Source organism: Molothrus aeneus, chromosome 1, assembly GCF_037042795.1.
Source record: "Molothrus aeneus isolate 106 chromosome 1, BPBGC_Maene_1.0, whole genome shotgun sequence".
Lineage (NCBI taxonomy): Eukaryota > Metazoa > Chordata > Aves > Passeriformes > Icteridae > Molothrus > Molothrus aeneus.
Genome location: NC_089646.1, coordinates 21646766 through 21790944, shown reverse-complemented (window position 1 = coordinate 21790944; position 144179 = coordinate 21646766). Strand labels below are relative to the sequence as shown.

General features: G+C 40.5%; 4 protein-coding genes across 4 annotated transcripts in view; 1 reads left to right on the top strand and 3 right to left on the bottom strand.

Moving 5' to 3' along the window:
* ACBD7 (acyl-CoA binding domain containing 7) overlaps positions 1-7772 on the bottom strand; it is an 8356-nt gene extending 584 nt beyond the window's left edge. The window contains exons 1-2 of the mRNA XM_066552886.1: positions 7636-7772; positions 1-66 (exon numbers count right to left, since the gene is read on the bottom strand). The exon at positions 1-66 is cut by the window's left edge and continues 52 nt beyond it. Of these exons, the coding sequence (XP_066408983.1) occupies positions 1-66; positions 7636-7647 (78 nt within the window). The 5' untranslated portion in view covers positions 7648-7772. The remainder of the gene's footprint in view (positions 67-7635) is intronic.
* Positions 7773-9713: 1941 nt separating this feature from the next.
* Positions 9714-12559, top strand: RPP38 (ribonuclease P/MRP subunit p38). Its single transcript, XM_066552825.1, has 2 exons — positions 9714-9819; positions 11523-12559. The coding sequence occupies exon 2, from the start codon at positions 11550-11552 to the stop codon at positions 12396-12398; it is 849 nt and encodes a 282-aa protein (XP_066408922.1). The 5' UTR covers positions 9714-9819; positions 11523-11549; the 3' UTR covers positions 12399-12559.
* On the bottom strand, positions 12400-47849 carry NMT2 (N-myristoyltransferase 2). Its single transcript, XM_066552816.1, has 12 exons — positions 47616-47849; positions 39076-39211; positions 33964-34108; positions 29861-29979; positions 29673-29764; positions 29450-29566; positions 28724-28894; positions 27444-27552; positions 23865-24035; positions 21512-21679; positions 17115-17252; positions 12400-16916 (listed from the first exon to the last, which is right to left on the bottom strand). Exons 1-12 carry the CDS (start codon positions 47723-47725, stop codon positions 16896-16898), a joined length of 1497 nt encoding a protein of 498 aa, XP_066408913.1. The 5' UTR covers positions 47726-47849; the 3' UTR covers positions 12400-16895.
* A 9109-nt stretch (positions 47850-56958) lies between these two features.
* FAM171A1 (family with sequence similarity 171 member A1) lies at positions 56959-143817 on the bottom strand. Its single transcript, XM_066552802.1, has 8 exons — positions 143593-143817; positions 93915-94142; positions 87648-87740; positions 82521-82679; positions 77586-77762; positions 64306-64422; positions 61681-61795; positions 56959-61043 (listed from the first exon to the last, which is right to left on the bottom strand). The coding sequence occupies exons 1-8, from the start codon at positions 143684-143686 to the stop codon at positions 59339-59341; spliced, it is 2688 nt and encodes an 895-aa protein (XP_066408899.1). The 5' UTR covers positions 143687-143817; the 3' UTR covers positions 56959-59338.
* Positions 143818-144179: the final 362 nt, after the last annotated feature.

Sequence of the window (144179 nt, the reverse complement as noted above, 5' to 3'; positions counted from 1 at the left end):
CAGTTCTTCATCAGTTGGTCTTGTTTTTAATTTTTTTACATCTTCTGCAGCACCATCAAAGTCAGCCTGATGAAAGAACAGAAAGGGTTCTCCTCTCAAGGGGTGTTCTTAAAACATGAGTTATATGACACACAGTAGTATCATTAGATATTCTCAATGACTCACTTGAGTTTAGAAATCAGACAAGGCTTCTTCCCATGAAAGAAGCTTCATAAATGTGTACGTTGTTAGAAAGGGATATAGGGTTGTATGGTTGATAGGGGCAGCCTCCACAATTTATGTGGTGTATATGTCTTTTACAGTCACACTGCAGGTATGAAGCCATTCACTGAACTTTACATCCCACAGTAATCTCTGAATTGTTTTGACCCTGCCTACACTGTGTTGGCTCAATTGGTGGAGCTCAAATCCCCTCTGAGTGGTACTGCCCAATTCACCCTCCATTTCCTCTGCTCTGCTGATAGGGAAATAGGTGATCAACAGCTGGCACAGAGGTACCTCATGGAGATGAGCTACTGCAGGACCACCTTCCACAGCCATCTCTGAAATACAGGAGAGCACCAGAGTAAAGTGTAAATTTACTCCTTTCATCACTGTGAATCACACACATCAACCTCAGGCTGTAGCCATTCTCGCTATAAAGCAGGTCTCAGGCTAAGGTTTGGAGTTCTGTTTCATGCCCAGAACATTTCAGAGAGAGACAGATTTTGTATAGTGACTACAGACCCATCAGGATACCACACTACTCGATTGAAGACTGATACAAGCACTTTAATATGCTATATGCTGGTTTCAACAATTATTTTAGCTTTTGAGTTGGATCTGCTTTTACAGAAGCATTTACAGAAGCACAGTATATCCTGCACAAATACTTAAAATGTACAAAACCAGGGTATTGGTTTTGTATGGCCTGGTTTTTGGTAGTTGGGGCTGGGGGGCCCTACAAGGGTGGCTTCCGTGAGAAACTGCCAGAAGCTTCCAACATGTCCAGCGGAGCCAATTCCTGATGGCTCCAAAGATGGATGTGCTGCTGGGAAAGGTCAGGTCGATGAGAAATGGTGGTAACACCTCTGTGCTAACAGATTTAAGGAAGAAAATAAACAAGGAGTGGTTGCACATTTGTAACTACGGCCAGAGAAGAGCAGAGCGAGACCGTGAGAGGAGCAGCCCTGCAGACACCGAGGGCAGCGCAGGAGGGGCAGGAGCTGCTCCAGGCGCCGGGGCCGAGATTCCCCTCAGGCCGTGGGGCAGGCAGGGGGCAGCAGCTGTGCCCCTGCAGCCCATGGAAGCCATGGGGATGCAGGGATCCACCACAGCCCCTGCAGGAGCCCCAGCCCGGAGCACGTGGATGCCTGGGAGGAGGCTGTGATCCTGTGGGAGACTCCTGGAGAGGGGCCTGCTCCCAGGCTGGAGCAGCCTGTCCTTGAAGGACTGCACCCCGTGGAGGAGTGACCCACACTGCAGCAGCCTGGGGAGGGCTGTTCCCCATGGGATGGACCCACACTGCAGCAGCCTGGGGAGGGCTGTTCCCCATGGGATGGACTGTTCCCCATGGGATGGACTCACACTGCAGCAGCCTGGGGAGGGCTGTTCCCCATGGGATGGGCTGTTCCCCATGGGATGGACTCACACTGCAGCAGCCTGGGGAGGGCTGTTCCCCATGGGATGGACTCACACTGCAGCAGTCACAGGGAGCTGCTGCTCGTGAGATGAGCTCACATTGGAGAGGTTCACAGAGAACTGTCTCCTGTGCCACCCCACGGTGCAGCAGGGGAAGCCATGGATCATGAACTGACCACAAAGCCCATTCCCTGTCCCCTTGCACTGCTGGGGTAGGGGGTAGAGCTGAGAAGGGAGGAAGGTGTTTATAAGGGCTTATTTCCCTTCTCATGATCCTGCTCTGATTTTGTTAGAAATAAATTCACTTTATGTCTCTAAGTTGAGCCTGTTTTGCCCTCAATGGTATTTGATGAGCAATCTCTCTCCTGGTTCTTATCTCAACTCACAAACCATTTGTTAAAACATTTTCTCTCCTCTGTCCAGCTGCAGGAGAGTGACTGAGTGGCTTTGGTGGGTACTGGCATTTAGCCAGCATCAAGATACTACTTCAGCTTAAAAGTTTGTGTAAAAGTCAGCAATGATTTCAGCATGAGTATTGTGGCTCTGTTTACATCACTGAGATCCTGGCATTACCTCAGAAGTCTGCATTGTGCTTCTTTATACCACCTTTCCCTTTAGTTACAGAAAAGATTTGATTTTTTTTTAAAGAAAACCTAATGCATGTTTATCTCCTTAACTGATGCCTTTCTCCTGGGCAAGTGACTGTTCTGGGTGGGTCAGGTGATGGAAATAAGCAAATATGAATGAGAGCTAGGTTCACCACTGCATTCTGTATTTAAACAGAGAGAAACTACAAGAGAAAGGTTATTTCTTTTTTTAAATTTAAGAAGGAAAAATGAGTAGTAATTTAATTAGAGAGTGATGTTCAAGCATCTTTCCTCACAGAAAGGCCCCTCCCTGGAATCATGAAACTACATATTCACTGACCTAAGGACATGCCAGCTGGTGGCTGCAGGAGGCAGGAGCAGCAGGCAAAACAGGGTAAGGACAGGTAGCACTGCAGCTTCCTGCACAGAAACTTGGCCACTCTACCACCAAGTGAGTCACCTCTGCCTCCTGAGATGGAATTCACTTTTTATTTTGGTCTGGAAATTTAGTTCGGCTAATGAGATTTGCCAGACACAAACTTTTGAGGAATTTCTGATTTTTTGCAAATTTTGAATTGCTGTATGAAACTCACAAAGGGAAAGCACAAGCCTTCTAAGAACAGAAGTGCTCGCCACAGGAGGATGTACATCTGGAACAGCAGTGTTGCAACAAGGAACAGCAGGCAGAGAGGTGCATTTAAAAGGAATTTTTTAAAAAAAATCATGATGTGTGATTTAAAAGGCATTCTAGCTCCCTGCAAAACAGCAATTAAATCTTGACTATTCTTTAAACTGCAGCTGTAAATTCACAGGACATTAGATGGAAAGGATTCATGCTGACAATACACATCTCTAGGTCTGTGAGTTCATAGCACCCTCGAAGTGAAATGAAAAGACCAAACTCCTGCAGCAATGCAGATGCTTTTTAACAAATAATCTTTCAACTCAGTGAGAACCTTAATGTTTGCATAAATGACAAGCAGAAGTGTCTGGGAGATTCCCACCAAGGCCTCCCAGAACCAAATGCCCAGTAGTGGAGGGAAAAGTACAGAGAAGAATTGGTGTGCTAAAATTGAAAATTACTGTTTTAAGTTTGAGAAATGCTGCTGTTCTATTTTGAATATAACAATTCTTCTGAGAATTAGGCAGATTCCAATTGTCATTTGTCTTCTTAAAGATCTGACACTTGGTCATTCAATAAAGTATATGATCTGGCAGTTTCTGCACTAAATTCTAGATTAAATTAATTCCAACTTATATTTTTAAAGCTAGAACTTTATATACTGAAACATGTAATTACTTATGTAGTTTGTTCCTGTTTTAATAAAAATAATTCTCAATGTTACTAAAATGCAACTATACCATAGAACCACAGAAAAACATGAAGATTTAAGTCCAGCCTTTTGTGTCTGATTTCTTTTAAGAACACTGTAGATTAATTTTTTTAACCAACCAAACATTTGAGAGTGCTGCAAAACAAATACAGGATTTTTCTAGAATAAAAAAACCAAAAGGCTCAGAATACATTCATATGTTATGTATATATGTTATTTGTAATTTAGATAAACCAAAATTGTGTGCTCTAGACTACATATCAAAGCTGAATCAATAATGTTGAAATGGCTTCACAGTATCCCTTCTCAGGTTTTTTTTTCAGTAATATTAATATTTGCTTTCATGAAAGTCTTGAAATTTTAATTTTTCTTCTTATGCTGTATTGTCTCTTGGTCTCCTTCTGCACAGCAACTGTACCTGGATTTGCTATGATCACCTGACATACTTCAACAAGTTCAGATGTTAAGCTCAGTTTTAATTTTTCACCAAAAGTTGCTGAGGCCATAGTAAGTAATTAAATAACACAATTCTTCCTTTCAGCAGCAAACCCAGAATGGTGAACCCATGTGTTTGGGGCCAGGAAGTCACACCAGCACAGGCAGAGAATTTGGGGTTTGGGGCAGAAGCACCTTGCCCTGTGTCTTAGGCACAGCATGAGTGCCTCCAGCCTGGGAGCAGGGAGGGAACAGACACACTGCCAGAAACAGGAGTCTGAACTCACAGCCCCTGTGAGACTCTCATGGGGCTTTATTTGACAGTCGGGTGCCTTATCCTTCCATGAACACAGGCCTGTTCCACTTTGTGCTCACCTCGGGGAAGAGGCAGGGACGTGGGGATGGCAGAGGAGCTCACATGCTCTGAATTGACATCCCAGCCTGCCCCGGGGTCACTGCAGCCGTGCCACGCTGCTGTGCAGTGCTCCAGGCACTGCAGCATCAGCATGAGGGCGTTTTGGACTGGGGTAGCAAGGCAGGTCTAATGACACAAAAACTCCTATGCACTAACAACAGTGTTTGTAGTAGATGTACAGTATTTATAATGGAGAAGCATTTAACGAGGGGAAACAAAATTAGCAATGCAAACTACCACCAAGGAATTAAAAATAGTGGTTCAAAGAAACTGGAACTGTACATATTTGATGCTCCTCAAAGCAAAGCATTTAAAGTCACACTATTGGTACAGATGTATAAAAGGGATGGACATTCACTTACGAAAATAAATGTGATGACCTACTGCTCAAGGGTTTTTTATAGTTACAATTTTATTAAAATAAATATTTCATTATTAATCCAAATATCAGAAATGTGACATTCTTGACTATAACTATGACTGACTCCTCCATCACAGACATCTCTTAGTATTATCCAAATTTGCACAGAGGTGCAAACAATAGTAGGACTCTGTTAATTGTAAGATTTAAAATTCGTATCAATAATAAACCATAACTAGGTTGCCACATTGTTTAAAGTTTAAATAAGTTACAACTTCATGTGAGTTTGTGCCAGCACTGATGTACAAGGACCATTCAGATCTGTGGAAATCTTTCACAAGTCTGGAATTGTTTTCTGATCTAAACTTCTGTCCTGGTTTTGTCTGGGGTATAGTTAATTTTCTCTCTAGTACCCGTGCAGTGCAGTGTTTTGGATGCAGGATGAGAATAATGTTGGTAACACTGGTGTTTTGGTTGTTGCTGAGTAGTGCTTGCCCTGAGCCAAGGACTTTTCAGTATCTCATGCCCTGAACACAAGGAGCTGCACAAGAATCTGGGGAAAGGTGGGAACACCTCTGGGACAGCTGACCAAACTGGCCAAAGGGATATTCCACACCACAGAACATCCATGCCCAGGGCAGAAACTGGGAGGAACTGGCCAAGAGTTGGCCACTGATTGCTGCTCAGGGATGGGCTCAGCCTTGGTCAGTGGGTAGTGAGCCATTGTATTGTGCATCACGTGCTTCTCCAGGGTTTAACTGCACATGCACTCTCTCTCTCTCTTTTTCTCTCTCTCTCTCAATACTATTATCACAGTATTATATTTTACTCATTTTAAAAATCATTAAACTATTCTTATCTCAGCCCATGAGTTTTTGCTTCCTCCCCCTTCTCCTCACTGCCAATTCTCCTCCCCATCCCACTGTAGGTGAAGCAGGTAAGCAAGTGACTGCATGGTACTTATTTGCTGGGTAGTGTTAAACCATGACAACATCACAGTAAGAATGAACCAGAAGCCCTGTTCAATTGTACAAGACAAAAGTTAAGGAAACCATTAAGTTAACCACCTTATTTTCCAATAATTTTATTCTATTTGCATCTAGAGGCGAGTATCACAAGATAGTTTAAAGATTTGTAAAGGCATATCTTACAGAGCAAGAAAGGTGCAGAAATGAAATTAAATACTAAATCTTTTGTTCTTTATCCTCCTCTTGCCAATCATTCTGCACAGACTGTTGCTTAGGATTTGCCTGCTTACACAACATGCTTATGAGCAGCCAGCCTGTAAAAATATAATTTTCTCTTAATCATGTGCCGATAAAATTCCCTTTAACTCCTCAAATAAAAAGCATAAAAATATGTACAGACATAAACATATACATGTGCCTTAAAGATAAAAGCACAAATTATCAGACCATTATCAGACACTGTCTTTTTGTGAAGAAAAAAGCTTGAATGAATTCTTCATTTACAGCAGAATATTTTACCACTTTGCAAAACTTAAAAATATTTTACAGCCTCCCTAAAGAGAACATTATTTTATTCATTTGTCCTCATTCCCATAGAGCTAGAATCAGTAAATTTATGGATATGATTGGTAACTGTCAACCAAACCAATGTGGACAGACAAGCTCTATAATGTCTAATGCAGAATGCATATGGCATCTTAAAATTTCAACCACTGATTTTTATGTTTAAGTGTAACTGTATGCAGCTATGGAACAGCATATCATACTGCCTTCAGCTCTTTCTTATCATAATTTATGGCTCATTGCTTAAATCATCAGGCTAATAAATTCACTTGCTAGACTGAGTTCAAGGCAGAATAAAACAAGCTGATTTTTCAGCAATTATTAATTATGCAAAGGTAGTGTTTTGTTTGGGATTTGGCAGTTTTGACCCACCTAAGAAAGAGATTTCTTCTTAGCTGTAACACAGCACAATGAAACCTCTGTGCTATTCAGCATAATTGCAGCTCAGAAGAAAATTGCTAAGCTGCTGGCAATGCACTCCCTGCATCTAGGTCAGAGCATTGTGCTGCTCACTCTGTGCAAAATGCACACTAACTAAGCTGAGGCAGACATAATGAGACAGGGATAGAAGAGCTTGCAAATCTTGAAAGTGAAAGGGATAATAGGAAAGCCTAAAGAAGAAAATCAGCTTAATCTATCAGGACATGGCCAAGACAAGGGAAGTATTCATAGTTTCCCACAAAGGTAGGAGGCTAAAAGCCAGCAATGAAGATAATTTCCTCAACAGCTATTTAAAGCTGCAATCAGAGAGTACATAAAAAGAAGCTCTTGTCTAGCTAGAAGGTAAGTAGAAGCTCTCCTACCAAAACACAAACCTATCAAAATGTAGCACTCCAAAGATGCACGCACCCTAAAAAATCCGCACAACTTATTTAAAAATTATTTACGCTTCCCAAATGCACATATAGCACTGTCTCAGTGTTAAAAGTTTCCCTCCTCCTTTAACAGCTCCAAGCAACCAGCTAGATCCTAAAAACATAAGTATGTACCTGCCTTTCCATGTCTAACTCAGTCCTAGCAAACTCAGATGCACGCCTGAAGAAACATAATTCATGCATACTCTGAAAAGGTAAAATTACATGACCCATGAAAAAAAAGAAAATCCAAAATATTACATGACCCATGAAACAGTTCAAATTAACCAGCTTGCTTCTCATCCTCCACTTGTGAAAAGTAATGCACTATTTAACCTCCAAGGGCTCAGGCAGATTTCCCTTCCCACAAGGTAACCTTGATTCTGCAATAAAAATCTTTACGCGGAAGAAATACCACAGTCTCCATCACGGCATCACACAGACGCACAGCGCATCCCTGTGCTCGCCTCTGTCTCCCCAGATGCAGAATTGCGTACCTGAAGAGTCATGATGCTGCGGGGATGCGCAGGGAACGGCCTCGCTCCTTCTCCTCGTGGCGGGGACGCGGCGCTTCTGCCAGTCGGCTGCGGCGGCGCTGGGACGGTGCCGTGAGCTCAGCCCGGCAGCACACGGGGGGGACTCGCTGCCGCCGCGCCCCTCGGCCCCCGCCGCGACAACCAGCGCGACCGGGAAGGGGCGGTGGGCAGGGAGCGCTAAGCCCCCGTGGGTTCCGCTGAAAGCCTGAGCTCCAGCCACAACACTGAGGATTAGGCTGCCAGGCTGAGAGCAGAGAGATTCCCAAGCCGTTTGTTTGACAAAGGAATTTCTTGAGTGATTTGAAGTGCAACCAGTCCAGTTACTGGAAATGTTCCTTCTGCCGCAGTGCCTGCCCATGTCCATGTCCAGCCAACCTGGGACCTCGCACCCTTCAGCTGCAGCTCTGAAAAACACGAGGGTCATCTCAAGGATGCCTCACACAAGTGGCTACACACACAAAATACACTGTGAATGCTGATTTTCAATTTGGTCTACTAAGTATAGAATAAAATATTAAATCAATTGATAAACTACCCTACAAGTGTAACCACTGAAGAAAAAAAAAATCCATCTGTCTTGTATCAATGAATTATTTATATTCATGCCCCTATATACTTATGTATGTGAAAAATGCGTATTCTATGATTGGCTTTTCACAAATGTTAAAGTGAATATTATATGTGTTGTGTTAGAAAGTAACGCTGTATTAATTTCCTTAAGTACTGTGTTAAATATAGTTTTAGGTTATAAAAAATGTTAAAATAGAAACGATGCTATGTAGGATACTTTTTCTAAAGAAAAGACTTGCAGTGACATAGCAGCCACAGGACACCTAAATCTTTCAGAGAAGAAGAATTTATTGCCCTCTTATCAGAAGAAACGAACTTCTTCCCGCCTCGAAGCCACTGTCAGGATTCAGAGGAAGAAGTTGACGATGACCAGACAGAATCCTGTATTTGAATGGAATTTATGCATCATGTATGAAGTGTATGAATATGCAACAGGCTATTGCTTTTAAGGGTTAATCCTTTGTTAACGAGGGTCCTTTTTCGGGCTCGTGCTGCCCAGAAAAAGGTACCCGGATGTCCGTAACTCTTTGGTTCTATTGTCTCATATTGTCCTAATTCAAATTGTCCAAATTATTATTACTCTAATTGTATTACTATTTTTATAACCATTTTATTACTATTAAACTTTTAAAATTAAAAAAACCAAAAACAAGTGATTGGCGTTTTTCACATGTACATAATTTTCTAAGCATAGTTTGATCTATGGTAGGTACTTCTGCATTTTTTAACCCACTAACTTCCATAAAACCATGCCAAAAAAGTAATTTGAGGGGAAACAAGTCCAGGTTAAATTAAATCAGGAATTAACAAGGAAATAATCCAAGTAAATGTAAGCAAATAGGAGATGAAAATAAAAACTTGAAACATTTCTGTAGTACCGGTGCCCTAGCAAAGAAGCTCTGCTCTTTCAGGGCCAAGAAGCTGGGCTTAACCATGCTGCGCACTGCGGTGAATGTGGAAAATGGACGCACTTGTGATGATCTGTCAAAGGCTGAGGGCAGATCGCAGGAAACACTGAATGGAACCAGTCCTCACCTGTCACCTTGGTCACAGCACACCATGTCCGTGCACGGCACGGCGCACACTGCACCGCAGCGAGGGACTCCCCTGTGGCTGTGAAGCCCCCATGAAGCACCTGGTGACGCGGCCCTGACTGCGCTAGCTGACATGGGACTAAGCAGGTCTGCCATCGCCTATGCGCCGGTTTTGGGGAGCGCTCGAGCCCTGGGAGCGCCAGCAGTGAGCCTAAGGCGAGAGGCGCCAAGGGCAGGCCCTGGGCACCAGCGCTTTATGGCTGCTGTGCACTAACGCTACGGCCGCTGGGCCATGCGGCCCTGAGCGCAGCGCGGGCACCGCCCGCCCGCCCGCCGAGAGCCGCCACAGCGGGAGCCGCCCGAGCGCGGCCCACGCTCCCCCACTCGGCCCGCTCCGGACACCGCCCCGCCGCAGAGAGACTCCCCCGCCGCGGCCGGGGGCGGAGCGGGACCGGGGGCGGAGCGGGGCCGGGCCAGACCGGGGGCGGAGCGGGATCGGGCCGCGTCCCGCGGCGTGTTCCTGGAGCGCGGGAAGGCCGAGGTAAGGCCGGCTTTGCGCCGGCGGGCGCGGGGCAGCTGCGGTCTGGGGGGCCCCGCGGTCGGGCAGCCGGAGGCCGCTCCGCTCCGCTCCCCGGGCCCGGGCCGGCCCGCAGTGCTTGGCGGCTGAGGGGCGGCGGCCCGGGGAGAGGGTGCTGCGGTGTCGGCGGAGCCCCCGCCCCACAGGGAGCCGGCGCTGTGCGGGGCCGTGCTTAGCCCGCGTTTCGCTGTTGCCGGAAGCTGGCGGAGCCCCCGGAGCGCCCTGCGGCGGAAGCGCCGCGGAGGTTCCTGGCGGAGCGGACGGCGTCTCTGCGATCTCCCTTCCGCCGGAAGTGAGGGGGTCGCGACCGCGGTGCGAGGTGGAGGAGCTGTGTTCGTTTGTTCGCTCGTTGCTCTGTTTCCTTACTCCTGCACGCTTGTTTTCTTCAGGAATGCCCATTTTGAAAAGAAAAATGTAATCTCTGAACTGTGGACTCGTTCCTTTTTTTTTTTTCCTTGTACGTGTCTGTTGCTGATTTTGCTTGCCAAAGGTTATCAGAGCATCCCTAATTGAAAGCTTTTAAAAGTGATAACCCAGAGCTCATTTTTTTTTAATCACAAGCTTTAATTTCAACTGAGTCACACGTAAGGATTCTTATGGTCATTTCCATTTTTTAGTTGTGTTCACTTTTTGGTTGTTGCTACTGTGATGGTAAGCAAAAGGAATAACTGCACGAATGATAGCTCCATGAAGGACTAATAGGTGAAGTCGGCACATCTTTATCCTTACATCCCAGATGCAATCATTCTGGATGTTTGGGAGCTGAGGGGAATGCCAACCCTGTCCTCCCCACCCGGTTTCTCCAGTTTCCACCGCTGGAGGCAGATAACTGGAATAGATGGACCATCACTAAGGTGGCCCAGGGCATTTCATAGATTATTCTGAGAGTACTCAAGAGTGCCCCGGTGGTTTTTTTTTGTATTTTGGAATTGGGGGCTTTGCAATTTACCAGGGAATGCCCTCAGGCTTGACCTCATGTCTTCACTGCTACTCTGGACTAGATCAATCAGAGCAAGAACAATTACACTTTCTCTGCTCCTGTTCAGTTTCTCTCACCCCTGAAGGCATTGTCCAGGTGACACAAAAGACCCCTTCTGAACTTCTGGAGGCGTGTAGGGGATTGCTTTCCTTCCCTGAAAGCATAAACTGTTAGAGTCCAAAAGTTTTTATCATACGTTCCAAATACAGGGAACACAAAGGCATGAACTGAAGATTGAAAAAACAGATTTATAGAATTCCTAAATAAATTCAGGAACTTCGCGATTTTTTGCTTTTTTTTCCCCTCCCATGTCACAGAGAGGCAATGCAGCTGTGCAAGAGTGAAAATGGAGTGGTCCTTCAACCTGTGATTCTGGGGATAGGTTGTTGCTTGGTTGGGCTTGTGTTTGTTTGGTTTTTTTACATCTGTAATACGTCCAGCTGCTTTTGTTCAGCTTTAAAAGGATCTGTTGTCACTGCTGTTGCCATACCATCCTGTCCAGCTTTTTTTATTTATTAAAAAAAAACCCAGCTCCACACCTGCCCTGTGGAAGATGTGTGAGGTTGATAGATGCCAGTATCACTGACATGCAATGTTTCTCTTCTGCATTCCCAGAAGAAGCTTCTGGTAACAATGTCCACAGCAGACAGTACAGTATTTGAAGTAATGTTTTGCTCTTTCTTCCTAGGGTGACAAAACACAGAACCACCTCAGCATGTCTGTAATTCAGCAAGGAACGGCAACACTTCGGAAAGCAAAGAAAACCACTGTAAAAACGTGTCTAGATAACCCCTTTGTTTTCCAATGGAAAACCATAGATGGAGAAGATATGCATTTTATACTGGAGACCTTAGAAGAAAGGATTAAACATATTGGACTTAAAAAGATTGAGAGTGCAAGAAAGAAAAAACGTTCCCTCACAAAAAAACAAACGGAAAGAAAGTGTGATGCCGGCACCAATGATTTCCCTAAAGAGGAAGCAGAAAGCCACCAACAAAAACCAGGATGGACTGACATAAGTATCAGAAGACAGCTTGCTATTGGAGTTAACGAAGTTACAAAAGCATTGGAAAAAAATGAACTTCTCCTCTTGCTGGTGTGCAAGTCTGCCAAACCCGCAATGATCACGTCGCACCTGGTGGAGCTGAGCGCGAGCCGCGCCACGCCGGCAGGGCAGGTGCCGCGCCTCAGCGAGACCCTCGCGCCCCTCCTCGGCCTGACGTCCATCCTGGCACTCGGCTTCAAAAAGCACTCTGACACCTTCACCGAAGCTATAGCAGCAATAATCCCAAAGATCCCGGCCTTGGAAGTGCCGTGGTTTCAGTACAGAACTGAAGAATCCATGGCTTATGCTGAGACAGATTCTTCAGGAAGTCTGGAACCCGAAGAGCTTGCAGAGGTGCTAGGGGATAAGCTCACGAGTCAGAAGCGGAAGCAGACAGAAAGCAACCGGCCCGATCTCTCACATGTAATTTTGCAGCCTTTGAAAATCAAGAAACTTGTCCCAAATCCCAATAAGATAAAGAAACCACCTCGCAAAAAGAAAAAGGCTTTTTCAGCATAACTGAGTTTGGTTCTTTCTATTAAACAGATTTTTAAATGCAGGATGGAGTACAGTTCTAACAGTTTGTTTAGGCTTTACAGTGTAAAGGTCTTGAATACAAGGTGAACTTCATGTTGCATTGGGTGAGGTACTTTCTGCTTTAATAAAAAATACTGCTCAGACTTGAGTGTTAGTCTTTACTGGGGGTAGGTATTTTCATTTGCAGCTGGAGATCAGAGTTAAAGCCGGTAATGAACATGCCAAAGTAATTTTAAGACATAATTTATACTTCTTTGGAATGAATACAAAGCATTAAATCAACTTTGTCTTTTTACACAGATGAACATGCTTTAAGCAAAAGAGATTTAAGTATAATTACTCAAACAAATAAATACCAAAATTGAAAGTTTATTTAAACAAAGGTCCATGCCAGTATAAGTCTTTTAAAGCTGGGTTCAAGTAAATAGCACAGGCAGACTTCCCTTTTGAACTCTTATTATAGTTTGTTCTGCTGAACAACTTGTTTTTGGTCACAAATGTATGCAGACTTGGGTTCCACCTGATTTCCTGGTGCATGGTATGCTGAAGGAAAAGCTATTTCCAAATACAAATCCAAATTACTACTGCTGCGGTATTAAAAAAAATACTTCCATATGCAAACATTAACACATATCCTCTGAGAAAATGTAAACCTAAACTCCATTAGATCTCTAAATGAAATCTAACATTATTTCCCAGGAAATTGACATAAGCCATATACTGTTTTATATAAAGTAGATGAGAACTGTAACTGCTACAAGACTGAAAATGTAATTTCTGAGTTTCCTTTAATTTACAGTGGACTATGAACAATTTTCTAATGAGGGTGGTAGGAAGGAAGGGAAATAGCACTGCAATTCAGGCAATGAACAGCCTAGGAATTTACTTGTAGAAGAAAGCATAAAATACCTCAACTGAGTAACTTTTTTGTTCCTTAAAAGGTAAAATTTACATTATTTTTCAGAGATTTGTTAATCCAGACTTCCATTGCCATCCAATAGCTCATCTGTATTTTGAATTTATTTAGAGATTGCTTTAGTTCATGATAACAACTATGAAGGCAGGCAGTAGCAATGAGCAGTGATTGTGTAGTCATGATGCTCCTTGAAGTTTAAACACGGCATTTAAATGCTACAATTTTTGTCCGTGTCTGAGGGTTCAAGAAGAGGTGAGATTTCTTTGCCTTGCTTCACAGTCCTTTATACAAGTCCCTTTTTCTGGATTTCTGAGTGCATAAAACTTGAAGGCATGCTAGCACTAGTGTATTTCATTCCCAGGCTGGCTAACCATAGCATAAGAGTTGTAGCATTTAGACAGAGCATAAGGATTAGCTTTGGTAAACAACATAAAAACAGCAATCATCTTTCAAGCACTTCACTGCCTGCCCAGGTCTATCTCTGTTTTCAGGGATTTGGGTTCCCTCTGCAGATAGGAAGTTACTTTGGGAAAGAAATAACAGATGTTTAAAAAGCCAGGTGGGAAAGGTGGTAGAGCAAGCTTTACATTTGCCAAGCCTTTGCAAACACCTAATGGTTCTGAGGAGTCTTACCTTCATAGCAGGACTAATGCACACAGGTTCAACCTTGGAAACAAGGGAAAGGTCTCTCCTATTGAGCTCCTGACAGTGGCCCCACACAGATCACACAGATATTCACCTTTTGTTTAGTACCTGCCTAGGAAGTCAAAGTAAGTTGCTACAATTTTTACCTCCGGAGTCATGATGTGGGTGCAGGCTGGGACACCTTCAAGATTCAAGTCCTCTTGATGCTGTGATACCTCAGCTAAACACCACAAGTGAAGAGCACTCAGCAGGGACAGAAGAGGCCTAACACACACAAGTCCATGAAGAGAACTCTTCAAGAGCTGCCCCAACACTCAGGCTTAGATGCCTGTTTCCCTCATGCTCTGGCTGATAAATTTTCTCTCTCAGCTACAGTGCTGCACAGCTTCTACAGGAGCATGTCTCTGCCCTCCAGCCCCCTAGTGAACATGCAGAGGAAGCCAGACAAGTTTATCCCCTGGATTCAGAAGCAAATGACACTATTTTACTAGAAGAGAGCCCAAGACAGGCCATGCTCCTTCCTTCATGTGCCATAATCTGAAGATTTAGGCAGAAGCCAGGCTGCAGGAAACCCACATTCATGTCTGTCTTCTACCTGGACATACTTGGTCCTATCATGGCCTCAGTTTACAAAGGACAATACTTGGGAGGATCTGCCTTCTGATTTCAGAGGAGAAATGAAATCATCTGCCTAACATTTCTTCCACTCACAATTTTTTGAGGGGAAGGAAGGCAGAAGACATGAACATATCCTTCACCTGGGCTGTGATCACCTGGGCTGTCTCAGCAAGGAATATCTTTGCTACGAGGACAGAGCTATGCCCTGCTGTCCCACCTCACCTCAGGCAGCCCTGAGTGAGGACTGCGGAGGCTCTGCCTTTAAGAGCTGAAGCAGAACACACTGAGCTCCTTGGTGAACCTCATCCCAGAGTGCTCCATGAAAATGCCTGCCAAGGAGGCACCATCTTGTCTTCTAGGAGTTAAAAACTTAAGTCTTTGATGGGGTCAAGATAAAATCCTTCTTGTTACTTCAGGTATCACTACCATCAATTACATTTTCAGGCACTTAATTCTGCTCAGGCCTCACACAGAGTCCAGGCTGTCTCTGCACCACCTGCTTTACTGCTACTAGGAGGGAGGTATCAGGAGTGGCCAGAGATGTAAAGCCCAACTGCACTGTGAGATTTCCTGTGAAGTCCTTTTAAATTCATGAGGTCCTGAGCTGGTGCACAGCCAGGGGTCAAACAAACCACGTTCAGTCCCTTCCTTTGTTTGAAGGAGGTCGAATGCTTTAATCAGCTATAATGCATAAGGGAAAGTATTTATCACTGTTTCTAGGGCAGAATCCTCTCACCACAATTCAACAAGAAAAAGAAACCAAACCACAAACCATTCACACAGTGGAAAAGGAGCGGGAAGAAAGAAAAACCCCACTGCTACAAGGTAGTGGGTAGGGCTAACAGTTATGAAGAACAGACAAATTTATCTTCATGTACAGAATTAAACTTTCAGCAAAATCTGCTGTCAGAATTACAGGCATGTTTAAAAGGAAAGTTAGACATTTGCATTTCATGAGATATTCAAGTCACATTCAAAAGATGCTCACAGCACAGAGGCTTCACTATACCACAATTTGGCACTTTCAGCTAGAACAGTTTCTTAACACAGATTTTCTCAGTGCTCACGCTTCTGCAGCATCCATGAGCTGAAAGAACTGCTATCATCTCTAGCTATGACGCTATGCTGGAATGCATATAAAGTGCTTCAGAAGCCACTCCCATTGCCGAGCATTCATGAGGAAATTAAAACAGTTCCACCCAACAACAAAGATCAGCCCTTCTACATTTCAGGAAGTGCAATACAGAGACTTCCAAGGACTGAGGGCAGAGCATTTCTCTTCTGCTTACCAGCCACGTATATAGCAAAACTTCTTGTTCCAAAGTCAGGATAAAAACACTACCAGGAACAATTTATGAATACATATTTACACAAGGTACTTTTCATTAGAATTACAGACTTCATAGGAAATCAGAGTAGACAAAGGAATATGTGCAATTTCGCAGAAGCGTTGAAAACATTCAAACTATAAATATCCTGATAGCACTACTAAAATTCTTAGTTTTACACACAGGCTGATGTTATTCTACTGAGGAAAAACTAAGGTATTGTGCCACAACTGTAAATTAAGTACAGTAATGTATTATCATTCTGGCAACATAGATAACACCTGCACTGAACAGTGCGATACTGTTAAATCAATCCACTGATCTATTGAAGATCAAAGTACAAATCTGTATTTTTTATTGATTTGGCAGCGTCGCTTATGGAGAAACAAATGCACTAGTTAAACCAGTACACTGTCATTCTGCTCCAGTTACAAAAACATCCAGGACTTTCATAGAGCTACAAAGGTATCATACTTCATGATTTTCCCCCAAATGATGATATCCATGTTAAGTAAATAAGCAAAGATACTCCAGTTTGTATCCTTCATTCTATTACACTGACATACATACATCACCACTTAATAAATAGAAATGCAGCAGTTCATCCACATAATAGCAAATATTTTTGTACCCTAATCCACCACTGAAGTTCAGTTTATACAAAACAGTCTTTTCTACAGAGTGGAAAAAAATACCTTCTTCTCATCCAGGTGCAAGCTAAGCTTTGAAACTTAAATGAATGTGCTTTTTATTCTTTTCATGGACAATAGAAGAGTTTCATGAACCGTCTGATCTGTCTGAAAATGCATAAATTTGGTCACATGTGGATGTCTTCATTGATCAGATTTAATGGACTATTTCAGTATCACTGACGTTGTGCTTTTACTCCTCTTGAACAAGACCATTTCAAGAGTTATGGAGATCAAATTAACTCAAAGGATGACCTCAAGAGTTCTAGAAACATAAGCGTTCTCATTGTAATACAAGACCAACCTAAAGGAAGAAGAAAAATATGGTATTTTAGTTCAAGTATGGCAGTAAATCTAAACATCAGCAGTCTTCTGCATTTCAATTATGGATCATAAACAGGGCCAATTACAGTATTTTTAAAACTTCTGCCCATTGTTGGCCAGTGTAAACTCATGTACCATTACATCTAATGGAATTCAGGAACTCATTTTTCTGCCTTACCTTTTCAGATTCCATGCCTGGACATCTCCAGTTGTACAAGTAATACTGCAAATTTCCATCTCCAATCCCAAACTTGAGTTTTTCCAGGAATGTTTTGTTTTCCATTAAGTCTAGTGCATTGAACACATCAAATCCTTTCTGGCAACAGCAAAACATTTTTAAAATTTTACTTTTGAAATTTTCAAGTGACACACAAATGATACTTTACAGAGTGGCATACGGTATCCAAGAGACTTAGGCTAATTAAAAGGAAAAAATACAATGGAATAAATCTTGTCTTTTAATTAGGTACACACATTTGTGTACCTAATTAAGATAGTGTACCATAAGATGACATTTTCTCAATAAAAACTAAAGTATAATGCACAAGTACTTGAAGATTAGCTCCAAAAGGGTATAAATTTTAAAGCCATTTTCGAGGCCTAATGCCTAAAGAGTTTTCCATTATTTTACCCTTAGAGACACGCATTTTTTACAGTCACATACAGTGTTTTGACACATATGGCCTATTCTAGCTGAAGCTGCATAATACAGTTACTGTGGTTTTCAGCAATTTATCATTCTGTTAATGATAAACATACCTTTGTGATTTAGTCCTTTTCTGAAATGCCATTCTCTTTAGAACTCAAATCTTTCATGTGATTCTCCCTCCCTTACTTGTGCACTCTCTACCAAATCCTCATTCATAAACCTCCCAAATTCACCACAAAGAGACATTTTTTGTCTCAGAAGAGCCACATGGCCAAATCAGTCTCAAAGAGTTTTTCCTCCATTAACACATACTCAAATCCTTTCTCCTCACTGGGAACTCTTAACAAGCAGCCTAAAGCCCAGGCCTGGTAAGCCATTGCAGCAATAATCATCACATATGGAGAGCTGAATTTGCTTGGGGGTGTGGATATAAAATCCATTTATTTTCAATTTATTTGCAATTAACTACAAGGGAGTCTGACCTAAGCTCCTGGAGTCTTAACAGCACAAAGGTACAGCACCAGCAGGACATGACACACTTTTAAGACAGAAGGTACAAAACAATAATGCTCAATTACTTAAGCACAAGAAGATGGGGTAAGGAACATTCTTTACTCAGTAAAAAAAAATAGATTTTTTTTTTCTTTTAAATGAGCATCCCATATTAGGAAAAAGGGGGTTTGAAGAAAAAGAGCACTTAAACTCTTCATCAGGACTATTTAAAAGAAAGTTACAAAGCACAGACAGTGAGTTTAATAAGGCTTCCTGCTACCTTACACAAAGATCATTCTGTGTGCAGATGACACCATGCTAAGTTAAATGTGCTGTGAAAAACATGCAGAAATAAGACAATGAGGTGACAGTATTTGACATTTGGCATTGAAATTAAATTTTGAAATATTCCAAGTAAGTAAGTAACAGTAACAGCAATCTCAGAAGGCAGGAAAGGAAGTGGGGGAGGATAGAGACACACTCTAGATACAAGCACATTAAGGTCTGCAATTAAACACTCCAAATTCAAACAAAACTCTACAGATGTAGTTTTAATTCAGTATCTAAATATCAGCAGATTAGTTTCAGCTTAGGATCTTCTGAGAGGGATGAAAAGGTTTCTGTTCCAAGGTGCTTTCTCTGCAGCTCTGACAGATCACTTAACCAGACTCAGAAGAGAATTTCTTCCCTGTGTTCTAGATCTAGAAACTTTGTGTCAGCTTCAACAATAAAATATGCAGGGCTTTAGAGGGGTTATCCTGATGCAAAATCTCACTGTCTCTCCATGCAGAATGCATAGAACCTAAGTTAACAACTCCAAATTTTGGGTTTTACTTTGAAGGTCAGGTGTTTTGTCCTGTAACAGCCAAACTAATTCTAAATTAATTTTATATAGTGTGATTTGAAGATAAAAATAAACATTAGCTGGCATGCAAAACCTTAAATCAATTTGCTGAGCTGAATTTGTATCTCCAAAACCCATGCTTGGAGTTAAAGTACAGAAAGGAGTCTGTGGTGGAGACTGTCCCCAGACAAGAGCCAAACACCCACACAGCCTTTGCTTTACTGCTCTCCCACAGGATGGGGAGAAAATAGAAGGAAGGTAAGATGTCTTGTGAATTGAAATAATGACAGTTTAACAGAGAAGGCAAAAGCTGAAGACACAAGGGAAGCAAAAAGAATACATTCACTACTTCCCACTGCCAGACAGATGTCAAACCACTTCCTGGGAAGCAAGATCTCAGCATGCATAATGATTGTTAGGGAACATAAATGCTATCATTGGAAGCATCCTCCCTTCCTCCTCCTTTCCTTCAGCCTTTATTGTGGAGCAGAACATCTCTTTGGTCAGTTGGGGTCACCTGTCCTGTGACAGGTGTGTCCATGTCCCCTCCCAACTTCTTGTCCACCCTCAGCCTCCTCACTGCAGGGGAAAGAGAAAGTCTTAAGGCTGTGCAAGCACTGCTCAGCAACAACCAAAACCCTGGTGTGTGATCAGCCCTGCTTCAGTGACAAAGTGCAGCACCATATGGGCTGCAAGGAGCAAAGTTAACTCCATCCTGGCCAGACTCACCATGTTTGTAAACAAAGGCTGTGAATAGGATGCATTATCATCTCTCCTCTGCTGCCTTACTCTCCTCATGTAAAACTCAACTGCCAGATCTGCAACTATAATTAGGCATCTAATGATGCATTACAGGCCCAGCAGGTACTTAAGAAATCCACAGGTGTCTAAATCCCAGTACTGCAAGGGATATAGGATGATCTGCTCAAAAGGTAAGAGCTGCATTTCACATTGAGAGAGAAATGTATGCAGGGGAAGGTGCAAAGCCTTGGGGTCACACCATGGAACTGCCTCCTCACCTGTCCCACCATGGACTAGAGAATGGCCAGACACACAGCCTAGAGAGTGGCCAGACACACAGCCTAAAGAATGGCCAGACACACAGCCTGGAGAGTGGACATACACACAGCCTAGAGAATGGCCAGACACACAGCCTAGAGAATGGCCAGACACACAGCCTAGAGAATGGCCAGACACACAGCCTGGAGAGTAGACATACACACAGCCTAAAGAATGGCCAGACACACAGCCTGGAGAATGGACAGACACACAGCCTAAAGAATGGCCAGACACACAGCCTAGAGAATGGCCAGACACACAGCCTAGAGAATGGACAGACACACAGATCCCTGTGCCACACTTCTAACCCAGACCAACCTTTTTCCACCTTGACTTTTAAGAGTAATTACCAGTATTTTTAGTCACTCCTGAAAATAATACTGGCTTCTCAAAGTCTGTCTCTGAACTTCCTTTTGGATCATTCTAGAGCCTGAACAACAATATTTCCCATAACCATCCAGAAATTTTTCCCTGACATATAGTTACTGAACTGCTTCTAGGTTAACAAGCCTCAGCAAGCAGTTCCCATCACAGATGGCAGCTCAGCTGCTGTGCTGCTTGAACATGGCTGGGACAGACAGGCTGAAGATTGTGTGGCTGCTTTGATGCAGCCTGAAGTCTGAATACAGACAGTCTCTGCAGACCATCACTGGCTTCATCCAGAACCAGCACAGAAACCTCTGTGGCAGGTGCAGGCAGCTTGGAGCACTCCCAGGAGGCTCTAACACCACCAGCAGTGCAGGAGGGAGGAGCAGAAAACATTCCTGTGCCTGCAGCCTCCTGGGAATGGTGGCAGAGTGGGTGCTATGGACCACAGGAAGCCTGTGCAGTGCTTTGAACCACCCAGGGCAAACAGGTCTGTGCAAATTCAGAGTGCTGGCCATGTGCCATTGGTGTTAGCACTGTACTCCCATGAAACCACAGTCACTAAGAGCTGAGAGATAGCTTTTCATTAGACAGTACTAAACTCTCAAAATTCTTCTGTTTAAGAAGAAATTTATAGTCTTTTCCCTTCCATTCAACCAAGCATCTATCAGTATAATTCCATACCTAAGTGTATGCTTAAAAGCTACACCATGACATCATCTACAGAGCTTTACATGGAGCAATGACAACATGACAAAGCTCACATAAATAAATTTCTAAATTTTTTAGGAACAAAAAATAATCTAAAAAAGCAAAATGTATTTGGTAGCGCATATTAATTTATCTCCAAGGGAAATTATTTTAGTGATACTTTTCATTCCTCTGATACTTAGTAACTATGGTCATCAGCGTGCTCTTGGGTGTATCCACAGTTCAAGCTACTGAAAATACTTTATGCATTTGTCATTCCCCAGCATCACTCAGAGTAAAAAGGAAAAACAAGCATACTGCTTTATATTTTGATATATATATTGTATATGTCTCATCAACTGCACTCTGTGCTGTAAATGCACTGGCATGGATAAATTACTCCAGTTCTTACCTTGCCACTATTCCTAGGAATACTTTTGTGAATGAAGCAGAAAAAACCCAACCTACAACTTACCAATTTAGCTATAATGAGTGCATCATTCATTAAGTCCAACAGGGGAGTCTCTGTATGAATATTGTAAAAGGAATAGGCAGCTTTGAGGCTTTTATGAACAGGATGATGCATCACTGTTGAAGGTAATGTGTAGAAACTGAGGAAGTCTGTTAAAATACCATTTGAACCCTATAGGGAACCAAAACAAAAAAGTCCATTAATAAGTAATCAGTTGCTGGTTAGGCTGATGTGACAGTTCTACTGAAAGCAAAAAATGCAGCAAGGTTTGAGTACTGTAAGTACTATGGCATAGCAGCTAGTCTTAGCTAAGAGGAAACAAACATTTAGATTTTTCTAGTCTATTACACCACTAACATTCTGACAAACAATTGTCAAAACAGTCGTTTTCTATGGGCAAAGCTAACAAAGCACACTTCCACTGAAAGTATCAAAGTTTTTTTCTGACTGAACTAATTTTTAATAAAATATTCTTAAAATATTATGGATATTTTAAAAACCTGATGACATTCACATCAAAGAATATTTTTCTCATCTTTCTAAAAACAGAGAAAAAATCTACTGTGCTGGTATACAAAGCATATTAATAAAAACTCCCCAGAGTATCCCCAAGAAAATAAGGTAAAGGAGATACACAAATACTTCTTGCTTGTTTGCTTTACTTTTGAATGACTAGTAATCACTAATTAGAGTTTAATGAAGGACCTCAGATGGCTCCTTAAATTAATAGTACTTCTACAGTAAAATGTAAAACAATTGAACCTACCACATGCAAAAAAGCTTTTGTCTTAGAGCAGGTACAGATTCTGTAGTAGAGTAATACTAACTACAAGGAACAGAAAAGTTATTGAGTCACTCACTAAATTCAGTAAGGATGACAAAAATATTAACTCATAAATTATACAGAGTATTTTAAGGTCTTAGATCTGCACTTTACAAAGATGACTTAAAAGTCTGATAGTAGCTTCTCTGGGTCTTAAAAAGATTTTAAGCACTAACAAACCTACATTTTGTATAGTAAAAAAATAGTTCAAGAGACAGCATAAATCAAGTAAGTGAAGACTGTGCTGTTTAGTTAATGTGGCACTGTTAATGTCACATTCATGTTAATCCTAGTGCTTGTGAACTCTCCTGTAGGCTTCAATTCACAAAGCAAGCCAAAAACCAACTCAGGGAGCAGGGCAGAGGGCAGGGAGAAGAGGGAGTGGACAAAGAAGGTAGGACTATAAATTGGACCATGGAAAAGTCCAGTGAGCACTAGACTCACTACAAAGCAGAAAGCTAAATTTGGATAATAAAAACTGATGAGCAGGACCACTCATCTCCAGCAGCTCTAAGTTCCCTAATTCAGCTGAGGCTCCTGCACAAATTCAGTTTACCATGTGGGAACACTGAGCTTCACAACCTAGGGCTTTTCTGAGAAGAATGCTTAGGGATCTTAGTCCTGATCATTTGAAAATAACATTATCACTTTAAGCAAAGTAATACACTGTCTAAATATGCTGTATACAACTGATTTTATATGGACTCAAAGAGAAGGGTGTATCTTTCCACTAGCTTTACTGCACCTATTCCAAACATGTCTGGGAGATTTACAATTCACATGCACTCCTATTCCTGCACTCCTTATTTTGAGAGAAGCATTATGACCAACTCTCTGGAGGGTGGGGGTGCTAGATGTGTATGTATGTATCTATATATATATATATATATTCATATATACACTAATTCATACACATTTGTACACACATTCTTTTACTGGAAAAAAACACACTTTACCAGTGTGTAAAAAAAAAAGCAAACCATCAAAAAAACATAATTCCCCCAGCACGTGCCTCTAAAATTAGTTTTTTTTTAAACAGAATTTTGTAATGGTGTATGGCAGAAACGTGTACACCTGGGAGAATGATAGCCAATCCAAACCAAATCCTTATCTCAGTCATGGCATACTTTTTCCTTTTTTTCTAGAAAAGGAGGTTTGAAGACCACTGCTTAGTATCATGTCATACCTCTGCAAAAAAGAATCAGGAAATGCAGGTGGAAAAGTTGATCTCAAAATATGCAGGGTTCTTGTCAAGATAGTGATGTTTTGATATTTCAGAATTCTTCTTTAAGATATTCTATTATAAGAGCACTGCAGTTTATCACAGGCAAACATTTTCTTATTAAGAGAATGTAATACAAAGAACAAAGCTTGTAGTTGTGGTATCAAATTCTACCTATAACACACATATTTCATACTGCCTGCACTTCAAAAACTTGATGCTGATATGAGCTACTGTCTGGCACTCTGGGTGCAGAGTGCTCTGAACTACTGAGGGACACTCACATTAATATATGTTAGTGCATATTTTACCTCTACCACGTAAGTGTCAATAATATGATCCCGAGGCAGGAACCAGTGGGCCACCTCTTCTTCATCCATCACAGGAGCAAGATTAAACTGTTTCAAGTAAGTATTGATTAATTCTTGTACTGCTTTAGTATCTTTTTGTTCCATTGGTCTCAAACCTGAAGTCTTTGTGGCCTTAGTGAAAAAAAGAAAAATAAATGTTAGGATGTTAAAAGGAAAACTGCACACACAGCAAAGGCTGAAAGTAGGTTGCAGAGTCACTGCACTTGCTATAATGCATTCATTATTAGCCTACTTTATCCCAGCCACCTAATTCATTATGCTATTTTACACACAGCTTTCAATCAGAATTCCCTCTCTTCTAATTATTGGGACAGTCTGGGGCACTTCAATCTTTTAATTTCATTATTGAAACAGCTTCATTTCTCCAGAGAAAGACATACCATCACCAACTGCCTACACTTTGTGCAGTTTGTATTTTTATATTTTTTTTTAGGTTAATCTATTTCTTATCTTCTTCTAAACTACATGGGGCCCAGACACTGAAACAAAACAAAGAAACTTACATATCAGAAGTTATCTCAAGACAAGACCACATGCAATTCAAGCTTTTGGAAATTACAGTTAAAATCAATGTCAGCTGATTAAGTTTAATTATAAATTATTTAACAAAAGAGATTCTACCTATTTTTAGCACTTGTAAACTTCCTTGCTAACAACCTCCTACACAGGCACAACTGCTATTCTGGTAACAAGAAAGCTTCTCATAACTTACAGCTGTCTGAAATTATATTTTAACAAATATTTTTCTGACTTTAAACATCAAAAAAGGAAAGAATTACTTTCTAGTATTATGCAATTATTGTTTAAACAAGCAAAAGTGATTAAAGTTTTCCTCCCATCTTTTGCCAGCCTTCCTGGATAATTCCTTTTGGGGAGGCTAATGCTTGCTCTCTTCAGTGCTCATTTATCCTGCCTCCTCTGTCTGAGCTACATACTTGGGCACGTACCACATTAATCACAGCAAAGTAAAAGGCAAGAGCAGCCAGGTAGAGACTTGATTACTGGAAGCCTGCAATGAGTGTAGCTGATTATGCTTTGCCCAAAAGGCATTATTCTGGGGGAGATGTTTATTCCTGCACTCTGGGAGTCAGCAGCCAGATGAGAAATCAAGGCACATTTTGCCACAGCTCTGGCCTATGTATTACATTTCAGTCCTCCTGCTTTTCTAGGCAGCCTGGGACTATATTTTGACTCCACGACAGCACATCAGCTGTATTTTTAAATGCTCTCAATCCAGAAGGGTGTACACTTGACACATACAGGAAGGATGGAGGAAAAGCAGCTGAGGTGGAAGATCTTTTTCCCCCCAGTAATGCTCAGAATCACCACCAGTAAGTGACTGTTTGCAATCCCAGAGGTGAGGGGAAGTGTACAGAACTGTGCTAAAATTTGTTTCTCTGGGCACGTAATCATCCATCAGGATCTCAGCATCAGGATCTCAGCTGGTCAGGAAAAGACAACAGAGACAAACATACTCCTGTCCTGACTCTAAATACTGACAAATTTTACTTCTTCCAGAAAAGTCCTTGCTCAAGAGATCAAATACTTAGGAAAAAAACACTTTTTTTTTTTGTATCTATAGGTACATGCACAGCCTTTAGGGAGGGTGATATTTATTAATTACAGTATTTATTACACCTGAAAACATTTTAATTCAGGCTGTTCAAGTGATTAGGAATGATTAATTCTCTTAAAGGGAGATGAGCTCCTAGTGGCAATGATATTCCAAGGACATTAAGAAAAGAGGTTAAAATGCAAGAAACAGTGTTTGGTGCTGAAGGACAGGATAGCACAGACTGAATGGACAAATTTGTTTGACAGTAGTGTTTATAACTGCCTGAAACTGAGGAGAAAAACCCTCAACAGCACTTAATCCCTTTCTCAGGAAAAAAAAAGCCTCCAAATAAGCCCAAAACACAAGACCTAAAGAGAAAACATCAGAACAAAGATTAAATCTTTATTTTCCACTGAGAAGCTCCCAATCCAAACTAAAAATAACAAATTCTGAGGTGTATGAACTCCTACATCACTTAGTTTTAAAAGTTGATTTTGAGAACACCTATCTTCTGTTTGCACCTCTATGTACACTGTATGTTTGCCTTAGCTATATTTTATAGATGAGATAATGATATATTACTTACTTTCCAAAATTCACTTCTCTGTCAAAACTTGGTTTTATGATAAAGGAAAATGATCAGGATACAACTGCTATTTCTAATGATTCTCTGTAGTTACACCTTTGGAGCTATGAGTAAGATCCTTATGTTTTAATCACTTCCTCAGTTGTATCCATAAGCAATGTTACTAGAGCTGCCACCAAAACCTACACTTGAAATTGTAAATTACACTCCTCAGCCTGTTAAAAATGCCTTCAAGATTTGATGGAAGCTATATTTAGCTGCCCAAGATTAAAACCCAATTAATTTGGTTCTGAGTGCTGCCCTGCACACAAGGGAGAAGCTGCGGGTGCAGCGCAGGTGGCGCCAGGCGGAGCAGGAAACGAGGCTCTCCCATAGCAGCGGGAGCACGGATCAAGGCATGGCACGTGCTTTATTCCAAGGGCTGCCCAGCCTCCTGCTCAGATCCCTGAGCAAGTCAAATATAGCAACAGACACAATTCTCCAAAATCAGATCAATCAGTATAAGTACTGTGAGTGAGGAAAAAAGGTGTTGTTTTTAACTAAAAGAGAGGGTTTGTTTAAGTAAGGAGAGGTTTATTGATAAGGTACAGGTAAGGGATACTCTGCAATCTCTTCAAAAAAGGTGGCTTTTACAAGCAAATAAATTGTTTTCAGCCATACAGCTCAGACTAAATTCTACAGGCTATTAATTACAGCAATGAGATTTTTAACAGTACATAGCATTCACAGTGACTTGCCCTGTCATGGAAATGCACCCTAAGGCTTTTTGCAAGTTTAACTATTAGCTGAAAACGTAAGGAAAAAAAAACATTTACTAACCTAGCTATGCCAGAATGCTTGCTTTTTACTAGACCATGCAAACTAACAGTGCACAACATTCTGAAGTGGCTTTTACTGAGCCTGCTCAATGCAAAACACTCTCTGACAGTCCAGAAAAAAATGTGAATTAGAGTGGAATCAACAATACACTTGTATCAGCCAAGTTGCTGATGGACTTCTCTGAGAATGTTAAGACATGAACTGCTGATTTTCTGTTCCAGTAATCTCTTATCAGATTAAACATACCAAGAATAGTCTTATGCATCTTCAACTCAATCCCACATGTTTGTGAAGTCAAGCTTTCTGGGTTTTTTTTTTTCCTTTGTTTAAGGATTTTAGGTTAAAATTTGTATTTTCTCCATAGAGATCCAGATTTCCAGCAATAGTCTCTTCTGTTTACTATAGCCCTTAAGGTCCTTTTCATCAATCAGAGATTATTTTTTTAATGTCCTGCATGCACTGCCTTTACACAGAAAAGCCTGTGCTGTCAGAGACAGATGGAAGGTTATTTTGGGCCTCACAATAACTGTGGGGATTCTCTAGAAGTCATACTGCTTACATCAGGAAGTCTGTAGAGCTTCATTGTTCTTTGTAGAGTCATGTTTCTACTCAAATGTGAAAATTTCACCTCCACCAATTTTCTGGGATTTAATGATCGATGCCAATACCTGGAAATACAACCAAATCACAAATTTAAATAGTATTTAAAGTGTCAGTGTCACTTGCATCCATTGCCCTGCTTTCTTGCTTCCTCCTTTTCAACGCTCCAAATTTGTTTCTAAGCAAGCCTGTACTATATCTATAAGAAGGATGATTAACAAAAAAAAAAAAAAAAAAAAAAAATTTAAGGAAAAGCTATATCCACATCATAGGTTTTAAAACAAGCCTGCTATCACAGTATTTTCAATCTAAGCAAATGCTTTTTGATACAGAATAAATAAGTACAGGGCTAAACATTTTAGCATTTGTCACAGCCCTGAAATCTCTCCATGCATACATAGCAACATTTATTTTCTTGTGCAGACAGGGCCCTCTGCTCATGTCTGAGCATTTTTTTGAAGGAGCTCCCCCTTTCCTGGGAGGTCACTGTGCAACAGAGCATCTCTGGTTATTCTAACACAGCAAAGCTTTTGATTTCCCACCCTCATCATTCCTTACAGAAACATAGAGGATCTTTGGTGTTGATAGGTACAAAACAATTTCAAATCAAAAGATACTCTGTCCTCAAGAAGTCTAAACAGCTGGGCTAAAAGTGCAGGAACTGAACTTTTCCAAGTCGAAATAAAATCCATTCCAAGCAAATGAAATTATATTTGACTGTAACTCTTCCCACATGGTAGTGTTCCTGTATTTATCAAGTGCCAATAAAGTCCTCCTTTGTCCAGGAAAGATGAAAGTATTTCAAAAAAGCAAATCATACAATTACCAGAAATGCTCTGCCATCTCTGGCAAGCAACCAGGTTAACAGGGAAGTGTCCCAGTAAAGACACAGACCACTTGAAAAACACAGGTATACAATGTTGTCATTGCTAGCAGGGCTGCCACCAGAAAGTCAACAGAAACATCTGTTAGTCTATTTAAAGTATGCTAAACAAACCACAAATTAAATTTTAGTCTGAGAAGCTGTTTTATCCGGGGCACTGGGAGGGAAGGGGGGATAAAAAACCCCAACACCAAAAAAAACCAACAGTGACAAACACTCAGGCCTTCAGGTTAGTCAAGGCCACAACATTTAATAGCTTTGAATTTTATGCTTTTATGGTTTTAGACAATTATGTTAAATTTTCCTAAAGTTACTGTTATAGGAGCCAATAATATTAAGAACATCACCTAGGTTACCTGCAAGTGGCCACAGGTTTGGGAAGTACCACCCCAGCAGTGTAAACAGCCTGAAAAATTCCTTCCAAGTTTACTCTTCTGGTTATTTCTCTAATCAATACAGGTGCCACCCGTTTAGACCTCAGTTTCTTATGGACACACAGAAAATTGATTTCTACCATTTTCTTCACACTAAAAAGACATTAAGTAATGGAAAAGTTAAAGAGAGTTACACACTGCATGTTTTCATTTTTATAATTACAATTTTCCATACCATGACAGAAGAATTTGAAGTTAAATAAACTTGTCTGTGACAAAGTACATCTGCAACGAACACTAATCTGTGCCTATGTGACTGCAGTGACAAACTGCAATATGCAACCTATCTCTAAGAGGTTTGCAATACTCCTTTACCAGAGCTCTATCAAGACTTAACTGATTGCTTTACTTTAAGATGCAGTATAGCACCCAAGCAATGCTATGTGGAGTCACAATGCTTTATGGTTGTCAGTGTACAAAGACTTGGCCAAGAAGCCCATCTGATCAACTAGAAATGCTTTTCAGCAGGGTCAGAAAACTGTATGGCATTTATCTGTATCATCCATCACTAAGAAAAGTCCTTAAATAAACATTGGTGCTCTTCACCTTGTTCTCTCTTTTTAAGTTCTCTATAGCAATGGATACCAGTTCAAGGTTTGTTTTGTGGCATTATTCTTTAACAAATACAAAAGTACTGGTGCATTTTACCTGTCATAAATACGAATATTTGCAGGGATGGCACTTATGAATCCTACCAGCTTTTTGTTTGAAGACACTCTAACCCCACAGTGCCACTGCGGTAACCAGCCCGGAGGACGCAATGCCCTAGAATTGATGACAGAAATAATTACAAATTACTGCCTAAGAAGATGTAATAAAAACACCCTTCACTGCACTCCAGCCAGAACAAAATGTGGAACTTGCTACTCACCACAGAAGAAATTCAGGTGAATAATCAAACCTAAACATATTATCATCATCTTCTACGTAATTCTCATTTAATAGTGTGTATAACTCCTTCAGCTGAAAACATACACAAAAAAATCCAAAGACTTATCCACATATGAATCAGAAAAAACTTGAATTATTTTAGATACATATAAAAATTGTTCTACTTACAACTTCAGCATTGCTAAGATCCAATGTGTCCCACATAAAACCTTGTGGCAAAGAATATGGCTCTAGGCGGACGTTGTCCTTATCTGGTTCAATTGCACCATGTGAAGTTATGACTTCATCTTTTGAGGGAGGAGGAGGGAAAAAAAAAACAAACCAAAAAACTGTTACATTGCTAGCTTTCCTGATAGTTCTGTAACTACATTTAATTCACATCATGTATTTCCTCATAATTATGTAAATGGAACAAGAAGCTTTTTAAAAATGCTGAAAAAATTAGTATTATTAGTTTACACTACTTCTCATTCTCATAGACCACATTCAGACTAATGACTGTCTCATCATAATATTTAGAGAAATGCACAGAACCACTCCATCTCAACTGATACCCTGCATTTCATAACACAAGAGACAATAACTTATCAGCACAGCATTTAGCCAGCCATGAGCTCCACAGCCTCATCATGAGAACATGTACTCACAGCTAGCAAGCTATGGCTCAGATCCTGTTTACTGCTGACTTGAACAGACCTGAACTCAACAGGATTACTCAGGAGCAGTGACATAGCAAAGTGAGGGCATTGCAGAGATACTGCTGGTATGTGAAATGTATTCCTAAAATCCTACTTGAAGGCATGCTTTCTTCTCCTCCCTTACTTTACAGCACCAGTCTTCAGCTAATAAACTGCAGCTGTTCCTCTTCTAAGGATCAGCACCTACTAAATCAGAGAAATTGGAAAAGACCTGTAAGATCAGTCCAATCACTGACCTTACACTGCCAAGCCCACCACTAAACCATGTTCCTAGCCATCATATTTACATATCTTTTAATACCTCCAGGATGGGGACCCTACTACCTCCCGAGGGAGCCTCTTCCAATTCTCAGCCATCCTTCAGTGAACAGATTTTTCCTAACATCCCATCTAAATCTCCTCTGGCACAGCTCCCCTTGTCCTAGCACTCGTTAGCTGTGAGAATAGGCTGACCCCCAGATGGCCACAACCTTATTTCAGGTAGCTGTAGAGTGATAAGGCCTCCCCTGAGCCTCCTTTTCTCCAGGCTAAACAACCCCAGCTCCTTCAGCCATTCCTCATCAGACTTGTGTTCCAGACCCTTCACCAGGTTTGTAGTCCCCCCCTGGACTCAGTCCAGCACCTCATTGTCTTTCTTGTAGCATTGTCCTTTAAGTCAGATTACGCTGTCAGGCTTTGGACCTCCTGATTTTCTCCCTGCATAACCTCAGCATCCTTGCAGTCCCTTTGGTAGTGCATCTCTCCATCCATCCTTGGGCCTGCTCTATGATCTCAGGAGTTCCCAGTAAGCCTTGACCAAACCAGCTGGGCAGTGAAATGTCCCTTGACTGTTAACAGGAGCTCCTGCACAGTAAAGGTGGGAGTGACACTGACTGTATCACGATCATCATTTGCCTGAACAAGGTGGGGAACAAGGGATAATCAGTTATTTCCTAATAATCAGCTATTCCCTGACAGCCTTGAAACACCATTTACCTGAACTGTAGCCCAAGTGAAATGGTACCATTGTTACTGGATGGGATTTTTTGGCTTTTTGTTTTCAAAAAGCAGTTACCAACGTGGGTTACCACCACGAGGGAAACTTACTGATGATTAAAGCCAATTATTTGGCAATCCTATGAAGAGTGGTCCTAAGTGAGGCCCTTTACAGTGCCCTGGACCACAGTGGGCTGCACCAGCTCCTCCCTCTGAGAGGGATGTCTTTTATGCTCTGAAGACTTGCTGAGCACGAGGCCTACACTGACACCCTCCACTCCTCAAAGCTCAACCCCTGCCTGCTGAGAAATGCAAGGGACTCAATGTATGTCACTGGGCTCAAGGGGAATTTTTAACAGGCACCTTTGAACACAGTAGCACGTAAACAACTCTGTGCCTGTGTGCAATGTGAGTTGCGTATAGTAGGAATGCTGTTATCTAGAATCTAGATTTAAGAATCTATAATTAAGTCACTTTTATAATTGTAGTAAATCCTATGTACGTTGAAGTCCTGATGAGAACAATGGCTAGTGATTGTGAGACTTCTGCCAGATGTTTAAAGAATATTTCATTTGCCTCTTAATCCTGGCTGGGAGGTCTAGAACTGACTCACAACATGGTATCTGCCCTGTTGGCCTTCCCTCTGATTCTTACCTGTACACACTCAACCTCATTGTCAGCCATCATCAAACTAGACAGTCAATTTTCCCTTGAGTATGAATTCTTCCATATGATGCACAATCCTGACTAATATTTATGGCCTGCCATTCAGTTTTGAAGGTCATAATTATTAGCATTTTTAAGCAAACTCTGAAAAGTACCAACAGCCCAAATATTACTGTCACTAAATGGCAGGTTTGGCATAACTAAAGGACCTATTGCTAATATTTTAAACCTGAAGCCCAAAGGATTCTGAAGTGAGTTTAATGCAAAGATCTCTACAACATTTTCTTGAATTGTTAAATTATTTTTTCCACCTAAACACATAAAGCATACCAACTAGTGATGACTTCCCAATCCATTAATTCAGCATATAAAGAAAAGTCTAAAAAATCTGTAGGATTAAGAAGAAATTCATAGAGACTGTTGGACGAAACCTCACTGACCAAATTCAATGAAGCATATATCTACTGAACACCACTAACAAATCATTTTCTGAGCCACTGTATAGGCCATTTTAGACTGGCAATTGACAGACTCTCCCCTCTAAGTGCTGTAAGATACATTGCTTAGCCTGAACTGAACTCCTGGCACTACTGCACAGACACTGAACTAGCTCTGGAAAACCTTGATTATGGCTAGAGCCTTTTTTGATTTACCCTTTAACTTATTTTGGCTAGGGTCTTTCTCCACTTAGGCTGGATTGCTGGTGATGATTACTACCATTACTTTATGCAGGTATTTGGATAGAGTTTGTACAGAGAAAAGCCATGGCAGGTCAATTCAATTCAATTCAATCCAATCCAGAGGAAAATACTGTATCCAGGGACTCTACTCAGGACTTCTCTATGCAAGAAAAGTCAGGAAGAAATGAGATTGCTGCAGGTTAAGCTATAGCCATGGATTAATGTGAAAAGCTGCCTGTGGACGAGAGTGAGCAGAGTGCTCCTGTGCTTCAGACTCTACCTTATTTCTGCTTATTCTATACCAGTCTCCAGTGCAATGGAGAGAAACCTGCAGGACAGAGCAGCACCAGCTACTGGTTTTACCTGTAGGGACCCCAAGGTATGTTCACACTGAAAAGCTGTAATTGCTTCTCTTGAAGATAATGAAAGCAGAAAAAGAAGGTTCAGAAAGCAACACAGAAAACACAAGACAGTCAGCAACTACTTCCTCCATCAATGAGAGGATTTACCAACTGCGTTATCAGAGATCAGATCAATATAAAAATAATTTGTCAAATTCATTATAAATTTAAAGACAAGGAGAGATCACCTCATCATCTCACTTGGAATCAAGAACAGAGAACAGAATCTGAGAAAGCTTATCTTCAAGGTAGTGTACATTGTGGAGGGGAACATGAACACACAGCAGAGAAAGAGTTTGTGTATCAGACAAGCACCACTGTCTACTTAAAGCTGTATGAAAACAGTGCAACCTATGGCAGGAGAGTCATTACTTCTATGATAGCAAATCCATTTATTGAAAAAAAAGTAGGGAAATCCAAATAAATAAATAAAACAAATACTACTAATAAAAAATTTAATGTTTACTCTTTGTCACCACTTAAGAGTTCTTACTTCTCCTAAAGTGAAAAAGAGTTCTATGTTCTATTGTTCAATATTTCAGACCTAAAATACACAAAAGAATGCTATTTCAATAGTGTTTCCCATTTTTACAGAGGACATCAGAATGAGACTTATTACCACTGTATCTTCATATTATCTGTAGGGAAGACAACCACTTCCCTGGAAAACATCAAGAACTCCACATAAACTAAATATCAAGAATTGCACATAAGCACACACAAAAGACTAAGGATCCCTACCACACAGAGTCCAACTTCATACCCCTTTTAGAGAACACGTCACAGAGCTAGCACAACATTTCTTTAATGATCATAAGACAGCTCTTTCACACAGATCCAGTTAAACTTACTAAGTTTGGGTACAGGTTGTGTATCCCAAAACTGGTATTTACGTTTGGCAGCCTCATCAATATTCTTTGCTGGGCCTTGGCATGCAGAGAGCAGCTCCATTGCTCTCTGGATGTCTTGAAGCTTCTGCATTGGAATGGCTGGGTTCTGCACAAATAGATAAACAGAACAAGAAGCTTATTGAGTACATTTACTTCATGAATAGCTGTACAAACATATTAATTTCTTTTACTGTTACCTATTCTCACAGGCACTCTTCTCATCATGGTTAGTTTAGGTACAATGTTTGTAGACAGGAGGGTGGAAAAAAGTTAGGTGGGCAACAGGTAAACAAAACAGTTGTCAGCAGTACTTGCATTTAACCAAGAAACATCAACATTTTTAACACAAATACAGCAGCATTAAGACAGGATACTGTATCACAATAAAAAATGCCTCTTATAGTCCCTGTTCCCCTGGTAAAACACAGTAAAATACCAAAAAAGGGTCAGTTTAGGTATTTAACAATAAAGGTACCATTGGTACACATGGAGTTTTTTGATCACTCTGAGTATATGTAACAGGAATAAGAATTTTTCCTGCAAAGGACAGTACAGCGGAATAATGGTAACAGGCCTCTAAATCTAAAGGGATTTTTCCCTCTCTCTTTTTAAATCTCTTTGTTTTGTTATCTTCCTAGTGGTAAGTCCTGTTCTGAGGCATACCAACAGCATGCTTGTGCTCAGGTTTCCCCAGACTGCAGTGCAATAATGCATCTGAAAGAAGTCTCAAATGTACTGGAAAATTGTAAGCAATTCTGCACTGAGATTTCAAGCCAGACTGTTCGGTTTTGGTTTTGTTTTTTTTTTTTTTTAACTGAATGGCAAAGGACTACTATTTCCATATTTCACTTTCTTTCTAGGATTCATACATTGAAAAACCACCATAGAATAAATGTAATAATGAAGGTAAAGCTTAATTTGGATGATCAGCCTCTGGTATCCTCAATCACAAAAAGAGCAAAACTTTGTGCCTGGAGCTCAAGCAGCCCATCATTTACTATTTATAATAAACACTTTTATTATCTAAATTAATGAAACAAAATACCTAATGTTTAAGTATTGCAAATTTCACCTTAAACACCTGTCAGCTGAGTAATTATGTGAATTAAACATGTGAATTAACATGTTTATACACTTTAGAACAACACTGTTGCAGCCTAAAAAGCCTACCTTTTTTCTGGATTAGATAACAGAGGCATAAGTTACTAATGCCACTAGATAAATTCTGAAATCTCATCAGTACATCATGAAATCATACATAAATGCTGACACATGGTAATTTATTCTGTATATTTATTTAAAGTCTATAATATCTCTTCTACATTAAAAAAGCAGAAAATCTAAAAAAAAAAGTTCGTAAGAAAGATCTTGCTAACATAGCAATAAGTAAGAAATTAATGTTCAGGTACTAAATAGACCATGGGTAGGGATATCAGGAGGAATTCCTTTCACTTCAAAACACTCAGAGATTGGCCTGACTAAGAAGTTTACTTTTAACACTTTTTGTTTTCCTTCAATAGAAAGCAAGGAAAACCTACACAGAACTTCACATTTTAATAGAAAAACAAAAACCAGCTCTTTTGTTTAATTTCAGTTTAGGGCAAATATCTCTTCACAGCACAAGACAGCCCTGTTGTACAACAGGGCTGAGGTAGGAAATGGTGGTTTTGCCTCAGTTTTGTTGATGACCTCAGGCCTTGGATGTCCCTGTGCACTGCAGCAGTCTGAGAGAAAGCTGGGGACTGTTGAGCAAACTAATCATGCATAGGTCCCTGAAAACAGACCAAATGCATGTAAGGATGCTAAGGGAGCTGGCTGATGTTAGTGCAACTAACATCTATTAAGTTTAAAATAGGAATTGGTGGAAGTTTCCTATAAATGGATAAAGGGGAATGTCATACCCATTTCCAAGAATGCAAGGGGGAGGACTCAGGGGTCAACACTGTTTAATGATCCGGACTTGACAAAGAGTACTTTCTCTGCAAGTGCACAGATGATACCTAGAAGAAGAATTTCTAGAATTGTTGATATGCTGAACCACAGAGCAGCTATTCAAAGCTACTGACAAGCTGGAAAAAGAAACTTAATCAAGTTTGACAAAGGCAAATACAAAGTCCTCCAGCTGGGATAGAAAAAACCCATGCAAAGGCAGAGGCCAGCATGGACTGGCTAAGAAGCAGCTTGCAGAAAAGAATTTGGAGGTTCAGGTGAGCAGAGACTGGACATGAGCCAGCAGATTGCTGGCCAGCAAAGGACAGCTGCATACTAGGTAGTACCAGCAAGACTGGCCAGGAAGTCTTCCCCTTCATCTGGCATCCCTGAGGTCACATCTTACAGTCTGGGGTTCTCCATTACAAGGAGAAGGAGAACATTGACAGACTGTTACGAGTTCTCTGGAGGGCACCAAGATAAATGGGGGCTGAGGCACATCACACGCAAGGAGAAGAGGATGAGAGACCTTGGTTTGTACAGCCTTAAAAATAGAAAGTTGAGGGAGTAGGAGAAATCTTATTCCTGCCTAATGGGAGGGTATAAAGAAAGCTGAGCCAAATCTTTTCAGAGGAACAGAGTGATAGGACAAGAAACAAAGGAGACAAATTGCAAACCAGCAAAATCCATTTAGATATAAGGAATAACTTTTTTTTTTTTAACTGAAAACTGTAGTCAAACACTGGAATAAGTTACCTACAAAGATTGTGAAGTCTCCATCCTTGGACACCAAGCAACCTGATATAGGCCTGAGCAACCTGATCTAGCTGGACTTGCTCTAAGCAGCAGGTTGGTCAAATTTCCTTCAGATGTCCCTTCCAATCTATTGTTCTGTGACTAGGCTGTGTAGGCCACCAGTGGCTACAATAATGACTGATGAGACTGCAGATATGGCAAGGTTTCTTTGTGTCAGTGTGGACAGCCTACATCACTGGAACTTGTAATAGGGAGAGATGGAAGTCTTGTGAGATGGGCAGTGAAGTCTCCTCAAAGTCACTGTAAGCATACAATGCTAACAATCCTCTACTGCTATAATTGCACTCACACCAGAGTTCAAAAGTCTCCTATCACTACCATCACATTTGAGGAAGACAGAAGCCAAGGAGACTCACTGTTCTGCTTTACTCATCTCCACACTGACAGATCTGTTCACAAACTCACATGACCTCCAAATACTTTTTCAAAATCCTTTTCAATGAGCCCCACTGAGTTCTGCCTGATGATCTTGCATATAGTCTCTTAGAGGTAAGGTCAGCAATGTCATTCTCCTCTAAAATATATTCTTTTCAACCAAGAGCAAGCAAACACTAGAAGCCTGTTTTCTGTATTAAATTTCATACAGCACATGAATAAAAAATTTAAGTATTACTTGAGTAGCAGACAAAATAAATATACTTTTCCACACAGATCCAGATCAGCAGTCTAAGATGCTTTCAAAAAATCTGTAACAGAATAGTTGTCTAAGACAGACCTGCAACACAGCAGAGAAGGCAAAATAACCCCCCAGGCAATGTTGATGCATTTGTAACTAGAGAAAAGTGAAAGCCATAAAAGAAGAGTAAAGTGGTTTAGCTGCCTAGAGCTTGAAAGAAAATCTTATATAAGACCTTTTTCTTTATGCCAATAAAATAGAAACTTTTCTGAGATTACTAATGAACCAATTAAACTTGTGTCAGTAAAATAATCATGAACAGTGCCACTCTAAGCACACAACTTGGAACAAGAGTAGCCTTCCACATTTGCACCACCCATCACATCAGAGAAATGGTGGGCAACACTGCAAGGTGCAGGAGTAAAATCTTGCACACAAATGCAAAAAACTATGAAGTAGATTTCTTTTAATGCAATTAGAGGCAACACATGGAACAATAACCTTGGTCAGCAGAAAATCAACGAACTCATAGGATACTATAGCAATTAACTATGCCTTTATGTTAACACAAAAATTTACCTCATGTCAGTTGTAAGAGAGTGAGTTACTTGTGCATCCTTTGCCAACAGCCTTCCTGTATTAGCAGTTCATGCCATGTGTTACAGAAAGGCAGTATCAAAACATGTGGCAAAGTACTTAAGATCTCTCTACACATTATAAAGTGTCCCCTGTGCCAAATGTGCCCATGCAAAGCAATCAGGGTAACATGGAAAAGATCTAAAGGGACAACACAAAAATCTATCACTATCCTAATGAGCCAGAACACAATCTTTTTCCCCTAAAATTAGTTGGTAGCCCCAATGTACTTGCCAAATCTTATAGGACAAAGATTCCTGTTGGTACAATTGTCCACAATAATCAGATAAAGCAAATATAACTACCTCAATATGCTCAACAGTACATAAACTTTCTTAGTTTTACAAACTTTAGTTCTTGCACTCAGATTTCTCTTGGGATAAAAGCTGTATGCTAAAAAGGCACCACACCATGTTATTCACTGCTCATTCAGAACACGATAGACAAAAGCACACACAGACAATGCTATTTTATCAGAAAATCCACAAGGACTGTACATTCCCACAAGCAATTTTGCATTCTTAATTATAGTGGAGGCCTTTCTGAAAGCAAAATGTTTCTTCAGCCTTTATCTCCATGTTTAAGATTACTGCATTTAATGTACAAATACATGCTGCTTGCTTGCCCTAAAGAGACTCTGGTTAGCACAGCAGCCCCACCTTCCCTCCTGCTGCTGCTGCTGAGAGAGCTTCATGCTGCACAAGTGACCAAAACTGCACTAAGCCAAGTCGGATGGTGGCTAAAAACTAAAGGCAATTCATCAAATGCAAAATCTATTTATTTTTATACATCACAGATGATGATTCTATGCAATGAGGCTGTCACTAGCCCAAGCTCTAACTGCTCAAAGAGAAAGACAAAACTCCTCTGCCTTTCTCACAGTACACCACCGTGGTGGTGATGGCACCTCTGAAAACACCAGGTCTTGGCTTGCTTCTCTCTGTTCAGGACAGGAACCATTTGCTTAATTTTCACACACTAAGACAGAACTACCAACTCACTTCAACAACAAGTGACATGCAAATTAAAATTAAATTAGAAAGCACGCACAAATTAAAACAGAACCAGGCTCTCACTTTTGAAGGTTGTTGAATTTTAATTTCCTGGGAGTCAGATGCAGAATCTGATTTGGTGCCTCCAGAATTTGGTTTCTCCTTTTTTCTCTTCTGCTTCTTTTTCTTCTTCTTCGCTCCCAAATCCCCTCCAGGACTTCTGCCAGAGATGCAAAGAATGTGCAATAAGAAAAATCAATACCACTGAGCCTTAAATTTAAAAAAAGTTAAATATGGAAAAGCCAGCATTTTGATATGAAAAATCTAACAGTGCTTTGAATGTAAAGAAAAGGCAGCAGAAAAAAAGCAAGGAAGTGGGGAACTGAGAGAGTTGATGAAAAACTTCCTGCAAGTGCTGTCTCATTTGTTTTATACTCTGACACTAGCACATCCAGGCATTTTGACATACTCATGTTAAATTGTGACACTACATAGAAACCAGTGCTCTTCTCCAGACTATTATCCAGCACAAAAACAAAAAGACCAAATTCAACAGTTCAGAGGAACACAAGAAAGTATGGGAACCGAGGAAATTAACCTCCTTGGAAACTCAGTAACTATTAGTGTCCCAACACTTTTTCTCCTTCATGCTCAACCATAAGACACATCTGAATTTGAGAAGAATCCAGATGAAACATTCTGTTTTCTGGAAATTTTGTTCCTAACTTAAGCTGCAATGAAAGTCTTGCTGAAATCCCAGTAAGAGACAATATAAAACTAACCAAATATTTGTGCTTTAAAACAATAAGCACAATGGGGTCAACTTAGTTAAAAAGCCTCAGCAACAAAGTAAAAATTGCACTTGAGGATTCTGATATATTTTGACTATTGATAACTTAAGTTATTCTTAAAGGAGATTTTTATTTAAAAGATAATCAAGATATAGAATCAAGATTAGATCAGAATTTGCAAAGTGTGGGATGTGTTAGCAACTCTCAGACAGAACAAAAATACGGAGGCAATGAGTCAATTAACACTAAACTGTCTTCAAGAGGCTAATCTCTCAGTAAAACCATATGCACATAATGGAACTGAAGACAGATATCAGAGTTTGGGGGCCTTGGGTTTTTTTCACTGGAAAAGAAAAAAAGTCAATGCAACAAACAAATGTTTCTTTTAATCCTGGAGGGGGAAAAACCCCATGTATCATACTGACAAACAAAAAGAAAGAAAACTCAGAAGAACATAACTGAAGTTATAAGGATCAACATATTTGCAAGGGATATATTATTTGCTGTAACATGCTCACTTTCAAGATTATGATGACAAGTCTTAGCATCTATACCTTGCCTGAGCTGGTATTGTCGAGTAAACACCCTCCCTCCAGTTGGGAGGCCCAAAGCCTGCAATTAACCAAACAATGCAACTAAGCAAAGACTGATTTTTGTGAGATCCTTACTGTACTTTAGAATAGTCTGAAGTGCAAGATCAATCTCAAGAAGTTCATAACATTCAAGCTTACACTGAGTTATGCTCCCAATGAAAGTGTTGTAAATGCCACAGCCTCTAGAACAGGACCAAGCTGCTACTCAATGGACAACAGTAGAGCAGACCAAATACACTGGAGACATAAGAGAGTTTGAAGCACTTACTAGAAGGCTGCAGAAACAAAAGATGGACTTGTGTAAGTGACTCAGGGAGAACATCTTTTGTTGCAGAATAAGCATACTGCCGGATCACCTACGTGATCCACAATGAATCACAATTTCATTGAATCACAGCACTAAGGCTGGAAAACTCCTTTAAGATCATTGAGCCCAGCATTAACCCAAGTCCACCACTAAACTACATCACTCAGTGCCACATCTACACGTTTTCAATACCCCCAAGGATGCTGACTCTGCCACTTCCCTGGGGAGCCTTTACCAATACTCAACAATCCCTTTAGTGAAGAGATTTTTCATCACATCCAGTCTAAATCTCCCCTGATATAAGTTGAGGCCATCTTCTCTCGTCCTGTCATTTGTTACCTGGGAGAAGAGGCTGACCCTCACTTGGCTAAAACCTCCTTTCAGGGAGTTGTAGAGAGAAGTAAGATCCCCCCTGAACCTCCTTTTCTCCAGGCTAAACAACCCCACTTCCCTCAGCCACTCCTCACAGGACTTATTATTCAGCCCCTTCACCAGCTTTGGTGCCCTTCTCTGGATATGCTCCAGCTCCAGTTTTGAGGCTAGGGAAGGGCTCAAAACAGATTTAAGGTGTGGCTTCACCAGTCCAAGTACAAGGGTACGATCACTGTCCTGGTCCTGCTGGCCACACTCTGTCTGACACAAGCCAGGATGCCATTAGCTTCCTTGGCCACCTGGGCAGCACAGTATCATTTAAAAGAATAAAATGTAAATCTATCTGAAGGCCTATATACCAAGCTGATATTTTGTACAGAATTTAAACACAGAACGGAGCCAAAAGACTAGCAAGTAGTTATAAATACAAAGCAGTAAAACCTCAACATGTGTTTGAGGACTTCACCACCTCTATCTGGCAAAACTGAGATAAAAATACCAGGGGAAGTGATTTCACCTTTGCTGGGATTCATTTAAGGAAGTCTTTTTTTTACTTTCTGCAACTGTCCACAAACTTGTCTTTCCGTGTAGCACCTCACATACAGCAAACAAATGATGCCTCTGTGTCTCTGAGCTGGCTCCCAAGGGTTTGTGTGCTGAACACCAGGCTATTTGGAGTTTCAGCAAACACTGCTCTTAACAGACACCTTGAGCAGGCACTGAGCCCCAAACTGCACCAGTGCAACTCACTTCTCTTCTTGTCTTTCAGGATGATCCAGTGTCACATACACCACAGGGGAATTTTGCTCACTAGGATTACCTGAGAGTCAATGTTTTATTTAGTTTGGTGAAATAATGAACAATTGAGCTAAAAAAAAAAGTTTGGCAGCTCTGGAGAAAAATCAGCTTTGCCAAGCTTTACTAATGTTATCCCCAGTCAAAACGTACTTTTGCCAGGACAATCATAGTTTGTACTTTGACCAATTCAAGACCTTTTTCATTTGGAAATGTATAGTCTTCAGCAGAGAAAGAAGGAAGACAGAAGTAAACTATGTAAAATATATGTGGCATTTAAAAATACACTACTAGTTTTTAAATTTTTTTAATGTTCCAAAATCCCAGTCCTTGGTTTCTGACCTTCAGGTTTAAATCTTTCACACTGTTGCAAAACAAATACTGGTATCTTTGTCTGACAGGTTATCCAGGGATCATTCTGAGCAGTTATTTATGCAGTCTCCTGCTTGGGTCAGTTTATTTTTTACTGTTACAGTCCACACAGTGTAAAAAGAGGATTTAAATAGAGTTCTACTCATCCTACTATTTAGGCACGCCTGCAACCCAGATATTTGGCAGCAGGCAGCACACAGAAACTTCTACTCAGTAAACAGGTTTGTCCAACACAAGTTACAACCAGAGATACCAATGAAATCAGGGCAGAAGCAGAACAAAAACATCTCAGGATTTGTTGTCCTTCTCATGCTCTGCCTTGAAAAGAACAGAAAGGCTCTAAAACTGGGAGTGAGAATGGCTGGGAAGGGAGGAACTTGGTTGCTCAACTTGTAGCAATTATGCTGGACTTGACAGCACAAAGGATACGCAAAGGTAACAAGATTGAAACCAAGGGCTCCTATTAAAAGCTTTTTTCTGACATTCTTGTTTGTTTGCTGACTAAGATCTGAATTCTGCTCTGTCTGGTCAGATACATCTATATGACCACACATTGAATTATATCTCACACGTAGAGGCTGGGAGGAAAAAAGTTTCCCATTTTTATGAAAGTTGACCTTCAAGCATGAAATCTCTTTTTCCAAACTACTCTGCACCTGTAAAATGACACAACTCTGAGCTCAGGTCCTATGTGGGAAGCAGAAAACCAATACAGAGCTCAGGGTGCTGCCATGACAAGTTGGCAGGTCAGGAAACACGACCTTTTCACACATCAGATCAACACATCTGCCCCAGTGCAGCCGGCACACAGACCACAACATATTATACAAAGAAAACCATTCAATGTTAGACTTCTGGAAGATTTTGACTATCTCAGTCTAGTGGAGACACACTTATAGCAGGAGAACTTTAATGACAGGAGGGCAAGTCTGTACACTGAGGTTCAGCTATATGTAAGTACAGGCACAGTCTAAGATATTTTTAACTGCACCCACAATAACAATTTTGTCAGTCTGATGAATAAGAAAAAGGTGAGGCCAGCATAAAAGGGACATGCAAATCAAAATTCAGTTGAGCAGGAGAAGGGTCAAAAGACCTCATTCTCCCCCAAAATGACTTCACCTTGCCCCAGAAACAGGCTGTGGATAGGACTGCGAGATAGTCATTTAGGCCTACAGATTTATGATTTTGTCTGCAAGTCACAAATGCAAGCCCATGATCCCACCCACATACCTTTCCACTTATGTACACACATCTGGTGTTTTGCATAGATGTGGGAAAAAATACTTTTGCTTCTCCCTGCATGTGGTGGTGTTTTGGTTGGATTGGGTTTTTTTAAACTGAAAAATAGGAATACTTATTGCATTTGGGAAGAAGTGTGGCAAGGGTGGAGGAACTTACTTTAGGAGGCTCAGAGCAAATTAATAGAAAAGCTGAGACAGAAAAATCCAGAGGAGCATGACAATTATCCTGTTCAGGTGGTCAAAATGTTTTGGTTCCCTTAGTTTGAGATTATCTTTCTCACTGACTAATTGTCACCATTATTTTAATTTCCTTTTTGAACACTAAATTCTGCTTTAGCAGAAACAGACTTTTGTAATGTCAACATCTGTTTTATGTTACACGGAATGGTAATTTTAAGTTAGCAATTTCTCAAATTTAAAACCAAACATGTACTTCAGATGTTTATTTTTAAACTGCAAAGGCCTGTGTGGGGTTCTTCCCTTCACAGTACTTCTCTCTCTGTAAGTGAGGTTGCAAAGCTGCATTTCTGAAGATGTTACACAGATCTTTTTGATCACAAAAATCAGGTCTCATGTATATGGGTAAGACTTCAGAAAATTTTGAAGCAGTATTATTTATACTAGGGCTGTCATTGGTTCATAAAGATGGAGGTTTAGGTGCAAAGGGCTTTCTCATTGCTGTAAAAAACCACCACTCCAAGACAATATAGCAAGGTCTTGACCAGAAGGGCCTATGCCCTTCAAATTCCACTTACTAACAAACTGTCAGTACAAAGAACCTCTCTGCACGAAGATTTCATTTGTATACATTTCAATACTTGAGAATGCAAGGTTTTTAGCATGAAAACCTAGCAGCAATACTTTAAACCCTAACCCAAGAGTATTCCTCAGATCTGCATGTTTCCTCTGCCTCACCCTCCAAGTCTGTAATCTGTACTCCGAGCCGTAAAACCCACCTGCTAAAACCAAGCACTGCTTCCACAACCCTAAAAATATTTGCTTCTTTTTTAAATCTAGAAGTAGTATTCATTATAAAGTTGGCCTTTTTTAACAATAATTACAGGGGTATACTACTAAAACATTCAAAGCAAATAATTTGTGAGTGCTGGGGGAGTTGTTTAAAGGTCATACCTTTTTCTCATGTGTTTACTAAATGTTTTATGCCCAAGGCCTTTCTGGCAGTGAACATAAGGAGCTATTTAGAATGCGAGAGACCTTATAAGGCTGGACTTAGCAGGGTGGATCCAGGTGCAACATTTTTTTCTACATACACAATAACAAAGATATTTTGTAAATCACACTTTATTACAACACAGAACAAATACAGCATAATGCGTCTAGCAGGAGCAAACTACAGAACAGGAAAACAGCAATGAGTCACACAACATACATAATCCTGCCTCTAAAAAACAGGAGCAGAATCAGAGGACAAAGACATTTTCACAGTTAAGAGCTACAAAATGGTTATTTTCTGCTGCACTCATTCAGTGCTCAAGCACAAAAAAATCCTGCAAATTTAAAACAAAACAAAACAAAAAAGTCATATGTATCTAAAAATCACGCTTTCCTGTGGGGAATATTCTAAGGACTTGTTTTCAAATGTCAAGAAACATCTTGAAAATAACTTAATTTACATGGCAATCCAGTAGAGACTGACACACAATATTCTGCCTCTTTCTAAAAAAGTGCAGGTTAAAATAGAATGAGATTAAATACTGATCAGCACTAATGGAGACCACACAGAATTTAGCAAGTCAGTTGACACAGTCATAGTCTCAAGTAGTTGGACTGCTCATAAATTGCTTAAGCATATAAAACCTAATCTAAAAGCTTGAAGCAAGCTTTAAAGTTACCTCAAGAATTAATACACAATGACAGGGAGAAAACAGAGAATAATTAATTAGGCTCCTATTACTATAGGTTAATCTCTCAGATCAAGAGTAGATCTTGCATGCTCCACTGTGAGATTTTTCCTTTCATCTGCTGGAATTTGTTTGAGTATTTCAGCCTCCAGACAAAGAGCAGCAAACAAGATTTTTCAAAGATTACAGGAAAATAAAGTAATTCAAGAGTCAATATGAGACTTCATGCAGCAGATACTAATACTTAAGAGGCTTTTTCTACTGGAATGATCTACCACTCATTTAACTAAACTTACTAAAAAACACTCATTAAAATACACCTGGGATATTCAACAGACAGGTTTTGGGTAGAAGACGATGCAGGCTGCAGCTGGTGTCCCTTAGAGAGCAGTGAGACACGTGTTGGAGTAGAGCAGCAAGCTGTGACTCAGAGCACACCGAAGTGCAATTCTTTGTTCCCTGGTTGCTCCTTACACACTGCACTCGCTGTCACAGCAGCCCCAGCACAGCCACGCACAGAGGGCAGCTACAGCCCGGGCAGGCACACAGACAGACAGACAGGAGAGGAAACTGAAGTAGGAATACAATCCAAATGAATTCTGGAGAGGCATTACCTGAATCAAACCTGAATCTGGCTATCATTACATGAATCACTACCTGAATCATTACGTGGCTAATCATTACCTGAATAATTACCTGGCTATTAAACAATCCCAACTAGGATGCCAGGTCGGTTCCTATGAAGAACAATAAATAACAACTCTCTGCTCTTAGTACTTTAGTTTCACGTATTTGGGAATCACCAACTGTGACATACTTACTGAAGCAAATGTAACAAAAGCCCCAAAATAACAAACCACTATTTTGTCCCTTTTAATATCCCAGATTTATATTACTGTAATTATTTCTAACGTGATTATTTTAGTGTGTGTGCCATTATCTCAATGACAGAGCATCAAAGTTTTCCCCTTCCTGCCTTCTAGACAAGTCAGCCTTTCAAAGTCCCTTAGATTTTTCTTGCCACATTCAAGAGTGTTGTCAACCAAATCCCAGAAGCAGAAGACAGCAAACAGCGTACATCCTCAAACATCAGTCACCTACAGAAAAGCTCTCAAGCAGATCAATCACAAATTCACGAGGAAGATATTTGTGTAGCACTGTATAGATTAACCTAGTTCTATTTTAGGTTACTCCAGCCACTCCAGGCTGCGACAACAAAGCGCCTTCTCTGCAATCACGTTTTTAACCCCTCAAAAAAGAGAAAAAAATAAAATTAAATGAAGCCGACTTTTGAAACATATTCCTCCCACTCCCCCGCCCCAAAAGCATTCAGAGCAAGGTAGAACCTTGGCACCTCGTGCCTGAACGCAGTCATACTGCAGGCAGCCCAGCACCGGTCGGGTGGCAGGGGCCGCAGCGATGCTGGCTGCCTCTCCCATCAGCTCCCCAGGCAACTGAAACACCGCCTGATCCTCAGCGTGGGAAGATCTGAGACGCGAGATTAGTGGAGAAGGAACTACAACCAGACAACAGCGTCTGCCCCGGCTACTGCCGTGCTAAAACACGCGCTCTGCTCTCCACAGCGTGTGGATCTGGAGGTAACATCTCCGGGAGGACAATGGCTGAGGAGGAGTGTCGGCAGGACAGGCTGACACGGACGATGCCCGGAGCGGAGCGCGGCCGCAGGGAGCGGGCGGTGGCTGTGGGTGCGGATGGGCGCGGGACGGCCCGCGGAAGCCGCTCAGCCGGAACCACCGGGAGGACACGGGGGCATCTCCCCGCTGCAGGGGACTTCCTGACGGCCAGAAATACGCAGAAACGCCCCCAAGCCCTAAAAGCGCCAACAACAAGGCAGGATTTACCCTCGCTTATACGGCGCGATTTTAAGGCCGGTGTCCGGCGGGTAAGTGCCAGCCCCGCCGCCCCCTCACCTCGGGCCGGGCCGGGCCGGGCCCGGGCTCCCGCCTCTCCCCTTGCGGGCAGAAGGGCGCGGGGCTCCGGGCCGGGCGGCAGGGCCGTTCCACGCCCGCATGCTGCGGCGGGAGGCGGCCCGGGCTGGGGCCGCTCGGCAGCCCGGCGCAGGCGCCGCGGATGAGCCGGGCCGGGCCAGGCCGGGCCGCGCAGGCCGCCCGCCAGCGGGCAGGAGCGCCCAGCACACCCGCGCCGCCGAGGGACCGCGCCGGGCATCAGGGGAGCCCGGCCCGGGCACCTCCAGCCCGGCCTCTGCCGCGGTGGAGGACACGGAGCTGCCTCCCCGAGCCACGCGCGCTCCCCAAGCGCGCCCCTACCCCTTGGCGTGCTCGGTCTCCTCCTCATTGTCGCCGTCTATGCCGCAGGTGTCCTGGTCATCCAGCTCCAGGCTCTGCTGGCTGGCCGCGGACTCGCTGTCCTCCGCCATCACGGGGGAAGGAGGGAGGGAAGGGGCGGGGGAGCCTGTGAAAGAACCGGGGCGCACGGGCAGACGCGGTCCGGAGCAGCTCCCTCTAGCTGCGGTCCTTCCCCGCGCCAAAACCGGGGAACGAGGAGGCGGCGGCCGCCGGGGCTGCCCGGCCGCTCCCGCCACCCCGCGGGGACCGGGGCGGGGCCGGGCGGAGAGCGCTCCATGCCCGGCCCGGCCCTGCCCGGCCCAGCCCGGTGCACTGGGGCGGTGCGCTCCGGGGCCCGGCCCTACATGGGCCCCGTCATGCCGACCTCCGCGCTGCTTCGCCGGCCCTCTGCGGCCTGGGGATCCCGTCCGTGGGCGCTGCCCCCAGAGCCGCGGGAGAGCCGAGCGCGGCGCCGGCGGGTCCGTCCCCGGAGCCCCTCGGGCTGGGCCTGCAGCCGCCGGGCCTGGGCAGCTCCAACACGCGTCCTGCCGGCTTGCCGCGTTTCCTTCTCACGCCATAAACAGTCGGACGCCCAAGTTGTTTTCATAGGTCTCCTTAGAGCTTTAGTAGTGACTCTTGGTGTGCTACTAGACATAGACAAAATACCCAGCTGCTTGTCGCAACAAATTGGAAGAAAGGAAGAGAGAAAAGCAAATGTATTACTTCAGATCTAGCTGTGCCTTGCTGCTCCCACTAATGTCAGCCACCAAAGAACAGGGCAGTGTCTAGGGCACCCACCACACCACCATAAATCTCAGCTTTCTGGCTCCTTCCCCATTCTACCTTCCAGGTTCTGTCTCTCCCCAGTTCTCCATAAGAGAGGCAGTCATGGGTCTGTCATGGCTACACAAAATTAACCTGGTCTACAATTCAGAGATGCTTTTGAGCCACCTCAGATGCATGTATGAGCATAGGTCCAGATGCACAAATGGACTTTGCCAGTCCTGTGTTTGACTTTTTCCTAGCTGGCTCCAAGAGGAAACTCCAGGACTCAAAATGAAGTTCTATGAACAAAAATTGCTGCTGGTGGAGGCTGCTGAGGCCACTAGGGCAATCCCAGCACTGTGGCTGGAGGGCACTCGCAGCACTTGCTCTTTTCCCAAAGCCTTTAGTATTTCTACAAGCTCCATGCTAGAAAACCTGGAATTGAATGGTAATGATTTATACCCAGGAAAGCAAATAAAGAGCAACTTGTCTTAAGTATTTGAACTGTCACGATTTTTAGGGTCATATCAAGCTTTCTGAATGAGATCTAGAATTTCTGAGTGCTTGGTTTGACAGTGCTGCCAAACACCACATTAAAACATAAGAATAGGGTGCATCAGTTGTAATTTCCCCTTATCTTTGCACCCGTGAAAGCAATTTAATGTGAGGAAGCTATTGCTTCTGCACTATTTAAGGTTTGATCTGGATTACTTTTTACCCTTTTTGATTTGAGGTGGCATCATATTTTGCTGTGTCATGTATTGCAGGTGATATGTCAAGTAAAAGATCTTGCTGCCCAAACAGAAGAAAGCTAAATGTCCTTCCATCTGAGCACTAGCCTGGGGCCACCCTTCGTCCCACTGCACTTGGTCCTTTACAACTTGTGAGTTGCCACAAGAACTTGCGATTCAAATGCATGAAATGGAATCTGTAATTTACACTTGGCCAAGTATGACCTCCCAGTGTCAAGCCCATTGCTGTAGTTTAGAGGGAAATGTTTCTATCATGTCACTCCACTTTGAAATGATCTTTAGGAGTAAACCTTCATTCAGTTGTAATGCATAGGAAAGAAAGGAAATCTCAAAACAAAGGCACAATACCCAATAGTTTTCAATAACAAAAAGTAAAGTTTTCCTGTAGCCTGGAGAGAAGTTAATCCAGTGATTATGAATTATTTTTCCCCCTCATAATAACGTGTAAGAGGAAGTGAAGATCAGTAGGTCAATGACTAAAGAGCTGTATTGAATCACTGTGTTGGAGCAGCTGTAGATTTCACTGTCTTCTTTCCTTTATCGCAATTTTCCTCACTTCATTGAGATGAATGGAGTACAGGAGGCCTGGATCCTGACTCTTCCTGCATTTCCTATTGTCACTTAAAGAGGCAGTATGAATTTCTCCCAGCAAGCTGCCCTGCTAGGCATTCTCCCTGGAAGGGGGACTGGAGCTGCAGAATGGCTGCTATTCTGCACTTTGTAGCATGTGTGAAGTGAAGAATAACCTTAAGCATAGTGCAGTTGATATCCTGAGATTATTATCCAGGTTTGACCATTGCAAGGTCAAAGCACAGCACTGGATTGTGCTTTGCATTTCATAAAAATGTAAATTTTGCTTTTACAAGTAAAATGTAAAAGAGAATGAGAAGTTCACCAAAAGTGAGAGTCAAGCACCTGTTCTGCACTGTGGATTTTTGAGGTAGCTTTGCATTTCTGAAATTATGAGACATATTCCCAGAGCATTTAAATTCACTCTGCAGACACTGTTCAGCAGTTACACTACTTGATAGATGCTGGCTATCACATGTATAGTTGTCTTCTGAAAATAGAGCAGCAAGGTGAAAAAATGTATCTTCGAATTTCATGACCCCAGATGGTCAGCTACAGAGAGTTACTGAGTATGAAACATCAGGACAGCAAGCAGCAAGCGTGGCACCTGCAGTGCCCGAAAAGGCTCCCTGTGGGCATCTGTACTTCCAACATCTCTGCTGTTCCATGTGGGTATATCCAGGAAGCCCCCAAAATGCTGCACACCAGTACTGCAGACACAACACACAGACTCACACCAGTCTAAGCAGACCACCAAAAACCATCAGAAATGTTTAAACTTAAGCAGGTAAAGAGCTGGTGTTTGTAAAATGCAAACTTACTGGTTTTAATTGATTAAAAAGACCTCTTCCTAGATGTACAGGGAAGATAAAAGGAAAAGCCTTTTATTTTATGAAGATTGAAAAGAAGAAAGCACAGTCATTTTGCACAAAAGCTGAAAAATTATTAACAAAGGAAAATAGACTTCCTTTGCAGGAGATACACTTCACTTAATACTAAATGGCATATCATGAAATCAATTAAAATATTTGCAGCATCTCATGAAGTCTTCATCAGTTGGGTATTTTCATAGGTCTCCTTAGAGCTTTAGTAGTGACTCTTGGTGTGCTACTAGACATAGACAAAATACCCAGCTATGGCAACAAATTGGAAGTAACTAAGAGAGAAAAGCAAATAAATTACTTCAGATCTAGCTGTGCCTTGCTGCTCCCACTAATGTCAGCCACCAAAGAACAGGGCAGTGTCTAGGGCACCCACCACACCACCATAAATCTCAGCTTTCTGGCTCCTTCCCCATTCTACCTTCCAGGTTCTGTCTCTCCCCAGTTCTCCATAAGAGAGGCAGTCATGGGTCTGTCATGGCTACACAAAATTAACCTGGTCTACAATTCAGAGATGCTTTTGAGCCACCTCAGATGCATGTATGAGCATAGGTCCAGATGCACAAATGGACTTTGCCAATGCTGTGTTTAACTTTTTCCTAGCTGACTCCCAGAGGAAACTCCAGGACTCAAAATGAAATCCTACAAGCACTCAAATACTTTGGGCATCTTGGTGGCCAACACAAGTTCACAAGAACTCCAGGCTACTGAGGGAGGAGCCATCTCTGCTTGGCAGTAAGAAATAACAGGGAATGGGAAGCCTTAATTCCCAGTACAGGGACTGGATGAACCATCAGGTGAGACTGTGCAGTACGTGGGCAGGGTTGTACCACGCTTCTCCTTGCTCTTCTGTGACTGAATAAAGCCAGCCAGGCACAGATATTGTTTCCCTCAAGCAGCCAGGCATAACCCAGACTTGTTTACCTCCCTAGCAACACATTAATTACATCCCAGTGAGCTGGTGATATATAATCCAGCATTCAGGCTATTGGCATCATCTGATTAGTCTATGTGTTTTGATTATTAAACACTGCAGAAGAAAAGTATCTAAAATTTTCATGCAGTCATAGGACTGTTCCTACCTTTACACACAACATTGAAATATTCATGGCATTTATAATTTTAAATGGATTTGGATTGCAAGTAGCAACTTGGTGTAAACATTTTTAATCTTGTAAATTGGAAGCAAAATGGATCCAATTTGAAAATTAGCTAGTATTTTAGTGTTTCCCCTATTTTTGTAATTAACATTAAAAAAAGTTATTGAGCAAACAAATATATTTAGACTTTGTTTCGTTCAAGTGTCTACTACTACTACTTCACATTGTTTTTTTCTAATTGGCTGCTCTTTATGGTGAAAACTCGAATACTGTCTTCCTCAATTCTGAATGAGAGGCAAGTGTAAAAGAATAAGATTGAAAATAAACAGAAGAAATGCACCAAAACACTCTGCATAGTTGTTACAGTTAACAACAGCAGAAGTAGAAATGGTTAGAGAAGGAAATGAGCTTGTGATCCCACATGTTGCACACCTGTATCCATGTGAGATCACACCTCTGATCTTTATGGTTTGTCTCACCCACTGTAACTCTTTCCAGCCCCCCTGCTTACCCTGCTTGGGGAGCTGCAGACCTGCCTGTTCTCACAGCCCCCTTGCTGATGGCCTGGATTGGCTGCAGTGGTCAGTGGGGACAAGCATTCTCTCAAAGCATCCCATTCTTTCTGCTGCACTCTCCTTCAGCTTTTTAAAATTCCATTTTCAAATGCAGCTCATACCTTACCTCTTCTATTTTACAGCTTACCTTTGCACAAGTTCTTCGTGCTGGTGTCTGCATTGGCAAGGGCTGTGGGCTGAGCAGCACTGAAGAGGGTTAGTGAAAACATATTGGAACATTAAAAAATGTGTATGATAAATATAAACCTTTGTGCTTAAAGGTATGAGTGATAAGGACAGAAAGTCTCTTATTTTTGCTAGTAGAGATTTCAGGTCTCCATCTGGTTTTGATGATTGTTGGAAGCAGGATACAAGACTTACATCAAACACAGGTTCAAACTGGTTCCAGCACTGCTCAGTTCCTCAGATCCTAGGCTCTGTAGATCCAAAAAGTAAAAAAAACCCTAATAATAAGAGTGACAATTAAATAATTATTACAAATATTATTTTGCCTTTTTATGTCTGTTTTTATTCTGAAACCCTTCTCAAACTATGTATGTGAATGAGAATTAGTGGTGACAGATTTTTTGATAAAGACAGTGTTGACACAGGTACTGCAGGAGCTCTGACTGATACTCAGCAATTACTTCTGCCCATCCAATCTCCAAATCAATCCAATTTACTCCCATCAGCTCTGCAATCAGTTCTCCCACTAGCCTTTTACACTTCTCCCTATCAATGTGCCTGCTGTTTCCTTCTCTTTGCAGGGAGGCTGCAGGTACAGCCAAGATGCTTTATTTCCCTTATTCTGAATGGAGAGATAGATACATTATTATTCTTTATCTCTTGGCCATTTCAATAGTTTTCCCAAAATGTATGTTTTTAGAGTTTTCTTTTTGTCTGTTTCAGATAGTTCTTTACCCACAAACAAGAAAGAACTTTTTCCTGTGACAGATGTGCCTTGTGGGTGGTTAGAAACAGATTAACAGCATGGTTCAGGATGCCACACCTATAGCATGGAGAATTACACTGAATTAAGAAATGTCTCATAGAATAGTGTCTTCCCTATGAAGACCACAGAAAATCAGACTCTATTATAACTCTTAAATTTCTATGCTGAGTTTTTTTAGATTTTATGGTAAGATTTTACCCTTCAGAATTTTACAACTTTGTGCAAAAGAAAAGACTGTCAAGTGTGCAACAACTGCATATTAACTTACTTAAAATATAGATACTAGACAAGCTTTAATTACAAAATTTATACATCAGGTCTAGGCTAGAAGGCAAGTGTGAATAAATCTCTTGGAAGTTGGAGGTACAGCAGAAACTCAGCATCAGCATGGTTTTGACCCTGCAGTGTCAGACCACAAGGACAATTAAGTTAATTAATCCAAGCCTTTATGGGCTCTTATGCCGGTTCTTCCAGTCAGGCTGGGCAAGCAACCCTCACCTGGCCATTGCTTGATGTTGAAATGCTGCAACTGGTATTTAAGCCAGCTTTTATACCAAGTGCACTTATATACATAGGAAGTGCACTTATATACATACATGTGAACGTGTGTCCATGCACGTGTGCGTGCACACACACACTTACCTAAGTGTACTTTCAAGGATTTCAAGGAATGAAAGACCAATCCAGCTCTCAAGACAAATACACTTCTCATTGGCTATGATGTTTTGCTTCTCTCATTTTTATTTGATTATTTAATGCAGGATTGCAGAGTGTTAAATACTCATTAGAGCAAATAGCATAGGCACAAAGAAAGCTTGCCCTCACCAACGCCTAAAAGTAGCTTCACTGACAAGTCTAATCTTAGGGTGTCACATTTTATGTCCCATTGATGTGTGGCCTCACAGCATGGCACAAAACTGAAAGCAGAATCAGGGAGTTGGATTTATAGAAGGGGCATTCCATAAAGAGAGAGGAGACAAAAGCCAAGGTCCTTCTCTCATCTCCAAGCTTTTACAACTTCCTACAACCACTAAATCAACAAAACCCTTTTAAAAACAGTGCTTGTAACAGGACCCACTTTAAATAAGTTCTTTCAGTTTTGATGCCCAACCTCTCTTGCAGCAGGACCAGCGGTTCCTTTGAAAGTGGGATTTCTCATCTCACAGCATTATTTTAAGCACCATTTCATCCCTTTATAATATAAAACTGTCAGGAGCATTCCTCTGTTTGGCTTATTGAGGAGTCTGTCTTTCTAGTCATGTGAACACAAAGTCCTTCTCTACAGAATTACAAAAATAACCTGTAAACAAGTAATTCATTTGTACCTCCCTGTTGTCATCACATTTTCCTTCCCCATGCCTGTAAGTTTCTAAGGCAGAATAGCTATTTAATGATCAAACAAACTAACTGGCACTGTTCATTCCTAGAAGAAAAGCACATCAATAAAACAAGAAATACTTCAGTTAAGTGGTAAGAGGTGCCACGGTTTGCAAAGTAATTACCTATGGATACCAGAGGATTACAGCTGAAAAGAACTAGATACCCCTTCTGTTATTACTGACAAATAGAAGACAGTACCTGGTCTCAATTTATCAGCTGGAATTACATGAGTGAATGTAATAAAAAATACTACTCTCTTCTGAAAATTGCACTAGACAGCTGCCTATTTGTTCACCTGAAGCTCCAATTCCAAAATAGAACATATGATGAAAATATAGTGTATGTATGTATCTATCATGGCATATGATATAGCATAATATTATATATATTATAAATAATGTGTGAGTGCATATACATATATACACACACACATAACAATAGTAAGGTTAGCATTATGAAGCATTAGTGTTGAACCTGCCAGTTTTTCTGTCTGTTAGCAGAGGAACAGGAAAGAATAATTTAGTTGCTCCTATTTTCCTCAACTTTGGAAACAGTAGTTAAATTTGTTTTTATTTTATTTTGTTCTAAACCCAAGGTGCTATTCACCACGCAGAATACAGAGCCATCAGTGATGATGAATTTTGATTTGAATGGAGATGTCATAAGCTGGGTACTCCCCCAGCAAAGGGTTTGGGCAAGGTCTCTCAGCTGACAGGGATCTCTGCACTTGGACTGACAGCAGGTCCAGGAAATTACTGATGACCCTGTGCCAGCTGCCTACTGGTGTTACTGAAGTTGTTAACTGTGCTTTTATTGAAATGACAAACTGCTTCACACACAGCTCTTCTGGAGAAGCAGTTCGCCACCAGGTGGCAGATACCACAACTTGAATTTCAAATGCTGGAGAGACCAAACGGCAGCACTGATTCAGAAAAACCCTATCTGTTGCACATGTATTTTAGAAAGGTAAACAGATGCTCTTCTTCTTTTGACCAAGTCCAAGGATGTACTGCATGGACCCTACAATGCTCCAAGTTACAGACTATTGGTAGTTGACTACTGTGTTATAATAAATTTTAATTCCCAGATGAATTCTTGTTAAGAAAAAAAAAGCCTTTTTGGTTCACTACAGACCTTCCTAGAGTAAGAGTAAATATCTCATCCAATACTTGCTCATTTATACCTGTACTGTTCTGTAGGCTAAAGCCTACATAGGACATTTAGTTTCTTACCAATTTCAAATATACTGGTTCAGAATAGTGACATAAAATTGGTCCTTGAGAGCATTCATGAATAGAATGAAGAGCAGAAAATGAAAATATTGCCAAGGTATTTCAACAGTGCTTAATTCACTCTACTAAAGGTACTCAGTCCTCCCTGTAACAAAGAAAAGCATTATGAGCCATTTCCAAATGCTGGGCCTTCCTTTGTAATCTGTTCATGTCAGATCAGAACCACAAGTCTGTATAATTTGTCTAATATGTTAAGACTGCAGATGCTCCGAGGCAGTAACCAGTTCTTGTCCCTGTATTTGCAGAGGGTTTGGCTGCCGGTACCCTGACAAAGCACTTAATCGAGCAGTAAGAGGTCATTATCACAGTAAGTCAAGGTGCTTTACAGGCAGTTTAAGAAGCTTTAAGAAGCAAGTATTGGAGCAGGAAGAAAGTGGGAGCTGAGGGACAACCATGAAATGAATGAACTCTTAGTGAGTGTTTTAACTCCCAACAGTGCTAACATTTCAGAAAGTCTGTGATAGAAATGAACCTGAACTTTGAAGATTTGTTTCTAGTATTTTTTTTAAGAGAAACATATTTTCATTATTTTTGTAAGCTTTGTCATTACAAACTTGCATTTTTCTCCTACTAATATCTGCCATCATAAAACAAGAAAACAATTGCTTTTCTAGGTTATCTTCTACATGGACTTGGAGCTGCTGCTGCCAAGACCTATTCAAGTTATATTTTGTCTCTGTGTTTTATAAGCTTTATTAGTACTTGCTTCACTGTGCAAGTGCAATATAGAAGTGAGAAAATTTCTTTGTATTTTACTGATTTATCTGCATCAGTAAGTTTTTGAAAATTAAAACATGGAACTTATCAATGGACTTTTAGATTAGGCATAACCTACTCTAATCTTAATCTTAACCTGTTACCTGAACTGCATTAACTCTCTTCCAGCTTCATTTAGCATATGGCCCAGGTGTGGATATAGAGAAATACATTTCATAAACTATGTATTTTGCAAAATTAAACTATCACACCACTTAAAAAATGCTATTTTTAAGATTTGAAACATACTGACATGGTGTTTGTTCAAGTATATTTGCTGTATTAGAACCACAAATCATCAAATGAACATAAAACCAACACAATTAAAGAAACAAACCACTGCAATTTAATAGCAACAATCTCACTTTACAAGATAGCAATGATGGAAACTTTGCAAAGGAATGTGAAAAAAAGAATGCAATTAAAAATGACAGATTTAAGACAACAGAAAACTGGAAATTAAATAGCACAATAATTCTAGTATGGAAAATTTTTATTCAGAATGTTTACATATGCAGCATTCTGATTAATAAGTGACACTGTATTACCAGCACTTACTAACATCTGATAAATACTATGCCCTTAAAGTCATATTTTTCTGTTCAGTGACCTTGCACAAACTGACAATAAGTAACCCAGAGCCCAAAACCAATTCACAGGTGGTCAGTACAAAATTCCAAAACAGGACAGGAAAGGACCTGCCACATACACAATGAGTAAAAATGTAATTTAGTGCTAATACGGTGATATCAATATTCAATGCACTCCACAATATTTTAGATTCCTTTTACAACATATACCACTTCCAAACATGAACCAAAGCAAAAAGTGATCTGGCTTTGTGGATGGAAAGGAGCACTGACCTGGGAACTAGGAAATCAGGATTCAACTCCTGGCTAGAGATCAAGGTTCCCAAGTAAGACTTACAGTAATATGGAAATTACAAGACTCTCTATGAAAACCTTGAAATTTACTGAAAATAAAACAATGAATGTCAGTTGAGGCTTATTATTACAAATTAAATAGAAACTATATAGCATTTAAATCACTTTGGAGATTATGTATTAACTTTAGTAAGCATGCCTGCTGCTAATCTGCATAAAAATAACTGAATGAAACATGATAAACTGAATGTATACAAAGGATTCCACAAAAGTGGAAGTCTCATACTTCCTCTTCTTTGAACCCAATTCATGAAAAAGTGAGAAGAGTGCAGTAAGTGTGAGTACCCACAGAAATCTCAGAAAGAAAACTGGCCCATGGGAAGTGTGACTTGACAGGAAATTTTGGTGATACCAGGATTTCATTTGCAATGATACTTAAGCAAATCATTACATATTTATCAAGATACAGATGATGCTTTTCTGAAAAGGGGTCTAAATTTCAGTATTGACTTAAGCTCATGAGAGCTGCAAAAGAAAGTCACACGAGCATAAATATGCACAGGAAAAATGAAAGCAAAGCATTTTTCTTTTTAAATACCATAAAATAATGTGATAACCACTAACAGAGGAAAAAATCCACAAAGATACTTTTTGCAGTTTATTTTCAATTATAATTTTTGGATAACCAAGCAGCCCTGTATGGAAAAAGCACAGAAGAGTAATTCTGGCACTTTTGGATAGTACATTTGTTTTTTCCCCAATTTTTTTAGACACATTCAGTCCACTTGCTCGGTCGATAGTCCATTTTATATGAGCATGATTAGCTCATGGGATTCCAGAGGAAACTAACAATATATACAGTCACTGAAACTATCTTCTTGGCTACTCTGGGCCCTTTAAAATGTCTTCTAAGTCTATCCTGGCTAAACAGAATCCACAATATACATGATAGCTACAGAATACACTGTATTGAAATGAGAAATGCTCAGCACAAAATGGGACTCTTGGCATGCAGCTTAAAATAAAAGGTAGAAGTTCAGAATTTTATAAAATCTCAAATGGGGTCAATTAAAAGGACTTAGCAAAAGAAGGGACTGTTCATTGTTACTGTAAAAAAGGCACTTTGAGAAAATGGTACCAGAATTGGAGGAATCTTAGTAGACACAAAGTTCAGTTTGGTTTCATAAAAAGGCTTCAATGCTAAGGGATGCTACTCAAGTTTCCTGCAGTTGTACATTAAAATAAATTGCTGAGTAGTTTATAATAAAGGACATAATATGCTTACAACCAACTTGTAAAATTAAGAAAAGCATAGTATAAGCAAAATATTACTAAAAGCAGCAATGCATAGCCTTTCATTGAGATAATGCACAATTTTGGACACCATGTGTCAAACTCCTGTATTTAAGATACTTTCAGTAGCATTATCAACATAAAATTGGCCTACAAAACAAAAGCTTTACCAGCTCCCATTCATAAGGAGATTGAGGTCATAAACCAACCAAAACAATTTGTCAGTATTTTCAACATCCTGGATGACCAATATCAAGTATATGGAATAACAATCACACTCTTTGTTCAGCTATCTCACTGGAGGCAGCTGTTAAATCAGAGGAATGATTTTAATTCTTTTCTAACATTTACACAGTAATGCATTTAAGTTCTTTCAAATGTTGCTCACCACAGTTTGTTTTTCTCTTTTCTCTCCACAGTATAAAAAAAAAAAAGAAGAAAAAAAGAAAAAAAAATATCAAGCACTTCCACAGAAAGGATATTTGGCAATTTTATACTCCACTGAAGGGTGGATTTTCACAATAGCTCATTTTAGATTGAAAGTCATTAGTGGTCTTTCCTCTCGTTTCTGCCAAGGACTCTTCTTATCTTCCCCTTGGTCATCTTCCTCATCCTCCTCATCTTCATCATCATCATCTTGAACGGATGTTCCATGTTCAGGACTAGTTAATGGCTCTGGTTTGGTATCCACAGTTCTGGTTTCCTCCTGCAGGCTGGGCAGCTGCACACCACTTCTCTTACTGGTGCCTTCTAGGAGGCATCGGAGAGCATTGTCCTCAGGGCTACAAACGGCTGTTCCACACTCGCTGCCACTTTGGTCCATGTCATCCAAGTACACGAGCTGTGTGTAAGCTGTGCTGTCTGAAACCTTCCGCTCTCTCTGCTGGTGCTCCTGCACTGGGGGGTGACTCTGAGGTGCAGACAGGTGATCTCCTCTTCCCTTTCGGGCAGATTTTGGTTCATTCATGTCAACACCGGAGTCCAAACTGGCGTCGTTACTCCCGTTCCTACCAGCTCTTTGGAGATCAATGTATGAATGTCTAACGTGAGCATTGGAACGCCCGTCTAGAGAAACAAACCATGCTCGAGGGTGAGGCAATGGCTTCCCACCTCCCAATTCCATCAAAGCCTTTTCTGTAAGAAGCTGCACTTCGCTATTCATCTGAGCCAGGGATGCATCGTTAAGAGAGGCAGGAATGGAAATAGATTCAGACATGGAAGCATTTTGCTGACTCCACTCAGCTGCACCTGCATCTTGCAAATGTTGCTGAGATATTGCTTGGGATGCCAACTGCTGGGGCTGCAGCTGCTGGGCAGGGTGTGGGAAGAGCCGTGCGTGAGGGTTAGGAAGCTCAGCCTGAAGTCTTTCTATATCAATCTGCTGGTCAGCTGGGACAACCAGGGGCTGGCTAACAAAAGGGTGTTCTCCAGGCAGCTTCATGTAATGACCTGGGATGACCAGTGCAGGCAAAACCTTTCTGTAAACACTGTCATTGACTTGGTCGACAGAATTGCAGCAGATTAACTGACCTGGTCGAGGGAAAGACGTAGGTCTTTCAAGGTGATCAACTGAACGAGACATCATACAATCAGTAGGTCTGCAGTCCAGCAGCTCTTTTTCAGGGGCTGAAGGTGTGGGGTATATTTGTTCCTGAATATTGTATTTACTTCCAGTAGCAATATGGTTCATAGATACTTGAATTTCTCTCTCTTGCTTTTCAAATAAAGGCTGAGACAGCATAGCATTGTAACTTCTCCTATATTCCTCTTTGATAGGGGACTCATAGCCTTCAGCTGTTTCTGTAGATTTTCTTGTCTTTAGAGGAAAACTATCTGCTGACTTGTGGTAGTCTTTTCTTAGAGACCCACTGGGAGTCAGGTCATCCAAGGAAATTCTACTCTTGTCTTTCTCCTTGTCAGAGAGCAGTTCCTCTCGGGAGCTAAACTCCTGGGAAGTACTGAAGGAGTGTTTGAGCATAGGTGTATGCATATCTGCTTCTCCAGTAGGTGATACCATCTCCATGTGGACAGCACTGATTAATTCCTTTGCCCCTGAGTTTTCAGCGTGTCCATTGCTAGCAACGGACAATCCACCTGGAAATTCTGACTCACGACGTGAAAATATTAAATTTATATGGGACATTGAGGTTGCTTGATCCTTCTTAGAAGTGTCCAGTGCTGTCGAAAGTTGCAGTTTCTTATGATGTTGACGTGGTCTTAGACATTTTCTTCTATAAAAGCCAGTAACAAAAGAAGTTATAAATTTATGAATGTTGTACACAGAAACAAGAGAAGCGAGTGTGTCTTAACAGAAGATTTTTAAGCAATGGTTAGTATTAGGGGAATTGAACTTTTATTACATAATCTAAAAATTAAAAGCTTATCCCAGCAGCGAAGATAAAATTAAAGAATAACTAATGTCATTTGGGAAATATCTCAAGTACCAATTACAAACTGGAGTAAATGTCTAGAGAAGGCAAGTATAAAATCACTCATTAGTAGGCATTTGCTGATAATTTAACATTCATTTTAATACAATGCCAACAGAAAGATCATTTGCAAATGCATAACAGGTAGAGAGATCTTGAACCTATGCCCATGTTTGATAGGAAGTTACATGGAGAACACAGGTACAGATATATGTGATTCACTCAACTACCATCCTCCCAAAGGCAGGGATTTATATGCTGCATGTAACCAGGAACACAGGAAATTTGATCTCACTGTTTCTTTCTTTTTCAAGCATTTGCTTGCCTTTTCTTTTTCCCCCAAAGGAAAAATGTTTCAATACAGAAGTTTTTAATTTCATAAGCAAAAAAAAGCTTGTGTTTTCAACATGAACTAAGTAATCAGGATGGTGAATCTTACCTGCAATAATACAAAAGCAGACACAGCAAGACTAGAAGTATGAGAGCCATCCCTCCTAAAATTGCCAAAAGAAACATTGTGTGATAGCTGGTAATGTCGTGTGTTACAACGGGACCTGGAAGGCCAGAAAAGAGAATTTAGACCTGTAATAATCTGCAAATAGGAAGAGGAGCAACAGTTGAACAAGGAGAAGGACACTTTCCCTTATTATGAGGGTGCTAAGCAAGTGCTGCTCATTGCTCTGGTGCCTACTGAACAGACCATCTCTGGAGAAGGGAGCAAGCTGTGAAGAAAGCATGTGCTGGTTTTCATGACTGCAAGTCCAGCTAGCTCATTCTGTGGAAAAGCAGTTAGTTTCAATGGGAGCATGCATCAGTGAATGCTGCTTTCCAGGTCCTAATGCTGACACTGTGTGCCAAAAAGCTCTCACCACTGGAGAAAATGCTGAATCCATCTCAGCATCTCCCAGCACTGTAATGCACAAAGCAACACTGTGGGCAACAACTACTCTTTAACATCTGTGGCTCTTCACACCAAACAGTACAGACAGTGCAGTACAGGATTCTCTGGAAGAGGTGTTGGTGCTCTGAAGTTTCGATCAAGCCAAGCCAAGCAGATCTTCAGTAGCTTTAATTACCAGGCCACTAGTGAAAGAGTGTTGTAACTCCAGGTTTAAATAACACTTAGTAAATGTTCTAACACACAAAGGAACGCACACATGTGGACAACATCTGTTCCCAGTTATGCATGTGTGACCCAGTTGGTTTGTGAAATCCTTATGATGATTTTGAAATAAAGACCCAAATTTTCATCTGCAGGCAAGGAGGTACAGCACCAGCTGGCAGACTAACATGCATGTACTGTGAAGCACAGCAAACTTGGCCAACTTAGAGGGTCTAGGTCATAAAGTTTGCAAAACCTCATCTGTGGATCTTCAGTGGTCTGTAGAGCCACTGCTAGGAAAACAAAGATCATTTTTGTCCATTTTTGAGATAAGAACTCAAACACATTCAATTAGGAGATAAAATATGCAAAAATACATTAACTCATTAAAAGTAACATAAATTGTATTGCGTTTGGGAAATCTAAATATTAATACATTCTCTCCTACCACTACCATTGCATAATTCATTTTACTGTTGCTTTAGGACATTAAGCAAAAAGAAGACAAGATAGATCACTTGAATTTTTCATGAAAATGTTGTTCCCATTGCAATAAATTTTTAGGAACTCAGATCTACCCCTAGAAGGAAGGAAAAGTAAAATACAAGTAGCAACTCTGCCATACAAGGTAAATCACAAGGACAAATAAGCCTTCTCTTGTTAAGAGTTACAGGCTTTGTAACCTCAGAGTTACAAGCTCAATTCTATGACTAGTGTAACTTCCTTGAAGTCTGGGATAGAACTGTACTGGAAAATGTTTGGCTCAGAGAAGTTGCTTTTTCTTTAAGAACAATTATTTTGTGAAATTCTATTTAATTTAATATGATAGCCTATTCAGATCTGCACCTGCCTCTAAATTCTGTTCAGCAATGAATCAGCTGAATAGCCCAGCATTTAATATCTATCATTTAATAGAACCTCAAATAAGAAACTCACATATTATGAAACTACTTAATGATGAGTAGACTTTAAAACTTGTACTCATGTAAGAGTTTGGTTTTGTTGGTTATATTTAATTTAATGAGCTTGCACAGCCAAGGCAAGCATGTTTTCATTTCTACTAGATTAGGTTTTTATCTGGAAAGCCTAATAAAATCTGTAAGGAGTTCTGGGTTGGGGTTTTTTTTGTTTTCTTTTTTTTGATTGATGATTGACTGATTGGCACTTTTATACACCGAGGTATCTCAGATTATTGGTGACTGAAGAGCTACTTCCAAGAAATCTGAGGCAGCTACAGACAGAGAAAAAGGAACCAGAAGTTGCAGCACTAATCATCTCCAAAGCACATATAATTAATGGCTAGTTCAAAGTCATTTTTTACAATTATGCCAAGAGGTTTGCAGATGGCAACAATTAGCTCTGTACTAATGCCACTCTAAAATACCTCCTAGAACTTCTAAGCTAAGTTATTCACAGTGTAAATTAATCAGTCACCAAGATGATGCAAAGCATAACTCAGGGCAAAATGGGCATCTTCAGTGCAAAAGGAAAAAAGTGTCAATCCATCATCCATCCATCCATCCATCCATCCATCCATCCATCCATCCATCCATCCATCCATCCGGAAGTGTCTAACCCAGGATAACGCTGGTTTTAGGTGAATCCATATCTCTGTGAGTTTCTGTACAGACACTTCACAGCACCTGTTCTTCTTCTACCTGCTGGAACACCAACACACTGTTTTCTAGCAATGGCTCTACCAGGCAGTGGTGACACAAATGCATCAAAGCAGGAACACTTTGAAATGTTCCCCATTGAAATGACACAGATATTTTGAGCACCAGGGTTGCACCACACAATCCTGAAAAAAATTAACCCTTTACTTTCAGATTTCTGTTTTCTAACAATCCATTATTGATCTGTGGTGTCTCAGATGAGGTCATTCTGGAAAATATAAACATTATATAAAAATAAATAATTACCCAGCACTGCAAATATCATTAAAATCCAATTCCATCTTACCTGGGATAGTAGGTGACATAGCTGCAACCCAGTAGCCCAGCTGAGGTGCAATATAAGTCCAAGTCAACTGATTTCCTTCTTGTTGTACAATGCCCAAACTACTCTTCAGCCATGTCCCTGTAAATGTAGAAATTGTAGGAAGATGTTACAGATATTCACACATTCCTCTGCAAACAAGAGGAAAATCAAGCAGTAACAAAACCTATCCATGTGCACTAGGGTTTGTGTGTGTTGCTGTGAAGTGGCAAGTGGTGCCTTCTGGTCACTGGCATTTGAGAGCACCAATGGCTTTCTCAGGAGCAAAAAAGCAACCTAAACCCAAAACATTTAAGATTAAATAAAACTAGTAAATCTTCAAAACCCATTAAAAGAAAACATTTATTGTTGTATTGGGTTCCCCTGTTTTGAAGATAGATATTCCTGAAGCTGATTATAATAAGACAGCCAACTTAAAAAGTGTAGTTCAAGAGACATCGCATCTCTCCGACCACACTTGAGTTCTACACACCACCTTGCTACCAGCCCTGGCTGTCAACTTCTAGAAGACAGAGGAAAATGTTTCCTCAAAATGGCTTTTCTATACAGAAAACAAAAAGCTTAGTTACTGCCAATGACCAGAATTACATTGCACCACTGCTGTGATTAACTCTGTTAATCATTCAGTATCTGTATAATAGCCCCAGGAATACTGTTTGGTAACAGATGATGAGTTTTTTAAAACATGTTTCTTAAAGGAAACAAAATACTCTTTTTTTAAAAATTATGAACTGATAATTTCAAAATAAGTAAGACTAACAATTTAAAAGCAATCTGTTTAAGTCCAGGTTGACAATCTGCACTAGTCAAGAGTTTATCTAGTTCATGAAGATTACTTTTATTCCAAGAGTTGGATTATGAAGACCTTTACAACTGAACCACCTTTTTGTCATTCATTGAGATCCCTGATTCTGGGGCTGTCACCTTAGTTTCTGATGTAATAAATACCCAGAATGGCTTTAGACTGCTCCTGTATTCATCCTCTCTGAACGAAACTGCTGGCCTTGACATGAAGAGCAATCACTGAGAGGCCACCCCTGGTGCCAGGCAGTGTTCCCCAAACCTGCAGTCCTGGCTTGGCACCTCCAGTGGGTGCCATAATAGAGGGCTTGGCCTCCTTAAGGCCTCACATATTTTGATGGCCACCACCAGGATGCTGATCTGTGTACAGAGGAGGGATAAACCCCTCTGCATTTCTGTAGTGCAGTTCTCTATTTCTGTGCTGAAGGGGGAAGAATGCTGTATTTCCCTTACCCAGCTTCAAACGCTCACTTGAAAGGAAAGCTGCATCATGTACTTGTGATTCCCCTTCATTTAAATAAGTCTCCTGCTTGTAATTCCCAAAATTGTGTTTTTCATTAGATGTCACTTAGGATTAAGCAACAGCACTTTGGATGGCAGTCATCTGAACACTCAGCAGTGAGTACAGAACACACAGAAGAGGTGCTGCGGCTGGGTTTGTTGTTTTGATAATACGTTAAAGATCCTGATGATTTCTTCTGTGTTCCTTAGATTATCCATCTGTGCAAACCCTCTACACATAAAAATGGTTTTTTTGAGTATTTATTTCCTCCCTAATAGTGATTTTTCCTATGTAAGACCACTGTCTTAGGCTAATAATAAATCCACCTGAATACAATGAAAGGTTTAGAAGAATACACAATTGAGAGGATTTCTAGATCTAGATGACTACTGCTGTCAGATGCCAACTGTATTTGCAACCAAACTGAATTTATTCAGGGTAAAGGAGTTACTGATGTAATTATCAGTTTTCCAAGTATCATTTTCAGTCTGTAGAGGGTAGCAATAATCTGTTATTTCATGAAGAAAGTCACACAAGACAAGTATTTTTGATTTACAGTACTAAAAAGACCAAAATCTGTGTACACAGATTTGCATACGTGGCATTTATAACTGCTGTTGCAGAACATCTTCATGTAGTCATTAATTTACCTCTCTTAGGGAAACATTTTCAGGAAAAATAGAATGGAATTGTCCACATTTTTGTGGAGTTTCTGGAAAATCGAGGAGAAGTAGATTTATTTTTCTCCACTAACATGGCCACTAACCCTTCAGATTCTCTATCCATGCACTTTCAGGGAAGACATCATAATAATAGCCCCGAAGGTGAAAAATAGCCCTTAGGGTCACAAATTGCTTTATCTTGTCTCTAAAATGCCATTTGGTTAAAAAAACCTGTAACCTTGAGCCTTGTCATTTTTCTTTTTCTGCAAGATGTGGATGATGAGAATATGCACCAACTATTGAAATACACAACAATGTGAAATAAAACTTCAACAGAGATAAAAAGCACTGATCAAAAATAAAAGGAAGGACCTGGGTGATGAATACATTAAGTTTCCCTTTTTTTTCTTATCATCTCCAAGCCCTTTAAATTCACACACAAGCAGAGCACAGACATATGTAATTCAGCCAAGTCAGTACCTCCCATGTCTACTCCTACAGCTGCCTCCTGGAGCCGAAGCTGTTACCGATCCCCTCACTAGGGGGAACTTGTGTCCAGCACACCTTCCCCACACGGTGCTGCAGCCAAGGAGTGCAGCCCTCCGGAAAAGCCTTTTGCTCAGAAATACTCTGCATCATGCAGCCATCGAGAAGCTCTGAGAGGCTGCAGGTTTATTGCCATGGGCAGAGCTCTGCTGCCGTCCTGTCAAACAAGCAGCAGCTCGGGTTGCTCATACTTGAGCAACAACAAGAATCCCTTATTTGTGATGGAAGCAAAGGAGAGTCTACTGCACAAGCCTCAGTCAGGTTTCACACCTGTCTGCTGCTCACTTAGTTCACCTGCTCTTGGTAACCACTGGACATACTCCAGGCAATGTGCTGGTCTGCATAAATTAAGGAAAAATGTAATTCCATCTCTCTGTTATGGATGGTTAAGATATTTCAAGTGCATAAAAGATATATCCAATATTGGTCATCTTTAAACAAAAGAGATGCAGCTTTTGTTGACCATACCCTACAAATTGGTGTATTATGACAGAAAATAGTAACTTTTAAATGGCACTGCCCCAAGTTCCTTCATCATGATGACACCAAGTGTGGGTTCCTGTGAACCATGAGTACACATCTCATTGTCAGCCCTATGTGATACTTTCATTGTCCAACACTTGGGTGCTAAATTTGCCTCTTAAAGCTTCACCATCTCTTACCAGCAGTCCCCTAACAAAACAGAGCATCCTCCCACATCATGGCATGAAGAAAGCAAAGAACTCCATCCTTTACAACAAGAGCAACAAAACAGGTTTGAGTGGAAACAGCTGAAAACACAAAGTCCTGTATTGTTTCTTTTGTGATCAAATAGCTGAAAGCCAACCTGGTGTTACTGGAGGGAACTGACATACCTCCAGGTCTCTCATATTTCATTCTTTATAGGTTCTAATTTCCTGGTTACTTTTCAAGTAGCATCAAACAAGCAGTGTTCTTGCAGCTCCTTACATGCAATGCCTTGCTGTAATGACTAATGTTGGACCTTCTATTGAGCAAAACCCACTTGTCTGGTCGTGACTGGCTGTGTTCCCACCCTTTCACACCGCCTTACGTGACCAAGAGTTCATTGCTGTGCAGCCTTGAGAACGAATTCCCCATCCTGCCTCAGAGTCCTCCTTGGAGTGGAAAACAAGATGTTTTCCTGTTCTAAAAATGAAGCTCATTACTCCCTATGTCCTCACACACTCGCTGCTGTAAGCAAAGGAGGAGACTGGGGCAGTCACTAAAGATCTTTGTCCATTTTTCAATCAATTCCTGCAAATGGAAGAAGAGCAAGCAGCATTCCTTCTTTCTGTGTTGGCAGGATTACAACTGCAGGACTTAGCAGGAGGATTTAGAAGGGAAGAGAGGTCTTACCTCCCTGTATGCTGTGTTCTAATAATTCAATTTATTATTTTTCCAAATATCCTGCAACATCTACTTCTTCCCCCCACCCAAGTCAGCAAAATCAATGACTTTCACTGCTTATTAATATTTATACTTGATTTGTAATAATTGTTAAGTAACAAACAATACAAACAATTATTAAAAAAAACCAAAACAAACCAGTAAGAAGAGCTGGATGTAATGGAAGTGATCACTTTTGTTCAAGACTGTGTTGTTCCAAAGAAAACTTGTCCATGCCTCTTTGGAGCAGAAACAGCAAGCTCAGTACAGTTTGTAAGCACTGCATGATTTGGGCCAATTCACCATTAATTCTTAAAGACTTTCTGGTGCTTCATGGAAAACTTCTATATATAGATACATTCTTGCTTATAGATCAATTTTACATTTCTCTTCCTCTTTTTCCTCTCTTACTGCTCAGTGGAGCCAACATGCTGATCCAAGATTCAAGTCAAGGGAGCTGTCTTCTGGCTCAAACTAACAGCAGGGGAAGAACCTAGACACTTAATGCTTTTCTCACCAAAATTATACTGCCTCTTATTGACTTTTTGGAATAAATGATGTAATTTAACAAATTTATTTGTCACTCTTTCTTAAAAAGCTTTAGAAGCTTCTACTCATCATTCTTTCATGTATGAAACTCAAAATCAAGGTAAGAGAACACAGCAAAGAATATAAAGATCAGAGTACTTTAAAGATACACAAATCAAAAAATGATCAGATAAAGAAAGCTGCTATCCATCTGACCGCAAAAATATCAGAGAAGTTAAAGATTTCAGCAGAGCAGGAGAGATAAATTCTGCTAGAGAGAAGCATCTTAATACTTTGCAGTAACTTTGATTGTGATGAACATACTCATTTATCTCAGGCAGCTTTTAGGACTTGCCAATGGAGGCCAGACGGGGCCTCCACTGAACAAATTTAACAAAAAATGGTTTGCACATTAAATCCCTATTTCAAGACATATTCAGCATTAAACAACACCTTTTTGTAATTTAATTTGGTTTGCTTCTGAATCAGACTGAAAAATGGCACGTTCAGCAAGGAGAGTGCCCAGGTGGCAGCAATTGCAGAGAAGCCATTGAAGAACAGCTATTCCAGACAATCCCCCTGCACAGGCAGGTCACTGCAGGTGTGGCTGGTTTGCCCAGAAAAGAGATGTCCTGTTGTCTCCAAAGACATCAACTATTCCACGTGACAGCTTGCTGGAACCAGGCAGCACGAATGGACACATGATGCCTCTGAGTAAGACATATTTTAAAGCTAGGCTTTATTATTTTAAATTGATTTCTGTAGTGAAATCCAGGGAATTGCATGAGCCCCTCTGGCTTCCACGTGTGACTGTGCACACTGACAATCCCCTGCTGATCCAGCTCAAGCAAATGGCAAACTTCCCACTGGCCTTGGTGAGGCAGGAGTGCCCCCAGCACCATCTGCCCTGGGAGAAGTGCATGGGACTCTTGCTACAGCCAAGGAGAAGGAGAACAACCTCCCCTCCTGTGATCTGCCTGCGAGGGGAGTTCTCTTGCTGCCACCCCAGCACAGAACTTGGCTCTCTGGGGGGATGCATCATGCTGCTTGCTTCAGGTTTAACTTCCCAAACTGACCATCTCAGAGCCTTCCAGATCACCACTGCTGCAGGGACTTCTGCTGACACTGATTGTGCTTTCTTTCTATGACTGACCAAAGTAGTTCTATTAAATGACTGTCAGATGGGTGTGCTGCAGCCAGCAGCTTCCCCCAAGGACAGTCATAAACCCTAAATATTGCTTGTGTTTAAATATATGGTAGCTATGGTGGTTTATTTCCATAAATTACTTTTACATGTGAGCTTTTGGTAGAAATTCTTCCGTTGATCAAATACTGTTTGCTTTTCATTTTGTTTCTTTTAACTGGAAATAGGATCGTCAAATCCCACTCAAGCAGGGAACCAAAATAAGAGGATTTAATTAGTAAGAAACCAAATTAAACATAATCCCATATAATATGAATTTATTTTTAGTCACAAGATGATCTTCCCTGGAAAAAAGCACTTTGGAAAGAAAAGAAAGGTACTTTTAACTGTACTGCTTAATAGCATAGATTTTTTTAAAATAAATATTCCTTAATGAGAAGTGCTTTTCTTTCAGCATGGATCACTTTTGTGCTGTCTACAATGTCTCGTAAGATTGCCCTGCTTAGGCACAGATTCATGGTTAAACAGAGATCTATGTGTCAAAAGGAATGAGGCAGGTTGTTATCAGACAGTGTAGGACAGCAAAGGATATTCAAAACATACTAAAAGTGCTTCTAGAAGTAATTGATTTAGACACTGCAAATGGCAGTGTTATTATGAAGAGTTAATCAAGGGCAAGTTTGTGAAAAGAACTTCCTAAAGTATGTTATGAGATACATAAATTGTAGCTTTTCATTCTACCAGTTGAAAGCTGCTTATCAGATTTCTTCTTCCGACTGAAAATCACCTCTAATCTGCATCAGGAGGGGAAGTTTTACTTGAGAGGGATGGGATTTTTGGTTTTACTTTTGTTCATTTTCTAAAAAGCTAAAAGCCTGAAATGGAAGTTGAAAATTCCTTCCTGAATATTGGTGGAGCTTACTCTCCTCCTCACCTTCCCCCAATACTCATGGGTTTAAAAATTCATAGTATTTAAGTTAATATAACAATTTTGTTTTCAGGGTTGCTAGGCAACATCAAAAATAAACGTCCCTGCTCTGAGAGCCCAATACTCTCGTTATTCTTCCACTCTTACAGAATTTGTTACACAACCCTTCCAGGGCTAAATCCTGCTCCTGTTCTAGCAGCACCACCATTATTTTGTTAACTAAAAGGGAAATGCTTTTACCATTCTACCTTGAAGATTTTGGCAAGGAAATCAATGAGTTCAATTTATTGTTTGTGCCTGAGAAGCTCTGTGGGTTTTTCCATTTCTTCTCATTTTTCCCCTCAAATCACCTGTCAAGTGTTTAACAAAAGAACACACCAGTTTTCACTATTTAATAATCTTAATTATATCTGGGCAGAAGGCAGGGCACATTGTACACAGAACTGCTCACATTGCTTTGGTCCCCTCAGAGTATTTCCTTCCAGAATGCCAGAACAGAAATTACTTATTAAAGAAATTACTTCCATCCATAATTACAGGTTAATAATTGTATTTCAAAAGGAAAAGCTTAGTTATGCCTGTTGGACCACTATCCCTAGTTACTGGTATACATGAAAGATACTGCCTTTAGAATTTGCTTTACCACGTTATTAATCATATTCAGTCAGTTACTGACAAAATTATTAGAACATGTAATAAATAAATGCACATGCACAAAACACTGCATGCCTTTTCCTTCCTTCAGCCTCACATCACACTCACATTCAGTTTCTATTTTTCAAACTGGAAGTGGAAGCAGAGGCACACTGGGATTTGATCTAACATTGCAAGGCTGCAGAGGGAGGGGTTCCCAGGTCCTTAGCCCCTCCAGCCCCATCCCAGCACTACCCACTCCTGCCTGGATTCCCATCAAGGGAATCCAGGTCTTCTTCAACTGAGGCAGTTGCATAAGCACAAAGGTGTTTTCTCCATTCCAGAAGCTTTGATGCCTGCCTCTTCCCACCTTCTCCTGCCATGGCTTCTATAGGTGGAGCTATAGGGATGTCTACATGACACTACATTATTAAAACCTGCTCCCAGAAGCCAGGGATCTGTTTCCAGTTTTATTTCCTTGCCTATATATTAGTAGATTATTTGCACAAAGATCACTGTACTTTGGCACCAATACGATTCCATCAATGTTCCCTTAAGCATCACCTTCCTGCCATACCTCATCTGCTTTGCTGTAAATGCAGCTCAAATGGTGTACAAGGTGGGCAGAGTATTAAACAATCCATTAATGCCTTTCATATATGTAATCCACAACATCCATTTTGAAAACAGACACTAATAAATAAGCACAACTGTCTCCTATGATTCTCTCCAGAGGAATCATGAGAGTGAGAACATACCTCAGTGAGCTACATTGTGAAGCATCAGAGGAAGAGCTTCTTTTCCTTTCAATGCTGAGGTCTGTCTGATACTCTGAAATGGTATCTGCACCTATCATGTCGACACTGTACATGGTAAAAAGCTGGGTTTGGTAGCTGCCATTTCTATGGCAACATACAAAATAGTGTATTCAGTCTTTAAGAATAATTTAAGCTTTCCAGTTGGGATTAAAAAGGAAGCCAAAATCAAATAGTCAAGGAATTTTTAAACTACAGAAATAACTTAACCTTTAACTTCTGTGATTTTCACCTTTGCAAACTAATCTCCATATCACCACTGAATCTGGTCTAGAACCACGTGTTCTGGATGTGATTATACTAAGCTCAAACCTTTGGGGGTGAGAATGTGATTTCCTGAGCACGTCCATTTCTCATGCACAGAAAACCCACTACAACTCATGGAGAAGTGTATGAAGTCCCAGGCCATGTGTGCAGCTGCATGAACTCCAAATGCAGATCATCTCTCCAAGATCAGAGGCACAAACTCACACCCAGTGTCAGATCAAGTGACAGGCTGCAAATATTTCTGTTGAATTATTATTTTTTGTCAGTCAAACAGGGTTATGAATATGGTGGCAGTCAGAAACTGATCAAATTCACAACAAAAAGAAATGTTTTATTTTTAAACTAAAAGACAATATTTTCTTTGGGTGGATTATTGCTGCTACCACATGGGAAGCTTAAATCCAAGATTTTAATAAATCATCTTATTTGCAAACAATGCACAGTGAACTGGACCAGTAGATGTACAATAATCTGCTTACATGTTCTGCCTGACAGTAGCTGTCACTCTCTCCCTATAAACACTATGAACAAAAAACAAGCATGAGTTCACCTCTATGAAATTGTAGTCAAGTTTAAGCAGACATCAATACTGCTTACACATAAGTATATCCTCATGACTTCTTTTGAGCACAGAAAACATTCTGTTGATTTTGCTGAGGAAGGAACATCTGGAAATTCTGGTTTTACAAAAATCAATAGAAATTTTACCACTGACAGCAGAACGTTACCCAGAAAAAACAAGTACCAGACTTTTTAATGCATTTAGAAATCTATTATGGCATTAAATGCAGTCAGAAAGCAGCAACCAAGAAGAGGGGAGTATGTAAAGCATTGTTTTTTATGAAGTTACAAAGAGTTCCCCAAGATACTTTTCTCCATATTCTGCCATCATTTTCATGAACACATGGCAGAAATTTCAGGCACTGGGGAAACATCTTCCTCTGCAAAGAAGCCAGTCAATGAAAGACAACAAGGTCATGTCCAAGGTGTACAACAAGTGTTTGGGGAGAAGGAAGAACAGAGACACTGTATTCTGAACTTCATTTACATGTAGTAAGAATGTAAGCACAAGAAATAACATATTTTAAGGAGGATGAACAAAAGGACTAAGGATTAACCCTTCCACTACTGAGTCCAGAGTCCTTTCCCACACAACTGAAAACAGCATTGAAAATATTTTCCTATTATTGGATGGAATGATTAACTAGCAGCTGCATCATATTAACAAATCTCATTTTCATATTATGCACGCTGGAATATTTGGTAGAATTTTGAAGTCCTTCATACAGCTCCAGATGTGGATCTAGAGGTCTAGGTGCAACATAATGCTGTCATACCACATGACAGAGGACTTAAAATGGAGAATGCTGGACTTAACAGTTTTGCTCCCTGAATCCAATGAAAACCAGACACCTTAACATAAAACATAAACCATTTAAATGGGGGCTGAGGAGAATACAGCTGAGCAAGTGCTGTGTTATTCAGTCCAGCTGGTGGGAGCTGGAGATGACACAGGAGGCAGAAAGTTTCATTTCTACTGGGATCTGTGGTATTTCTGACTTAAGAGGACAAGGCTAGAGAGAAGTTTTGAACACAAATTTGGTGTCCAAAAATAGAGAGATTAATTATACTGCTGTAAATCCTACTGACATCAAGGCAAATATACACAGAAGAAGTCATGATCCCAACCATCTGTTTATGTATAAAGACAAAATTATTTTTTCAGCCCCCTCAGATTTTGAGAAATCCAACACAGCACTTGTTAGGGGAAAAAAACTCCAAACCCCAGAAAACCCCACTGAGCGCTCTTGATGATAGAAATGAGAATCCCTGTCTCTATGTCCAAAGCTTTTAAGCACATACCATGAAATAAAACCACTGTCCCACCGTAGTGTGAAACACAAGATGTGGGCATGTCCACAGCATGGAGGGATTAAGTTGCATTTCAGCATGTAATGTCTCTGTAACATCAATGAATCTGTGTTTATTACTGCCAACACTGAGAAATGCAGCAGGAAATGGTGATGGACCAGCACAAGAGCAAGGTTACATGTATTTGCTTACCCTTAAAACACCTCCAGGGCATTGACAGCTGATCTTCATTTTATTAACTATTCAAAATGGTATTATTGCTTTAATTTGCTTGCTGTGCACACAAGGTAGTAGGTTTGTTTCATAATGAAAAATCTCATTTGGAACAGTATGAAATAGATGCAGCAGATTGTCTTGTTTTGATGTCAGCCTGTGTTTTCTGGCTGCTTGTTTCATCAGTGTCAGTGGAGCCACTCTCAGCCTTAAGCAGACTATGCTGCTTCTCCTGCTTCTCTCCCAAGGATAGAAAGCATGGTCATGAAAATACAGATTGTTTATGGTAAACATCCTAAAAAGCCATTAGTTATTTTAGGCTGCCATAAGATGCAAATATGCCTCATTTTTGTGGAAACTACGAAAATCTCTGCACTTCCAGTCAGATGCCTCTGGGTTCATATTAGTTCATCATGAGCTCAGCAAAATCTATGAGATACTAAGGATTAGAATATCTCTGTAGTATTTCTGTCACTTCTCTATGTCCTCTAAAAGTGAGTACTTCTGCTTTTTAGAGCAGAAATTGTATTCCATGCAGTAATGATGACAACCACATGGACCCTAAACAAAAGCAATGGCTTGCACGAACAAGTGTCCCCTGTACTGCTAATCCACGACAGAGAAGTGCTCTAAGTGTCTGGTAAGAAAGAGTCACAGTTTTCTGTCTGTGGCATTTACTCACTGTTCAGATAAAAGCATGAAATTTTAAGCCACTGCAAATCTATTAAGAAGAGACCAAAACATAACCAGCACTGAAAAAAGCAGCCATGAAATGAAGGACAAAATCAGAATAATAAAGCTAGAGGTCCTGTCCTGACAAGGCACAGATCTGGCAGTACAAATGGGTTACAACAATCCTTATCTGCCAGCTAAAGATTTCTCCAGTATGGAGCCATCCCAGTCATTATCCATCCATCTCCCTTCACAGTCCAAGCACAACAGGGATGTGGAATGACAGGATACCACCATGTTCATGCTACATATGGCTAGTTTGACAGAGCTTAGGGTGCTAAAGTAGCTTGCACAAGACAGTGTGGCTGCTCTACTTATTAAATTAAGCTACTCTAAATTGGTTGGCATGTGGCCAAAATTCTAATAGAACTGGCACGCTGCAGTCAGGGCTTAAAATGCATCTTTGTTCAACATCTTTGGTTGCACAGAAAGATGCTTACTTCAGCTGAAGTGTGAGCTGGAGCCTGAGCATATCATCTTCAATACCTTGCTCTCCACAGCTTTGTGAAGCTAAGTGGCCTGACAAAGATGCATTTTGTTTAGCAGTCCTCATGCCTTCTCTTCCCAATAACACAAGTGCTCCTGTAGTTTGTCATGAATCAAGCAAGGCTGGACTTGTCTCAAGATTGGGAGCCTCAAGCCTGCAACACTAATTAACTACTTATATTGCTTTATACTAATATATATGCTGCACACAATAGGGTAACTAGCTCTTTATTTACAAAATTAAAAACCATATTCCATACTAAGAGAGAGCTTAGTGGCCTCACTGCAGGGGCATGGAAATTTGGCCATAAATGAGAAAGCTACATAATCAAAATCAGAACAATTTACCTGCAATGAGTAACTAGCAATGAGGCAGGCTGCAGCTCTAGCACAGCTGGCAGGAAGGACTGGGGAAGGACTGCTTCTTTTGGGGAAAGTAAACTCAATCTTCCCTGCTTTGGTTTTTTTTTTTTTAACAAGGGAAAACAAAATAGTTTCCATAAGAATGATTCCATTTCAGGAAAAATGTAGTGAAATTTATTGCCAGGTCAGCACAAGAGAAGTGTAATTTCCACAGTTAAGGATAAAGCCAAATACATCCATTGCACTCTTTTTCTAATATCCTACTTTATATCATATTCAAATTTACTCTTCTAAATCATACTCCTTTACCCTCTAATACAGGCAACTTCTGACAGAAGATTCATAGGCATGCTGTTTGAAAATACATCCTTCTTTTTCAACAAACAGAGGAAGGTAATAAACAAAACCATTATTTCCCCCTTCACCTCTCTCTTCCTCCCTTCCTCCAACATGCTGTTTTCACTCCTGTTCCTCTACTTCTAGGTGTGATCATCAGCTGGCTCAAAACATTTGCTTGCAGGACAAACCCCCCCTGATTGTCCATACAGACCTATATTTCTGGCTCCTTTTTGTCTCAGCATCTACCTTTCTCACCTTCCATTCTCCTTTTTCCTAATAACCATCTGGTACATAATTCAGAAGGCACAGTACAATAACTGAAGGGGGATCACCAAGACAAGACTTAAGCACTCCTTTGCCCTTTAAAATCTGAAGCTGTAGAGAAGGTCAGTACAGTGTACCAGCTAGCAACAAAATAAAGAAAATAAATTTTAAAAAGAGCCTAAAACATGTATTTCTGGGAAAACCCCTGTTCACAATGGCAAACACTATTCTGTAATACAAAAAGCTTGAGTGCATTGTAAAAATTTTATTAATTAGTTTTCTGTCCTTTCAAAATATTTCATTAGTTTTTCTTTTTAAAAATTCATTTAAATAATTTACATGTATTTTCCTGACAGTATTAGAAAATCTCAAAGTGATTTACAAATGAAGTCAGTACTATATTTCCTATCTGGCAGGCAGGAAACAGAGCCTGAGCCAAGAGGGGGACCCAAGGTCAGACAGCTGGCTGCTGGCAAAGATAAGGCAAGTTTCCATTTCTACACACTTCCAATTCAATGCTGTAGTGAATATGTCTCTCTTCTTCTCAGTCTGTGGGTGAAATGCAGTTCTCTCAAGTTTTTAAATAAAATATTTATTAATTGAAAAATGGTACATTTACAAAAACTTTTGGTTAAAATTGGCACACAATGCTAAGTATATTTGCATTTATATCATATATTACTTGATCAGTAAAACTCAATTGTCTCTTCTTTTAGATCGACAACAAAAGCCATCTAGGGAGCCACAATGAGACGTTACCTACCAAATTTTTGGTCAAACCTCCATGCTGGAACGTGTGCATTGTGTTTCAGGTTGCTGTTTGCTGGCAGAGGCACTGTTACGTAGATGGGGCCGTTGACGGGGACGGGGCTGCCATCGCTGCTGAGGAGGTGCACGCTGACGGCAGTGACAGGGGTGAGGTCGTACCTGGTGCTGTTTCCTAACGAGACAGGGAATGAACACTGTCACTACAGCAGGTACAGACCTCAAGGGACACGTGTGCTTCCACACCACAGTACTGCATCAATGTCATTCTCAAGGGATGGGAGCAGCAAGTTCCTCCCTGCCCTCCAGAAGAACTTTAAACCAACCAACCAGCCAGCCAACCAACTACCCTCCCCCTGCCAAAAAGATCAAACTCAAGCCACAAAATTGAAGGAAAATGTATATGGTCTATGTTTCACCTAATTTTGGAAAAGCATGAAGACAAAAAAAAATACAGTGTAAAAATATCCTGCACATATTTTTTCATGTTAATTCATCTTAAATAAACCTGTATGAGTAACACAGTTTCATGGCAAAAAAAAAAAAAATTTACAAGTCTTTATTATGACCTCAAATGCCCATATTGTGAACTAACAAACACCAAAATAACCAGTGGCACCTCACAAATGATCAGTCACATGTTTAAGAATGCCAAGTTGCATTTCCTTTGGCCTTTCACTGAAAAGAACCATGATAAATGGATTATTAGCATATACTCTTTATGTTTAAACTGGATGCCAATGAATGTTACTTCATGATAACATACTTCTAAAAAGCACTATAACCCTTCAATGATTTAACCAAATGAGTCAATGGGAGGATAAATATAACAGATATATATACACAGGTGAAAAAAATCCTCTTGAATTTTAAAACCAAGATCTGGAGCTCAAAGCAATAGCAAGAGTAGTTCAAATTGGAACATCTCTTCAACTGGAAGAGATGGAGCTTTCAGTTTTGCAAGGGGCTATGCCTGGTGCCTTAGGCTGCACACTGCTGTGAGGGCATATTCACACCCACCACACGGCCTTTGGGTCTCCTCAGGTATCCTGGCAACAGTGTTCAAGAGGATGAGTATATTTGAGGGAATGGTGGGAAAGCATTGAGACCTTTATGACTTCTCATAACTCTGGTTAAATCTTGAGGAGTGGCCTTTATTAAATTTGATGTCTCTGAGTAACAGCTCACCAAATAAAGACATCACCTGGAAATGGGTTGGGAAGTGATAAAGCGAAGGGGAAAAAAGGTGACAAAACTTTGTCAAATTTTAAATTCCTTGGATTTTGCAAGACTGCCAAACTGAAGAAATGGAAAATAACCAGAAGTAATGTTGCATGTGGCTCATTAATGAAAGCATCTATGAAGCACACTTTGCCCAGATTTCCAGGTGGGTGTCACTGTGACACAGCTGATGTACAAGTGACACACATGCTGCCTTCACTGTGAACAGAGGGGCAGATGCTGACCTCACAGAGGGATTAAAGTATTGAGAAAACAGGTACTCTGAAGGTGGCCATGTAGGAGAGATTAAAATTAGCAGATTAAGAACAGACAAGCTTTGAAAATTCAGCTAGGATGTAGGGGAAGGTTGCCAGCCTACCCATGCATCTGTAAATGCAGAGTCCAATGATAAACAATATTGTCTCCTCAACACTTTAGAATATAAAACAGCGAGAGAGAGGAAGGAATTGGTGAGGGAAAAGTTGTTTCTTTATTCCTGATCATTCACTACACTGCCTCTGCCATGCACCTATAACTTCTGTCAGATTGATGCCTGACCCCAGGACAGGCCACTAAAGTTCTCAGGCTGGTATCAGAGAATTTCCTCTTGCCAAGTACTGTGTCCTGATGACATTCTTGTGTATACAAATTCCAAATGAAAAATTGTATAACTTCGGATTTTAGATTCATATAAAGGATTAAATAATGTTTTATAGTATGCATCTTTTTAGATATTGAAAGTTTTAAAATTTTCTTTTATTACTGTCTTGATATAGCATATATCTGTAAAAATTACCTTTCGGTTCCAGAAAAAGCATTCAGATGGTGAAACACGATTTTTAATTAAGATGCATTAATACTTTGCTGAGCACTGGACTGAACAATTTATATTAGAAGATGAAGAAATTTCTGAAATCCACTGACCTCTAGCAAGAAGAAATAATTTTCCCATTTGCCACCTTGTACAGTATGTTAATGTTCATTAAAAAGATAAAATGTTTCTCTGTTGTGTTGTGAAGGGAAATTAAAATCAATGCCTATGAAACTCTTGCATGCTATAGAACTGATAAGCACACACAGAGATTAAATGGGAATGGACTTCGATAAATGTCAGCATTCATTTGTTTCTTGTCATTTTTGACGTGTGGTGACCTGTAAAGAGCTTTAAAAAGAATAAGATAAAATTCACTGTCAGTTCAGACATGACTCTTTATAAAGAAACCAGCAGCCACAAAAAGCAAGAAGAGAATGGTTATCAGCCATCTTGGTCCCTTGAGGCAGATGATGGGAAGTTTTGTTTAGTTGGGTTAAAAGGACAAGATTTTGTGAAACCAACCTCCTGCTCTCTAACTGATGATTAATATGAACAATAAGATAACATCATACAGACTTGTCACTACTTGCAGTGAAATTCTCCAAATTTTTATGTTTACAACATGCTGATTCATGCAATGAATTTTCACTGCTCTGTATTACTAATTCAACACCCAGTTGGGATTTTATGAAAAATGCCGAACTCATAGAGAAAAGGTTTTAGCTAAAACTACTATAAAAGCCACTCTGGACAAATATCGAGGGGTCTAAATGGAGCAACCTCACCAAAATGCTACAGACATGTAAATAAACTGTGGAAAAACAGAGAAGTAATTGGGGAGGAAGGAGAAGAGGGAGAGAGGCAAGAGACAGTGTTCTGCAGAATTCCAAAATTTCCCATGCAAATCAATGCTAAGTTTTCTTAGAATTCTAAAATTTTTAAATATTCTTTTTCTCTTGAGAACAAAAATATTTTAAAATCTCCAGCAGGTGTTGACCTCATTTTTTATGCTTTCAAAAGTTTTCCAGGCCAAGTCTTCACCAAGTCACTTGCAGATGTAGAAAAGGATGTCAATCCAACTTCAGGATTTTAAAGTTTCATGTTTCCACCATCAGGAGAGGCTTCTACTAGAGACAGAGGACATTTCACTTCTACTATACTGCATAATAAAATACATTGTATTTGCAGTCTGTTTTACACCACATTGAATACCACAGTATTCAGAAAACAAGGCTCTTCTCAGTCTCTTAAACACCATTTCTTTGCCAGTCATTTTGGTCTTTTACAACACAGTTTTACCTGAAAACTAAAAATCAAATCCAGGGTCCCTGTGCTCAAGCAGAAAAGTTTATGTCATGCAAGAATACAGAGGACTAAAAAACCTAAGGCTGCATTAATCTGCTTTATAGGGGGCTAGGGGGTAAAACAGGAGAAAGACAATGCCCTGGTTGTGCAGTTCCCATGAGATGGGATCATCTGAAGCCTTGTCAAGACCTGTGATCACTAAATAAATGCAAGAATGGGAAGTTGGGTTGCTGAGTACTTAGGAAAGATTTAGGAAAGAGGAATCCACATCCACATTGCCAGCAGTTTGTTCAGTTGGTTTACAGATAAAAAGAAAGGAGATGAGGAAGTAGACAAATGAGGGAGATCAAATGCATTCCTTAATTTTAAAAAAGATAAAGTGGTTTTGATCATGGGTGAGTATGAAAAGTCAGATAAAACTCCAGGTTGAAGATGAGAATAGGAAAATGACAGGGAGGTAGAATGAGATAGGATAAGATGTACTCACTGGAGCAGACAGAAGGACTGGAGTTAGGTTGCAGACACATTTCTTGTTGTAATAGAAAAGGAAATGTGCAGATTTGTACAAAGGGAAGAAGGGGGAAGCCAGCAAGCTACTGTTTACACACATGACCTAGCATTCCAAGTCACTTAGATCAACACATCACAAGTGAATGCATCCTGAGAAACAGCAAGGAGAGACCTCAAGGGGATATTCAGGCTGCTTCAAAGCAGGCTCAGCGATGCCTCTGCCATCCTCACAGGTGACTGTCTAACTCTGTCCAACACCTCAAACAAGTAATTCTACAGCTTAAACTATCCTCACCATAGCAAAGTTCTCCTAATCACTAGTCTGAATCTCTCTTGTTACACTGCATGGCCACTGATATCTTTCTAACCCATTACAGGCACAGAAAACAAACTACTCTCCTTTTCACACCAGCCTTTTAAGAATTTGAAGGCTTCTGCTCTTTATTCTGCTATTCTTCTCTTTCCTATGAAACACCAATTATTTCACTCAAGACTGAATGAAAAGTGGAAAAAGACTAGCAGGCAGTTGCAGTCATAAAAATGTATTACAACTTTGAATTTAAAGTGATTGTGTTTCTACTATGAATATTCATTGTTTTCTCTTTGGTGCTAGACGAATTTGCACATTTTGGCTACATCCAAAAGTGTCCACAAAGTCATTGAAACAACACAGTATTAAATTCTTGATATGTAGGCATTTTATTTATTTTTAGAAAAAAAAGATTAAGAATTTTAATGCATCTTCAGGTTAAAATCTATCTTGTTCCTTCACATTAATTTCCATCTTTTATGTGCACATGCAGTTCATTTGGACACTCAGCTCTGAACTAAAGGTGTGACCAACTTCTCTGATCTCCCAAGGCCAAGGAGTTTTCATCTTTGCTATTCAGTGGCCCCATTTAAGGGATAGGAGACCTTGCCCTCTTGCTCACTGCAACAGCATACTGGCAGGGCAGTTGAAAATGTCGTGTCACCCAAATTTGAAAGAATGTTTGCTGGAATGGGGAATGGAAAAAATCATAGGATCAAAAGTCAAGCCCTGGAGCAATATGAAATCAGAGCAAAACCAAAGTAGTGGTTTACCTGTTCCATTTCCATCTAATCCCTGCAAATAAGGGAAACTGTCCACTTCCCAGGGTGAACTGGCTGCAGTCAGATATGCTGTCAAATCACTGTAGCTAGTGTTCTCTGGCAATTTCACAGATCTTCTCTGAAAGTGAACTTGTGGCTGAGTCCGGGCACCTAAAAATATTAAAAGTGACTTTATATCCAAGCTGGGCAGAATATTTAGGTGTTCATATTCATGGAAGCAATTTTACATTTTTTTCATTATAAATTTCAGTAGCTTGAGAAGAACAGAGACATCAGAAAGCTATTAGGAATGATGGAAAACCAGAATTTTTACATTTATTTTGCAGTTGCCATTATTTCTCTACAGGTATTCCAGAGCAAAATTGTGGAGGCACCTACTGTCAGAAGCTTTTCTGGCTATGTTGTTCCTCCTCCACTTCCATTGCATGCCTCTTTTAATTAGTGTAACTGAAACTAAAACTAAGTTTAGAGGCAGGGTATGCAAAAGCTTAGGAAAGCATCCAGTTCACCATATTTGTTCAAATTTTCTTTTCCCTGAAATAGCAAGATCGATGTAGTTTATACTTTTCAAAATTATATTCTAAGAGACAGTTCTACCTGTAGTCTCAGTTATTTAACTTCTGTAAAGCTCTGGCCATGAAAATTAACTCTAGAACTGAGACCAGTCACTACTGAAATCACTGAATGAAAACAATCACTTGAAAAACTTTGGGTGAAAAGATTTTCCATATTTTCCCATATGCAAAGAATACATCTAAATAGAACCAGATTACTTGGCATGTAAGATTTCTCTCTTTTTCTCTGCTTTGTACAGTGTTAGCATTTCTTTCAAGCTCCCTAGGTGTTAATTGAGGGGTCTTTGCTGCAACGTGATTTAAGACTGTTTCATGTACTATAGCATTTCATGTCTCATTTAAATCCCAGCTTATAAAGTCAATAGTCTTTTTCAAAGGATACTCACCATTAATACTGTTTAGCAACACACAGCAAGACTCCATCTGCAAGTTTGTGTGCACAACATGCAAATTAATTTTTAAATCAAAAGCTATTGTATTCTCCAGAGCTCATTTTGAATACACACAGAACACTTCCCACACAGCACAAAATCAAGAGGCAAGCAGTTTTCTTCTCAATTCACATTGGACTATGTGATTCAAAGATGTCAACTCAAAACAATTTTGCATCTTTTCCCCCATTAATCTCTGGCAGCACTTTTAGGTTACATGTAGCTTCACTGTGAGAAAGAATAATGAGCTTGATTCCTCCTAAGCTTTGTAACTGGCAGTGTCATTAACCTAGAGACTGGAATCTTTCTTGCATAATTTTCCAGCAAGAGTTCTAGCTGTGAGAAAACAAAACTCAACAGAACAAAATGTTGTATTGGCTAAGAAAAATGCCTGTGTACAGAAGTATGCACCTCCAAAGAGCTGATGGCTGCTTAGCTGTCATTTCTTTGGTAATTCTGCAAGAAAAAGCTATGAAATTGCTTTTATTTTTTAATTTCTGGAACCTTTTCATGTTTACATCAGGCTCTCAAGACTGGCAGTATCCTTAAGTGTTTAAAATTGTCAATAAACAACACATGTGTGAAATAGGAAAAAATATTCCTTATCTGATTTCTAAGCATAAATGGAAAACTATATAAAAGATTAACTAAATTGACTGCAACAAACTCAGGCAGGATTTATCTCCTGTGGGCTGTGCAAGTAGCAGTTTGCTGTGCCTCAGGGACTGATGTGCTCAGGCACTGTGGAACCCTCTGACTGCACTGCTGAGTGGGCTCCTGCAGCCCATGGGTATACATTTCCACAGTAAAAAACAGGAAAAAAAAACACAACAAAGAAACTGGCCTTAGGATTATCACCAATAGTTCAATGTAAAATCTCTGGTTAAGATGCATTATCCAAGCTGCCAAGAACTGGTGTTTTGTTTCCAAAGATACAAACGAAGCAAAAATTAGAAACCAAGTAACTATTGTTGAGTCTGCAATACAGTAGTTTATGGGTTTTCTATTAAAAAATGGATGGATTTTAGCACTGAGAGAAGGCGTGAGCTGCCAAATTTTAACTAGATAAGGAGGACTCAGAAAGCCAACCTCAGTTCCTTCAGTCCTACAAGCAGTACAAAGCCTTCTTATGGCTGAGCCCAAAACCTGGCAGAAAACCTGCACAATAATGAACTCTGCTATAAGGTTTGAGCGTGAAGAAAAAGCCTCCTCTGTGACAGTGCATACACAGACATTTAATAAATCAGTGCAGAGTAGTTAATTCACACCCTAGAAAAACTAATTCCTGCATACTGATGTTCAGCAAAAACCTGGCACTCACCCTGACTTTCCCCTCAATTCCTCAGTTGGGTCTCCCACCCCTGGCAAGAGACTCCAAAGGGGCAGAAGACCGAGAACTTCCAGAGGAAGGCTTGTGAGGGAAGCAGCTACCTAGGCCGCTTCCCTCTGACCTTCTGTCACCTCCTTGCTGGAAGATAATACAATGCTCTCCTTTAACAGAGGCCATAGTGGATTTTGGGCCATATGTCTGGGTACAGATTTATTAAGGGAACTGGAAGTGGTAGAAACTTGTGTTGACCAGACTCTTAAAAAAATTTTTCAACAAGTCATCACCTATCACTGGGAGTGGGTTATTAGTATTGCTTCTATTACTGAGGATACCTATTTTTTACTTATAAAATCCAGTTTTTACTTACAAAACCCAAGCACATTCGAGTGTAAAATGTGCATGTGAGCTCTTCCAACATGATGTGTGCCATGAGGTAAAGACTGCTGAGCACTGATCTTACCTTCTTCAAACAGCCTTTTGTCAACACATCAGCCAGATTTAAATGCTGTCACCTCCAGTTTGCCAGTACACTCCTGAGGAAGCAACCTCAAGGAGTCCCTGTAAGGCACCTCTTGTCACACTGCATATGTGACATGTGGCCCCACACCAGCATTTGAGGTTTAATCTATGTGCAGTAACATCTGAAGTCGCACCAGTTCATGCTCTGATTGCTCATGGGTCAGAGACAGACAGAGTCCCCATACAGCTTCCATTCACTACACACTGAAACTCAGCCATCACTGTGCTGGCATTAAATAACTGCAGTGACCCAGTGGCTGGCAAGCCCCATCCCTCACAATTACTGACAGTGGATTGTAATGCCATCCTGAAAATGAAGCTGCCTGCATCAACTCAGACAAACTTCTCAACTGCATAATACATCGCTTGCTTGATTAATTATTCAAATGCAATTGGTAACTTAGTGTACCAAGACAGGCCTTTCTTTCCCTTTGACTGGTGCTTCAAACACCACTGTTCCCACTCTGTTCCTGGTTTAATGAGTTCTGGTTTGCTCTCATTTTTGCACTAAGGTAACTCCTGATCAGCTCTTTTGAAACAGTGTGAGGTTACTGGGAAGTAAATTAGAGAAATAACAGAGAAAAACTAGGTCACAAGGATTTTGGATGGAGACTAGAGAGGCTCCATTCAAATACAGGAACAATGTCTAGGCTGTCTTTCTTTTAGGCTTCATCACAAGAGAAGTCCCAAGAAAAGAAATGAGGACTGGACCCATAAAATAGATTTTACTGGGCAAGACTGCAAGTTCGAATCCCAATCCTTAGCATACTCCAGGTACCCCTTTCTTCCTTTATCTTTTTTTTTTTTCTGCTATCCCAGAAGAAGCAGTTAAATTATTCTAATTCACACATTGGATCAATTCACTGAAGGAAAAGAAGATTATCTTGAAAATATTTATGAGTCTCACTCAGCTGTTAAATGTCCCTCTAGTCCTTTAGCATCCCCTGTTTTTTTGAAGGAAGTTGTGAACATGAAAATGCTGTTCTTTTTCAATTAATTGCATAATATTAGCACATTTGCATAAGAATAAGAGTATTTAATACAGCCTGATAATGGAATACTGTTGGTAAACAATGTTTCATGTCTTGCCTAATGGAATCCCTTGTGTGTTAACACAGTTCACCATCCATCTAATTCACCCCATTAGACAATGTCCAGCTCTCAAACTGCAGAATATATGTACAGCAGCTCTCTCCAGCTCCTTCTGAGCATTCCATCAGCTACCTAATTTGTTTAATGCATTTTCAGCTCCAGCCATATCTAGTGCTATCACTAATGAAAAGCCTATTGTGTCGGATGGCTTCTAACTAAAAAATATGTCAGGAAGGCATAATTGTATTATATTCTCTCAGATAAAACAAGGTTATCTTGGAATACTATTGAGGGCACTATTTCCTTGTTTATTAACTATACAGTAGAGTCTAAAATGATGGCAAGCATAAGACTTATTGTGAGTAAGACACCATTTAGGCACAATGAGTGCCCACAGGAAGGATATGCCTGTGCTCTGGTTCAAAGTATCTTTAAAATCCCCTGTTCTTTTATTAACACTTATCTCAGCCAGCTCATCAGTTGGACTAATTTATCTCAGACCCTTAAGTCAAATGAACATTTTATTCTTCACTGGGCAGTTCAGAAAACACTGTTCCTCTAACTGATACTACAGTAACTTTAACATCTGTATTTGGCCTTACAAAAAGGTTATTTAAACTTTATTTTTCTAAGACAGTGGGTTTCAATGTGTAGGACTTGGGTTTGCAGGCAAGGAGTGATAAGGAGTCCCCAGGAAAAGCAAGTTTATACAGGGTATACAACAATGCTGATACAAGAAATTTTCAGTTTTTCTATGCCCTAAACATCTAAGCCATTCACACTAGGAAGCAAGAAAATAAAACCCCAGAGAAAAATCTTAACCATTAAGAACATCAGAAAATGTCTCCTCCAAGGATGGTTAAATGAGGCTAGATGAAAAAACATCCCACAGATAGTATAAGAAATTTAATCTCTAGCTCTCAAATGGCACAATAAAGTCCAAACTCATTTATTACCATGTAACTTGAATTCCCTAGTCACAGCAGTCAGGGATGAATTCAGCTATTAATTTGGTAAAACAATCCCCCAGAGAAGCATTCCTCAGGGAACTCAGAACTCCCCACAGAATACCACTGTCACTCACAGGACAGAGTTCAGAAAGCACTGGGCTGTCAGACTTTTTCTTTAGTGTCCCTCAAATTTCAATTCTGACTTTCCAAAGCCAGCATACCTTGAAATCCTGAGACTATCTGGACTACATCATCATAGACCATCAGAGTAGCTGAGCGTTCAGGAAGAAGGCCAAGGCTCAGTGAAGAGAACACTGTGGGAGAGAAGTGGTTTAAGTAGCACATATTTAAATTCTTATAACATAATCCAATAACAACAGCGCTTACTTTCTTCACGTTTTTCCAAAAGCAGGCCACCCAAACTATTAAAATCATATTGTATACATGACAGAAACCACATGCATTTTCTGAACCAAACAGTTAAATTGCCAGAGTAACTACTGAACTAAACAAAATGTTCTATGCTTTGACTCCTGCACGTCACACATGGTAGCTCAAAGCACTGGAGAGTGCAGTGTAAAGCAAGATTTCATGCCTTACATGAAGCAATTCCCAGCTCCACAGAAAGACAAGAAATACATAAAGAGAACTGAAATGCTAACTCAGTCTGGCTGATTTATTTTTATGTGCAACAGCTATACTTCTTACCTCAGGAATATTTTAATGAAATTTAAGTTTAAAGTACTTTGAGATGCTTACGTAAGTTATACAGAAAGGCAAAGTATGATGATTAAGTCAGAACAATTTGCTTTAAAATGCAGCATGTACTGAGTCACCACCTACACCAGGGAAGTGCTATTTATAGCAGAAATACTGTCATCCTACCAGTGGTGTGAAAGGGGACAGATAAATGGTACTTGCTGCAAGAAGTCTACCTGCAAGGACGTCCCTTCCCACTGGGTACTGACACTCCTTGCAGGGGGCTGTGTCAGTATGCACACACATCTTTGCAGAGTGAAAAACAGGATAGCATTTCATGCCAAGTTCTTCAGACCCAGAAGACCCAAAATATGGAAGGAATTAGCCACAGAGCCCACCTGCCTCCTGCAGCTATGGAAACAGTAAGGAGCACGACTGCCTGCAGTCCACATGTGGCTTTCAAAGATGGAAGAAGAGAAAACTAATGCAGACTAGTTATTTTTGGTAATAACTTGTTACTATTAATAACTAGTAATAACTGGGCAGCATCCCATACCTGGAGAGTACTCATCCTAGTCTGAAGTAAACGCAAGCTGAGGAAGGCATTCTCAGAAACAGTCAACAGACGAACAACACAAACACTTCTGATTTTCTGGAATTTTATGAATTTCCTCTAAATGAATACACATTAATTAATCCAAGAGACCATATAGATGTTAGCTGCCAATAGGAAGAGTACACTATTTCTGCTTTAAGAAATATATTCTCCTTTTAAAGATTAGAAATGTTAGTGTTTGGGAGAACTATGGGAGAAAGGAGAAAAAACTACACGAAACACCCTGAAAATAACTACCATCTAAAAGATGGTCTTAATGATATATATAAACATAAAAATAGAAAAAAATTACATATAATGTTATTGCAAGTACAGCTGGGCATTTTCTTTCCAATGCCCAAATGTGAAACAGATCTACACATTAGGCAACATAAGTAAGAAAGCCTAGTGCAAGTAGCACTAAGGCCACACAATTACAAAATTTGTCTTTACTCCAATAACTTAATTTGTATGAAGAAAGCTAATATAATTTAGACACCCTGGGGAGCTCAATACAATCCACCATGCCAACATCTTCTTCCATATGTGCCAGACTATAACGAATATATAACCTCTAAACTTCCCTTGGGCTTTCTGCACAATCCTTTCTCAGCATGACAATGACAGAAAGACACAGCTTTTAAGGCCAGAAGGATGACAGTGATGATCCAGCCTTATTCCTGTATAACTACAGCCTTCCCTGAATTAATTATTGCTGCAGATTCAATAGCTGTACCAAAACTTGAAAACATGTTGTAGAAAAACTCCAGTTTTATTTTACAGTGTCCAGTGTGAAGAACACACCACAGCATCAATGTTCTAATAAATAATTATGAGGGCAGTTAAACAATGTGCCTCTTTACCCATCAAAATTTATAGAGGTTCGATTTCCAGCCATTTGATCTTCTTTTTATACAGGCCTGCTAGACAGAAGAATTCTCTCTTACCCGTTTCCTGTTCTCTATGAGGGTATTGATGGACTATGATCAAATTACCCCATGAACTTTCTTGCTAATGAACAAAATAAATTAAGCACTTCCAAGTCTTTCCCTGTAAACTGCATTTTCCAATCTTTTAATCACCCCTGATAAAAGTCCACAGTTTTAAACATTCTTCTTGAAGCATGGATCCAGAGCTGGACACACATTTCCCTGAATGGCTATGCCAAGGACAAGTCCTGAAATACAATACTCTGCTTTCCCAGTTTTTAACCTTATTTTACAGGTAAACAATTCCAGATGAGCTCTCCTCTCCCAGAAATACCGTAACCATCATCCTCTGCTCCTAAAACTCTGTTTCACCATAGTGAATACCACAGTTTTCTATGACTGACTGTCCTGGTTTCAGCCAGGATGCAGCTGTTTTTTTCCCTGCTGCTGGTACAGGGCAGTGTTTTGGATTCAGGATGACAATAATGTCAATAACACCCTGATGGTGTGGGTGCTGCTGAGCAGTGCTCACTCTCAGCCAAGGGGGTGATCCTCAGTCAAGGACTTTGCAGTTTTCCATACATTGTCAGTGAGAAGCTTCAGAAGAAGCTGGGAGGGAGCACAGCCAGGACAGTTGACCCAGACTAACCAAAGGGAAATTTCATACCATAGAATGTCATGGCCAGTATATAAACTGGGGAGAGTTGTCTGGCAGGGGTCAACTGCTGCTCAGGGATGGGCTGGGCAATTGTATTGTGCATCATTTGCTTTAACTGGGTTTAACTCCCCACTCTCTTTTTTGTTAAATCTCATTCTTCTTATTATTATTATAACATTTTTCTTTATTTCAATTACTATACTGTTCTTATCTCAACCCAGAGTTTTTAGCGTTCTATGATTCTCCTCCCCACCCCACGGAGGTTGGGGAGGAGGAAGCAGATGGATGGCACTTAGTTGGTGACTGGAGAAAAACCATGACACTGCCTCTACCAAGGAATTCTGAACTGTGCTGTCTCAGCAGCTCCCTCTCTTCGTTGCATACACTGCTCCAAAAGAAGTGTCCTTTTAAATAAGGATTACCAGTCACAAATGTTTTCTTCCAAATTTTTTACAAAGAAAAATCTAAGCATAGTTAAGAGCAGACAGATGAATACATCTTCCATCATGAACACTTCAACAACTCAAGTGATGTTAAATTTATGAACTGTTAATAAGTGGAGTCATGGCACTGCTGATAAATATTTTAATGGAAGAAGAGATCTTAAATCTTTTCCTCCTACCATTTATCACTATGTAAATAAATAATCCTTCTGCTTAAACAGTAAAGAGGTAGTAATTATTTTCATTAATATAAGGGAAGTTAATTTCTGCCAAATTGTAAGAACAGAAAACCCTTGATGTTTACTCCTTGAAGCCACTACAACAGTATCACAAATTCAGTGGCTGCACAGCTTTTCAGCATAACACCATTACTAATGCACATTGCCTGTGATGGAGGAATCCTGATCCTTTGGCCAAGTTCTGCTACAGCACATTACCACCCTTCAGCTTTCAAACCTATTCCACGCTCATGGTTATCATTTTCCCATTTGAGGTAAATACGGCCATAGTTCATTTACCACAGCACACAGGATGGCAGCTTAAACACTGCCCTGGGTGGAATGCCTCTCAGAGTGGGGGATCTGCTCTGTGGGGGACAGCTCCTAGGACTGTTAACAAGCATTTCTAGGAAATGAGGATGCAGCTGTATGGGTGTGCCCAGACTGCACACTGCAGAGCCAAGATTGAGATATGCTGCTTGTTCCCCATCATTCAAACCAGCTTAAAAATAACAACAAAACAACTTGCACATTTTTCTGAAGTTCTATACTGTGCTAGTTAAAAGCACGATAGGCATTGAAATACAAACAGTTATTGGAAAGTTTTTTAAAGACTATAGGCATCTTAGTCAATACAAAATATAAAAGCCTAAGTATCTTAACCTGTATGTCATGTACCTTTTCAGGATTAATTCAAAGAACAACCCTATCAAATCTACATAGGGCATATCAAGGTATAACTTGTTTCTTTAATCAAAGAAAGGAATAAGTTCAAGGTACAGGAAGCAAAGTAAAGGACTCTACTTCCAATTAAATCAATGGCAAATTATCTACCAGTTTCAGGGGGGGATGATCAGAGGTGAAACTAATCTACTTTCAGAGCTAAGCTCACGTTTCAGCCATGAAAAGAAAGACTTTGTGGAACCTATACAATTACTGCTCTTTAACTTCAATGATTTACTAAAACAAAAATGCCCTGTTTCATTCCCTTCCCTCAAAATCAGTATTTAAGAAAAACAACAAGCAAAAAACTAACCAAACTCCAGGCTATGGAAGAGTAAATCTCATTCAAAAGACCATGGGTGTAAGTCAGAAAGAGACAAGACACAAGGCACGGTTATTGCATACTTTCATCCTTTAAAATCACATGAAGTATGCTGAGAAAGCTGCACTTCATCTAATTTAAAGAGAAGAAAACTCAAAGGAAATTTCTAAACAGAGTTACAGAACAATTATGGCTGGAAGGGACCTCTGGACATCAACTCCACCAAGCAGGAATTGTCCAGTTGAGTTCTGAATGTCTTTAAAAGTGGACATTTCACAACCTTTCTACACAACCTATTCCAATTTTGCTGCTTGTGTCATGGAGGGGTGGGTTGGGGCAGACAGACACACACCCCCAAGGTGCCTGTGGCAATAGCGAGACCTTTATTGTTTGAACCCAGCTTTACATGGCAGGTTTGAAACATCCCAGTCTACAACGCTCTTTGGTCTGCTCTTAACACCTCCCAGTTTCCTGACCAGTGAGATGTCTGCAGCTTAGGAAGTTCATGGGGCAATTTGATCATAGTCCATTGGTGATCGGTTGAAGTCCCTGTGTGTCAATCCAGGGGCCAGTTTATAGAACCTGGCTGGGTTTCTTACTTATAACTGAATTAATTGCTCAGCCACAGACCAGCTGTGACAGCTGCTACTGTAATGAATTGTTGCCTTCTACTTATTTGAAATTCTCTTGGCTGCAACTCTTTTCAGTTGCTTCTTATTCTTTCACCACACCCCAAAAGAGCCTGACTTAATCTTTCCTGTTACCTCCATTAAGTAGCTGAAAAACACGGTGGAATACAGTACAGAAAATGTAGAAGAAGGCACTCCTCTCTTATCTGAAGCAAGTGAAAGCAGATAAGTAAACATCACACTGAAATGCCTGAAGCATAATTCTGGGTTTGAAGAGATTCACGTTCCTTTCCCCTTCTGAAAATACATTTGCTACTCGACCTTGCAGCAAGTCACGCAGCCCTTCTGGCTATGTTGATATTAATAAATAAAATGGAGCCAAGGCATGGAATTCAACACTGCCCTGGGAACATATACACTATTTAAATATTAGTGCACTTAAAACCTCCCATGGCTTTGGCCCAGGCTAATTATCAAACTGGAGGTGTGTGTTAATTAGGTGAGATTTAAGTATAATACAAGCCTGAGACCACTCCCAAATTACATGGACCCTAATTGTATCTGAGGATTACAAGAAAGGCAGATGAAACTTGGGATAGGATCTTCATATAGATGTTACATCTCAAGGTTTGAAAGCCACCCTCAATCTGTTCTTTTTAGCAGTCAGAAATGACTCAATTTTTCCTCTTGTATAACTAATGTAAGGTTCTGAGACATTCTGATAAAAACTAACATGTAAGTATTATTGTTATACTTTTTTGCCTGTGGAAGAAGCAAAGCCATGCTAATTAAGTTAGTAAAAATCCTTACATCTGGATAACATAGCTGCAGATTAAAACTGTTTCATTGACATGGCTAAGAACTAAAAGACAGGACATTTTTGTACACTACAGCCTATGGTGCAGCAGTTGTTGCTACACCTTGGAAGAGAAGCAAGAATACACCACAGCTGCCGAAACAAGGTTCTTGGAAATAGAGTTCCCATAAAGAAAAGGATCTGGAATAGATTTCTATTTTCTATGGAGCTGTAGGAGCACCAACAGATGTTTGAAAACTCATGTAGCACTGTATTGAGGACCTTCAGAAGGAGAGTGAATCTCTGCTTAGCCTTGATGCTGCAGTTTAACTGAGGAAGAAATGTTACTATTTTTGGAATCTGCAGATGTTTCTCTTCCCACCCAGGATCTCAAGCATTAAAACATATCATACAAAACTGTGTAGCTTCCTTTAGATCCAATATCTTACCTCAGAAGAAAAATAAAGATCTCTTACCAGGCAATCTTACAGGTTTCCATGGTGCAGAATTTGGCACATATGCATGTTTACTAGCAGTCACTATCAGCTGATTGCCCAACTTATACTGAAACTTGAGGAAGGCAGTGCCATCTGCTCCTGAGGTTCCAGATGCAATGGAGATCTGGTTGGTAAAAATCTCAATGAAGGCTTCAGTTACTGGCTGATGGGTGCTGGCATCGCTTACATGGACCTTCAGCGTTACTTCTGTAATGACAAACAAGCACAGCGATTATTGTCTGAAGAGCTTCTGTGGGAGGCAGCAGTTAGAACATGCTGACACACCAGTGACTGAAAAGACACAGCTCTGACATTTTGGTGCCATGTATGACTTCTTATACTGGCCTGAAGCTCTCCATCTCAGGCAGTCACTCTTCAGAGACACTGCAGAGTCTGCTACAAGCCAGACCAGGTCCTGAATTATTGCCCAACAGCAAATTTCAGCTGTGGAACGATCTATCTCCACCTGTGACCCCCATGCAGCTGGGCAGCACATCTCCAGGGCAGGCAACACTCCCTTTGAGGGCAGCATGTCAATCACAGAGTACTGCTGTACTGTGGCAATTCTAAATGTGTGCTATCAAACATCCTGTGTTAGTCACAGACAGCAGCGCATGGAAACTCTGGTCCCTGCCTTGCCGTGCCTCTGCTCCAGCTAATCCTCTCCAGCAGCAGTGGGGAGAGGGAAAGGCTGCCAGTGGGATATGCTCCTCACTCCTTCCCAAAGCAATTATCTCTGTGTAGCAATGGAATGGAGGAAATCTGCTGTGAAAGAAGCCCAGGAAGAAAGTGGACAATAGAGCAGGCTGTGCTACAGTTGGATATTTTCAGCTCTGGTGGGAGAGATTGCCCCAGCTGGCACAGGACTTCCCTGGTGATGTCTAACCAAGATGGAGAAGGCCCACAGGATCATGTCCATGTCCTCAAAGCACAGGACATTCAGGTGGGATGCAGAGTGCTGGCAGTGACAGCAGCAGCCCTGACACTACTGTATCACCTGTCCCCACACAGTAATGGTGAGAAGCAAAGAAATGATGATTAAGGCAGTCAGGAGAATCATACATCCTGCAGATATGCAGGCTGAAGCCAACACAATGGACTACATTTTTCTTGAGTAATTTGCTGTTTTTCCAGAAAATAATTACTAGTTTAAATGTTTCCAGATGTACAATATTTGTCCACTCTGGGCACTCCTATGACTAAACCATGCGTTGTGTCACCAGGCTTTTGTTACATAAAATGGAGTGGCTTGTGCAAGACAGTCCCTCTGGAAGGCATTCTTCTGTATCTATGATTATTTTTCTGTGCCTACAATAGTTAATTGCCTCATGCTCTAAAGCAGCAGCTGTTGCCTTTCTGCAATAACCATGACTTAAATCCAATGCTGTGTTGAAAAGACCCAGCAACGATCTACTGCTTCCACCAAGACATTCCTTGGGTTCTTCTAACTTCCAGTTGGCCTCTTCCTCTTAAATGAACACCTCCCTCTCTCTTTTCTCTCCAGTGCTCCCTTTCTCTCATTCCCATCCTAGTATCTGGAAATTATGTTGTTCTTGCATGAAGTTCCCTATCTCAGCTTACTCCATTGCCTAAGGTAGTACATGGTATTTTGCAAACTCCCTCTTTGTGTCAGGAAGCTTCAGCCTCTCACAAGCAAGATCCTCTCCTCCCACTCCACGTGTAAGCGTTTCTGCATGTGATGCCCAGGAAAGAGGACGTGACCTCCTGTTCATATGCATTCAAAAACATTACACTGATTTTTACAGAACAGTACTGGTGGTACAGTTCTGTTCCATTACTAATGCCTTCTAAGAACTTATTTTGGTTAAAGCCCTGAGTCAGCCAGACATGACACCAAGAAGAAAACACAGAATTTAACAAAATCTTTGTGGTGAGTTTCAATAGTGAAATGACACAACTGAATATGGGGAGAAACACACTGTAACAACCTAGAAGTTTAAAAGGACATGAGGACCTAATACATAAGTATCAGTACATTTGTCCTAAGGGCATTTCAGCCAGAAAGATCAATATCTTGGGCCCTTTCATAAGCAGAGACCTTCTCTCTGAATCCTACAGTAATGAAAACACCAATATCAAGCAGCCCTGAACAAAAACCCCATTAGAGAAATTCATCATCATCGCAGCCATTGCTTTAGAACTTGGCAATGGAGGATGCCAATTTAGATGGGATCAGCATGAAATATATTCCAGCTATTAAAGATTCTGGACTTCTTCCCAGTTTTGTATTTAGTAGTCAAAGGTAGCCATGTACATTGAAAAGCAGGGTCCACATACTCTGGTGTCCAGCACAGAGTGCCTCCTTAGAAACCTTGCCTTGACTACCAAGGAACTTGTGAAATGTTGTGTATGTGAAAGGCAGCCACATTAATCAATGAAGGAAAATACATACACTTATGTATTTACAAACATGAGGACAACGAACCGTGTAAGTTTTAATTTTCAAAGTGAAGGGATATGCTTAGATCCAAAGCCAGATAGCTGCACTCTTAGCATTTCCCACTTTGAATTTCCTAGCAAAGAATGCAAGAATAGATGAGGTTAAGAATAACCTCAATGGGTGGTGCATTAAAGAAAACGCAAGAGAACAGGACAAGTTGGACATTGCTGTTAGCAATTTCAGTAACATGGTAGTTCAGCCTTCTCTAAAAACAACCACATATAAGGAACCAGGGAGCTCTGGAATATTAAATACTAATTAAGGAAGAGGGTAAGAAAACAACAGAAGGATCACATCAATTTAATTCCTAATATACATTCAAAATTCTAGAAGAGAGACTACAACTAAAATTGATCACGAGGAAAAAAAAATTCCTGTATTCACAAATCCATCTTTCTCTTCCCAAATCAGAGAGTTAGCTATGGGTATCTCCAATAGGAAATTTCTTTATCTCCCACTCCATAGCTATGTATGGGCTTCTGTCTGCATACTTCTCTCTTTCTGCATCCTCTCTCTTTCTGATAAGGAAAGACAGGGGCTTCCAAAATCCTTCTTCTAAACAGAAATGACAAAGGCAATCACCCAAGACAGAATACTGATGTCCTGAAAGGCAGCAGACTGGAACTGCTGTTCCAAACCACACAGTCCCTAGATCAGACACTGGGCTTGTTTTCTCCTTTTTGATATTTAACATGTTTTTTCCTGAGCAGATAGAGAAAACCCTAGCAGCCTGAACAATCCTAATTCCTTTTCATGTGTTATCTTCCCTGACAAACATGTGAAATGTATACAACTTGCTTAATTCAGGGCCTTCTCCCACACGACAGCTCCTTTTTCTTATCTAATGCAGCAGTGAAGTCACGAACGCTAAAGCTATGTTATCACTGTAATTTCCACAGCAACTGAATGATTAAAAGCTTAGAACTGGAAAGAAATTGTTGAAGAAAACATCCTCTCAAACAGTGATGTGATGAGAAAAACCTATAAAAAGAGACAGTAAGTTTCAGAATTGCTAGAATATATTCAAGCACTTCTTGAGGATCAGGGGAACTGGAGAAAGGAAATAAGACAGCAGAGTAAGGACAACAAGTGACCCAAGATCAGGCTGATCTCTAATTAATAGGGAAGTCTTAGATTGAAGACTAGGTATACTGGATGAAATCAATTAGAAGTTGTTTAGAAGACTTACTTTAAACTTAGGAATAGAGTATTTAAAATATCTGGCAAACTTTTTAGTTGGAACTCTCAGCAAACAGTGGGTATAAAGCAGGTACATTATTCCTGAGTTTTGCAGCCTACCACAGCAAGAAGTTCACACAGAATTAAAGACACATGAACTCAGAGAAGAAGCACAGTTGCAGATGAAGGCAGGGAACTGAAAGCACTGCAAAAGATGAGGGAAGCCAAGCCTGCTTCATTCTCACACTATTGTATGGACAGTAGAAGTGTTTGCTGAGTTCTGGAGGAGTTTTGTTCTGTGCTGCTAGTGAGGTCCTGGAGGAATGGGACATAAAGGTGAAGAGTGCTGATGCCTCCTCATTTAAGAGCAAAGCAGAGATGGCTGAGGTGATAGACCCTGGGCTGAGGGACTCACCCAGGGCAGCTGTGGTCTCTCTCACTTCCCCAGACAAGCCAGCCACAGTCAGGACAGGCTATGCTTGAGCCATAGCCCTGTCTGATGCACCTGGCTCCTGACTGGTGTGGTGTGAATGTGTCTCTTTCAGACCTCATCTGTCTGGCATGTACTTCCCTGTTGGCTGCTAGCACTGGTGGGCACAGGCACAGAGCCAGAGTCACTTGTCTGCACCACTAGTGTGTGTCCTGCCATTATATTCTTACAGAAAAGACTCAAGTCCAAAACAGGAACCACTTAGGATTACTGTCATTTCCAGGAGATAAACCACAGGCAAAAACACCCTTTCTGTAAGAGCAAAAAAGCCTGTGTCTCCCTGTCTATAAGTGCAGGTAGGAATGGCCCATTTGCAGATGTTAAATAGTGCAATCCTTCAACTCTGCTTCAAGAATCCTAAAGCTAAATGGGAAAAGAAGGTAAGTATGAAAAGAGAAAATAAAACCAGCAAATGCAGGGCTAAATTCCACAAAAATATGAAGGCTGATGTATAGGTATGCTCAAGCAAGTCTAGTGTAAATCTCTTCTCTTACAGTCCTTTGTCTTCTTTTAAACACTAAACCTCCTACTTGTTCTTCAAATGAGAGCAAACCAAAACTACTAGTTATTGTGAAAACAGCTGCTTAAGTGCAGCACCCTCCCAGTTTTCTAGTACTAAATTTATTGTAAGCTGTATAAAATCTCCAGCATTTTCAAGGTTATAATTTGGGAAAGTGAAAAAAAAGACCAAAAAATCCCTAAATGGTAGCATTTCAATCCAGAATACCATCTGTTTTCTTAATCTGATTTTTGAGATTTTACTAAGTTTAAACTTTCTCTGAGCAATCCTTCCTGTGCCATCTGCTCTATGAACCCTACTGCCTCTCCTGAAATACAATTAACCTTAAAAAAAATATTTCTTCACTTGTAACCCCTTCTTATACTCACAACTGCTCTTTACATTGCTGTGAACTCTCAGTTTGGGAATGGTTTCCTTTTTGGGAATGGCTGTCATCACTGCTGTCTTCTGTAACTAAACTCTTGAAAAGTGAAAAGCACTGGTTTTAGGTGGTTTGGGGCTTTGTTTGTTTGTTGGATTTTTTTTTCTTTTAAAGTCAGTAACATAACACAGAAAATAAAATCCTGAGTGACCTGAGCAAAGGCAAACTGTCAGATTCCACATACTGGAATAAACAGAGAAAAGTTATGACACAGATTGAAAATCAAAGATCACAATCCTATTTAGATCCCAAGCCTGCAATTTGGTTTCTGTGCACACACCCCTCTGTCAGGCAGACTCCCACTGACGTGTGCTGGACAGATGATCTCTTTTGGGAGCAGGCTGACACAGGCAGCTGTGATCACTTAGCTTTTCCTTTGGGGGTCCCTTATCCATGGACAATGTCAGGATATTACCAGAGAAAGAGATATTTAAATTATCTAGGTTTTGATTAGAAAAAGAAAGCTTCCTGCTCATTTAAAAAAAGCTATTATGAACTTTATGTAAAACTGTGTCCTCTGCTCTGATTGAGCTTACTGGCAACATGCCTAGCTTTGAATCCTACATGCCAAATGGATAAGCCTTTCTGTCTCTTAACCTTTTGCCCATGTGTGAGGTCAATCCTCAGCCAAACAATAGGATTTTCATTTATCTAAGGGAAAGCATTTTCCTAGAAAAGGAGTGTTCCCTGTGCTTTAGCCACAGATGCCAACTCTAGCATTTACATATTGTATCTTCCTAATGTGCTACATCAAGAAGGCTCTACTGACAATCACACTTCAAAATAGCAGCAGAGTAAGTTTGTATGAAGAAAAGGAAACATTAATGTAACATCCCTCTAGAAGTAAATAGACTCTGATCTTCACTGGTGTTGTCAGCTGAAAGTAAGTTCTCAAGTAGCACCTCAAATAGCAAACTACACGTGCTTGAACAAGATTTGGAGTGAATATGATGACATCCTCTACTCAGAACTGGCTCTGGCCCTCACTACAGGAAAATCAATAGTGCTACACAGCTCTCCCCTCCACCAGAGGTGACTCAGGTTTCAGCTGGGCTGAGTGTCCAGCACTGGTTTCCAGAACCCAGCCTTGCAGAGGATGGGACACAGGAGGTCTACTCAGTGCCTGTTCAGCAACTGGAGAATGATACCAAGGCTGCTGCAGTCCCTGGCACCAAGAAAAAAGTTCCTTACTACACTAGTCAGAAATCTAGTAAGGACTACACAACACATCTTGGTTCTCAGACCCAGATTCAGAAGGGATTTAGAAAGCAGAGGGTTTCAGAGAAGAGACACATAAAACCCAAGGGACAGTGAAGCAGCCTTGGGACTGGCCATCTGAGGAGCATGACCTCCTCTTCCTGCAAGAGAAGGCTGGATCACCATGCATAACAATGAAACTGCAGAAGATCAAGTCAGCTGAGGACCTTTAGTCTTGCTGACAGAGAGAGCCAACAGCTGTACACTGAACCTAAGCAAATTCAGGTGTCATTTCTTGCCAATAAGAGACCAGCTTACTAGATAGTAGACTCACTCAAGCTGTGAGAAAAAATGGGATTAACAACTTTAATTTTATTTCTAGATGTTTAATTAAGGCTTACAGTCAATGTTAAGAGTTAAGAGAATTCATGTTTGATTCCAGAACACTCATGAAGCCAGCCCAAGTGGTTGGTTGTGGCACTTTTTAGCACTGAAATCCGAATTTGCTGAACACTTTGTACTTTAGAGGTCCAGGGGATGACTATCAGTAGGGTCCTCCACACACTGGGTACCTGCAGTGTGATGACTGTAATTAACCCCACACCTCAGAAGCCAAGAAGGAACTTTCTTCCTCAAAAGCACAACTGATGGATTTCTGAGTTTTTCTTTAATTCCTCTCTCTTGCTCTTCCTCAGAAACAGCAGAGTGCAATGAGAACTGCATATTACACTCTTGGCTAACACAGAGAAGCCCCCACATGGTGCCTGACCAGAGCATTCTGCTCACCTCATCTCTGAGGACAATCAGGATCCAGGACTGGGGAGGAAGCTACACCTGGGTAGCACTTGAGGCTTTTTCACCCATCTTTGCAGCTCAAGTTGATTCATCCGTATTTCTCAGCTAACAATCCTTGCTGCTCCAAGTGCCTCAGGCATTGCTGGCACTGTGGCTGGTTCCCCTAGTGCGCAAGAATTTAATTTCCAGGGGACTGAAATCGTTTATCTTAACTAAAATAATTAGTCTTAATCCTCCATCTTCAAATACAGCACAGTTGTCTGTGATATGAAGGTCAGACAGGTGCCCTTTACCTCTTCAGGTTTAAAATCCATTCAACAAAGTGTTCATAAACTAAAATGATAAATACATTAATCTCACAATGCATTATGTCCTAGGCTAATGCACACAATTTTTAGTAACATGTCACAAAAAGAATTCTACTATATGAACTAGATCAATTTATGCCACATACAATGAAAACCAGGCTGCTATACAACTCCTCTATTCAAAGGGGAGGGAGGGGCAGTTACAGGATAATAAAATAAAGATATCCATCATGCAACAGTCCAACATGTAAAAGAAGATTTGCATATCCTGACCTGCTAGAGCCTAGAGCATTACCACCAAAATTAATTTCTTGGGAAAAAAGGTAGGAATTTGCTTTAATTAAAAAAAGTGGGAGCCATATGCATTATGCCCAGATGAGACTCCGATACCCTATTGTTAAGTGATTAAACAAGCATTTATAATTAACTTGAAACTCACACGGCTATGAAACTCATGAATAGCAATAGTTGCATTAACAGGTCTGCCTTTGATCTCTACAGGAACTGTGCATGACACAACCTAATTTCATTTCCAAACCTTGTCTCTTAGACATGGAATTATATAAAATACTGTCATGGAGAGCAGATGGAAGTTGAGTTTCAAAGCTCTAGTTTGCCACACGCATAATGTATTCTTTACAAGACAGGAAAAAGTAATCCCTACTAAAGTCCTCTTTTTTTTTTTTTTTTTGTAATAGAGTTCTTTGAAACTCTGTTTGGGGATCAATATGGAATGAGAAGTTAGTGCACGGATATTTTCCAGTTGCTCAGCACTAGAGTTCTCCCCTGACTCAAGATCCCAGCTGATTTGGTGACATCAGCTCTGAGAGGATAACACCACACTGAGCTCAGCTGCTTGGGATTTTAAGCCAACTTTGTACCTACTGCACCATCAGTCTAGTTTGGGAGAGGGCAGAAAGGGAAAGCTTGGATTTGCTGAGCCACAAAGGCACGTGTTACATTTTCTCAGAACAACTTTATCCTAAGTCTATTAATAAAAGTACACATCTGATGACAGCAGTTTCAAGCAGATGTATTTTATGTTCAAGCAATCCAATGTATGTTCAATGGGGCAGTGAGAAGACATGCACTTGTTTTCCCCTTATTTTCAAGCAGCTTTAATCTTAGGTTTAATCTCTAATTTCCAAAGCTGTTGTGAAAGCAAAGCTAGATATCACTTTGGAAGAGGCTATTTTTACTCGGGTTGTTTGTTTTCAAACAAACCACTGTAACAATTCAAACAAACCCATCTCAAGGGCCTCTCTACATTCCCATTGCAGCCTGCAGTGCAAACTTCCACTTTCCTCTCAGTAATCCACTGATGTAAGCTCATGCACAGACAGAGGTGAACTATTGCGCTGAAACTTTATCCAGGCACTTGCACTGTAGCCTTCCTTCAAATAACACAACAGTCAATTTATAATCACTTCATTCCTTGAAGAGGTTATTCCCAGCTGGCACACAGGAAAATGAAATTGTAGGTGAAGCTACACATGGTAACCATCTCAATCCTCCAACCCAGCCAGCCTGAGCAGAGAGCTCTGCAGAGTCATGAGGAGGGCAGCACCACTCTACTGTTCAGCTACTCCACAGCAAAACCAGGAGCATCCTTTCCCTCCCCACCTCTTTGGCCTGGCTGTGGACTCTTGCTCCTTCTCTTGGGCTACCCCACTTCTCCTTGGACCTGCTGCAGCTTTGGTTGCATTTACTAACCCAGCACTGCACCAGCCTAAGAAACCCAGAGGCTCAATGCCAGGTTTTCAGGCTGAGCTGCTGAAGCAAAGCAGCCCCACGTGCCAAAATCAGCAGAACAGGCAGGTGTGGGGGTGGAGAGTGGTGGCCAAGTGCAACACTGGCAGAGGAAAAGAAAGGATTTGGGACCACCCCTGCTGGTTCACAGGCATTTCAATCAGCTCTGTTGCCCCCCTTTGGAAGGGTACCTGCTCATCTCCTGACCTAGGCAAGCTTAAGGTCAATATTTGGCATGTACAGTTGTAGCAAATCTTTATTCTGCATTAATTCCAAATCTCATACAGATTCTCCAGTAACTTCCCAAACTCTACCACTGCATACTGGCACCACAGCAGTAAAATCTCCTGGCATTATAACTACAGGATGCTTTTAACAATGCCAGGAAAGGGCTGGTATGAAGCAGTATGGACTTTTGCCCTGGCATTACAGAGTGTTTACAACAGCTCTTGAACACCCAAAAACCTCTACAGTCAGTTGGTATTTGCAACTGGGTGGATGGAGGAGGTTACTGTTGTTTCCTCTCAACCCTGGAAAGCTTCCTTTTATTAACATCTCTACATGACACTTCCTGTGACTTCTGTCACAATGGTACCAACATTAAATGCCACCCAACTTGTCTATATTGAAATTTTCCTATCCTCCAAAATTAATTTTTTCCAAGTTTTTGAGATTTTTCTGTTCAAAATAATATTTCTATTTCCTCATTTGGAATAGTTTAAACATTTAATTAACCTGTGATCTAGGTCTTCTTCTAGATAATCAAGAAAAACTTTAACTAAAATAGGACCTGTTACAGTTCCCTTTATGCTAACACTGTAAAGCAACCCCAGCTTAATACATGGCCATTCATCACTACACTTTGTTTTCTCCTTCATCCAATCTCAGGCACATAGAAGAAGCCCTCTGATCCAAGTCAATTAATTTTTCAATTAATATTTTTGAACCAGGCTGCTGTACTGCCTATACTTCAGCTATGATGACTGCATATATATGCAGGGCATACATAACTGACTCAGCAACCAAAACCTGTGTCAGTTTAAATTACTGTAATAGCCATGGTGATCTAAATTCTTGGCAGGGGATTATTTTTAAGGGCCATTATGATTTCATGAGAAAAATAATTCTAATCAGATTGAAACCGTGAATTTTGAAAAATTACTTTCTATTCCCCTACACTGAAAGTCAATTACATAGATCAGAATTTATTGGCTCTTCCACAAATTCACAATCATAATGGAAAAGTACAGTTACACTGGCAACATTCATTATTCTTAGACCCACTGTATATAAAAACCACAATGTGACAATGAGGGTTTGACATGCTGCTCACACACCTTATCTTGCCTTCCAAGATGGGAAGAGCACTGGAGAATACCTTTGTATTTCTTGGTCTCCTTGCAGCTCTGATTTCCAGAGCTGCTTATCATAAACACATGATTACCACTGTAGCTAGAAATGAAGGTTTGGAGGTCCACAAACCAGGCTTTGGCAATGGGTGAAAGTAACTTGGGAGTAGCCTGTTTGTTTAGGTAGTATATATAACTGTCTATCTAACGGGGGTGTCTGAAAAGGGTAACACTCTGCTGAAGGACTCCTGGGGTTCACAAATCAAAATGCTAAAAACCAATGAAAAACCACAGCTGATCAAACAGATCACTGAATTATCTGTTCTATTTATAGATCAATCTTGATGTAAAATGCTGTGACTGGCCAATAAATGGCAGAGGAAGGCTGAGAGGAGATGGGCAAGGGCTATGTGCCCTGAAGCTCAGGAAATAATGCAAGCTGGGACTGACCACAGCTGCTGCAGACAGGGCTGACTGTGTCTCAACACAAATGGCACCCGAGGGTGGCCTTTGTGTTAGATGAACAGCTATGTCATTTGAATGAATCAATTGACTACACCACTGCTGAGTGGATCAAATATTTCTCCAAGTTCATTAAAAAATTGAGAATGTCTCCCAGAACTAGGGAAGGCATATATACGTGGCTCAGACCAGCAAAGTGTGTAAGAACTGAACTATTAGCAACATAAAAAAATAAAATCAGAGATAGTTGTGGGCTGTTTTCAACCCATGTATTCCTTCTCAGCAGCTGGTGATGGCCAGCATCATGATGGTGAGCTTATTACAGAGACCAAGAACATGTACCACATATTGGTGTAGTGACAGAGTTATTATTGTTGTTAATGTATTTCATATTAACAAAGTACAAATTACATTGGCATTGTGATTTTGGTATATTTTTTATCATTCTGCTAAATCAAAAAGCCCACATAATGTTAAATGTATCTTCAGATAAGTAAACTTTATATTACACATATGGCCTATCTACAAGAGCCCAGTCAGAGCATGTAAGATTCTGGCAAATGCTGACATTATTTACTAGTTTGTCCATTTGACAACATAAAAGACTTATTGCTTTTACTCTGGCATAAGCCCATTCTAGATATTTATAGCTGTAAACAGCACTCTGCTCAAGTTCTTTCCCTCAGCAAAGAATCTCTCAAATTCTTTCATTTTACTTTGTCTGTTTCTTATACTTGTGTTACAAAACACACATCTACTTAGGAGTAATACCATCACGCAGGGCTGCTGGCGTTTTCAGCTGGACAAATATGGCCACTTTCCCACTGACAAGCAGATATTTAGAACTGAAAACATTCCAGTGGTGTGCTCTGCTTTCTTGGCACAGACAGCAACATGAATATTTTGTAGGCTACTTAGTCTATGCATTAAGCAAGCATGATAAACTATTATTATATTGGTTTAAACAAACAGCTGTATGTCTGAAAAGTGATCTACTGTGTGCAAACAATGCTTAGAGGAGAAGCAGAAGGAAGGCCTTTCTAAATACCCAAACCACAGAGATGCTACACTTATATAGAGACACTGCATTCTGCATAATGCATCCTGCATTACCAGGATGTGCTGGGAAATTTGCTGGGATGCAAATGAAAAAGGAGATATACAAGACCAATAATCAATTTCTAAAAGAGTAAAATATGCTCTACTATATGTTGTGCCCAGAATGAATATAGTGTTAGCACTTGGGAACATGGTTTTCTGATGAACATGGCAGTGCTTGGTTAATGATTGGACTTGATGATCTTAGAAGACTTTTCCAATCTTATAGATTCTATAATTAGCAGATAAAAGGTTGATGTATGTTATGCACATACACATGTATGCTAAGTTAAACTGAAAACACAAGGTACATCTAATCACACTAAAAATGACAGCATCGACTTAGAAGTTTCCTTGACAGTACCAATTTTTATCACTTCCCTGAAACCCATCCAAAAACCAAGTTTACAGATACTTTCTTGAAGTTAAGAAAATATGTATTTCATGCAGAGGTTTCTCCTCTTTGTTCATTTGTAATTTATTCTGTTCTCACATTTACAAAGGAGCTGCTAAGAAAAATTCCAGTATTTAACAGTTAATCACTACTTAAAAAGAACTAGTCCAATAAATTTAAAACATATTCTACCATACTTTGTCAAAAATACAATTCCAGTGAGTAATACCATAGTGCTAACCTTCTAGTAAACATGTAAAATAGAGATACAGATTCCTCATCTTTCCTTCTCAAATTTAACAGCTGTAGGAAATCTATAAATACCATTTTTTAGCAACATATTCAGTGTCTCTTCAAGTTGTGTCTTATTTTGACATTCACTTCTCTAAATCACTATACATTCAATTTTAAAGTTCACATAATTTCAACATGTCCTGAGATTTGGGAAATCAACATTCCACAATACAAAAGTAAGGTATTCTTTCTGCTTCACTGAGCATATGTTCTAAATCAAAATTGCTCTACTTTTTTTGCCCCTCTTCACACTCAGACTCTGAAAATAAAAACCTAGCCCATATAACTCAAAGGATGTGTGTATGTATATACACTCACAATCTGCAGCACACACTTATACAGGAAGGCTGATTTATTTATTTCAACAACAGGTCTAACAACACAAGAGGTCAGTTGTTCTCTTGAGGTTGCAAAATGACTAAAGGGAAGAGGAGAAAGGACAGTAGATTGCTATTACTGCTCAAAGCCAGCCTGAATTCTTGTGCTACCCTGACAGCACAAGGGAGACTTCCAGCCATCAGCTGGCCAAGCACAATGTACACCCCTTTAAAGAGCATGGGAAGTGCAGAGGTTAGGAAACCCCACAGCACCCATCCTGAAGGAACCAGGGCTCTACTGCAAGGATGACAACAACCAGTTCCATTGCCTTAGATCTTTATAAAGACAAAAGGACTTTGGGTCCATTGCTCCAGTACATGATCAGCAACAAATACCACAGCAAGATACAGACAGCTCTATGTAGTTATAATAAAATTCTACAGACACATTAATGTCCTGTACTCACACACATGTGGATGCAATATATGAGAAACAAAAAAAATTTAAAATGCAATTGCCTTAAATGGCAATTTAAAACAGCTTATCTGCAGACTCAAGTTTCTTTCAGAAATGGCAGAGTTACTCTAATGCTAGGATGTTCAAGGTGAACGAGAAGGATTTTAACTTCAGCTCTGGACCATTCAATCAGATACTCCCATCTGAGTTGCTAGCTAAATAAAGAAAAATTGAAGCAAGTAAGAATTATTAACAGCTAATTAATATTTACATTTCAAGTTCATTTTTCTAGCCATTAAATTAATATTAAAATTAGGCTGAAATTATTTTGTAGTCACATTCACATGGAGCCCAAAATGCTTGGGTCTCAAACAGTACATGACAGCAAGATAATAGCTGAGCTAAGTAAAGCAACTCATAGTGTACAGCTACTCCTTTAACACATGATGATTCTTATGTTAGATGCAATACCAAAGCCAGGCAAAATACATTTCATATTCATTTCAATGAGTGTTCTACATATAAAACACTGCTGCCTACCTTGGAGTTTGGATTAGAAACTCATTTTTGTTACTGCCATGCTAAAACTGCAGTGAAGTGGGTGGAATTTCTTAAAATCTCTTTTTAACTAGGAACCTCAGCCAAAGTGTTTTTGAGAGCCACTGCTCCAATTCCCTTGGTAGAAAGGACTTTTAGAAAATCAAATAGGTAACTGTGAAGCAGAACGGGTGAGATTTCATGATCCACTTAGGGATGCAGTGCTAAACTTGCTGTCAACATAGAGAGTGGTAGAAGCAGATGGCTCTGCAGGCCATAAGCTACTTTTGCACCATGCCTCTCCTTTTCAACAAATCAGAGGGGTTTCCTGGCAAAATGTCCTGGGAACTGCCAGTTACATTAGCAGTAACAAAGCCTGGACTCTGAAGATCTGGCCTTCACCTTGACAGCTCTCCTGTTTCTGCTGCCCAGGCTACATCAGGTGCAGAAAGGGTCTGTGAAAGGCAGCTGCACTCCAAGCCAGGAATCCTCTCTGTCAGGCAAAGCTATTGCACAGCATCTTCCCAGCCTGGCTTCCTGGAGCAGTATAAGAATGTGCTCAAGCCTGAGGGTCTCCCCCAGGAATCCTGGTCTAGGCTACTTTCTGCTCTTGTGCTGAAGACTCACTTGGCTTAAAATCTGCCACCTCTCTGGCTTGATGACTTACTGCTGAAATACCTTGGTTAAGATGATATATTTAGACCCTCAGCTATTCATTTGCAGAACTGCTTGGGAAACACCTTACTTCATATTTAGCTACCTTTGTCCTGCTGTCCTCATGTTCCAAGACTCCATCGCTCACTAATACACATTCTTTTAAAAAGAAAAACAGAGAAAGCTGTGCTAAATGCAATTAACTGTAATAACATGAAATAAATTGATTTACACTGGAACAATATGTCTTGTTTAAACTTCATTTTATTTAAGTAGCAGTGGTAGCAAATATATTTAAGTAGCACACCTGCCAGAGTTTAAAAAGCAAAACAACAAAACACATGTACTTTACTTTGGCTCTCTCTACAACAGTTTAGGACAAACGCTTCCAAGTTTCACATGAGACTGTGTCAACATGCAGAGGAAAACAGGCTTCAGAAGCTCATTTTACAAAACGTACAGAGAATTTAAAATTACTTTTTAAAAGATGAGTTTTCATTTTTCAACAGCTTCATTACAACTCTTGCTACATTGCTCCCCAAAAGCGTCCTTCTAAAAATATGCCTCCTTTTCAGATCATTTGCAGTGACAACAGGAACACTGATTTCAGCAACTGTAACAGCTCAGTTGTAAAGTTACCAAACCATTTTGCTATATCAATCAAACCCAGAGTTACAAGAAGCCCTAAACCACGCAGCAAATTATATTGAATATCTGAAACGTGATATGATCATGAAGGTCAGAGTGGCAGAAGGCCCCTTGGTGAGTCCTGGAGCTCCTTCCTCCAGGGTGAGGATGCAGGTCCCAGCAGACTCACACAAAAGCAACATCTTCCTCCCATTTTGTGTGGGCAGCCCCAACTGCTCTTGCCTGATTCAATTGCAACAGTTAACAGATGGGACTTGATCTACTCCCTTTTGAAGAAAGCAATCACCTGCCAGTCTGTTTTGGCTTTCTCCCCACCATGGCAGTTTTTTCCAGGCTCCATACAAGGCTCTTGAACCTACAGATTACATTAAGAGTCACAAATGGCACCTGAAAAAGAGCAAGTCATGAGGCTTGACAGAGTTATACTGCCATTTTTACTGTTACTGGACTTTTAAATATATTTTAAATAGGATCCATAAAAGCAAAAAGGTCAATAAATACTGGTGAATAATAAAGGAAGTCTATTAAGATGGCAGTGGGGCTGCTTCTTGGTTTAGGGTTCTTAGGAAACAGTCACAGACTCTATTTAGGAAAAGGAGCTCTGAACTCAGAGAAAGAAAAGAAGTACAATAACAGAGTGAAAACATAATGAAGAGAGGGCAGCATCCAACTTTTGTATGAGTTCAATGAAAGCCTACAAATAAATTTATTCTAGCAGTTTTTTAGCTTGCAGAGAATCGACAAAATGTTTCATGTTCAGTGGGACTTTCTATTATATAAAAGAAGATGAGTGAATGTATCCTTGAGGAAGGAAAGGCCTTTGGGCTGAGCTGGCAGGAGCAGTAAATGGACCTTAACACCAGAGGTACAAAGCTGAGAGGCTGCCTGGTTACCTGCCACATCTGCCAGCCTGGGTAAAATGGGAGGGGACAGGAGGACAGGGAAAGAGGGGGAGAGTCTCCATTCACTGCAATAGGGAAACTAGAGTGAGGAGAGACACTTACACAAAAGTCACAGGTCCACAGATGTTGTCCCTCCATGTTCCTGAAGTTTAGAAAAAAACCCATAAATCAGTTTTTCTCCCTGAACACTGGACTCTCCTTCCTTTTTAAATCCTTATCACATTCCAGTAATTCCTGTCAGCTCTTGACTGACTTGGTATTTGCTCTTACTTGGACCAACCTCAAAAGTGACCCTGAAGTGTTCAGAAAAGCAAAATGCAGAGAAAGCTTCTCCTTGGTGCAGCAGTAAAAGACTAACACCTATGTGATGCCTCAGGCCCTGCTCGCTGATACAGCCATCGCTGCACTGTGCTGATGTGCCAGGGTCTCTGGGATGGAGGTGCCAGGCAGCAGGAGCAGCACACAGCTGTGATCCTGCCAGCAGCCAGGAGCTCTGCTGGGGAAGCTGCCCATCCCCCAGCCTTGGGCTACACACTTCATTGACATCATCCAAGATTCACTCCCCTTCCAGAACATCCACCCCAGACACTGACAACATCTGCTTTGGGCCAGAATACCCTGGCCTTTTGACTCCCATTTCTCCTTTCTCTTTGCGATCATTTGCTACATTTTATTTATTACAGCAGCTGGTTTAAGATCCTCCTATGCATGTGGGCTTTGTGTATGTGAAGTATCATCTCCCCGTGGATATGGGGGTGTTGGGTGGGGGAAGGGAGGGAAAAGAAGAGAAGTTGAGTATTTCAAGCCACTCCCTTTGATTTGCAGAGTAAGTACATCAGTGCTGTGTGCCGAAAGACTTTGGTGCAAGGGCGGCACACAGCTGTCATGGAGCCAGATGACAGAACCAGGGCAGCTCCACTCCAGCAGCAGCATATGGGTCACTTCTGCCTCCTCCCTCCCACAGATACCACCCTCAGCCCACCACCCCAGGGCTGTCAGCCAGCTGGCAAGGAACTGAGGTGGGGAGGGGAGACCCAAGAATCACAGGCTCTGCCTTCTCCTGTCACAGCAGTCAAGACAAGCTAAGAGATACAAACACTTGCCTACGCACACATTGTGCTGTGATGCTGTTCAGGGCTTGCAGGACTATGACAACCATCCCCTCAGAGGCACACAGTGACTCACAGCAGCACTGACTTCACACCCTGCAAGCATCAAAACCAGCAGCAGGGTATTGGGGACAGGGGAAGGAATATTGAACAGCGTGCCCTGAAACCACCCGAGCTGTGCAAAACAGCAACTCCAGCCTTGTGCAGTATGACCCAGGGAAATACCATGGCTCTGGGATCTGTACCCACTGCTCCAACAGATCCCAGTCCCATGCTGGGAGGACACCTAGGAGGATGCCATCCCTCTGACTTCTGCAGCTTGTTCTCCACAAGATGAATTCTGAAATGGCTGTAACCCACCCTAGCCAGAACTGCAAAGCACATGGCGAACCCCTTCTCCCCCTGAAGCTTGGGCATAGCCTGTGTGACAGCACTCAGCATCTGGGACACTTGCAAGATAAACCCAGAGCAAGCTGCAAGCAGAAAGGCATCTAACACTAGCATGGCTCTTGCAAACACTTCAGCAAACCATAGGTTAGGTAGCGACGTACGTGCTAGAAGATCTGCACATTGCTTTATGGGAAAAAAAGAAAAAAGTCAAATGGAAAAGATTTATCACTCAGGAGAGATAAACAGTGGTGGAGGACATCTATACATGTCAGCAATCAGATACAAAGCAGTACCTAAAAATATCCAAAGGGAAAATTAGTAAAATAGTATGCTTAAATGAAATATGTGTGATATATATGCAATATGTATGGTATAAATGCAATATGTGATATAGATGCTTTTTATATCATGCCTTGCCTTCAAAAATCTTTGTGGGTTCCTTTGACGTTAAATGTCTACAGATTATTTTTATTATTTTTTAATCAGTTTAATTATGTTCCAGGTGGACAGTAAAATATTTGCTAGCTTTTAGACAAGAATTTTCCAATAGTTTTATTTTGAATGCTCACTGGTTTTGCAAAGGACAGCTGTAGGACTCTCACTTGCACATTCAGCTACTTCAGAAACTGCAAGCTTTAGCAATACCAGAAAATGAAGTCTTCTGAGTAGTCTGTATATGGCTCCATGATTCCAAATGCTCCTGTAACATCAGCATACCTTGGAGAAAAAGTCAAGCAACATTTGGAGTGTAGATTTAGGCTATTTTTGAATGCTCTGCCTTTATACATCTAACAAACTAGTTCAAAATTGTTCAAAGGTTAGTACAGGAAGAAAATAGTTCGTTCTTAACACTAATACAATTTTACTTCGAAGTACCAGAGACTATACAGAAAATAAAGAGTGTTTACCAGGCAGCTGTTTGGTTCTATACCCTATTCATGTCCAACTGACAGACCATAAAATGAGCACCTAGAAAAGCAAAATTTTAAGGTTCAAGCCCACAGACAACACTTCCAAGGCCAACAGCACTGGAAGTGTGAATAGCATTATGTATCATATCTACCTTCTACAGACTCATAACCTTCCTTTGCAGTATTTTGGCTTTTATTACATCATGATTTTTGAGAGATTCACAAGTGCCATTGGTGAGGAGAGCTTATTAATAAACAGAGATTATTCAAGTTTTACATCCCACAATATGAAGATTTAATCAACCTTTGTTTTTAAACAGAACACACATACAAAAAACTCACAGTTTACCAAAGAACTTCAAAACCTACACAAAACAGGTATTTAGAATTATTCTTACTTATATCTGGTCTGAAAAATTCTACAATACTTTCCTCACAGAATTGATCTTTAAAAAATAGTTTAAAAAAAAACCCCTTAAACCATCTGATGCATATGAAACTTGATTCCAAGAACACCACCTTCATAATAGTTTTAATGTAGTAAAATGGGCTGTGAAGGTCACCAAGTGACCAGCCCCCTCCTATTTTCAGCCTGCATCCTGCCTAGACTTGGAAACAGAGGCAGGTAGGAAGGTGACTGGCTAAAGTTTTGTAAGGAAGAAACCATGACAAGCACTCCTGGAGTTTGAAGGAATAGACAATAGTAAGACATAGGCAAAGTTTCTCAGTTCTGAACACTCCTTGTGCCAAGGAAAAGTGGCATGTCTAGCCAAAGCCCTCTTTTCTACATTGCTCCCCTCCAGGAAAGTGTAACAGATGCTACAGGAAATTGATGTTTCCATAAACTTCTTTTTTTCTTTGTTTTGTCTGGGGATGGTTTTTGCGTTGTTTTTTTGAAACCAGATTGATAAGAACTTGATATTTTGTGAGCTGTGTGGTGACCACATAGAAGTATTTCTTCATTGTGCTGAAGGGAAGACTGACACCCTGGCAAGTACGTTCACAATGCCTCTTTATTGAAAGCCAGCTCAAGAGGGCTCACAAGGGGGTGAGTGGGCTGACCATGAAACCTCTTTGCGAGAATGGGCAGGAATCTGGTGACGCACTAATCGCTGCCTTGTTTTTTTCACTGCAGAACCCCTTGCCTGTTTCAGAAGGCAGCTTTCACCCCGCTTTGCTGCCACAGCAACACAGGAACCATCACGTGGGAGTGCTGAAAACAGATTTCCTTGTGTTACTGAGACCAAGAGATCCAGCAGTAGATGAGGAACCCAGAACTGCTCTTTTACCATTTTGTGGACTCATCACACTCGAGTCTCAGAGACAAAGCACAATTTGAGGTGCTTCCCCTCACTCAGTCTTCAAATAAACATATGTACACACACTCCTGCCCCCACAGATAATACTAGACAATAAAAATACTCCTGACTTTTCTTGTTCTTTGAGATTACTGTTTTGTCAGCCTGGCCTTAGGCTGACTCAAAATTCTACAAACCTTCACAACATCTTAGTGGAAAACAAAGCCTGATATTAGGATTTGGGCTTGCTTTGCAAAGATGCTGCTGCCTCTTTTCACTGTACAAAAAAAAAACCACAGTGAAGGAGAAAGAAAGGCTGTGCAGATCACTGAGACATCTAAATACACTTTGCTTTTTTAACTTCAGGTAGATTTGCAGCTTTCTGACAAGTCTATAATGATACAGTTTTTCATTCTGCATTACAAACGTTAACAGTCAATAGCCTGACAGGTACTGAAACAGATAATAGGTTGCTGAAATTCTGTATGTAGAAAATTCAATCTGTGGGTGGTGTTTTAAAAGTAGCAGTTTCCCTCCTGTGCTCATAGGGAGGTGAAGGTAACAGCAGGACACTCACTAAAAGCCCACTGCTTCTGTCATGCTCTATGCTACAGACAGAGCATAACTTGGCCACCACAGGAATCCAGCACATTTCATTACTACACACTTTTGTATCATTTACATCTATTAGTGATGCTATGTGGCCTATCTTAAAATTATATTTTCATACAGGAGAAGGAAAGAATGTTTAAGATGAGACATTTATTAAAAAGGAAACAGTTAAATGGGAGTTTCTACTTTCTTTCAGCCAAGCTAGAACTGAAACATAGGAAAATCAGAGTATCACTTAATTTCACTGTGTCGGTGTATTTATTCTCTTATTTGGGTGACTATTTTCCCACAAAACTTTGTGGGTTTTATGCATTACACTTCTTATGCATTCTCTCTTTAATAGGAGTACTGGTTCAGAGGCATAAAGGACATTGAGGACTAACCTCCTTGCAGCTAAATCAAGAAATCAGAGTTTTCACTTCACATGGGCTTTGCTTCAGGGCTGGAATAATCCATCATATGGATTAATACCAAGCTAAGAAATCCAATCAGAAAGGCCTTAATCAGAAATAAGTAAATAAATAAAGTTTTAGAGAAACTTTATTTCAGCACCATTCAATTTGGTTATTGTTTAATTCTAAGTGGCAAGCAAAAACTTACTGTACCTGATATTTTGAGGACTAGATGATTTCAGCTGTAGCTCAAATTCCAGGAAGGAATATTTATTTATCACCATATGAACACACTATGTTTAAGAATTGAAGTATGTAATCCCAGAAGAGATACAGTCATGTGGTGTGGCTGCTGGAATCACCATCTAGGCACAGCATGCCCACTGATAAAAAATCACCTTGATGCAGAATCTTACAGTGACAGAGCCAGAAGCAGAGCTCTGTGAAGATTCTCCCTTGCCCCTGGCCAACCAGACACCACATCCTGGTGGCTGTCAGACAGTGCAGGGAGCAGGACAACTGTACCACAATGGTCTCTGGTGACCTCCAGGCCCACTGGGGTCATTCCCCATGACTGGAACTCCTGAGAGGCTCTGCAGGTTTCACCATCACAAGAAAGCAACAGGACTGCCCCATGCAGGACTGCTACTCGCTGACATCTGACTTGCTTTTCAGATCTTTCATCTTGCTATGACTTCTTTTCTTCACAGATCAAGCGCTGTAATTATCAGACCAAACTCTGAGAGTGTAAAAATACCGCACTGAGAGACATAATGAGGGATTTTATATAATCTGCTTTATGTTGTCAGAAGCATTCAAATCCAACAATTCAGGGAAGGTCAATATTTCTCCAGTGACAATGAGGAATACAGTATGCTTTTTATGGTACTTCTACTTGCAAGCAAGTTATATACCCATACTAGCTTAAAACTGAGATGAAAAAAACATTTCATATATGAAGATTTATGTAAAAAAATCATAAGGCAATTGGAAAAAAGTTTATGGTCAAACTGTTTCTCCAGGGAGTACTTGGAAAACAAAGGGAAAAGGAGACTGATGGAGCAGCATTCCCTTTAGTTAATTAAGTTCAGCTGTATTAATTTATTTAACAGATGTCAAAGACAACAAATCATTATTTGTCAGTTTAGAGCCATTTCACAAAGGGATCTTGAAACCTCAGTGGTATTATCTCCCTTTGCTTTCTGAACACTACAAAGCTGCTAAAAATGTAGTTAATCAGCCTGCTATCAATGTTGATACCACAACGAAAGTGAGAAAAATGCATAAACCCCTTAGTGTTCTAGGAAAATTATCCAAGGCAATGAAATAAAGCAATATTATAGTTTTCAAATTTAATTCCAGATTTCCTGGAATCTCCATGAAATCAATCCACAAACACACTGGTAACAACAAAAACTGCCTATAAAATTAAGACTCCGGCATTTGATATGCTCACCTCACCTTTTAATTACACCTAAAAATGAAGAGGATTGAGATTTTAGTTGAGATGTCCCATGTCTTGCAACTGTATGGGGTTTTTTTGCCCACTGTCCACTGTGTTTGAAAGAGAAAGTAGAGTGGATGTTATACAATTTTATATAGCAAGAAACACGTCTCATTCCAATTGGGCTGCAGTAAGTTATTCTAAACCATGGTGGAAGAGAGAGCTTGCTGAGACATGTACTTTAAGAAAACACAGCAAAAGAGCTCTGTGGAAAAGACAGACACTAAAGCAGGCTGGAAACTGATATAAAAAGCAATCTGTTTTTTCTCCATACTTAACAGAGAACATCATAATCAAGCCACTTTTTAAAATCAACTGGATTCCATTTCTCCTTTGAGTGCTTTTATTCCTGATGCCTCCTAACGACAGTTTGCACCTCAATTTCCTTTGACATTTAACATGCACATTAAGTGCTACCTGAAGGTGAAAGTATCTTACATAACAGTTCCTATATATGAATATAAAGGATATATCATCTGAATTACAGCCAATCTCCCTCCCAAACAACAACCAAAAAAGCCCAACCACAAGCAGAAGCCAGAGCAGTAACAGTGCATTAATTTACCACAACATCATAAACAAAGGACAGTAGTGGGCAAGCTTTCAATGTACAAATTCTTCTACTGTGAGAGTCCTCCTGTTTTCAATCTGTTACAGCTAAATGCCCATGCTCATTAAAAGCATGCTTTAGACAAACAGGACTTAAAGAGCAATGAAATGTTTACTTTCAAGTAAAAAAAATACGTGGTTGCTCACAAGTCAACATGATACAAGACAGCAAGATACAAAAGCAGTATCACTTACCTGTCAAGAATAATATAAATCAAACAAACCCACATTGCTCCATTGTATGTTTTCCAATACTACCTGTAATCTTTCACTTTTAGCCAACTTAAATTGGCTTAGATGACTACCATAGTTTGTTTGTCCTTACGGTTCTTAGTCAATTTAAGCATTACAGTAAATGACCAAAATTTTATAGGGAAGTCATTTAATGCATGCCTTCAATTAGATCTCCTCAATGAATGTAGAAAAGGCTTACTACCTACTTTAGTTTGCATTTATGAAATACACAGTACACATGACTTTAGACAACCTACTTATGGAAAACACAGGGAAAAAAGCTACATGAGTGAAAAAAGAGCAAATTTAAATCTTCAGAAAATGTTCTCAATTAACTGCATGAACATGTGTCTGAAGGGATGTTTTTTCCTGAGTATCCAACATACAAAAATACAGCAGCTCCCAACCCTTACCCTCATCTGTCTTTGTGCCCTGGAAGTGGACAACAGGAACAAATGTGCACAGTTTTCTTCTGAGGACAGAAAGCTCCTCTGGCACACACCACTGAAAAGAGCACTGATGCAATTATCATATGGGAGCAAAGCACGCAGAATTTCAAAGTGTAATTTGACTACTGTCCCATTTTATAAAATCACATTTTTTCTCCAAGACACTAATTTCTGGTAAGTACAAACCTAGCTGGCATTATAAGCATGTTAACTTGTAATGGGCAGAACTTCATATTCAGCGGTAGCAGAACTGTTCTGAGCTCCTTCAGCAACAGCACACAGATGCCACCCATTTTAGGACTCTGGATTAGGCAACACACCCCACAGAAAGGAGAACATCAAAGAAATTAACCATTAAGGGAGGGTCCTTTTTTTCTAAGGGAAGAAAGATCTGGAGGGTCTGCAGATTTGTCCATTCAGTACCTCTCTTGCTCTGTAACTTTAGCAGAGCTACTGGAATTTCACTATACTGTCGAGATAGGAAGGGAAAAACTCCTTTAAGAATGTTAATACTTATGGGTACTTGAAGTAAAGACATTTATATTTTTAGTAGCCTCATGATCCTGTGTAACAATTCTTCAACTTTACAGGAAGTAACACTACAGGGAAAGGTCTCCATCTTGGATTCAGGAATCCCAGTTATTATGTTCTCCAAGCCTTGGCTTGTTGCTAAGAGGAGAAGTGTGAGCATATGTCTGTGTAGGGGAGGAAAGGAGGGAAACCTGCTATAAATACTGATGCATGATGACCTTCAGAAAGTACCAGATGAGATTCCAACTTGGTCTAAAGCTACTGCATTTTTTCCCAAGAGAAAGATATATTTCCTCTCTCCTCTTATGCCTAACTATCAGCTTCTTGACCCCCTACATCTTAGCAATATCATTTACATTAAAAAGCAGCAAAAAGTCAAGTTCTTCTTTGGTTTTACTCAAATTGCTGCTTCCCTGGTGCTGCTGGTACCCATAGTCCTCATGCGTCCACTCTACAGATTTACATCTCTGTGGTAAGTCATGACAGTTGCTTTGCTGTCTTTAAACATCAACTTTTCCATAATCCACACATCCTAATTACCTTGCCAGTGAATATATCTGCAGCAGGTTGGAAAGAACACAAAATGAACACATTTGCTGGTATAAAAATACAACCAGACATCACAGTTCCACTACGACAGAAGAAGGCTGTAGCCTCTTGAGCCATAAGAATTTTGAAAAGTGCTTTTTCTCAAGATAAGAAAACTATCTAATCAGAAGATTCTTCCCCAGGCAGTTCTAGGAGTGTCTTAAATCAAGTTCAATGTAAGCCACTGTCAAGCATGGTTAAGCTATATCTTGACAGCGAAGGCAAAATCTACAATAGAGCATGAATTACCATCAACCTCCTCAACAAATCACTTAAAATCAAGAGAGCCTCTTAACTGGCCACTTAACAAATTTTATTTTTGTTAAGATATCAACAAAAATGATGCAAAATATTAAAAGTCCACCAACTCCACTACTGAGTGAACTTTTTGAAAAATGGGACTGTATTGTCCTCAAAAAACCAAACACATCCCAATTATTCCCCTACTACAATACAGGGTACAGTGTCCTTTAACTGACAACAAGCGAGGCAGAGAATTGACTAACCCATTGATTTCTGTTTGTGTGTTTTAGATGGGTTTTAGCCACACAAATTTAAGGTTATCCAGAGCCAGAGGGTAGGTACAGTGCACCTGATAGATCCTCTGCGACAGAACTCAGTCAGTGCTTTGACTAAAACCAAGTATCAACGCTGGGAAATGAGGCTGAACCACTAAAATGTGCCTTCAGGCAGCTTGGGTGGGTTTTTTAATGGCAGCTGCAAATGTTACTTTACAAATCAGAGTCTCCTGAATGATGTATATAAGCTGAACTCAAACCAGTGATCCTATAAACTGTATTATCTTTTGCTGGGTTCTGCAATTTACTAGTGTGACTACTGAAATAATTATACCTATTCACCTGATTAAACCATTATATTGACATTCCCAAAGGCTATACACCCTTTGTACTTTTAGACACAGCTTAATCTACACTCAGCCTCAAAATACACAATTATTATAAATCAGCAATATTTTACTGTGGTTTGGATTAAGTTAATCAAATTTTAAACTAACAGATACATTAAAAAAATAAAAGAATGAAAATAGGATTTGCCACACCAGATCAGGCCACTACTGTATCTAACATGGTATTTGCCTTCGGCATTGGCTCGATACTGTGGACTGGCAAGAAAGTGACAAAGTCAGTCTAATTAGAAGAAAAAAGTTACATAACATACATATATGGAAGTAAAAGAATAGAGGATAGTGTAAAGGGCAAAGTGTATTGTCTTAGATAAAATCATGCAATACACCATGCATTTGTCCAAGAGTTAATTCACTGTTCAAGGTTATAACTCTGCAAGCAGTCCAAGGAACAATTAAGAACAATGTCAAAGTAATCTCACAAGCACTACAACTGAGATCATATTTAGAATACAACAGATAATGGTAAAATGACAGATGGGGCTCTGTCTGTCAAGCACTTATATTTGATAAAGTAATTTCAAAAGAACTAATGGAGATATGGAGATGAAAATTTTCCAGTGGGTGCAAGAAGAGACACTCTTCAGATGTCATTCCAGAAGAAACTCACCCTGGGTACAGTTGCACATATATATATATGGTGGTTAATACACTTTAGCTAAAAAACTTAATTAAGAAAAGAAGGATAATTTCTTTTTTTAACCCAAACCAAGTCACTGACATGTTGTGATGGTGGGCATCACTAACAGGCTGTGATGGTCCTAGTACAGCCAAATGCTGGTAAGGGTAGATGAGTGGTTAGGGACAAAAACTGTGGAACTGTACCACAATTTTTACATTTGCAGAAGTACCAGTATAATAATTTTTAAGTAGTTTTGCATTTTGTCAGGTGAGAATAGTTGCTCACAACGTACAGACTTTAAGATGTTTCATGGTTACCAAGGAACTTCCCACAAGGGATTTATTTAGATAATCAGGAAACAATTCCCATATCCATGTTACTGGGGGGTGTTTTTCAGGCAAAAAATTGCTCAGTTCAGACTGAACTAGGTTTAAAATCTACACATCTTGTAGACAGACACAACAGCCATGGGATGGCACAGTATGGTCTGTTGAGGCCCAACAAAACCAGAAAAAAAAAAACAATTCCATTCCCCTGTGCCACCTCTTTCCCTCTACCCTGACAAAAGAAAAATCCAGGAAAATACTTGAGAAAACTAGCCAGAAAAAGATCAGCTTGCCAGTTAAGCCATAGTTTAGTGGTATAATATGTACCACACTTGCCAGTTAAGCCTAGTTTAGTGGTATAATATGTACCACACTGGAGCAGCAAGCAAGGCACAGGACAAGGCCACAGAGCAGATAAAGAACCTGTGCCTGGTATTAACTTTTATTGCCACTTCACTTTGATGGGTTTTCAACTAACAACCAACAATAACAAAGCCAAATGTAAAAACAGAACATTCTTTGATTTAAAAAAAGTTAAACCATGAAATATTATTGAAAATGGCTAAAGTTATTTGCAGTAAGATTTGACAGACTTAGGTGTGTGGGGGACTTTGTGAAGAATGGTATTCCATAACCCAAAACATTCTCACAAAATGCTAATGTACAATTCCCACTAAGAAGCAGGTAGAAAAACTGAGGTAAAATAATATATTATATTTTAAATATGGTTATGAAATAAAGGCAAAGGAGCATGCAGAGGGAATTGAATTTCCCAGGACAACGTATAACATACTGAACAGAAAGACTGCCATTAGCTATTTCCAAGATCATGATTTTCCACAGACAAAATCTAAAGGTTTCTGTTGAAACTCAACAATATGATGTACCCAAGTTAATACCTGTGCCAAGGTCCCATTTTGGGCCTATGAAAGGCAAAGAAAAAATTACCATATTCTGGCAGCTTTACAAGCTTCTTGAAACAAGTCAGACCACTTCCTCTCTACAGCAATTTCATTTGTATACTAAATGAGCTGAGATTCATTAAAACTTTATACATTTTGCACAAAAAAAAATTCTAATGTTTCTAAAATTCTCAGTTATTTCAGTTGTTGGTTAAAACATCACACTATAGCCAAATAAGAATCAGTTAGCTCTCTAAATGAAGAGTATCTCTCTGTTCTTATGCAAGTGGTAAGAATACTTGGATAGTCTTTTTAAAGCTTCCACTTATGCTGCTTTATCACTCAAGTTTTTCACAATAAAATAAGCACACAAAGAAACCCACAGATTAATGTTTTGCAAGCAGATTTGCTGGAGAATGCAGGCACCATGAGATACATTTCACTCCATCAACTCAAAAGGCAATGTGTGCAGTAGTCACATCTTTGTGTCATCCTAGAATAGGCACTTAACAGACATTAAACTCTTCCCAAAATTAGGAGTTACATTTAGAAGTTTCCTTTGCTTTTCAGTTACTCTTGCTATCCAGTGGTGGTTTTGTATTTAATGTTAAACAACAACCAAATCCACCACAAAAAAAAAAGCAAATTCTGCCATATTCAACAGTCATTCACATCAGTCTGAAATGCAGTTACATGTTTTGCCTTTCAATTCCTCATCTAAAATATGAATTACTTTCCATGTGCACTGAGAATAAAACTGTAACTACTTTCAATTGAGTACAAGTTCTTTTGCAGCAAGAATGGAAAAAATTACTTTGAAAATAGTAATCTGTATAAAAATTATCAAGGAATACTAACATACAATTCCTAACTGCAATATAAGTACAAAAGAAACTAAATCTCAAGAAATTAAAGAGTCACTTTTTCCACTCCTTGTGTTGACTTTATAATTTAAATACTGAGTCACCTCAGGCCATTTTTAGAACAGGGGTTTTTGTTGCATTCCACTGAAAAGCAAAAACTAAAAAAAAGGAAAATATTTTTGCTGGACCTTCACTGTACTATTACCTTTTTTTTGTGCTTCTATTCTTCTCACTTGTTCTTAGTAGGAGTGTTTTACATTAGAATAAAGAACATAAAGGAATCTTGTGGGTAGTCAAATCCAGGCCTCTGTTATGAGAAGAAACATGCATTATAAACCGTCAAGATTTTCAAGTTCTGTCTTAGAAGAGGTAATTACTTATCTTCCACACCCACACAACTGGCTGCCTGCCAGAACCCCACTCCTCAATGGCTACTTCTTTTACCTGCATGCTTTTCTCAAGGCCAAACTGCCGAGTGCTATTCCTCCCTTAAACAGGCCCTTTTTTCTATTTCTGCAGAGAGAATCACTGTTTATGTTTGTTCAGTGTCTTATAAAATAACCTGTGACTGACCAACACTCTTTGAGCTGTTTCTTCCTCTGTAACTAAGAGCTGGTAAGCCTCTAACTTAGAAATTAATATTACTGGTCCCTAAATAGACAAATTTATGCTGTAATATAGTTGTTTCATTTTGTAAAGACTCTTCTAAAAATCAAAGCTTTATAAGTGTTATTATTAGAAAGGTGAATGAAAACCAACTAATATAAATATTCAGCATCTGTTCACAGGCTACTGTGTTTGGACACATAGAAATACTCTAACAATGCCAAATGTAAAGCGAGATCCTTACAAAACACTACTGACAGCTTTGCTACTACAAGTTTGGGGACATAATCTGAAGAGGAACAACACTATTATTCAATACTCACAGGAGCTTATGTGCAATGTTGACATGTTAGAGAAAAAAGATCTAAAATAGCTTTTGCAACAGTCTATCCATCAAAATCTCAGCTTTGTAGAAAACAACTAAAAGAGTCCTGAATGTTCTTTGCAACAGCCAGTTCCCACCTCTTAAAAATAAAGAGCAAAAGTAGCATAAAATGACAGAAAGAAGAAACACAAAAAACAAATCCCAACAAATGTAATTCAAGCAAGGTAGGGCAGCAGGTCATACAGATGAACCTGGGGATGGCAGAGTCCAGCCTTCAAACAACCAGCTTGAGTAAGAAACATCAAGAAATCTTCTCCAAGCCCTACCTAGGCACTCTTTTTTTTTTCCCTTCGTTAAGAGTTTTACAAGTACCAGGATGAAGTGTTAGGTCCCAGAAAGCTGAAATTCAAAAAAAGAACACAGCAATCTGTACTGGACAAAAACTGAGTTAATTATGCCACAAGGAAAAAAAAAAGGCATGGTTGAGCAAGTTCATATGTAGTTCAAAAGCTAGGTAGGAATGGACATGATACAAACAAAACATAACATTTAATAATTTATTTATTGTCTCTAATCATCACACAGTGATGTTTAGATGAGTATTCAGGGCCTGAAGTGTCTATTTCCTCCTTTCTGGGAAAAGAGGAAAAAATTGAATGTAATGGAGCTGTGCCAGGTGGCACAAACTGATAACAAGACAATAAAAGCAGTCCCACATGGCTTCACCAAGCTGTGAGCTCAGGCTAGCTATGACAACCTTTTCTACATAGGTAAATAACACTCACCTCTGAGTAAGCAAAAGAGTAAAACTGCTTTTTGATTGGGATCAAATGCTGCCACAAGGGCTGCTCACGACAGATACCAAAGGTGCATGAATGAATGTAACCACAAAGAGCAGCAGCAGATGAAGATGCTCATGCTCAAGCTGCCCAGCACCATCCCTCATGTGAGTATTATTACTCCTCCAGCTGAAGGACAGCGTTAGGTGAGCACACCTCATCCCTGTGTGTGCAGCCAGGCAGTGACTCCATGCACCAGCATTGCTTAATGGTTTTGGTGAAAACCAACTGGAGTTATCCCACCTGTGGAATGGGGATCTTGCAGTAACTGCTGCAACGTCCAAAGCTGACTGTGCTAGATCAGAAATGAAAATATGGTTATATTTTAAATGTAAGGAGGAAACAGTACAAGGGATATGTTATAAAATTGCTTATCAAGTAAAATATAGATGCCAACACATATGGCGCTAAAATCATACAAGCAGGGCACTACCACAGCTCAGTATATATTAAACTCTACACAGCCAGAGTACTGAATAGAGTGAAATCAGTGTTCCTGAGGCCTCAGGCAAAGGTAAACATCCAAAACTTCTGACAGTTCACTGGATTCATTGCTGTTTGTATTTTAACAACAAATGCTATGAAAGCAATACAACTCTACTCAAAATAACCTGGCATACTGTGTACTTCTTGGCTGTGGCATGGAATTAATTTTGAGGAAATATGAAAGGCTTGATTTCCCAGACAGGTATCCTTCTACTGAAAAAATAATTAGTAAAAACCTGACAATTCTCTCAAACACAGAAGTCTTTCCACTCTTTCTGGTCTCAACAGTAGCAGCACCTTCCAGCCAAGTATAACTCGGAAAAAACAGCTTTAAATGTGGCATAATCATGCTATGTCACAGTTTTTCCTCACTTCCCATTTCACTGGAAAGATGATGGATTCAGGCATTTTCAGTGGTGCTCAGTGACAGAATAGAGGCAGTGGGCACCCACTGAAATAAAGGAGGTTCCCTCTGAACATCAAGAAACACTTTTTCACTGTGAGGGTGAGACTGAGCGCTGGCACAGGCTGCCCAGGGAGGTTGTGGAGTCTCCATCCATGGAGATACTCAAAAGCAGTCTGGAAATAGTCCTGGGCCACCAACTCTAGATGGCCCTGGCTAAGCAGGGAGATTGGACTAGAGGTACCTTCTAAATTCAACCATTATGTGATCCTACCTCCACACTATTTCAATGCCTTTCTCCAGTCTGATGGATACTATCCATCCTTATTTCCTTCCTTCGACTTATCTCAATATTAACTTAAATAAATTAAAGTCAGAGCAATTGTACTGAGGTATGTACAAGTTGAAAAACCATCTTTGTCAGAGAAATGGATAAAATCTTCATGCCTGCAAGCTTCTCTCTTTTTCAATTTTCCAAGGTGGTCTAAAATATTATTGTTCTAAGAAGTAGGACCACATGCATGCTACATTCATTTGGATAATACTACAGAAGGAAAAGATGAGGGATTATCAGGTTCTAATTACCTTACCACCTGAATAAAACTTAATTTGTTTCTTTTCTGAACACTTATGGTTCTGTACTGCTAAGTGTTTTCAGCATCTCTGTTGGTAATGACCTCATGTACCCAATCTTTAGTTTGTAAATTTTAAATTTACCTCTTTTTTTTTTTCTTTTTCAACTGGGCATTTGTGCAACTGTAACTTTCACTGAACTCAACTAGATGGATCAAGCTGTTGGGTTACAACCTTGTCTATGCACATGGCATAAAAGGACAACAAAATACCATATTTCATGGACTTTAATATTTCAGCTGCTCTGGCAGATAAAAAGTATTGAAAAATTTGCACAATATTACTAATAACAGTGAAATGCTTGGAAACATCCTCTGACTCATAATGGTGAAGTCAAGCAGAACTCAGTTTTAAGATGAGGTCAGTGAGATTCAAAAAATGCTTACAAGGTACTTGCTAAAGAGATGAAAATCCAGTCTGTTCCAGTACCATACTCCTACACTTTCATAGGGTTCATGATTCATATTCAGAACTGCACTCCAGACATTTTTAATCAAACACAGAAGTTAACATATTGCTGCACTTCATTATCTTTCCCTATAAAGCGAGTTGTGGGCACATCTTACACACCACCTGTAATTTCTGCAGCATTACATCCATAGATGGCAGGGCAGATGGGCCATTTGGCATGATCCACAATATAATACCAAGGAATTTCACCTGGCCCCCACTTCTGTTCTACCTACAAGCACCAACTGCAACCATGCAGACCAAGCTACTCACTCTGAGAACAACATGCAGTCATTCTACACACCAGAAAGGAGAAATGAGACAGCTTCCCTTTACTTTCAGCTCACAAATATTTGCTTTCTATGTTCAGCAGGTAACAATTATCCTGCTCCAGGCTGAAAGCAAAGCAGACAAGGTAGACTTATGAGATCAAAGCAGCGGGGAAAAAAAGTTGAAAAATAAAAAAAAATCAGTAATCCAAGAATCAAATACAGGCTATTGCTGGTGCCTATAACAGCTTTCAGAAAGTCAAATAAACACAGATGACTAGCAAGGAAATCTGAAGTTTATGTAACACACAAAATCTCAAGACTATTAGCAAAAGTTATTAAGTGTTCCAAAGTCTGCAAATGGCCCCCAAGGAAACAATTCTAAAATAATATTAATAAAAATTAACCAGAAATCACAAATTGCATTTATTCTGGCATAAGATCTGTATATTTCTTGGAATTAAATATCTATCTTTCTATTAAAAACATCCATGTCTGTTAAAGCTGGGTTTAAAACATGACCAGAAGACATTTACTAGATTAACATACTTGCTATCATGTTTTAATTACTTAAAGATTCAGACAATAAAAAGTCAGCATTTGATTCTTAACAGTTGACAATACGGTCAATTTTTTTTTCATTTAAAAAAAGCCCCTAACTTTATTCCTTATTCATAATATAAACCAAGAAAGAAATGAAGGAGTTAAAGCTTTTTGGCAGCTGCTATTTTAAACTCTTTTGGGTTTTACAATTTGCAGAGCATGTCAGTTCCTCCACATTGGAACTTTTTTAAAAAAACACCCAAGCAGAGGAATGTCACAGCACCATCATCTGCTGTAAGTACAATAGTCAGAGATATGATACAGCAGAGGACCTCCTCCTCCAAATCTGTCACTTGTAATAAATTATGGTGTAGCCAGGAGCTGGTTGAGACCAGACAGACAGAGAAATCAAAATTAAGAGAATATGTAGAATCAGACATGACCTATATAGAAGTGACGGGTAAGGCTGAAGAGAGCAGTATGATTTCTTAGAGGGAGAAGATATGGATGGACAAGGGACAAGGACAGAGCCAATGACTACTTGGTGAAAAGGACAAACAAGAGCATAAAACCTTGAGTACTGTAATTAAAAAGCAGCAGTTTGAGGCAGTATTCAAGAACACAACACACTGGTTTCTGGTTAAAGGTGCTCAGAAAGTAAAGACCAAATATGGCACTAAAACTCAGCCACAGCAAATTTAGCTCAGAAACAAAGTCTGCATTGCAAGACCTGCTGGGAAAGTGCCACACAGCAATCAGATACTGTCTTTGACCAGAATACCTAGAATAAGTAAGAAAATAAACACAAGTAAGAAAAATAAATGCTTATGTTTATAATTCTTCAAACAAATGCCCTTTTTCCCATAAGCTCATCTTTTCCACACCTATTGAGAAAAGCTATTCCATCATACAAACATCCTGTCACTACATCAAGTCCCTATATCTGGGCAATACAAACCCTCTCTCAAAGAGAGATCTAGTGAGAAGTGAATAAAGAAGTTAGCATTTAAAGATAGATAAAATGCTACCCCATCATTTCATAACTTTGCACTAAGCTGACTTCCTCTACTAGTATCCACTTCCATTAAGTCCAAGTTGCCAACATGAACTAGTAAACAGCAAACCACCCTGCAGCTCATACTCAGCACTGCAGGACAGCAGCTCTGAAGCACTCCTGAGCATGCCAGCCTTTGGCAAATAAAGGGGGACACCTTCTTCACTTACCAGCTTAGAACAAACAGCCCAAGCCAGTAAGACACCAGTAAGTACCTTTCATGTTTTCTATTGTGTTTACCTCTTTCAACTATTTTCATTTTCAGATGAACTTGTTTCCTGTTTCTACATTATTTGCTTTTCTCTGTTGCACACCTTACAGCATTAGAAGGGGTCACAAAACAGAACTTCTGTTTAGCTCCCTGGCAATGGAAAACATTAGAAGCCACAACACCTCGATAAATTACAGCCCAGCAGAACCCCAGTCACAAGCTGGGGCCCTCATGCACTACTGCTATCTACAGATATCTAACAGCCAAGCAAGGAGTCACAACAGTGGTAAGCAGGGAAAGCCCAGCATCTCCAAGTACTGAGAGCAAAACAATGAGACATCTGTTTCAAGCTCACACAGCAAGGCAAAAACAACTGCACAGCAGCCACCATTCTTCTGAACAGGAGCCAGTAAGATGAATGTTTCTTCATTTTCCCCAATGAGTTCACAAAATGTTCATAAGAATCATCCTTTCATTTTATTTATTGCACAGAGCCATACAATCTGGATGCTTTTCCCATACAGCAGCAGTGGTGGGGTGTGGATGAGGGTGAAGGACAGCAGCACAGCCTGCTCACTGCTCTACATTCAGCCATAGCAGCCCACACTGAAGAAGTTGCAGTTTAGGATCCTCAGTTGACAGAAAGCCACCACAACAGACCACCTAAGTCTGGATGCAACATGTCAAGAACACTGAGGACTGGCCAACATCACAGCAGTTGGCAGCCATCAGATACTGCCATGGCTGTCAAGATAAACAAGCTTCCCTCAAGTATGAACAAGAAAGAAACACAGTGCTCACTACCACCTCATTCTGCACATCCCTCTGTGGTAATGAAGGTCAGCAAAATCCCTCATTCCATCTAAACACTGAGCATCTCTCACAATGAGCATCAGGAAGTACTGAGCAACCAAATCCTTCTCAATCTCTTCTGATGAGGATTAAGAATCTGGGAAAGGAACCAGACACATGGATTAGAATCCTTCAGAAGCTAAAATGCATTGTATTTCAAGCAACTGGAACAACAAGTTGAAACACTGCCAAGTTGTCAGGGACTTACAGTTATTAGAAGGAACATGACTAAGTCCTTTATGAAATGTAGATGTGACATTTAGGGACATGGTTTAGTGATGGACTGTTGTACTGCGTTATCTTAAAGGTCTTTTCTAAATGCTTCTATGACTCTTCAAATAAACACCCAGGTAAGAGAACTTCTGCAACACACAGCAACAGCTTCCCGTTGGAAACACAGGTCAGAGGCAAGTTCAAATGAACCTGACAATGCATAAAATGTCTCCAGAATCGACACAAGGATGTGTCTGGACAGCCTCCAGAAAAAAAGAATCAGGAAATAACTAGGCAACTCTTAGCAAAACTCCCTGATGAACTATTCATCTCCTTCATACTTTGGCCTGAGCACGTTCCTTGCTCCAAGACAACACAGCAGCACACTGAGGATGACACATGTCCATCTCCTCTGAAAGTCAAGGTCATCATGACTATGTGAAGACATTACTGGCCACTCCCCAAGGTGATTATCTACACCAGAACTGCTAGCAATTGAAGTCCTGCTGCCAAAAATTACAAGTATGGCAGAAGATTCAGCTACCAGACATATTCTAAAGGGATGGCTTGAAGTGCTTACAGACCATGAAAAAAAAATCACTGCACAAGACACATCATGTTACCTAAACATGTATAATTTTTTCTGTTGTTTTATGTTCCTGAGAGAGAAAAATGACTGCATATCAGTTACAAACAAGTACATAGGAACATTTAGAACCCAGGAACCTACTAGGACTACCAAAGAGAAAAATCTACTAGTACTGATTTTCAGTGATGTCATTGACAGAGTAAGACATTGATTCAGCATCTGGTCAATATTTAGGGTATCTTAACCACTCTAATGATCTTAATACAGATAAAAATATAAACAGTAGGTCAGTTCTCTATTTTAATGCTAAGTGCATTTGTGTGTCTAGAAAGGATTATTTTTAATAGTATCAAAGGCACTATCACAAGCTAAAGGCTGAATTGTCTTGAGCTACTAGAATGAGAGAAAAAATTCTAAGTGCTATAGTTTTACATAAAAAATATAAAGGTCTAATACTAAAATTCAGTTTTTCTGATAAAGTTGCAAATTTCTAAGAACTCCCAATAATAGTATGAGATACCATGAAAATGGCAGAAAAAAAAAAAAAAAACAACCAGGAGCCAGAAATGTTTAACTAGAGGTCTCAGATTGTTTAAAAATCCCAAACAAGGGAGTACACATACTCATACACTCAATTAGTTCACATGCTTTCTATCTCTGCCAAGGGTTTGCTGCAAATCTACCTGCCATGAACAAGAAGGAACAAACACATCTGTAAGCATTTGCAAGCCAACACTGCTTTGAACAAAGCCAGTGAGCAGAAAAGAAGACACAACTTCTGGTGTTATTGAAATATCCACAGCAATCCAAGGACAAAATTGAAGCTAAGTATCCTGGAGAACACATTAATTTCACAGAATAATGACCGTTCACAAAGGACAATCTCTGTAAGTTGTTCAAGTACAGAGTATCATGCCATGAACACATAACTGAAAATGGTGGAAAATGCATTACAGTTTTACTACTGTGAGGTAAGCTCTGATTCATACCATATGGCCTTACAAGACAAGCATATGTGCACATCTGCACATGTGTGCATGAATGCTGAGGTCTCCACCAACTGCAGCCAGCCCAGTTTCTTAGCACAAGTAAGAAGACAGGATTCCAACAAACAAATACAGAGTTTTTCAAGAGTCACTCAAAAAACTAATCCTACTGACTCACATTTTTTGTCTCAGAAACCTGGTAAATAATACAAACTGAGATAAACGAAGGTGTGAAGATAATAAGTATTGCTATAATACCTAGTTATTATGCTCATATTTGTTTTACTCTTTACAAGGCTTAAAAACCCCCCAAACAAAATCAATTACACTAATATGTGAATAATTCATGACAAGGAAAGGGATCAATGGATGTACAATTAAGTTCTTTTCTTTTTCCTCTATTCTTTTTAAGGTGGTATAAAACACAGTTGTTTTTTTTTTTTTTGCCCTCAATTGAAGTCCACCTGTGAGGTCCTCTGAATTCAGAGTTACTTCACAAAAATCACAAGTCATCAGTTTGGGTGTAAAGTAGCAAAAATATTAATATTATACTGTAAGCATGGAAAGGATTGAAAAATGTAATTGGTTATCAGCAAAATTCCTGAAATCAACATTTATCAGTGTTGTGTCACTCTCTGAATCAAAATACTTGCTTCCTATGGTACTTTCTGTGTTGTAACTACAGACAAGTACTGACTTTTTAAAAGCACCTTGAACTTGAGGTGTTTTATCCTCCTGCTGATTCAGAGCATGAAATGAGATTTCTGATGTTATCTGCAATGTCAAGTTTTGTGAGTATGTTTGAAATACACATTTGTTTACAAGACTATGTTTTAAAATGTAGGTTATCTTCTGTCAAAATGAAATAAAGTTAAAAATTAAGCTCAGCTCAGAAGGAAAGGGAAGGTGAAGCAAAGTGCAAGAAAAAAAGGAAGCAGGATCTTAGTAATTGTAGCTGGAATTCAAACTTCATTTCCTATTTAGGAATTTTCATGCCTTCTACCACCTTTATGCTTTTTATTTTGCCCCCTTTTTAAAAATATTCTTAGTTTCTTTACATACACATATTCAGAAAAAAAGCTTGCCATTCATTTTGGGGACAAGCTGCTGTGCACATTAAAAAACCCCTCAGAATTAAACATCAGTATAACAGGTAGGGGCTCTCTGCCTTCCCAGAAGGCTGAAAACAAGTCCACACTGCTGACACACCACTGTGCTGCCCACTGCCAGGCAACTCTCTGGCTTTACCCTTTACACTCATGCAAGTGTGACAAGGAAAAGCATGGAACTGCAAGAAGAGGAGGAATAAATCTGAACATTATTTCAGAAGGGTTCAAGCAGAAGCTTCATTACTAAGTATCACTAAACTCATTAGAAGTTCCCTAACCACTGAAGTGAAAATGGCATGAATTAAGAACGAACTCTTGTGTGAGTTTGATTTACTTCCCAGCCCTGACCTAGACAGTGTATTGTCATGGTCACTGCACTTTCTCTTTACTCCTGACCTTATTTTATGCACAACAGACATACCCTTCTCATCCTGCGACTAGAGAACAAGCAACAAGCCTTTCTTTTCCAAGGAAGATACATACTTTTATTAATTTGAACTTTTATTACTTTTATTATACACTCAAGAAGCTGTAAGAATAACTTAAAAGATTAAACTCAGCAAGAGAAAATGCTGTTCTTTTCGGCAAACATACCCATCACCTTCAAAGCCTTTGGGCTGTTAAAAGCTCTTCTGAATTTTAACATTTGGAGTAATGAAGGCTGCATTTTACTATCTCCACAAAGACACACCAGAAAGTAAGCAATGATCTGCAGCCCAATAATGTCAGATACCATTTGTTTATAGCCAGCCCCATGATGCACCAAGGCTCTGTCAGGATGGACTGTTTTGAGAATATTCTTACTAGCTGTTAACCTGTACAGCATTAGACAGAATGGCATGAAGTTACAGTGAGGCCATGAGATTTTCTGCCCCATGTCAGCATCATGGTAAGGAAACAATGCCATGCATTTACTTTTCCTCCCATCCAATATATTCCCCCTTGGAAATGCTAATATCACCACAGGCACACAGAGTACATGAGAGAGCTTGGCCAGAAGAATTTAAGCTTTAATATTTTCCCCCATGCAATCAGGCTAGGGGTAAGGGAAGATGACATTTTATTACCCCAAGCAGCTAACTGATGCAAGACTTGATCCTCAAATGCATCACATATTAAAAAGCATCTTTGTTTATGTGCAATCATCTATGGTAAGCAAAGATTCTCTACTACTCTGAAGGAACTTACAGTCTTTCACTTATTAACGAGTTATGTCTTGAGAGCTTATATGCATTTTTTTTAAATTTTTTCACCACTTGAAAGTACACTTTAAAGCATGCATTAACTTGCACATGGGAATAACCATTACCTTTCTAGGAGTCCACCACAAAAAACTCCTCTATTCTGTTTGCCTAGCCCCTCACCCCTCAAAACTCAAGGCTATTTCTCTGTGCACAGAAAGTCTTGAGACATGACACTACTCTGACCCCCTCTCTAATGACAACATCTGTTGAGAGAGCTCACTCAGCTCTTCATGCAGCAATAGTAAACCATGCTTTAAAAAAACCTCAAACAAATGAAACAACCCCTCCAAGATGCACTGAGAGATTACATACAGGTAAAATTACTAATTAAAACAACATCTTCACCAAGATTCTGAACATGGCTAAAGAATGGCAAGTAGTTTTTGCTGAGGTAAAGCTTCATAGAGCAGGTATGTATCTATATCTGACCTTAAGAAGGATGGCCTTATCAAATGTCTGCAAAAACTAATGGTTTTCAACAAGAACTTTAGTATGGCAGATTCTCTTCCTTCAACAACTGATTTTTAAATACTTTCACTAATTTAATATTCTAAAGACCACTGCAGTTATAGCTTACAGCAATAAGCAAACTTGAAATTCATCCCATTTTAAGTCTAATGATTCAGGCTGCTTGAAGCACCTGTATATTTAATTTTCATGTAACATGCTAACAACAATATTTACATTGACTAAGTTTAATGACACAGTTCTCTCTAAAAAGTTTTAACTAGCAGTATACTAAACAATGAAATAAAAATTCCTTTGTTCTTACAGGACAGTTAACTTTTGAAGAAAATTTGTGTCTTCAAATTAAGATTTTTAAGGTAGGGAAAATGTAACAATACCCACACACAGGTTCACCACAAAACAACGAAAATACAGCTCTCCTTTCAAACATGTGTTCCTGGGTCCTGTAAATCATACATCATGAACCTAGAGACTGTCCCAAGCTTAAGCTACTTGCCAGGGTTTCAAATGCTGAAATAAGATGTGAATACTGCAAGAATATTCTGGGTAATAGCAATAAAGATAAAAGAGCAAGAATATCGTTGTGCTTCACTGTGTCTGTCAATGTTATTATCCCAAGTAGCCTTTTTAACTGCTGTTATATTTGTCCAGGTCAGCATACTACACAGCAGGTTTCAAAGCTTGTGGGGACCTCAATGCACAGAGAAGTAAAGAAAGCTCCCACTTGAGCTGCTGGATCCCCTTCTGCAAACACAACGCAAAGCTCGGACCAGTTTATCCCCTCCTGCCCGGAGGTGTGTTCCTGCCCTTGCCCACTTCACCCCCTGCAGACCATCAGTCCTGTCTCCAGAGCTCCTGGATACATTTATTTCCCTAGCAATGCTTACCCAATTCAAACAGAAACAAGAAAAGGCCATGAACACTCCCTAGCACACTTTCCTGCCTGTCATCAGCAAAAACAAACCAAGCCTTTCAAGATACGAGAGGGCTAACACAGGGACAGAAGGAGGAAGGGTAGGATAAAGAGTTAAAAGTTCTTATCTCTCAGCTGACACTCTAATCTCGGAGACATCAATGCAAAAGTCAGTAGCAAAGGAAAGTAAAGCAATCAGCTGAAGGAAGGTGGGAATCACTCTGTCTGGCAGACAGATCAGAGAGGAGTGACCAGACACTCACTACCAGGCATCATGCACCAATCACATCAAATCCTGTGCTGACAACTTGCTGGCAAAACTTACTCTACCAGAAGACTATGGTAAGGGCCAGTACTGCCTCCATGTTTCTTTAGCATTCACATGAACTAAAATATATCATTTCCTCTCAAGCCATTTAGAACATCAGAGAAAAGATGACTCAGGCACTAACTCACCTGTTGCCCTACAACTGGGAGAAACACTTGTGAGCACTTGAGTCCTCACAGTACATGTCACAGGACACTTAAGCTGAAACTGTGGATGGAAATCTCTTTAAACTTCAATGCAAGGCACAAACTGGAAATCCTGGGCAGGGACAAAAACCTGTTCTGACAAGAGACAGTTCCAACTGAAAGTGCCTCAAATCACCTGCCAGCATCCAGGTCCGGGTCTGCCAGTATTAACTGTATAATGCAGGTTTTTTCCCACTGTAAGCAAATTGGTTTTTCAAAAAATTCTTTATGCTTTTACTTTGAGCCAAGGGAACGTATCATATTTCCAGATAAGAGCAGTTTCCTTTAAGTAGGAACTTTTAAAAGTTACCTTTCTAAATACTGTGTCTTACGTCTAATACTTTAGCTCTAAAATGTAATCCTGCATCAAGTGGCACTGCTGCCATGAAGTCCTTGTTTTCCCTTACCAGCTCCTCCCAGCCCTTTCTGCTGCACCAGCAAGAACATTTCTGTAATTTCTGATGAATCCAGTCAGGGAAATGATCTAGGTGAAGACTGAGCTGCTGCATACAGGAGTTTTCAGTTGGATAACTTCCTTGATCTGGTTTACCACATTGCTACACAAATGCCAGTGTGAGAAAACAAAGATGAGAGTAACGATGCAATTTAATTCAGAATAAATCAACCCCTGGGAATACAAAGCTAATTAAAAACACGGCAAAAACATATAGGCAAGTCCAAACAACTCTACAAGCCTCCTTACTTGTTTCTAAACTTTTCTTTTTGTTTATTTACTCTTGGGAGTGAAACACCTAGGTTTATAAGCATAATGCTACAAAGACAAATGGTTTAGAAATGTAAACAGAAATAACTCTTCTCTGAGTCTTGAAAAGCACATAACCCAGCCAGGTAATCCAAGACTGTGTTCCTTCACACAGCTTATTACACTGTATATATTCAATAGCTTAAGGCCAAGCCAGAGGGCATCACACAGGGAGGCAACAGTGAGGGAGGATTCATCTGACTAAATGGGAATTCAAATAGTGTTGTGTAGGCTGCCATGCTCGTCAGTGAAGATTCACACAGTGGATACTCATCAACCCAAATGTGCTTACTCCAGGTGACAGGAATGATACTTGGCTCCATTAGCTGAGATTAGATCTTCTTGTCTGTAAAAGGACCGTGGGCGACTCACTACAATGGAGACTGCAGACAGCCAAGCCGGACGAGATGCCTCCTACCCTGGATGCAAACTGCGTATCCCTCACACGAGGAATAATTGATATGTAGAGACTGCAATATGAGCTATTTGGATCTTAACTTTTCACAACTTTTCACAGTATGATGAAAAGTAAGAGGGCCGGACAAAACTGCTGATACAATAATTTCCTTGCAGCAGCAGTACAAATGCAGCTTTCACCTTAATTTGGTGCTGTTTTCTTAGCAAGTCTCACAAAATCACCTGAGAAATACTTGTTGTTGTGTATATGCCTTTGCTTATAAAGGATGAAAGACACCATGTTTCAATAATGACAATCACAAAGGTGGGATGAAACAAGAGGAAGAACCCAATACCACTATCACTTCTGTTCATCAATGCAGGAAGAAGGGCTCTGTATTCTTCAACAAAGCAGGAGTACATTATCTACTTCTACCTCCTGTTTATCTCAGCATTCACGGACTGTCACGGTGGGCTCCCCTTTACTGCTAAACACTATTATTGTATTATACCTACCACATAGTACAGCAGCTCTCAGCAGTCCTGCAGCTACAACTAACTGGAAGCATTATGCACCACATTGGATTCAGCTTCTTTGTTGTCCCCAAGCTGAAAGGATGCTGCTACTTCCTTCCCCTTGGCTTCCGCTCCATGCTCCATTTCCTCTTGGCTAACTTCAGCTGCCACTGTGTCTCCTGAGAGCCCTCAGGGCAGAGAGACTGAGGGTGGCTCCTACAAGTGACTCCAGCTCCAGCAAGGCCAATGTGATGCCCTCTATCCTGCTATGTGCTCTTGCCTCCATCTGGAAAGCACCCAGGACAGCAGCAGTTTGCCTGGTGCAGTGCCCACGCACAGCGACAGGGAGGCTTCACCTGCCAATTAGGGGTACAGATAATGAACAAAGACAGGAATTCACTGCCCAGGATGCTGCCACTGAACGGCACAGGCAGTGACAGCTCAAAGAACTGCAAAAAGCAAGAGTAGGAACAATTAAAAGATAGCTTCAGTGTCGGATTACCAGGGACTTTTGTGCCCTGCCTGCATAAACTGCATATACTCAAAACATACTTTTATACCCACTGCAGTTCTGTTTAAATATACCCAATTCCCCAAGTAGCCAGTGATGATCCCTAAATAACAGGGAGTCAAATTTAGAGACTATACTGTACATAAATTAATTTTTTCTTCAGTTTTTCCTCAGGACCTGTTGCTCTTCAAGCTAGGAAGAGTGGCATGGGTACATCTGAATCAAAATATCAGCATTTTACAGAAATTAAAATGCTGCTCTATGTTGGAACATACTTAAAAATACTCCTTTCAAGGGCTCAGACATGCCATTATGTCAACTGTGATTCTGTCTTACTATTTTAAAGTGGAAGATTCAATGCATTTAGAAAAAGGAACAAAAAATTATAGTATGTTCACATTCTTATGGCTCTGTATAAAAAATACATATAGGTTTTCCAATTTCTAATAAAACTAAAAATGGTATTTGTAAAAAGCATGTGTATAATGCTTATTACCCATGCACAGCAAGCCAGATATTACATTAACTGAAAGCTTAATGTAAACCAGCCTTCAGAATAACGTTTCTGGAATTTCTGAAGGGGAAAAAAAAGCACTCAGTTCTATCTGGCACTTCCTAAAACAAAATGTTTTAGTGTACATTATTAACATGTATTATATTAGTATAATACTGATTTTTTTCTAGTAAATATAACCATTTACACAGACTTCTTGCCTCCCTTTTTTCCCTCCCTGGCACACGTATGGTAAAACCATTGGGACCTGTGGGAGAAGCAGAATGCCAACACCACAGTTCTCTCAGAAGTTGCCTTTCTTCGTATCTAAAGGCAGAACAGATATATATACTGGAGCAAAGGAGAATTGATCTTACAAAAAATGCAGCTTGCATAAGGTAAGGAATGTATAAGCCAACAGAAATACTGAAAGTGCATTGTTTTGATTTCAAGTTGCATGTATTTCTGAGAGATTACTTAGTTTGCCTTTGGCTGACTGGAAGAAGAACATTCCCTGCATTATAAGCTTGAAGTTCATAACAACTGTACTCAAATGTACTGGCATTTGAGATGTGGAATAGAAGCATCACTTCCAGCCACACTGCTATTCAATGGTGAGACTTCAAGCAGGGCTGTTAAGAAACCTATTTAAGCTCAACCTCCAACCTGCCAGGTACAGCACATTCCTATAATGACATGACCAAAGCATTGCATTTCCTTGACATGCACTTTCTTCTTGGTTTTCTTCCTGTGCCAAGCCTGGCTTTGCCCACAGAAGACAAGAGAAAAAACTAATCTGAAGTTTAATAACAGTAATAACAGAAGTAATCTGAAGTAATAACAGAAAGTGGAGTGACATTTCTATGCCTCCATTTACCAAAACCACCGGAGATTTCTGATATTTAAAAAAAAATCTAAATGCACAATACTTCTTCCTCCCTAGCACACAGATACATACAGCCAAGCTTCTGTTAACCATTACAATTAAAAATCATAAAATTGCATTTCATTGTTACCAGAAACCTTTATTTGAAACCATTCACTTAGCCAAAAGTTGAGACAGCCATCCGTCAAAGCTTCATGAACCCAGTTTTAGTCTCAAGCAGGAAAAAGCATCAGTGTGGTGTTAAAAAAAAGGCAAAAAATAAAGAGAGGGAGAAACACATGGCAATTAACACTATCTCAAGACACAAGTGGGCAAAAAAGACACAAGTGGGCCCGCAGGAATAGCCAGCACATGAATTTGTCACTTCACAAGTGCATACATGCATTATTAAAGGTACGTCGAATCACTTAGTGCAAGGTATTACAAGACAAAAGGGTGAACACAAATGCTCAGGAGAAAAAGACTGCAGTTTTAAACCCTCAGATCACCTAGGTAACTTGCTCATCTGACTGAGGGAAATCAGTTACTAGGCATTTGCAGGCATTAGTTGTTCAAGACAAACATGAAAAAAACCCAACCAGAACCCAGCGCTTACCTGCATCTGATAGTTTATATATATATGTAATAGTTTTGCTAAAATCAATCACCTCATCTTCATTAACATTTTACAACACTGTCTAGTACTGAGTAAGCAATTGGCTCCTCCACTAAAATAAAGCAACGTCTTTTTTACTGCTTTAGAGCAATTTAGCTTCTACTCTGAGGAGTCCATTTGGGTCTCAATGAAATAAACCTTTGGATTTGATGGTCATTAGTAATTTGCAGCTGAATGAGAAGAGACAGTATGGCAGTGCAAGAGGAAAGAGAGGAAGACTATAAAAACTATTTCTGCATCATCTAAACTTTAGCATCATTGTTAAAACTGCAAGCATGGGATAACCACTTTAAAAATAAAGAAAAAAAACCCAGCCCAGAAGCGGAGGATCTTCTCAGATTCTCAGAGCTGAGACTGTTATTGCTGTTATTGCTGTTACTGCCGTTATAGACTGCTATTCTGTTATTGCTGTCCAGAAAAGCAGCCTTCGCAGAATATCCAGCTGAAATGGCTGTGAAGTTATCTTCCATGAAGTAATGGAATGGCAGCTTGCAGGAAGACAATTCCAAACAGCAGCACTCAAGCATCAACCCTCCTGTCCTCTATGTACACAGAGGGGAAAAACACTGCAGATTCTGACTAAGCAGCAACATCTGAATTTTAATTCACCATCATACTGGAAAATAATCATCTACTTATATAATCTCATTCTGGGATTGTGAAGATGAGATATCCTGAGCATATTCATCTACAGGTAGGCCAGTATTTGAATTGGGTGCTATTTGTTACTCAAATGTTATTATTCATAACTTCTTAATTTTGAAAAACTAATAAAATAGGAAGACCAACTTCCAAGAAATATGAGTTAAAACTAATACACACTGCAGTAGAAAAATATAATGCCAGATTTCTGCACTAAGAATATTCTAGGATTTCTCTAAAAAGACCTCCCTAGCAGCTACAAATAAATGATCCTCATCTTCTACTGAGAAGCAAAGTTTACAGGCAATAAAGAAATTTAATCCCTTCCCAAATTACACTGATTATGCCTACATTCTCCCTGGTTTAATGTTACATATTTATATAACTCTAAAATTCCTATTTGCCAGAGGTCTGTTGTTAGTTTTTATACAAGACCTATTCATGTGAAAAAGCATGCACCATATATTTTGTGTATTCACCAAACAAATCACCAGTGCCAACAGGAATTCAGCTTAAGGATTAGTTTGGGGGCTTATCTGTTTGTTTTAATATTTGCACACATTCATTTCAGCACTAAAAGAAACTGAAGTTCTGGAATACCTGTTAGAACAATTTAAAAATCCAAATAAAACCAAAACCAAACAAAAGCTCCACAAAACCATAATTTAGTCCTCATCTGAAATACCTCTCAGGTTTTACACACTTGAGAGAAGTTACAGAGGTAAAGGTTCTAAAGAGTACCTGCATGGACATCTAACACCCTCACTGCTGGGGTTCCAAGCACCAACAGAGGCAAAAGCAAACTCATCTGTGAGAATTTTACCCTATTAAAGCAAGTACATTACTGAGACTTTGAGGGTACCTCTGTGACCTTCAGAGGAGGCCACAAGAGATCTGCATTAAAAAGTCATTCAATTTTCTAAATACAGTGCTAAGTGCAGAGCTTAATAACCAGTACTTCCATATTCACAAATTACGTAATCAGTCTGGCTGGGGAGAATTTGAAGCTGGGACTGTCTGAACATATGTCTGAGACCAATAAAGGAGAGAAATGCTTGAGGCAGAGCATCCCTCCTCATCCTTTCCTAATCAGAACACTGACTACAAATCCCACCTTTTAAAAGCTCCAAATCCAAGACCTATTTATTTGGATTGTTAACACAGAAGTGGAACATCTTAACCAAGTCTCCTTTGATCTGTCCCACCATGAGGAGGGCTCTCCACCCTAGTCTCATGTAACCTGTCCAACAACAAGTACTGCAGCTGAAGCAGTTATTCCCTAATGGCATGCTCCAGCTTTCTAACCTCTACCTTTATTTCAATCACTTGGTTTTTAACTAGTCCATTCAGCCACAAAGGAAAGGACGGTCATGTGCAAACACCCCTGAACTTCGGCAACGGCCCTTTACTTGTACCCACAACTGTGACCATGGTACTAAAAGGGCAAGAGGGAAATCCAGCTAGTTTAGATTTTACAACCATTTAGCACTTACTGTGCTGTGTGTATACAAACTGGGAATGTACCTAGTACTAAAACTCTTTTCCCCAGAACATCATCACACCTGATGTTCGCTAAGTTATTCAAGGCTACAAGCTGCCATCACGGTAAACTTTCAAAGAAAGATTCATAGTAATGAGGTGCTATTAGGAAGCAGAATACACTTTGATATGAGATCAGCTCTACATATCCCCTTGTACCAATGTACATGTCCAAAGAATAAAGACTGGGCTTCTAATTAGGCTTTGGAAAGTGATATTATGAAAAACTCAGATGTTCTTACATGGAAGACAAAATTAGACATTTCTATTTCGATAAAGATACTCTCAACTCACTGACATAGTTGTTATTACTCAAATAATCAGCCATCAGTCTTGATGTAGATGTAGCAGCTACAGACAAGCCTTTCCATGCGATCTGAATTGGGCTTGACAATAGAAGACAAGATCAGCCAGACAGTTGAAAGTCACTAATTCTGCCAATACCTCACCACTCTGATTACATGAAGGAGATTTTCCATATGATACAAAAATTATAGTCGATTTTGATATTACCTTGGTATTTGAAGTGCTAGCTTCGTGGGCCACACACAGCTCTGGTTTTTAGACACGCTTATCAATAAATTCAGTATATCCCAAGTTTAGTGGCCTTTGAGTTTTAGTTAGTGGTTCTTATCCCACAACAGCTATTTTTTTTTTTGTCCTTTAAAAAAGGCAGAAACTGGTATTACATATGATGTCAGATTGCCTGGCATGGTAGGTTTTCCTACAAGACACCTTGGCCTTTTGACTACTCTGTGTGTGAACACATGCCCACCCAGATTCTACTCAGGGTACCTAAATCGAATCATGAAAGAAGGAAATCAAAAAGGTTACTTTCAATGTTTTATTTCTTGCAGCAGGCACCACTTACTGATTGTTACAACCTGTGTGAGATAAGGAAAGCTCTGAGGAAAGAGGACATAAGCACACCTTTCACATGGTGCACATCCACCCCAGTGCAGCAGGAAGGATGCTGCCAGCCCGCTGCCATGAAGGCTCAGCCGGTGTATGATCGCTCGTCCCAGATGACACATTTACCCATTTGACAATACATACCACAAGGCCAACGCTGACCACAGGGGAGGATGCATTTCCTTCTAACATGTTTTGTACCCCTATGTACACAAGTTTTATGCATCCTGACACGCTCGTGATCCCGGCAGGCACGATGCCACTGCAGGATCCCTGTTGGAGCCCGACGGAGGGGCTGCCCTCCTGTCACCGAACCCAAGGCCAAGGGCGAGGAGGGCACGGCGGTGTTTCCCCCCTCACCGAGATTCCTCAGGGGGAGGGCTGGAGGGCAGGTGCACCTGGCCGGCCGAGGGGCTGCCACACCACGGCACAGGTGAAGATCAGACTTGTGCAGCCCAGGGCAGGAGCCGCAGCCCGGCACAGGAGCATCAGGAGCTGCTGTGCCCCCGGGCGCTCGGGCACTGCCTCGCTGCGGCTTCTGCGCCCACCGGGCGAAGGCGGAGGACGACCCTGCCCGGCCGGGGAGCGACTCTGCCCGGCTGCCCAGGGGCAGCGGTGACAGACCCCGCCCGGCCGGCGGGAGCCACCGCGCCGAACAAAAGGCCCGGTGGAGGCCCGGAAACGTCCCGGGGCCGCGGCCGAGCCGCGCCGTCAGCCCGGGGGGCGAACCCCAGCCCGGCCGCCCCGCACGGCCTGCGGCCGCCGGTGCCCCCCACCCGCCTCTCGCCGCCGCGTCGGGCCCTGCAGCGGGCACGGTGAGGTGACGGGAGATCGGGGGAAAAGGATGCAATGCAACAGCTCCGGCGGCGCCGAGGGACGGAGGGAGGAACGGAGGGGGCAGCACAATGAGGCCAGCGCAGCCCCTGCCCCTGCCAGTAACAAAAGCTCCCCAGCCGCGGGGCTGTCTCCGCTTCTCCGGGCTGCGGGGTCTGCGGCGGCCGGCGGAAGCCAGAAGAGGTCTCGCATCACCGACCCGCTTCCCCGCCGTACCCTCGGTCCGGCCCCCCGCACAATGCAGCGCCCGCCGCCCCGGGGACCGCCGCACAAAGCGGGCCAGTCCCGCCGCCCATCCCGCACCGACCTTGAGCCGCCTCGGGCGCCCCTAAGGTTTTGGTCACCGCCTTCCACACGTTGCAGCCCAGCAGGCAGAGGAGAAGCGCCGCCGACCTGCTCATTTCCACCCGCCGCCGCCAGCCGCCGCCAGGGAGAGAATCGCCGCCGGAGCCGCTGCCCGGAGGAGGAGGAGAAAGAGCCGCATCAGGGGCTGGCCCGCTCCGCGCCTCCCTCCATGTTGCCGTGCGCTGCCCCTCCTGCTTTCTCCGCCTGCTGCATTGTCGTCCCGCCGCTGCGCCCCGGCTCCGCGTCCCGCGCTGTCCCCCCAGGCGGGCGGGCGGCGCAGGCGAGCGGGAAGGAAGGGGAGGCGGGAGAGCTTCGCGGCCCCGCTGCCTGTCCGCTCGGGTTTATTCTTTAATTCCGCTCCAGTTTATCCATCCCCCCGCTCTCCCCGCGGGAGCGGCCCGGGCTCCCCGCCCGCCCCTTAACCCTTGGCGGCACCCCCTGCCCTGCCCGCGCCCGGCGGCGCAGCGCCCCCTGCCGCCCGCGCCCTGCCCTGCCCCGCCGCGGGGCTCCTCGGCAGCGCCGGCGCCGCCCCCGGCCCGCCCGGGGTAG

Coding starts and splice junctions, on each gene's coding strand:
- FAM171A1 (XM_066552802.1), bottom strand. CDS start 143,686: ATGAGCAGGTCGGCGGCGCTTCTCCTCTGCCTGCTGGGCTGCAACGTG. Junction 87,741..93,914: donor GAAACCTGTAAGATTGCCTG/GTAAGAGATCTT, acceptor TCTCTCCCACAG/TGTTCTCTTCACTGAGCCTT. Junction 64,423..77,585: donor GAGGTTTGACCAAAAATTTG/GTAGGTAACGTC, acceptor CTACATTTACAG/GGACATGGCTGAAGAGTAGT.
- RPP38 (XM_066552825.1), top strand. CDS start 11,550: ATGTCTGTAATTCAGCAAGGAACGGCAACACTTCGGAAAGCAAAGAAA.
- NMT2 (XM_066552816.1), bottom strand. CDS start 47,725: ATGGCGGAGGACAGCGAGTCCGCGGCCAGCCAGCAGAGCCTGGAGCTG. Junction 34,109..39,075: donor AAATTCAACAACCTTCAAAA/GTGAGAGCCTGG, acceptor CTATTTGTGCAG/AACCCAGCCATTCCAATGCA. Junction 29,980..33,963: donor ACAACCTGTACCCAAACTTA/GTAAGTTTAACT, acceptor CTCCCTCAAAAG/ATGAAGTCATAACTTCACAT.